The sequence below is a fragment of the Saccostrea echinata genome, unplaced genomic scaffold, assembly GCF_033153115.1.
Source record: "Saccostrea echinata isolate AGI-Se365-2 ecotype Australia unplaced genomic scaffold, CSIRO_AGI_Sech_v1 ptg000054l, whole genome shotgun sequence".
Classification (NCBI taxonomy): domain Eukaryota; kingdom Metazoa; phylum Mollusca; class Bivalvia; order Ostreida; family Ostreidae; genus Saccostrea; species Saccostrea echinata.
In genome coordinates, this window is record NW_026889803.1 from 3880937 (window position 1) to 4015429 (window position 134493).

Here is a 134493-nt window from a genome sequence, read left to right on the forward strand (position 1 = left end):
TGTTTTTGTGTCCTCTACTCAGAAATAAAATATATGCATTTCTCTTACCCCAAAACAGATTGTATTTTTTGTCTTCTTCTCAGAAATACAATGTGTCCCTCACCCAAAAACAGATTGTATTTGTATCTCCTCCTCAGATCTTTCTTTTTTTGTAGTGATCGGGAGGTCGTGAGTTCGAATCTCGGCCGCGACTGACCTAAGTCGATAAAAAATGGGTAGCAACTGTTCCTTCGCCATGCGCTTGGCACTTTGGAGTGAAAGTTGCGGGTCCTTCGTGTGAGACCTTTAAAACCGAGGCCCCGTGTCACGGTATGCGTTGGCATGATTAAGATCCCTCACTGCTCAATGGCCCTGAGTGCCGAGTAAAGGTCTATATTTGAAGCCCTTCACCTGTATATAGTAAGGTCTCTATATGAGTGAAAAATTTTCGAACAACATACAATCAATCAGTCGATCTTTTTGTAAAAATGAACCGTCACTATAGCTCATTCAAAAAGTCCTTGTTTTGTGATTGAAAGGTCATGAGTTGAAGCCAGGGCCACGACAAATCTAAGTCGATGAAAAATAGGTATACATAGCAACTGTTCCTTCGCCTAGCGCTCGGCACTTTGATGTAAAAGTTGCGGGAGTCTCGGTTGAGACCTAAAAAAAAACTGAGGCCCCGTGTCACAACATGCGATCCCACACTGCTCAGTGGCCCTGAGTACCGATTATAAATTTGAAGTCCTTCATCAGCATACTGTGACGTCTCATATGAGTAAAACCTACTCAGCCTACTCAAAAATACAATGTGTCTCCTACTCAGAAAAAAAAATGTATTTGTGTCTCACTTATCTGTAATGTGTTTATGACTTTTTTTAATGCAATGAATTATTGAAATATTTCCTGTGCTTTCCATTTAAACAAATCATGAATGTTCCCTGTAAAAAAAAAAACAAGAATGCTTTAAAAATAATGAAACATTAATGGAATAAAGATAATATTTTATGCATGTACTTCAGAAGAAATCAAACTCAATTTCATCTCTCTGCAAGCTTCATGAAGCGTTGATCTCTTTCCCTTTTTTCATTCAGGAAAAATAGAATCAATGTTAATCTAATGCTCTATAAGGATGTTCGGTGACTGATTAATCACGTGTTCTACCCTATAAAACAAACCTTATTTTTGTGGTTCCTGTGGTTTATAAGCTGAAATTAATTCAACAGACTAGAACTATAACGTATAAAGTATAAATATGAAGGGATTAACTGACACTATTAATCAATTACGTGGGAGGATTGATTCATAAAACAAAATAAATGAGAGAGAGAGAGACTATTTTTCAAATTGGAATACTTTCCCACTTTGGAATAGCACTTATTTCCGAAGTCTATGAAAAGTTTCCTAATTCTTCTAAAACAATAAATATTTTTGCTTTTGTTGAAAACTACACATTGGTTTGTAATTTTCCATTCTCCACAATGGCAAAAATACACTAACAATGTAAGCAAATAAGAATGATAAAAGATGCTAGAACCTCTTTTAAGGCATCTTTGTGTATTCAACAAAAATAGAAGACACAAATACACTCCGTTTCTGAGTACTAGACACAAATACACTGATTTTGTTTCTGAGTATGAGAAACAAATACTGTGAAATCACTCATTTTCATGGGGGGTTAATTTTCGTTGTTTTCGATTTATGAAGAAACCCATGAATTTATGTCCACCACGAAATGTTATTTTTCACATATATTACTACTCAACAATTCTTCATCCACGAAATCAAATCCCCATAAACCTATATTTTTTCCTCAAACCACGAAAATTTGACCTCACGAAAATATATGATTTTACAATATATTCTGTTTCCGAGAGGAAGACACAACTACGTTATTAGTAAGAGATACAGATGCATTCTGTATTTGGGTCTCCCACTCAGAAACAGATAAATTTGTGTCTTTTTCTTAGAAACAGAATGTATTTGTGTCTCTTTCTCAGAAACAGAATACATTCGTGTCTCTTGCCGAGAAACAGAATGTATCTGTGTCTCTTATTGATAAACATTATCTATCTGAGTAGGAGACACAAGTTAGTATTCTGTTTCTGAGTAGGAGACACAAATAAATTATGTTATTTAGTATAAGAGACACAAATGCCTATAGCTTGTTACAGACTCATGCATATTGTAAAATCCCGATCGGGTAATTATTTATATAAATATTAAATTTAAGCAGACAGAAGGACACACAGATGCCTTTAATGTTTGGGGAATAAAAATGACGATTTTCAAGAAGTTTTTAAACTCGAGACTCTTTTAATATATCAAGACAAAGCTGTTTACTGTATTGTCCAACAATTTGCGTGTTTCAAAATAATGGGAGTTTGAGGTCAGATATCTGTTTTACGAAAGAGGTTTTTTTTCCAAAAAACTTAATAAATTATTCTATGTATTCAATGTGCATAAAGAACTGCAACAAAAAGCTTTTCATTTCCAACCCTTATATTGTTTAATTGTACATTTGAAATCTTTGCAAAGAAATTTTAAACAATGAAATAGCGGTCATTTTTGCAAAGATGAATTGTTATTCTATATCCTTTAGGGTTTGTTTTATTTTTACGTGAATTGGCTTTATTGTGTACATTACATTTTATCTCTCTTTCTGGGGCATTTTTCCCTCGACATTTCATAAATTTTTGCTATACTGGGAATGTCTTACACCTGCAAAATCCATTTTTATCTTTTAATTTGATAAAAGGAAAAAAAAAAGTTGTTGTTGCATTGATATTTTGAATGTTGCTTATTCACACTATGTAACCTTATTGAATGTAATTATTTCATTGATAAATATTCCTTTTATTATTTTATTTTTACATTTCCTGACAATTGAATTCACTTATGATAGAATAATGGTCAATTAATGATCACATATAAATCATTGTGCATCATATGGAAAGGAATATTTTTAGAAATAAAATCGTCCCTAGTATAACAAGCGTACAATAATTGGTTATTTTTTAATGATGAAGGAATATAAATGCAAATATGTATCAAAATTTAAAGGCCGTTTTATGATTAAAATAAATCATTGTGCAACAGGTAGAAAAGAATATTTCTAGAAACAAACATCCAAGTTACATATAAAATTGTCTTTGTGTTCAGGCATACAATAATGGATTACTTTTTTATGACAAAGAATATTGGCGTATCCCGTATGAAAATTGCCACTGATTTCATGAAAAGAAAAAAAAAACCATATTGACTGCTCACGGATATTTGTAAAGTAAGGCAAATGTAAACCTAACATGCAGTTATTTTTCATTGAATCTACGAAAATATATACATATATACCAGTAAGCAAAATATTCAATATTTCTCTGAGAATTGGCATATGAGTATAGATTGTCACCAGATACAACTTCAGAGAAGTTTTGAAGTTTATAAAACATATGATATTATTTTTAAAAAAATTACCTGAAGTAATTTTCCTTCAAATGTCATTTCCAGTATTCATGAGACGAACCAGACACATTTACTATAAATAGTGTTGGTTGACATAATGGTCAATACTGGTAAATTTATCAAATACTTGGGAGGGGGGGGGGTAGATAGTGAAGTGCAACAAGGAATTTAGCTTAAAATCTAAAAGGAAAAAAATGAGGAATAGGAAATCAGATATTATAAACAAAACACCTTTACCAGCACTACCACTGGAGTTTATCTCCGTAAAAATAACCTGTTTTGGTTGTGTTTATAAGGAATAACTGTCATTTTTTTTAAAGATTGGTGTTAAACAGTTTGCTTAATTGAAAATTTACATAAACCCCGCAAGCGTTTGTGCATAAACTTATCACTTGAGAAAACCGTTTGAACATCATAAAAAACAGACAGTTATTTTTTATATTTCATTTTACCTGATCCGTAAAAAAGAAATTGAATATTTATGTTATTTTTATTCAATAGTCTGCAAGCCCCCCCCCCCCCCCCCCCAACTATTTTGAATCCACATTTGCCAAAACACAAGCAATACATACTAATCGAACGTCGTTGTACATATGGATGACTCTAACGAGAACGACAACTTTTTCACTCAATGAAACAAAATTGCATTGCAATATGATTCATGCATTGAGGGTAATATTTAATCAGAGCGACTACAGATTTACATTATCATCCTTTCCTCGATCTTTAGTTTTAGTTTTTAATGGTTTTATTTCCAGAAGGCTTTAAAGTAATAGTTTCGTTCAGATTTGTGGTGGAGGAATTAGCGGCAACGATTAAGAAGACAATTATTTTGTTTTATTATTGAGATTTAAATCTAATTTTCCAACTGTAAATTGCATTTTAAGCGGAATTCGGAAGGCTTAGCAGGGTGGTTCTACCAGTTGAACATACATGGATAATCCCAAAAGTTTTATGGGTCTAGCAATGGAACATGCATGAATAATCCCAAAAGTTTTCTGATATGTAAAAGTACTGTTATAAAAGTACAGTGTGACACGTGAGTACCTTATTGCGTCGTTTATAGAAAGGCAACCAAGTTGAAACTATGTACATGTATAACCTTATCTTGAACTATATCGATCATCATTTAATTATGAGGATTCAAATCAAAAGGTACGAGATCTCCTAAGATACAAACTTGATATCAAATCAACTGAAATAAGCTTAACAATATAAATGCGATTGTAAATTTAGCCTGCACTTAGAAAACAAATTCATGTACCTTATGGCATTTCAAACGTTGCAATATTCGATCTTTTGTAGTTGTATTGTATAATTTTCGATTTTTATTGTATAATTTTTATTTATATCTTATATTTTTCTATTTGTATTGTATAATTTCTCATTTGTATCATATAGTTTTTAACTGTATTCTATAACTTTCCATCTGTATTCTATAATTTTCCATTTGTATTCTACAATTCTCCATTTGTATTTTATAACTTTCCATTTGTATTCTATAAATTTTGTTTTATATAATATTCTATTTGTATTGTAGAATTTTCCATTTGTATTGTAGAATTTTTCATTTGTATTATGTCACCCACGTGGCGCAGTGGTTAGAGTATTTGCTCTAGAGTCGTGGAGTAAGGAGTCGATCCTCACTTCGCGGATTCGAATCCAACTGCGGGACATGGAGACCGATCCTTCGGATGAGACCGTATAAACCGAGCTCCCGTGTCGCAGTACAATGTAGGTGCTGGCACGAAAAAGATCCTCGCTGTTTAAAGGTCATATATGTAAGTGCCGAGTACATGGTCTAAATTTGCAGCCCTCCACCGGCAAGTGGTGGCATCTCGATATTAGTGAAAAAATTTTCGAAGGGAAGTTAAGCAAAAAAAAACACAACAACAACAACAAAAATATTTGTATTGTTTAAATTTCCATTTGTAGTCTATAATTTTCCACATAGAAAAACTACAATACAAATGGAGAATTATAGAATACAAATAGAGAATAGAAAATACATGGAAAATTATACAATAACAAATGGAAAAACATAGAATACAAATAAAAAGTATACAATTCAAATAGTAAAAGGTAGGAAAGATTGAATATTGAAACGTTTGACTTGCAATAATACCTGTATGTGTTGAAAATTTCTAAAATTTTGTCTGACAAAGGATGACTGCACTTAAGGAAATGCGGAATTTGCGACAAAATAAACTTTCAAAACAAGCATTTTTCTTTTCATTGCAAGAATGGTCAACATCCAATCTACAACTTTATGTAATTACGTTTAATAAAAGTGTGTATTTACGAAGTTCGAAGCTGTTTTCAAAGGCAGGGGTCATCACAATTTCTTGAATCTCCGTTCGATAATGAGGACGCCCACTTATTTACTGACTTTATACATAGTCAGCGCATGTTTGTCTATTTTTCTACGTTTAACAGTAGTTGTATATTTGCATAAATAATAATGTGTCAAAAGGAGATTAATAGACAAACATGCGCTCATGGTTAAAAAGAGAAAAAAACTGCTTCTTCTTACATTCGCTCTCTGTGTTGTAACCAAGGATTGTGACATGTTGAATATTATAATTCACCACGTGATTTCTTACCTCAGGTAACTTTGTGAATACTAAATTCCGTCACGTGACTTGTAAGGAAGCATGTGATGTGCTAACTAGGACATTGTGTTCGAACACGTTAAGTCATCTGGCATTGATATAAATTTGCTTTAATTACATTGATGTGCTCATATTGTTAATTTCGTTTTGAAACCTTTGTCAGAAGTGTATTTGTGCTATACAGAATGGAGAGGGAGATTGGAAAGAGTGATCACGTTCGCTTTTCAAAACATGTCATTGTTATTTATGTAGTCTAATTTTAGAGCCATTCTTACAATATTAGCTCCACCTCTCATGCATATCTAATGTTCAATCAAGGGCAGGTAAGTGTAAATTCACTATATTTGGAAAGCAGTAAGGACAAAGAACATTGAATCGTTTTATTGTATCACAGTCTAAAATCATTTTAAGATTTAAATGTGGTTCCAAATTGACAGTATTCTTTCATAAACATACAAAAGTGAGATAAGGTTTAGATATAAAAGCAACAGAAGCAACCGAAAAGGACCCAAAAACAGGCGTTAAGTGCAGTCATCCTTTGTTATACATATTACAATAACTGTGTGAAAACACGGTTGAAATGGTAAGACTTTACGTATGCGAAAGAGATTTCGATGTTTTAAAGGAAAAGGTGAAGATACTATAGTAACGAATAGTAATTGGTCTCATAAATCCTTTAATTTAAACAATAAAAATTGTGAACAGGGAAAGTGAGCCTTGAAAATACCAGGTGGGATCAGGTGCCTAGGAGGAATAAACATTCCTTGTTGACCGGTCACACCTGTTGAGACCTCTGTATTGATCAGGTAAGCGGACAGAAGTGGTTGATAGGCGTAATTAGTCTTCACAATTTTTTTTTTAAAAAAACGTATTGTATTGTTTTTCGGCTTTTGTTAGATATTTATTTAAATATGTTAACCTTATGTGACTTCATGAAATGACTCTAAAACATGAAGACTCCTGATTAAACATAAAAATTTTCCTTAAAGCTGAAATAGGGCATACACTTTTTTTTTTATTTTTTATGTTCATTTGTCGTTTTTCGGAAAGAATAAATTCGGTATACTCACAATCAAATCACCAAATGATGAGTTTCAGAGTTTAAAATTGTGTGTTTCAATTTCTGTTCTTATCAATTCTTCTTCAATGTTTGCCTTCAAGGGTTGATAAAAAAAATGAATGTCACAACATCTGAAAATCTTTAATAATCGAAAATTATCAACAAAATTTTATATACTAATACCTCTATCTATTTCAACTTTTGCCTTCAAATTCCATTCATATGCAATACTTTTTAAAATATTAGAATAAACACAACATAATTTAAGGTCTCGTCTGTCGTAGAAAGGCAAGTATGCACCGGCGTCGTTATGACGTTTCTCTTGGGCACTCATTCTCAATTCATCCATATATCTATTTTTAAAAAAAAATCTTTACATTTTTATTCCATGTACACTCCCACCTTGTGCTGGAACGTCTAGTTTTGAGCTATTCTATAAAAAAATACTTTAATTTTCCATATTCCATTTGCATATTTATTTCGTTGTGCGTACAGTGGCGTCGGATTTAAGAGGAAGTAACGTGAAGTGTCATCCTAGGCCTCCTCGCTTATGTACTTCTTAGCATCTGTCCATCTTTTGACTTCCATTTACATTGGTATTTTATGCAACTTTTGTATGACTATCTTTAATATAATGTTAACTATTTCCCTTTTTAGTATTAATACCGCATGCTTGCATTCAGCCAGGTTAACAAACTTTTCACCATTTCAACTGAAGAAGAAGAAAGTGAGTAGAAGATCAGTCAACCATTAACTTCTTACTCTTGAATCTGACGATACACAAGATCTTTGCATGAGCATGCATTTAGAAAAAAAAAGCATTTGCACAAAGTTCAAATAATCTTAATACTACAGCTCAAAGCATTGTTAGACGCTTTATAGCAAAATGGCAGTAGTAAAGATTATTAAAAAGAAGCATGTGAACGGATAAAAAAGATATGCGGATGAACTGGAAATGAGTTCCGAAAGTGACGTCATAACGACGTTGGTAACAACCTTGCCGATGTTGAATTCCATCATTAAAGAATTTTTAGCAGTTGTGACGTTACCTTTGGAGAAACCCTCGTATTTCGATTTTGTTGTTGTTGTTGTTGTTGTTGTTGTTGTTGATTTGTTTTTTTTTCCGTGTGTTGTTGACATTTTAGGCTTTATTCTCTTAAGCCAGTACCCATTTCAAGACAGGTCTGAAGTTAACAACCTACGACTGAAATTTAAAGCAGATTCCTGTTGGCTTTTACATGTATATATGAGGTATTATACGTATAGACAGTGAAATGTGCCAATTTAGTTTATCATTGCGAATAAGTAACCACGAAAGCTTTAAGGTCAATACGTGGGACTGTCCTTTGGATATATATAGGTTACTGGAATAATGACAAGCAATACTTTAAAGACTACAATCCTATAAAATTACATCAATTAAGCTTGACTGTCTAGCAAAATTGTGCTGATTAGACGTTTTGGTTGTTTTCTACAAGCTGTATTCAAAATGTTTTTAATCAGTGGCATAACTCTTTTTTTTTTTAGAATATTCATCCTTCAACAGTTTAGAGAGAGAGAGAGATTTGTTACAATTTTCCTCTTATGGCAACATTTTGATTTTTTAGGCCTTGCACGTATATCTTGATTAATTTTATTCAATGTCATGTTTTATTTTATATTTATTCTAATTTCTCAAAATCAAATGAATTTCTTTAGCACCAAGTGGAAACTGGAAATGTGCAGACTTTCTGTGCCCGAGTTCCCCCACTGTTTTTGCACAGTAGCTTTAATGTGAACATTTTAAAAAATAAAATATGTTATTCCTTTCTGTGTACGTGTTATTGCTTTCTGTTCAGACTTTGTGATACTTTATAAAAATGTGATTTATAATATCGAGAAAATTTTCTCTGACACATTTGTCATGTCTCTGTGTACCATGAGGCTATTTGGAACTTGGTTATGAAAAATGAAAATAGTCTTTTATGATCGTAGGCAAGAATCGAAAGTCGTTAACCTTGTCAAAGTGCATTCTTGGAAGATTTGGTACATCTTAGCAGGAGATGCAGTCCCTCATGTATCAATGAAAACTCAGCACCCCGAAGACAAAAATTCACCGCAAATACGTCATACGCTGTAACTATTCCTCATTAGCGAAGTCGTAAAATTATTGTAGGGAAAGTTAAAATGTGCATTATTATAGTTAATTGATATCCAATATTCCTTGAAGAGAAGAAAAAACCATTGACAGCGTATTATCCTAGCAAGTGGTCTAATTCTTTAAATAGACGATGAAATAAAAACAACTGGTTCATCTGCAGTGCATTGTGGGTGACGACGACGCAGTACAGTTAAGGCAACATTTTCTATAAAAAGGCACCAAAAACGAGACACTTAAAGTGCAACCGTCTTATTTTTTAGCATGAAACTCTATCTGAAATATCTTAATGGCTTTATGAAGAGTTTGTCCAACGCTTTTAACATTGGTATTTTTTGTCATCATGTGACCCTCTACAGTCACGTGAGCTCCGATTTTAGGTCAAAATATGAAATGTCAAATTTAACCAAAAAGTGCAAGGGCAAGGCAAACAATATTTGAACTGCACAATGTTTCATTGTGTCCCTTAGTATCTATTCTATCGTAAAACTGATGCTCATTCAGTCAGATTTCTGAGATATTTAAGTTATTCATTGAAAACAGACACCAGTATTCAAAAATAGGGTATTTTTCATCATTTAATCGGAAATTTTAAATTGCCTAATGAATTACAAAGAAATGAGCATCACTTTTTAAAAACTATACAGTAAAGTAAAGAATTTAAAATAAAAACCTACCTCTTGGATTGTCGCCTTGCCCTTGCACTTTTTGATTAAAAATTGAAATCTTAACACATTCATTCTAAATATAGTTTTCAAACGCATCATTGACCCAGCATGGGAGATAACTCTGTGGTACTTAATAGAGTGTGTGTACCTCGCAAATTTTGAACAAATAATACTTACGGAGTGTGCTGGGCTTTATTTCATTAAATCAAGTCGGTATGCATAAAAAAAATCCTTGAATTTACTTTATTTTGTATATCTTCGTTCTTTTATACTCTACACAAGACGTATTTGACACCTACCGCATTTCCTCCGTTCGTCAACAATAGGCCTAACCGCAACATCTATCATGTACATCGGAAAATACTCATGGTGAAAAAATATTGAAAGATTCAATCATTTGTAATAAAAAATAGACAGCCGCTATCAATGATAAAATATTTATTCTCCTCCAGCAGACACATAGAAAAAATATCTCCGACAGAACTTAGTTTTTTTTTTTTTTTTTTTTTTTTTTTTTTTTTATACATATTTGATTATTTTAGTTATCAAACCTTCAACTGTTTAGGAATTCTAGACTACGTTAAAAGTTTTAAGAACAGGAGGAAGGGATTGGGGAGCTTATTCCTGTATTTAATTACCTGTTCTCCTTTCTACAGATCTACCCCCCCCCCCTCCATCACCAGTTTGCCTCTGGCTCCTTTGATACCATATACTTTACTTGCACGTAAAAAACAAATTATTAAACAGTGTTTACATCAGGTTTTACTTATTTGGGTATTGTAGCACAAATCACATTGGGGGAGGGGGGGGGGGCTTTAGTCTCATTTTTTTGAGTTATTATCAATCCATGCGCAAACAAGATAATCATAGTAAAACTTTGTAACCAAGAAACATATACTCTGTTAAAGAACAGGTGAACACAATATACATGCTGAAATTTAGATCTTGTTGGTACCCAAAAACACAGATAGGCGCGTAGCCAGAATGGAAGTGAAATGTACGCAGAAACGGCTGGGGTCCGCTTTGAGACCCCCAGTTGGTCCAGGGCGAAGCCCTGATGAGGACCCTTGGGCGAAGTCCCTGGAAGCTCATGGGTTTTACCAAATATTTCATTCAAAATCATGCCATTTCGATTTTCTTTAGAAAATACAAGACATAGTACTTAATATTGCTTTTAACACAGTTAAATACTTCCGTGCAAATTTATTGTACATGTAGAGGCTGAATATTTTTTGAAATGATATATTGGGATCATGTACTATTTTTTAACTTTCAGCAACAAATATAATTAATTTCAATTATTAACAAAATAATGTTATATTTCAAATCATATTCTAGTGGATCACAGCATTCAACGGTTGATATTTTCTCAAAGATCTTTAAAAAAATTATCAATGTGTTGTAGAAGAATTACAAATTAATAAATGTTTTATTTGGTTGTGGCAATGATTTAATAAAACATTACAATTTTTTTTATAAAGACATGGTAATATAAAATTTGAATTTGAATCAAAACAGTATGAGATAAAATGATTCGAAACACAAATATTTGCTGGATGGTATTGATATTTGTTCTCTTCTCACAAATCTCTCCCTTCCCCCCCCCCCCCCTTCCATTTTTTTAATTTGAAAACGATGTGTACACATCTGGGTATAGGCAGCTACGCGCCTGTCAGAATATATTCAAGCAAAGATATTCAAATCTTAACAGCCTTCAAACTTTCACACCATTGTACTGTTAAAAATTCAAAGTATTATTTATCTAGTAAATTTATTTAATCAAAAACAGCTTTTCAAATTCAAAGGCAGGCTGTGAAGGGATTTCTGAGCAGGTGAAAAAATAGTCCACAGTTCAAACAGTTCTTCTGGATGAAATCAATTCTGAAAACAAAATGAAATACCATTATGGAAAGTTCATTGGTGTTGTAAAAAAGTGATACTCAAAACAATGCATTGAGTAACATGGAAAGCATATACATGACTCTACTGTTTTTATTATCAAAACATTTCAATAATCTTGTTAGGAATATGTATGGTTTATAGCTTGTATGGAGCATACCTTTTTATTTTATTGGTGGAGACACTTGCTGCCTGAGTGAATTGTTCAAATTGTTTGGGAGTAGCTACAACACAATATATATGTAATGAGTGAATAACATAATGATTACTGTTGTAGAATGAAATGACATTGCATTGTACAAAACAAACCATGCTATACTATATTTTCTGAAATTCATACAATAAATCGAAACAAACTTTTATACAAAACTTTTCTGGGAAATTGAAACCTATGACATTTGCAAAAGTAGAATTGGTAGCTATACTTAATTTAAGTAAAAAAAAATCAATATACTAGAGATAACATTTAATTCTTTCACCTATACAACATTAAAAAAAAAAAATTTAACACTGGCATACTATAAAATTAATGTAAAATGCTTTAGTATGATCATACCCAGTGGAGAAATTGATGCATCTATTTTGATAGTTCTAGCTGATGTACATGTAAATGCCAGTTTTAACCAGTTCTGTGACAGCTACAATGGCAAAAGAATTATACATATAAAAAGTACATAAATACATATAAGATCGACTTAATGTACATGTAGCAGACAAATGAAAATTCAAACATTTTATCTTCATTAATGTAGAAATTCTACAAATTTACTGCCTAGTGATACAGATAGTAAAAGTTCTACGATGAATTTAAAATATGAAGCACTGGTAAAACCTGAATGTACAGTGCACATACATTGTGTACACTGTGCAGTTTGACTTCACAAATACATTGTAAGTGTGACTGCATCTTAATTATACTATTTGATATCATGACGTGCTGTGCTTATATTATGTTACATTTTGTACATGTATGCCAAAGGACAACATCATTGCATGTTTGAAAGTGTGCAACTTTCATAATGTGTGTGTTTTTGTGTATGTGTGTGTGGGGGGAGGGGGGGGCATACACACAAGGCACTGCATTGCAGTTTGTGACGGACTGTAATAATACATCTTATTGTACATGTTCATGGTTATTTGACATCGATGTAAAGAATAGTATGTCTACATGTTAATACCTATGCACATACACACCTTAATGAACACAGAGTGACCTACGGAGGTAGTGCGGATCGTCTCAGTTATCCATGATTTCCCGAAATAACGTCATCATCTTCTCATCAAAAAGATAAACAAGGCCCAGGTCTCTTATTTTATCCCTATTCTCTTTAAAGATTGCCTGATTGTTGCATTAATCCACTGCATATCTAAGCTGCTGTCGCCACGTTTTTAGATGTAAACATCATTCCGTGTCACCGAGTGCAAGCGCTTGGCTGAAGCCGAATGCAGCCAAACGACACAATAAAAAGAGAATTATTTCGAAGACGTGTTGTTACTATATAAGAGAAAATCACTAATGTTTATTTATTTAAACCTGAAAATACAGACATTCATTACAAATTCTCGCAATCATCATTAAATAGCTTTTTTGAGCTCTATTTCCTTATATGGATCTATCAAGGCGGAGCAACTGTCATGACGTCAAACCTCATTATGACCTCATTACCATATTATCTTCATGTGTAGCCTTAACTGTACTGCGGACGATCAGAATTTCATAAAGCTCTCGTTGGCCACTGTGGGGAATAATTCGAACAAATCCCATCGCGTGTATTCGGGGTGTTTTCTTGTTTGAACCGAACTTTAGAAGGTTAGAGATAAACACAGAATCCAAAGCTTTTCTGTCGCTTCAGTAATCTTTGTGCGCAATTTGGGTCATTGTCGTATGAAAAATAAGGATAATCCTTGAAATACCAGATCAATGAAAATTTGACGGAAGTGTCTTTGGCAATTCCTTCGAAAAATGTTAATATGAAGGGTACATACTTCTATACAATTCTAGCAACTGATAGGATGTTTGATATAAAGCACCTGCTGTATTTTGCGATCGAAAGTAAAATAAACCTAATAATTTTATTGGAAGTACAATCCCGTTTGAAGCATCAATTTGTTGCATAGAATTTACTTTTCTCTCCCCACCTACCCCCCCCCCTCCCTCCCCGTTCCTTATTTCCTTACTTCCTTTTCGTAAAGAACGCAATTCATAATGATTATATACTAAAAAATATGCTCTCTCTCTCTCTCTCTCTCTATATATATATATATATATATATATAATCTAAAATTAAGCCTGTTTTTAAATAGTATGTAATCATTATGAATTGCGTTCTTTAATTCAGAGAAATGGGTTCTGCTTGCAGTTTGCCGAAGTAGCATACTGCAAACTTTCCATAAATGTATTTATATACATGTATTTATAATCATCTAACAATTCGTGTAGGCTAGTTTCCTTGTAGTAAATCATTACTTCTTGATCGGTACATTAAAGGAATGGAGATTTGCAAGGCTTAAGAAATTATGAGATCCGAAGAATTTATGTAGTTTAGGATGATATTAACCAGGTATTTAACAGGGTCACGTGTAACATTATATATGAATTAAGACTTCTGACGATGTACCAGAAAGTTATCTCCTATAGTTACTCGTACATTTAACGAATTTTCCTTTTTCAGATTTATAGTCATCGTAAAGTTTGAAAACTAATTGTATGTTAGACAAATATGAAATGAACATGAAAGAGGAATATCATAACAGATTTATATATTTTTGTGTCACACTTTCGATCAATAAGCAACAATTCGCAATCTACTCAAACTTTTTAAATATTACATTTTAATCTTCTGTGCCTTTTCCCTTGTGAAATGAAATTACTCCTTCAGACACACATCTTATTTAATCAAATATTGCAAGAAGAATGTCTAACATCTTCTTGGATACTGAGAGTACCTGGTGCAACTGACCTGGTATATGAAAAAAATTGCAGTTTTACTACAAGTTTCTGAGTTATGTTAAACAACTTGAAATTTAGTGTACAATGACCATGACTGCCAACTACTCACTGCTTACTCACAACTTCCACTGCTTATAGATGATATTGCCTATTTTATCTTAATATCTTTAATACGCATGTCTGAATAAATCCTATGATGGCAAAAAATGAACGGCGAACGATAGTTTTGTTCTGCCAACTACCTCCAGGTCAATTTTCAAAAGAAACTTATTTGAATAATTTTTCATATTTACATGGATATTAATGTTAATTTTCATAAAACATAATCTATTTGGGAAAACAAAGAGAGATAAGCCTTTAACTTGGTAAAACTTCAACCCCCCCCCCCCCCCAAGAAACAATGATTCCTTTTTTTACAGATGTTATGAATTGTTATTTCACGAATTCATACCAAAGGTTTTGTTGTTTCACGGAGGGGGGGGGGTATAGTTATTTAATTAACAATTTCAAATGAGATAACAAATAAAATAAATGTACTTTATCAATCTGATATGTCGAATTTAACGTAAGTTCAGACGGAGAGATTTAAGAGTGATTCATCATTTTCATGAGTATTTGAAAATATGGTGATGTTTTGAAGCCTGATTTCAATTGATAAAATTTTCTACCCCCTTATGAAAGGAGTTGTAAATAAGAGTAATTAACTTTCTGACACTGGTTTGTCAAATTATTAATTTATTAAACTTTTCTTTGCATTCAAACAAGTTTTAATGGTTTGAATTAAATGGATGTAAAATGTAGGCGGGAATCGAGAGTTACCATGCGTAGTTCTTACAATGATAATAAAAATTGGCGGATTGAGGAATTTTAAGCTTTTTTGGCGGGTGTGTGTCTTAAGTGTGTGTGTGTGGGGGGGGGGGGGTCACATACTACAAAAATAACAAACTTTTAGTATGGCATTGAGTAACATATTGGTACTGTATATGTATTTACACTAGAAATATTACTGAAAATTATAATAACATAACTTTTGCCTACGGTAACATATCTATCAATATCTTTTAATGTTTCTTTTTATCCTATGAAAAGTACCTGTATTTGCTAATTTTATATGTGTGTCTTATTTAAATCGTTTAAATGGATTATGTTAGATCTGAAAAAAAAAAAAAAAAAAAAAAAACAGTGGTGGTGGTGGTGGGGTGTCCCAAATAATATACAGTTATACAAATATACAGTTGTGCCCCCTCAATCATGACATATGTGACCTTTTTTATTACTTGTCAAGATATTTCTGTTGCATGGTTTGCCCCCCCCCCCCCCCCGCAGCACTGATATTGCTTTCTTGCCTAAGATCAACTGTTTTTACATGTAAAAAAATGTAAAATACCTTGTATTATGATTTTTCATTAGGATTTCTGGTATAAATGCATATACCAACAAATGTTACCCAAGATCCTATTGAAAGTTTATCCCCCTCCCATTTCTTCTGACTATATATAAACCTTTAATCTCACCCCCGTCAAAAAAGATACCGAACTATTTTCCTGCAAGAAAATCTGAGAATCAAGTATTTTGTATTTAAGAGGAAAAATACTCCTTCCTCCTATTTATTTCTTCCTCGTCATCACCGTTTAAAAATTCCTGAATCCGCCAATTTTTTGTTATTAATGCAATATTCCTTCCATCATAGGGTTTATTCCAGCAATATTAAAGATAAAAAACAGGCAATATCATCCATGAGCAATGGTAGTCGGCAGTAAGCAGTGAGTCGTTTGCAGTAGCAGAGGCAGTTGGAAGTAAGCAGTGAGCAGTTGGCAGTAGGCAGCTAGAATTCCATATGAAAATGTTTTGCAAGCTTTTTTCCCCCTTAATTAATAAATCATTTAAATATTAACAAATTTGATGATGGGAACATAGGCTTTGTAGATGACTAAATGATAAGTCTACATAGGTCTACCCCTTTATACTATAAAAAAACGATTTTATAGTATGTGTAGACTTCATTTCGTCATCTACAAACTTACATGGGATAAGACCTGGAGAGAAAAAAGAAGCAGAAAGAGTACGCAAATCCTTGGATCTTAAAAAGAAAAAAAAACAATATCCTATATGCGATGTGGTAAAAAGCCATGAACAAAGGAAAAAACCGAGTCGCAGTCGATTGCAGCAGTACGAATTCTTTCAAGTACGATTCATTTCAAGGTGCTTGTCGCGAGAGTTGCGCGAGATTTCGTTGCTAGACATGGAGGTATACACAAAATTTACAGTTTGTGATCTTAACAACTGAGCTTTAATGCTGTCGAAAATTAAAAATTGTAAGTTGTTGATATGTTTTATATTGTTAAGCACACATTGCTTAAGTATTGGCGTACTTACTTTGGACGCACCTTGCTAATATTTAAAGTTTTCAGTTGTAATAACGTGCAGGAAAAATCGACCGAATTTGTTCTATATGTTATTGTATTGATTAGGTTTTATAACACTCTAATTGTTCAGATTGTCATGTAACGTTAAAAAAGTGTTCTAATCTATCATCACAAGTTTTTAAATCTGAAGGTATATTACAGTGAGCTCACTACGTCCAGAGACATTTTATTGATAAAATATGTACTTAACATCAATATTGATTGCATAGAAATATTTGATTACAATAAAACTGTACACCAAGCACTTTTTCTTTATATTATATAATATTTGATGTTTGAAATAAGAAAATAAAAATGGATACCTCATGCACTTGTCTGTAGATTTTACAATTATTATGTTGAGAGATACGAATAAAATTCAAAATTTGTTCTTGGGTTATGTCTTCCCAGAAGTAATATGCTGACGGTGCGACCGTTTGGGCGAGCGCTGATCTATACCTATACATCGTCTCTTTAAACCGCATGTGTCATTTGGTACGTCTAGACTCTGACGTCACATGACGTATGTAAGTTGCATTACCAAATCGAAGCTTGAACAGTGCTGGTTTAAATGAAGAATGTTTAATCTACTGTTTTTTCTGCAATATCCATAGAATTAATGTGATTTAATTTTTTTTGTTGAACTTTTGTTGCTACCGCGAGAATGTAGTTTGCGGCGAGATGCAATTCGCAAAGCATTATGGGACCACAGGTTACTGCGGAAAAAAATTCATTTGGATCAATGTGCAAAGTCCGAATTTTCTCTTCGCCCAAGCGTTGCTTTAAGAGCTCGCAGTGACGAGCGGCACTTCGCGCCGCTCGCTGCGCTTGCTATTATGTTTAATGTTATGACCAGAGCATCAAATAACAAATCTTAAATTCATTATGTAAAAAAACATAACATAAATAGTTAGTTATTATAATGCTGAATCTCAAAATTTAATACTTTTTTGTTAACTTTAAAAATGAAACTTCATTTTGGGGTAAGTTTACTGAATGGCTAAGTTCAAAGTGTATGCTGTATCTCATTGATGACATACGTATGCATTGAGATTTATTAAATGGTAGTAATTTTTGGTTGCTATTATATATTACAGTAAATAATTACTCATTTTATCTGCCAATTTTTCTCCTTTTAGATTTAGATATTGACTATTACAAGAAAGGAACTTAATGAAAAATGGATGATGACTACGGACAGATGTATGGAGGGGAGGATTTTATGGGGGATATTGGCCTGGAAGATGAGGCCATTTTAGACTATGATGATGGAGATGATAACCTTGACCTTGGATCTGATGAAGAGGAAGAAATTGAGTCTTTTGTCGGGTAAAAATTATGTAATTAGTATCTTGGATTGTTTATCTAAAATATCAGTCATATTTGTTTTCAAGAAAGGATGAATTGCTATAACTATGGTCAGTGATCCCTTTTTATACGATGAAATATAATAAATCTATGATGATTCTGATGATATTCAAACAAGAGTGAATAAAATAATACTTTCTGAATGCTGTCAATAGTTTGGATTGTTTTTACTTATGAGAAATACCACATTATCAATGATTTTTTAGACCCTATAATGGCAATTTGACCAGGTTTGTGATCTTTTCTTCTTTCACAAATAAAGATGAAAAGAATGGATGGGTCTTAGTACAATAGAGAATTATGCATGTGAAGACAATGAATAGCTCAGACTTGACACATATCACCTGACAATTTTATCAGTCAAGAATGTATTCATGGGAGTTGAACACCTTGATTCTTAAGATCTGTTTTAAATGCACCGCAAACAGTGTTACACAATACATAAACAAAGGCAAATTTGCAAGCTGACAAGTAGTGTCAGACATATCCAACAGAGTAAATAACTAAAGGTAAACAATGTGACTCACGCATACAATAAACAAGATGTGTTTGTGAAACACTGATGCCCCCGTATAGCAGCTTATGGCGAAGGTTAAAGTTTCTTCAAATGCAAGTCAAAATCCAGGCCAAAAGATAAAAAATGTTGATACCCAAAGAAAGGTCTTGTCTCGAGGAATACATCTGTGAAATTTGAAAGACCTAGATACAACTGTTCGAAAGTTATGGCGAAGGTTAAAGTTTTTTAAATAAAAGTCAAACGTCAAGGTCAAGGTCAAAGTGGTTGGCATCCAAAGGAAGATCTTGTCACAAGGATTACATATATGAAGTATGAAAGCCCTATCACCAACCATTCAAAAGTTATGGCCAAGGTTAATGTTTTTCAAAAAGTAGGTCAAACTCCTAGGTCAAGGTCAAAGGGTCAAAGTGGTTGGTATCCAAAGGAAGGTCTTGTCACAAGGATTACATATGTGAAGTATGAAAGCCCTAGCATCGACCATTCAAAAGTTATGGCCAAGGTTAAAGTTTTTCAAAAGTAGGTCAAACTCCTAGGTCAAGGTCAAAAGGTCAAAGTGGTGGTTGGTATCCAGAGGAAGGTCTTGTTGCAAGGATTACATATGTGAAGTATGAAAACCCTAGCTCCAACCATTCAAAAGTTATGGCCAAGGTTAAAGTTTTTCAAAAGTAGGTCAAACTCCTAGGTCAAGGTCAAAGGGTCAAAGTGGTTGATATCCAGAGGAAGGTCTTGTCACAAGGAATACACATGTGAAGTTTGAAATCCTAAGCACCAACTGTTCAAAAGTTATGGCCAAGGTTAAAGTTTTTCAAAAGTGGGTCAAACTCCAAGGTCAAGGTCAAAAGGTCAAAGTTGTTGGTATCCAAAGGAAGGCCTTGTCACAATGAATACACATGTGAAGTTTGAAACCCCAATCACCAACTGTTCAGAAGTTATGGCCAAGGTTAAAGTCTCATAAAATTTTGCAAAAGTGGGTCAAACTCCAAGGTCAAGGTCAAAAGGTCAAATATTATGGTACCCAAAGAAAGGTCTTGTCACAAGGAATACACATGTGAAATATGAAAGTCATAGCTCCAACCAATCAAAAGTTATGGGCAAAGTTAAAGTTGACAACAGACAGACAGACAAACAGACAAACGGACAAACATGTGAATGTATCTTTTACATTAGCTCATTCTATATCTTTTTTGCATTTTAAATAATTCGTCAATAGATTTATCAATACTTTAAATGAAAAAATAATGACACTGATATTTTATGATGCCTGCAGGGACAGGAATTATGATGAGAGAACCCCAGAACCCACCATATCTAAACAAGAACAGCTTCGAATGATTCATCTGAGGAGTCATCTGAATCAGTTAACAGAAAAAGTCAAGCACCATCAGTATCTTACAGAGAAAACAAGGTCAGTAAAAAATATATAAGTTTACTGATTTTTTGATAAGTACTAGGAGCAATTACAGACTCATTGCTATTTATCATGTGGAGCTAGAAGATATCTATGTACTTTATGTTCAGTTATAATATTTATGGCTATGTAAATAAACATATTTATATTTTGAGTGAACACTTTATATTTGTTTTAAATCTTTCTTCGTTTAGAGAAGAACAAAAGCAATGTAGAAATCGTATGTCTCAACTAGAAACAGAGAGAGACCAAGTCTTCAAGGAAATACAAGGAGCCGAATCAGATAAAAATACGTAAGACAAATTATTTGTCATTTTATTTATTGCAAATGCAGACTGTTACAAAATTGAAGTTAATGTTGGAAAATTCAATTCAAGTAGGATGATATCTATGAGAGAAGAATTTCAGTCATGTTTTACCATGGTACTTTATGGAATAACTGATGTGTGATTTCATTATTTCCTCCCTGTAGATACATGTATTATTGTATATCATGCTTTTGAACCAGTCTTTGCAATAAATTTTAACCCAAATAAAATATAGCATGAATATAAAAACACTGGAGATAAACTCATAAAAAACTTTTGTTCTTTGAGATTCCTTTAAGAAGGATAAATGTGATTTTCTGAAGTATACAACGAAATATTATTTTATATATCAAACTGGTATATGTTGAATGTTTAATATGTTTTACGGTGTGACCGTTGGGGCGAGCGCAGTTGTACCATCAAAAACCTATACACAGTTTACACTTCTAACGTTGATGGATCCGCCTCTTCAAACGTCAAACCGCACGAGACACAGTCAAGACTGTGACGTCACATGACGTCGGAATTTACGGAGACAGCCGAGCGTCTGGTTGAACGAGACTAAAGATCTTGTGCAGTAATAAATGAAATACGTTGTAGAGTGGATGTAATTATTTTTTATTTCTTTTAAGCCCTCTGCAAAGAAAGAAAAGTAAACGTATCTCTCGGTAATGAATAATTATCCTTGGTCTTCTGAATGTTTTGTAAGAATTTCGCATGGAACCCTGGTAGCGAAGGAATTCTGGGAATGTTGCCCCAGAAAATTTGCCTGACGTATGTACAGATTTCATTCCGAATTTTCTCTGTTCTTATACGTTAGTCTATTGAGCTCGCTTCGCGAGCGGCGCTTCGCGCTCGCTATAAAGATATAATTTATATTTATATTTATTTATTATATGTGTGTATACTGATACTTGGTATCTATAACTATAAGTGTTTTTCTTTCCTTTTTCAGGTCAGCTTTATACAGACTTAGATCAAGACATGAGAGGATTTGTCAGGAGTTGGAAAATGAACATGAACTCGAAAAAATGATTGCAGAGAGATTGGAGCAAGAAGAGTAGGTTCACATGTCAACAATCTCACCAAAATATATACACAAAATTTTTACATAAGTTTAAAAAAGAATTTTGCCTTTTTAGTCATGTCCAAAGTATTTTATTTTTGTAAGACTCTTATATGTCCTGAGTTAATTTTAAACAACCAGAAGTTATTTTTGTTATTTTTTTTTTTGTATTACATATTCATATATTCTGTTTAGATATGAGCTTGCAAAGGTTGAGGTAGAGAGAGGGAAGTTTTTATTGGCTGAAGATGACCTAATTAAACAAGAGCAGCAGCTGGCCAAAGAAAAAACTGACATGGCTCTCCAGCGTCTCCGTAAGGAAGAAATGAAGGCAAAAAGGGCTGTTAAACAACATGCCAGAAGACAAAGGTATATAGTGTATAACCTTTCTTGTGCTTCAATATGAACTATTGGAAAACAAACTTTTTTTCCAAGGGTCATAATTCTGCGGAATCACAATTTCTGATCAATCTGAAGGTAGAAAATTACACAGATTTCTTGGATTGCCATTGTTTTTCCAAAATACACTTTAAATACAATGTGACAAATTTCCGTGGAAACTTTGTGACTGTGTACATAGCATAAATTAATCCCGTGCTGAAAATAGTACTTCTAGAGTATTTTTTAATTCTGTCTTAAAAATTAATGTTAGAAACAGAGAACATCACAACTTATATACAGTGTATTATCATTCCTGTGCATCAAAATAAACTTTTTTTGTAATTATGTCTATAAATTAATGTTGGAAACAGAGAAACATCACAACTTATACATTTTAACAAAAGAAAATGCTGAATAAATATTGTATATACATGTAAAAAGACTTATGTTGTAGTTTTGAATGTGCATATATTTATATCCTGTTGATATTGAATTACAGAGATTATCAGACAGCTATGGAAGAACAGAAAAGAAGACAACAAATGGCGCTAGAAGATGCAGAGAGAAGTCATGCTAAACACAGCAAGTTCCTTAATCAAACCATGGAAAAGTAAGCAATTTTTTTTCTGAACACCTCTTATTGACTGCTGTGTCAAAGCTATTGGACTTATGTTCCACAAATTTGGTAGTGCTCTCTGAATTTGATTACATCTGATCTACATGTATTAAACAATGTTGCGTGCAGTAAACTTAGTAGATCAGCAGGGACCTCAAAAATCCTCTTTCAATTATTACTGTCTTTGTTTTAGGTTGCAGAAAAGGCAGGAAGAGGAAAATGCTAGGTACAAAGAGAACATGAAGAAAAAAATGGAAATGTTACTGAAATTGAAAGGAGACATTACTTCAAATAGGGTAAATTATTATCCCACCTGACCAGATAAATGTTCAAAAGAATTTTTATTTGAGTGAGACCTATGAATTAAAGAAATTACCTGCTACCAGAATTGGCTATCTTTTAACAAAATATTGATAGATTTGAATTTGTAAATATACCTTAGCTCAAATACATCCCTTTATTGGTTCTTTACAGGAGAATCTGAAAGCTTTACATGCCAGAGATAAAGCTGCCAGCAAAGAGGCGAAACAGAAGGAGGAGGAGGAACGCCAACAAATCCTCCAGAAGGGAGGCAATCCAGACGAGATCCTCCTTATCAGAAAAAGAATTGAGGAATTTGAACGGCAGAAAAAGTAAGTAATTTCACACTATTTTCTAGCAGATGTATAAACTTTAATGCAATGTAACCATAGAGAATTTGCTAATTTCTTCTCATCAATAAGCGTTCAGCATTTCCTGTCAAAGATTATTGTTATTATCTCAAACTTTACAATGCTATATAATTGGATAAAATCAGAGCCCCGTTACTAAATTTTTATGATATACATATCTGAATGATTGGTCTATGACGAATAAGAGGACCTTGCAATCTGAAATTTCAATTACGTGAAGAGTTAAATTCTGTAATTACAACAATAATAGCTGGAATCACTTTAAATGCTATCATGTAGACATTGTGTTGCATATTTAGAGCTCCAATGAAAACATCATTTGTATTTTTGAAATTTTCAGTGAATTTGAAAATGAAAAGAAAATAAAGCAAGCTACTATAATGGAGAAAATTCTGGTTGAGGAAGATAGACTTAAGAAAAGAAAGAAACAACAACCTCATCTGTGGACAGATGTAAAATCAGACAAGTCAAAGGTCAGATTTCTAATGTGTAAAAAGGAAAGATTTAATTAGCACAAGAAATGAACAGAATTCTAGAAATGTCAGATACCTTTGTATCATAGGCCGAAAAAGAAAGATCTATATTTATGATCAATACTTGTATGAGAATTTGATTTTAAAATATTTCAAGAAATCGGATGTTTTGTGCTTGATGTGCTTTATTTTTTTTTATTCAGATCATTGGGCCACAGAAAAAGAAACCATTGAAGATTTTTCGAGAGCTGACAGATTCTTCCATTTTTGATGAGGATTTTATGAAAGAAAATACATATATCATTGATGGACCAGAAGAGCAGGTACCTTAATGCTTTCTTATATGTTTATTAAAAGGGAATTTCAAATGCTGCTTTTTGAATACTATTGTCAGAGGAGAATTTTCTCTAACCACTTACACAGTAGTTGTTATACACCTGTGATATTTTTTGTCAGGCTACACAGAGGGAAGAAGGAAAGGAATCCATGAGAGCTGAAACTGCTGGTGAGGACAAAAAGGTCACACCCCTCCCTATTGATTCTAGTGACTCCAGTGATGCGGAGTCAGATGGTAAGTACTCATGAACTTATTTCTTCTCTTAAATTTAAAGACATTAAAAGTGTAAACTAATATGTTGACAGTGCGACCGTTAGGGCGAGTGCAGATATTTATTCAGGTTTAATTTAGATCAGGCTCATTCGTCAAACTGCACGTGACATTTGGTGCGTCTAGACTCTGACGTCACATGACGTTGTATTTAAGTTGCATTACCAAATCGAAGCCTGAACATTGTTGACTTTAATGAAGAACGTTTTATTTACTATCTATCTGCAATATATCCATTAAATCAAGGCGAGTTTATTTTTTGTTAGTTAAACTGTTGTTGTTATTCTCGCGAGAACGTAGCTTAAACAAGCGATGCATTGTGGGTCCAGAATTACTGCGGAAAAAAATTCTATTGAATGAATGTGCAGTAGTCCAAATTTTCTCTTCGCCCAGGCGTTGTCATTAGAGCTCGCAGTGATGAGCTATAATTCTTATTAAAGATTTTTTTTTTAAGTGCAAAAGCAATGATTCTTCAAAGGTTTTCTTGTGTTGATGATTTTCAGGAGAAGAAAAGGTTGATTTGGCAGTACCAGAGTTTGAGGGATTGTGGGATCAACACAAACCATACAGAGTCCCAAAAGACACAGAATCAACTGTAAAATTGCCCAATGGAAGCAAAATGGAGAAGGTACTTTAGGGTATTTTATAGTCAATCTGCTTTTTTTTCGGCTGAAGGTTCCTAAATCCATTCAATACCTTCAATTTTCTTTCACTTTATTAGAAGTTCAATTTATGATTGCTAGGGTACATGTAGTCATAAAAAATATCACTGTTAATACTGATTTCCAGGAAATACTTGAGAAAGTGTTGGATAAACACCGCCAGGGGATTGTTGTCAAGCAGGTGGCTGCCGGCCGGGAATTCCAGGGCTGTCCTTTCTACAGTAAACCTGATGTCATTCACTTCAAGGTCAGTAAAAAAAAAAGGAAATTCTCAGAAAGTTCGATAACTCAATCTTAGTTAATTAAAAATAACACTAATATAGTGCACCATACTTTAATGTATTCTTCTGCAGGATTTTGAAGTTGGGAAAACTTACAAGAAAAAAGTCACCTTGACCAATGTTTCCTACACTGTGAATTACTGCAAGTACATCAACATAACTGAGATGCTGAAGGACTTTATTGACATTCAGTGAGTGGTTTCTCTGGACTATAAATTTTATATGTGATAAAAATGCAATCTACCTGCATAATAGGGGATGTAATGCAGCAACCATTTTACATAAAATTCATTTATTTTGTGTTTTATTTAGGTTTGACCCACCAGGACAAATGTCAGCTGGATTGACGTGTGAAATGATGGTCACATTTAAACCAATGGTAAATTATCTTTCTTGTCTGCATTTTTAAAGAATTTATTTACAAGTTTCTAATGAACTTTCTTTAATAAAAGCTCAGAGAACAACATATTCTGTATAAGTGTGCATATATTGAATATGTTAATTCCAGTTTTATAATATTTCATATAAATTCCTTACTCTTTTCAGATTAACGAGGATCTATCTGGAGTAGTTAACTTCCTGTCTCAGACAGGGCCATTTGCAATTCCTCTCAAGTGTACCACAAAGAAATGTGATGTAAGTTTATTTTATATTTTCAAAAAATTGTCCTGAGATATCAGTAATTTCATTCTTGAAAATATCAATGAAATAACTAAATCAGAATTTGGAGATATTAAGCAAATACGATTTCATAAAATGCTTTTTATTTCTCTATAACAATGGGGTTTGATCTAACATCAGTATGAGTAACACAGGTTCTCTTTCTTCATTCCTTTATAGTTGTCCACGGACACTTGTCGCATTGATTTTGGGACAACAGTGATAGGAGAGACCCTGAAGAGAACATTTACCCTTACTAACAAGGGAGCCCTGGGGACAAAGTTCGAATTCTTCAAGGTCACAGGTCAGAAAGAAAGGACAGTGACCACAGCTGCCACTTCTCTAGGAGGCCTTGTAAGTTAATAAAAAAGAATAAACAATGGTCAAGATAGTAATTAGAGGAAGAGGAACATTCAGTAAATGTTGATGTTTTGAGCACTGCATAAATTAATCAGTAAGAATGAAAAATCTTATTATATATAGCAGCTATTCAATGCACATGTATTGAAATATTGAGTGTGTGTTTTTATATGATATAACTGGTATCAATTTTTCAGACAACAGCAGACACCATTAGAGCATTCAGCCCAGATTCAACATCAGTGGTGGCAAAAAAGGATGTGACTGCTTCCCTGGAGAAAAATGTGGCAGAGGAGAAAAAGGCTGCTGATGGTATTTAAATATTACTTACTTTTGGGAATCAATTTTTTGGAAGTACAAAAATGTCTTTTGTGTAAAGTTAACTTGTGTTGAATGACTTCTGAAATGAATTATAGAGGCAGACAAGGCTAGTATGGGAGGTATGGGGACCTCAGATGAGCAGAATAGTACCCAGGCTGCTGGGGAGGGACTCAGTGTGGTGGGTGAGGGAGAACAAGGAGAAGAGGAGCAACGTAAGTCAAATTCAGCATTGTTAAAGTGTGCCTATTGCAAAGTAGGACAAAATATTGAGTGGTATTTTTTTATCATGGTTGATGTTTAACTCTGAAATTATGAAAACAAAAGTTGATTTTTTTTTTCGGGGGGATACTTATTTTGTGTCTTTTTTCTGTCTCCCCACACAGCTCTACAGGAGTCCCCTGATTTGGCCGTCAGTGAGATGGAGGATTATGGGACACTGGATGGGATGAAGGTGGGACTGGTGGCATCTGGAGAGTTAGGTCCCTTTGCCTCCACCAAACTGGAGATAATTTGGCAACCCCACATTCCAGGCCGAGTGGACACTGAGTTCTTGATCACTTTCACTGACCCCCTGTCTGATAGTGTGAGTCTACAGAGGTTTTATTCTACTGCCAAAAATAAGTCTAATATTCAAAAGGGAAGTGATGAAACTGAAAGGATTTATTTTGCCTTTTATTTTTTACTCTAGATCTCAATCCAAGCTGTAGCCAATGCTATAGATGTACCTGTTTGGGTGGAGAGACAGACGGTAGACCTGAAGATCTGTATGTTTGACCGTCTATATCAGGACACCATTATTGTCAACAATAGGTTAGACATGATCTGACTGATTAGATTAGAAACAAAAATGTTGAATATTGAAATGACATAAATTAATGTAAAGTACTTGTATTTAATAGTGGACCAGTGTTGTAAGTATTTCAATTAAGTTTATTTATATTTTTTGCAGAGCAACAACTGCCTTAAGACTTAAATTTGAAGTCTGTAAAGAACTGAAGAATCACCTGGAACTGCTGCCAAAAACAGGATACATCCAGGCACAGTCTAACTTTTCTGCACAGATGAAGTTTCTACCCAGGTAATTCTCTCATAAGCAAGACAGCCAAATGTGGTCTTAGATACAGTTAAACATGGCTACAATGAACAGGCTTATAATGAATTCATGCTGCAACAAAGTAATTTTTATTCTCTGTAGTTTTAAAATTTATTAAGAATGTATCGGATATAATGAATTACCTTTATAATGAACTAAAAATGTTCTTCCCAGGCACTTCACTGTAGGCATGTTTTACTTATATTTTTGTAAGCATCATTTTCTGATCAAGGTAACATATTTCCTTTCAGGAAAAGTTTGTTTGAAGAAGCTGGAAAGTATTTTGACAAAGAAACAGGTGTGCTGGAGGCTCCTATGATAATCAGAGTAGCTGATCAGGTAGATTTTTATCCACTCTTAAAAACATGTTATCACACCCAATACAAAATTTTGGAAGGTAAAATGGTAACTCTGTAGCATTTCTATTTATAGACCCAACCAGTTCCTTTCACTGTCCAAGCTGTTTTGACCACATCGGACATGGAGTTTGACACCACTGATATAGACTTTGGCTGCTGTACCATATACGAGTCAACAAAAGCCAAAATAAAGCTCACAAACAAATCCATACTTCCCCAGGAATTTGGTTTTGTCGGCCACCCTGAGGTACCTTGTCACATCTGCATACTGTAATCCCTCTCTTATTGCCATCAATTTAAATTAAATTCTGGATTGTGATTAGTGTTTATGATAGGATTAAGCTTTGATCTATTTAATTTACACTGTACGGTACCTGAACATTTCTAGTTTGTTGAGGTGCAACCCAATGATGGGTTTGGAACCTTGCTGCCATTGGAAACAATTGACCTGGAAGTTATATTTAGTCCCAAGAAAGCCAAGGATTACAAATTCGAACTGAACTGTAAATCTTTGATAAACAGGTGAGTTTTCATGAGAAATTTTAACACCGAGGTCAGTGGAAAACACATCTTCATTAAAAAACATTTAACTTTAAAATTCAAAGTACTGTTTATAGCAAATATACAGCTTTTAAAAATAGAGTTTTTTGATCTTTAATCATGCAATGAAAACTTGTTAGTATTTTTACCAGTTAGTAACTTTGATTGATGTTTTATCATTTTGTATTCCCAGGGAGTTTAAGATCCAGTGTAAGGGAATAGGAGTCCACCCTCCTTTGGAAATGTCTCATCAGGTGGTGCACTTCTCTGCCACCCCCCTGTATGATGTGTCCACTGCCTCCTTCCATGTCATAAACTCCCACACAAGTACAAACGAATTCACTCACCCTGTCCCCCGAATTGGAAAAGGTAAGTGGAAATACTTTGTATGTATATACTGGTGAAGAACAATATATTACCGAATGTTGTTTTATATCAAGGGATATTGAATCAGTATGCAACATTATCCAGGTTTCATTGACAAGAAGGGGATTCTGTTTTCTTGCAGGTGAGATAGCTCCAGTTGGCCCCACTTCCTTTGAGTTTGTAGTTCCAGAGGGTGTTCCAGTGACTATATCGCCATCTGTTGGCACTATTGAACCTGGAAAGGTACAATAAGACTTCTAACAGTATAGATTACTGTAAAACACATAAGATTACTGTAAAACACATAAGATTACTGTAAATACATAAGATTACTGTAAATACATTAGATTACTGTAAAACACATTAGATTACTGTAAATACATTAGATTACTGTAAAACACATTAGATTACTGTAAGACACAATAAGTGATTCAGATAAAAATATGAATGTTCTGTTCCTTTATTTTATACAACAAATTTAAGTCATTGCAGTAAGTTTGGGATATTGAAATCACGTAATAAATGCTTACATACTGTACAATATCAACCTCAAGTTCTAGAGAATATACACTTCAATGCTTCCATCTGGGCATCTCCAAGACTGTTAACAGATAATATGCATAAAAGTAGTCACTAAGTTTTATTATTCTTAAACCAGAAATGCCCAGTGTGGGTGAGATTTGCACCAGAACTAAATGATCTAGACATTAGGAAGGAGGCAGTCAGAATGGCCACTAAGGCTTTAGAGGCCCAGGCCGAGAAGGAATTTGAGGAGAGACAGAAGAGAGAGAGGGAGGAGGCTGACCAGGCTCTGGTAAGAGAGAGGGGGGCGGGATAAAGAAAAACTTTTTAAGAATAAAGAATGGTCAAAATTTATATACATTTGAGTTTTTCTTAGTTTTCTAGTAAATTTTTAGAATAACTCTGTTATCACACATACATGATTTTATCATAGAATTTCATAGCTTTCAGTCACTAGGATATGGATATTTCAGTTGAAAGTATATTTTATTTATGAAGACAGTAACACACCAACCATTTTATTTTTTACTTTCTGAACTATAGGAAGAGGTATGTTGTATGTCTGCAGTAAATGTGGGTATCAAGTGTGTGTGTAATATACAGATTAATGTCTATGGTAAATAGATAACAGAAATAAAAAGAAATTCTAATATACTGAGAATCCAGAGCCTGCTTCATTGTAAAACTAAATCTTAGGGCAAACATATTGTTATACATGTATTATATTAGAGTTTGTGTTATATTATAAAAAGAAAACTAATTGAAAATAATAACTTTTAAGTATCAAGTCCAGAGCAACTCTCATTCTGGAAAGTATATAATTTGATTAACATTTTGGTGAAAGGGAATTTGCAAAATATGTATACAACAGGGTCCATGGACATATCTAGTCTTTAAAATAAAGCCCTACTTTACATGATTTTCTCGTAGAATATGTGAAGTACTTACAAATAAAAGCAACTAATCAAGTACTTATCAAGACAGTAATAAAGCAACAATTATCTAATAAAGGACTTTAACAAGACAGTATTATACCAACAATTTATTTTTTATTTTCTGAACTAGGAAGAGGTATGTTTATTGTCTGAAATAAATGTGGGTCATTTGTTTGTGTGAAATATGCAGATACATGTTCATATGGTAACTGGAAAACTGGATGCAATACAGTGCTTTAATAATCTCTGGATAGGAATAGCTTCATTATAAAACTAAAAAATTACAAAAATATGTATCCATAGAGTTGTGTGATATTAGAAGGAAAAAAAACTAATTTAGATTAATTACAAGATTGTTAATTTTTGTTGGCACTGGTAGTGAAATTTGAAAGTGTAAATTACGGACATCTAGGAGCTAACTTTGCTTTATGGTAATAAGGTACTGATAAGTACATGTGTACCTTTGTCCTCATCTGTAAGCTTATCCAGAAGGTCACAAATATGCATTGTCATCTGTGTTCATTTAATCTGTCTGTTTTGCTTAAAGGAATATTTCTCTGCACATTTTGTCTCCTATGTATCAAGTTCAAATATTTTTTTTTCTTGCCATCTTTCAGTATCATTGTTTAGAGTTGTTGATTTTTCCCCGTTTCTGATGTTATGATCTTTTTTTTAATCAGCAAAAAGCTATAGGCAAAGGAGGAAAAGGAAAAGATGCTAAATCTCCTACAAAAGGCAAAGGTAAAACTTCTCCAGCGCCATCTCTAACTGTGTCTGGACCAAGGCCAATAACTCCCCCAACTGTGGACACTATTTCCAAAGAGTAAGATTTAGTTCCTATACATGTTTAAAACTATTTTGAAAACTCTGTTGGTGAAATAATGAATTTTAATTGTAATAAGTCTACAGTGTACATAGAATACGATATACCTGTATTCTAAACATCATAGATGCATAAAATATTTTATATACAAGACTGTTCTATTGTTGTTTATAAAAAATTGATAGGTTATGAAATGAGGGCCATTTACTGGAAAGAAAAACCATTCATTATATAATCTGACTGATTTTCTTTTTACAGCTCCCCTGCGTATGCTTCTGCAAAAGCCAGCCTTCTGCGACAGTACAGAGGAAGCTTCAGGACTGTCACCATTCCTTGTTATGTTGCCAGCGGCAAATGTGGAAACCCAGGAGAACTTCCCTACAGGTACATGATTATACACTTTTATTTCAAAGTATGTCTCCACAAGTGTAGAATGTGTTCTGATTTATAAATGAATTTTCGGTTAACATTTTACATTTTGTTGTCAGTGTCCACAACACACTGTATCTTGAGGTCCATTGCCCAGTTGTGAAGCCCACACTAGTTGTGATTTCTGACAATGGTAAATCAATACTAGACTTTGGAGAAGTGTCTCTTGGTCAAAATATCATCAAGTCTGTCACCATACAGAACATATCCAACAAAACTGTAGAGGTACTTGATTTTTTTTCAAATCTTAGATGATTTTAAAATGGGGGGGGGGGGAGGTTATGGTTATAGTTAATTAAAAGTAAAAATGATCATTTCGTTTTTCTTTCCTTACAAGGCATCAAATGTAGTTCACTGAATGACAAATACTGAAAAATAATAGAATATGGAATCAAGTAAACTTCTGTAATACTATAACTAAATATTTAAGTCTGGAGAAAAAAATATGATTGTAATAATTTATTTCTTCTGTTAGCTTACATCCTCCATATTGAATACTGGTGGACCTTTCCTGATGCTGAATGCTCTAAGAGTTCTGCCACCAGATGGCACTCATACCATACTGATCTCCTACACTCCAGAAAAGGGAGAAGTGGTAAAATTTACCATATTGAATAAATTGCAAGAGTTACTTCCCGTTAATATAATATTTTTTAAAGATGGATATCAACAAATTCCAAATTATTGTCTTAATATATTCCAGTTCCATGAGGTTTTGGAGATACAGACAGGACACACAGCTTTACACATCACACTGACAGGAAAAGGAGTCAGTCCTATGATTGAGATCAACATGCCCATGCAGAATGGGGTTCTAGATATGGGAGCTGTGTTAGCAGGGGAATACTTAGAAAGAACCTTTAAAGTAAGATCATTAAATTAGTGAATCAATTTTAAAACTGACTGAGGTTAAATTCTGATGAGTGGGAGATTGGGATCACCTGAATGGGAAGTTCATTGTGTTTTTATGGATAGATTTTTCAAAGTGTCTTTCTTCTCTTACTCTCCCTTAATTTCTTTTTAATTAATATTTTTTTTAAATTGTTATGTACAGGTTTGACCTTAAAGTCCAAAGTAATATTCTTTATCATTTGATTGTTTCAGCTGATGAACTCCTCTTCCCTGTCTATAGATTACTCTATCAAGTTAGATAGTCTGTCTCTACAGCGGCACAATGAAGCTCAAGTCATTCCAGCATTTATACAGAGAAACAAAACTAATCCTCTCAGTGTGGGTAAGTGTTGATTGAGTACTCTCCCTTGATAACTTCTCCAATATTGAAATTATATAAAATTAATTTGCTCAAGTTTACTTCTTGATTCTTGTATTGAATTCTTAACATACAGTAAAACACAGATAGAGTGAAGCAATTTGAGCAGCCAAATTCACTTTTTAATATCTATAATTCATTATCATCACTGGATATTTCATTGATTTAAACTTCTTGATAATGGTGTCTTACTTCTTTATTCAAGCATGTATTTGCTTTACACGTGTTTGCTATAGCCATTTTTTACTGTATAAATTTTCTGGTTGATAGGTTCACAGAACAACAATGGTCAGAATGTATTTGATTTGGTTCCCGCGGAGGGGACGGTGCCTCCTGGTAGTAGCATTGACCTCACTGTGACCTTTGCCCCTGATCACCCTAGTGACCATTACTCGGATGGAGTCCGCATTGAACTTTTCGGAAAGGTAGGTTTCCAAAAATATGCAACATTAGAATAGAATAAAAATGTCACCCTGTTTTTGAGATGTGCCACCTAAGGACAGATTAAATTATCTTATTTTTAAAATTAATCAATATTTATCAGGAAAAACATATGTACATTTAATTGAAATGCTGATTTAATTCTAGCCAAATGTTGTTTATCTTGGAGAACAGAAAGTGAGTAGTGATATGTAGATTGCAAGGCAGTTTTTCTTTCACAGGAATGACCAAGTAAAATATTCCAAGTGTAATGAAATAATTTTCCAAGATGTTAATTTTTAATTTTCTCAAAAAGATTTATTGAATACTAAGTATTTGTAAAAGTGAATACATTAAAATTCATGTATTCCTGTGACACAAACTTGTTTTTATTTCAATTTTAACTAGATTAATAATAAATACAGTCAAACCTCATTATTTTAAATTCAATGGGGCAGAGAAAAACTCCGAGATACTAGTATTTTAGGATTTGAGATACCAAGGTTAAAATACATAGAGAAAAAGTGATTGGGACCTCCAACTCACTTTGACATATCCATGGTAATTAAGATATGAGAGGTTGGGATACCAAAGTTCAAATGGTATTTGAAATTACTTAATTAGAAATGCTAGCAAATGTTTGTGAATCGTTTGATTGCTACATTTCAAATTTACAGTTATATTTAGTGCCAGTACATGAATTAGATATGCAAGAGAATTTTCAGCGCTGTGAGATAATGATTTGTTTGAATTAACGAACGATGTGAATTTTTCAATAGAGGACTATACATAAAAGAAATGAAATTTTTTTCTGGTTTCACTCCTACTTGACTTTTCATCATTAATTCCAGGAGGAAACACATAATTTCATGATCAAAGGAATGGCCAAACCTAGGATTATGTTTGTGGATGGCACGGATGAAAGAACCCCCGAGATAGAATCCCTGGCAGAGGAGACCCCAGTACCCACGGAGGACGAAGGTCTGTTGTACATCAATGATTATAATCACAAATATGTTTGTCTTTCAGTGAATTTTCTTCAGAAAAAGGCATCATGCATACCTTTGGGGTTTTTTTTCACTTAGCTTACACACTCAAGTAACACTGACTTGCCATACAAATTCCCTCAACTGCATTCGTTCTTTATTTTCAGATGGAAAACTTTTGCCTACTCCTGTTTTGTTCACACTTAGAAGTATAGCTAAAGAGAACGACTTTATCCCTGCGTCCCGTGACCTGATTGTGGGGTGTGTGAGGACAATGGCCGTCAGTCAGAAGAAGGTCAGTGTGTCGTTTTATTGTCCTATTCTACACTCGCTGCTTGCTGTGATCCCCAGATATTCTAAACAGAGTTTGATTAAAATTTGTTGAAATATTACTAAAAAATTGTTTTATTTAAACACTTATGTTTGATCCTGTGTATAATGTATAATTTTAACAACTTTAACAAAATTTATATTTCTTATAATACATGACAATCCATTTTTTTTCCCCCATTTTTAATTCAATCCACATTTTTGTATTAATTGAATTGTAACAGAGCACAGAATTTATATTCACCATGAGTGTTTTACTTCATCAACATCATCTTGAGACATTTCCCTTGTTTACTATTAAAGCACTTTATACCTTACCCTCACAATGTTTTTGCTTTGTTTCCCCATTGCTAACCTGGTGTGGGTTGTTTGCTGTGTTTGATATAGGACGGAAAAGGTGCTTCTAAACATGGCGTAAGTAACAGAATTGTTTTAAATTTTGTATCTGTTGTTTTGACATCGCATTTTTGTTTTATATTATTTACTATTTTTTGTTTATATTTTTACTTTTATTTGTGTGTGAGTGAATTCAAAACTATAGATGTGAAGAATTTTTTCAGAATTTGAAATCGGTTATTTTATTTTTATTTTTTTAAAGATTTTTTTTGGACATTGGCATTCTTTTTTATATGTGTTTGTAATGCAATACTTAAAAACAATTATTTTTGTTTTGCAATACACACATATATGTAAATTTTCCTCATGAGTTGTACCCCTTGTAATAATGAATCTTCTCACCATTTTGAAGAATGATATTTTTTGATACTCTGCACTATAATACTGTATTATTTAATGATATATGAAATATTTAAAAATTATGTTCTGTTTTAACCAAAAAAACCTATCTTTTGAAACAGAATGGTGAATTCCAGTTCGAAAATGTGCAGCTTATTACTCAAAAAGGTTTCAATATTGAACCACAGAAAGTAAGTCTATTCAGATTAAACTTCATACAAAGTAATGTTTCTTTTTTTAACTCACAAATAATGGTACCATAACATACATGTTCGTACATGTACTGTATTTAAAGACACAGAAAACTGACTGAATTTCCACACAAAGCAATTTTAAATATGTATTACTAGAATTTTTTTTTATTACAAACAGGGTATGGTCGAGGCTGGTGGTCTAAAACCTGTCACATTTACATGGACTCCACCTGCTGGCCATGATGTAAGTAAAATACACAATATACATAGAAAATATAGTATCAGTATTCCATGTATTAAATCACTAATAGAAAAAAAATGCAGTAAAAAATGTAGAATACATTTCAATTGTGCAGATTCTCTACGAACCACAAATATATGTTTTACTGAAAGTGTAAAAAATGTTCAGATTATGTACAATTCATAATATACAAGTACTGTATTTAACATCAGTACAAATCTACTGGTATACCCTGTTCTACCACGTTTCTACTTTCAGCCTAACACCCCTGTGGAGACCAGTGTGATGTTAACTCTAAAAGGAGATGTGACGGAACAAGTCAAAGTCATGTTACGAGCATTTGTTGTTTCTGAATGAATATTCCAAGTTCACCCTCTCTAGCAATTCTGTGATACAATTTGAACTTCTAAACAAAAAGTTTTCTATAAAAGATGTTTAATGAGAAAAAGATTTACTTTTACGTTCAAGTGTTTAATGTTCAAACTTTTGTGGATAAAGTGATTGAAACTGTGAGAACATTTTGTTTTTTTTTTTACTCTAAGCGGAGCCAGATACATAACGAAAGAAAAAGTGAGCAAGCTCCCATACCCCACTTCCCTTATTACCGGTAGTTGGACAGATTTACTCATTATTTGCATGGTAGCCATCACCAAAGCTGGTGAAAAAAGTTGACAAGGATCCTACAATGTAATTTCATAACCTAGTCATCACAAAACACAAGACTACAACAGTCTATTACCCTTGATACTATTTTATTTGTTGTAGCACTTCATGTCCATTTACATTCTCAGACTATGTGTGATGTAATATTTTCCTGATGTACAATAAATACTCGAGAGTTAGAGGTATTGAACATAATACAGTGTTAATGGATGGATAAAGTTAATGACACAGATCACGAGCTCAGGATCAGGATCTCTGTAATAATGGCTCCAATGATATCTCAAAGGCAGAACAGGGGTTGCTTATTTCAAACTTTGTCACTACATCAGGATGCAGCACTCCTATCTTCCCAATCGGCTTCCCTCTCAATATGACTGTCGCGCAACGTCCTTGGAAATATGTTGGATCTAAATAAACATGGAAAAAATTATTTAAAAAATTTTTGACAAAATGTTAACATAAAATTGTTCCCATTTTATAAACCAACCAAACATATTATGCATTGTGAAAGACCAGGACCTGCTGTAGAAAATGTAAATTAGCACATTTCACTATATGTGCACTCTACTGACATTATACAAACTGATACTGAGATGAGACCAACCATCAGTGGCTTTAATGTAGTATCCTTTGTCTCCTTTCTCAAATGGAATCTCCATTAACTGCATGATTCTGTCCAGCAGTCCCTTAACAATCTCAAACCCTGAGGATTTATTGTAGTTCATTGCACATATCCATCTCTCATTACGGGCTCCAACATCTGTAATATATTATTGACAAGGTTTATTAATGACAATTGTTTAAACTTGGAATAAATTCTAAAACTGCAACTGTCTTAATATGATTAATATCCTAAGTGGGTCAACTTTTAAAAGAAAGATGCAGTTACTTTAAAAAGAGCTTTAAAAAAGAACTCTGTAACTTGCTTAAATTTATATTGCAATTTCCATGATTTGAATGTTGTTGAAATGCAATGATTCAAGGTTATAACATCTCTGATTGTAAGCAACCAAGCATTAAGAAGTCTTGGTTCAAAGATCATTTTAACTGTGGTAACACGTATCATTTTAACCATGTGACCTTAACTTATCCAAACAACCATGGAATATAATAATGATAGGCCTATTGGTCACAAGCAGTCTGTGCAAATTAGGACCTACTGATGTCCCTATACATATCTGATACCTTCAGAATTTGACACTTCTAAATTCTGTGACTTTGACCTTCCCCAACAGTTATAACCTACTTCATAATCATAAACCCTTAAGCCAAATATGATCTTAAGTCATTCTACAAAATTATGGTATAAACAAGAATTCTACATTTCAAACCCAGTGACTTGTATGATCATGGTGTAGGATTGTTACACACCTTCTGGTCACAAGCAACCTTTGTGCCTTGTATAATCTTCAAATAATTCTCTGCTTTGAAGTTATGACCAAAGCAAGAATTAAAAATTTCTGAAACCTCTGACCTGAACCATATCCAAATCACAATGGTACAGGGTTGTTGCAAATGTTCTGGTCACAAACAACCTTTGTGCCTAGTATAATCTGTTAACAATTCTGCCAATTGAAAGTTATGGCAAGGCTAAGAATTTTGCACTTCTGAAACTTGTGACCTTGGCCTTGTACAAATTCCTTAATTAGGATCAAGACATACCCTTGGGTACCGGTAATAAGTATTCTCCATTTCAAAATTGTGGCTGAAAAAGTAATTTAACTCTTGGTACACTGTGACCTTAACCTCTTCCAAATGAGGTTGGTATATGGTCAAAATCCTCTGATGAAAGCTACAGCACATGTACCTTTTGTCAAGTATGAGCCTTGTAAGTTTCTTGGTTTCAGATTTATGTCTACACAAGAAGTTGACTCTTCCAATTCCTTTCACAGAAGTTATGGAAAATGAAGTCTTTACATATGTTCAAATGGTATATATTATTTCTACAAAGTTTGAAAATTAATTTCTAATAATTTTTAGATAATATCAAAATAATTCCAACGCAATATCAAAATAATTCCAACGCAATATCAAAATAATTCCAACACATGGTGATTTGAGCAAACCCCCAAGACTGCATGGGGGTATAAAAGAGAGCTAAAAAAATCATCATATTCATAATACCTTTTTTAGAGTCAGTCAGAACAATGTCTGAGATTTCAAACAACTTTAGGGGTAATGGCATCCCCTGGTTTTTACTGATGGTTTTCAGTATCCCCGGAAGCAGTGTTGTCCTAGCAACCTGTAAAATTCAAATTTATCTCCCTTGAAACATCATGCATAAATGCAATGAAAATCGATACTGAATTTTTAAGATTTTCTGAACACAACACAGATATGTTTTCTACCTGAAAGTCCAGTGTTTTGGGATTGGCAATATGAACTGCCTTAATGTCTTTGATATTTTTTCCTAACTTGTCTGCTAAATCTTCACGGGAACACTGACGAGAGAAAAGTATATCATAAAAAGAGCATAAAATGCAATCTCTCTCCCTCTCTCTCTTAAAATAATTTTAGTAAATCAGAAAATAAACCCTTTTAACATTAAATAGACACGATTTTCTAGCTTATGTGAAAGGTGAACTGCGATGTAAATACATGTAATATGCAGATTTTTTTTTAATCCTTACTAATAGAAAGATCAAATAATTTATGATAGGTGGATCCAACCCCTATCTAAAAAAACTATTTTTTTATAGTACAATATTTAATGTGTACTTTCTGTTTTCCTATTACTTCAAATGAAAGTGGACTGTTGTTGTCCAAAATATTTACCAGAGCAAATGTCAAGACCTCTGTGAAACCAGCTGCAGCGATCTCTTGCCGCAGTAAATCTGATAATTTGTTGACAGGGTACTGCAAAACAAGTACATGTACATATTAATAAAAATTTATATATACGATATACATGTACATGAAAAAAAGTCTTCTTTTTTCTTTAATCTTTCAGGAAAGCATTGATTGTGTTCCCTCAATATAAAAATATTAAAAAAAAAAATGATGACTTATTGTTATCAGAATGGATTAACAGTAAGTGAAGACATAAGGTACTGAAGATTCTACCTGGTTTCCAATACAGTTGGTTTGAGGAATAGTCTTTTCTATGTTGTTGTACCCATAAGCAATAGCCACATCTTCCACAATATCGCATGCATGAATGACATGTATCATAGTTAAAGAATAAAAGAAATCATATGATATTATTTTTTTCTTTTTACAGGAGATATTTTGCATGAATTTGGAGTAATTAACTCTACCCACAGTGTATACAAGACATTCATGTCCCTTTAGCAGTTTCTGAAACAATAAGGTCCCTCCCTAAACACAACTTAATTTGATACACATATACAGATGTTGTATGAGGTTTGTACCTTAATTTTTTTTAAGACAAGTTATTTTGTTAGCCCAGAGCATTTAGCAATCAGGGTGAGATTATGAGTAGTCATTATATAAATACAAAGTATATTCATTGACATATAAGAGGCATCATTACTAGATACAGAAAACTTTTTGATTTATAAAGGATATCATGCCTTGTGGGTGGGACCTCCACCATTATTTTATTGCCACTGTCAAAAGGAGTGGATTCCAAACACATTCGGGTCAATAGTCTCGCCATCTCACCAGGAGGGATGCTACGAAAATAGAAAACAGGTTATCATCATCATCAACAACCATATTCAGTCCCTTGTATAAATATTACTATGTGCTGTGCTCATATTTTGTTTATTTGTCAACACACTTTAATTTAATTCACACAACTAAATTAGCCTCCTTTGCTTTTATCAATTAGTTTTATACACGTACATGTGTAAACCGACTCAAAAATATTGGTCGAAATTTCAGTTTCAAGGAATTAACATCCAAATATGCACACTACTAGATTTCATACCAGATGTAAAATTAAATCTTACCATATTCCTATTTTTCTATTTGTTTCTGATACATCTATTTCTTCCAGCCTATAGTGAAGTTCCTTGAAAATACAAGTCATTAATGGCAATATTTAGACTTTTTTTAATGCAGCCTGTTATTAAATTTATGACCACTCATGGAATGAATTTTCTATCAAAATTTTTTTTGGACTTTTTTTGTAAGAACAGCTTTTAGGGCAAAAATGATGCATCATCTTTAAATTACATACACGATACTAGAATTCCTATTAGGAAAGAGTTCATTATCAATATGCTTTTGTGATTTGATTTCTAGAAAGATGTCTTAATCTGGTGGGAAAACTTAAGTCTTGATGGTAAGCATAAAATGTACTTTTTCACCCAAATAAATGACAGTCTGAATATTATGAATCTTATACACTACATGTGTACAGATCAACTTACAGGATACATAACACTGGTTCCACAGGGCTTCACAACTTCTACCGACTCTGTTCCTCTGTAAAAATATGTCAAATATTTAAACAAATAAATACATGTATATCAAAGTATATTTCAAACCCTAGTATCACATAGAAACCATCAAGTGAATTATTCCCATGTGAGCACTTCACATATAAATATGGCAGTATTTTTATCATCTAATAATACTATTTTTAAAAGATTGCAATGTAAAATTCGATGTATAAAGTTTTCCATAACTTTATTTATTACAAAATCATTATCAAATGCATACTGAAATCTACGAAATGAAGGAAAATACAAGTTAAGAATACAAAATAAGACTTAAAACTTAGCATTTCTAAAAGAGTAGGCATGACAGAGTAGTTATACTGAGAAACCACAAAAAGAGGGAGCAGGTACTCTACCTGTAATTATAATCATTTGGAATAAAAGATTCCACTTACTCATTTGGTGGGGAACAGTACTGACCAAACATCGTAACAATCGTGTCCAGCGTGATCTTAGCTTTGTTGAGGTCTGTGGCTGTGCACTCAATGAAAACATTCTTTGTTTTCAATGTTATTTTACTGTGGTCTCCTTAATATGAAAGAGAAATATCTACACATTAACATTATATACATTATATCCTCATAAACTATTTTAGGGTGTTAGTAAAGGTATTACTGGTACATGATGCATACATGTACATATACCTTTTAAATTATTCCAAGCTATATAAGATGTGTAAAATTGCTCTTTCTAGCCTGGGATTGTCATGATGTTAACTGAGATTTTTCAGATATGAGGTGTTATTCAGCCTTTTACTTTGTTCACAACAAGATGTGTTTGTGATGATGAAATACCCAAAGAAAGAATTTGTTACAAGGAATACAACTGTGAAATATGAAAGCCCTAGCACCAACCATTCAAAACATATAAACAGACAGACAGATGTACAGACAATAACTATATGCCTCCAAATCTTAAATTATGGGGGCATGAAGAAGAACTTTTTAAGTTTATGTCAAATTTAACAGTATCAGCCACCTAACCTTACCATTTATTATAGGTGGCATGGATAACACAACCCCTCTACTGTCATAGATAACAGGGTACACAGGTTTGTCCTGGATTATGTGAAGGTACTGCTTCAAGTGGCTCTCATTCTGAAAATTAAAAAAATTATATTACACTGGTTCATGTATTTGATAAAATCACTTTTCATTTTACACGAATCTAAGTTATTTAATGGCAAAATTCAACTCCTTTACAGTCATATAGTAAAACTCTGTTATCTCAATATCAAATCTTTGATATCATATCCAAGGATTCAAAATGCTGAGGTTCAATTACATAAAGAAAAAGTGGTTGGGACTTTCAACTGACTTTGACATATCCATGGTATTTGAGATGTTGATGTTTAAGATAACGAACTTCAACTTTACTCACAGAATAGAGTTCCATAAGCTCTGGGGCTGTCTTTTCTTCTGTTTGATTCAGAGCTTTAAATTTAATTTCTGAAGGGGGCTTAGCATCGTAGTAGAATGGTCCTTTAATTGTGTCCAGGTCATGTGTTCCTATGGCCACTAAGGTTCTCTTCCTGTTACAAATTCACCAAATAGCATACATTTTTAATAAAGACATTGTAGATCTAAGTATATTATCACTGTACAGAGGAATTTCTGCCGATAACTTTAAGAAAGATTCCAAACATATGTATATACGTGCTCTTCTTTGAAAATGCTCCTCACAAATACATGTGCTTATATTCATATGAAAAATGTACAAAATACATGCTTTAACAAATCCCAACTTCTTTGTAGTATTCAAAAAAGCCCTATTACAATCAGGTCTACACTAACTTATAGAAAAATTAATATCCACCAAAAACATTAATAGTAATAAAGAAAAAAGGCATTGACAAAAACATAAAATGAAAATCACCTACACATGCACATTAATTTTGAATGATATGAAAGAAAACTAATTACACTGTAATAAATTGAGTAGAACACTTAATAAACTCAAGCACTTGTTTCCTACCTGCAGACATTTTGGTGAAGTTTGTCTTGAAGGTCAATAAAACTCTTATATCTTTCCTGTAATGCATAATGCCATGACTTATTTGCCTCTCAAATAATCATCAGTTGATATCTTTTATAATTGAATTTCTCATATACTTACAGGAGTAAAAGTGATGTTTCTTAAAACTGCTGCTACTGCAAATGGTCTCACTTCAGCAGTCTATCAATACAAAAACAGTCAATTTTGAAATGAGAGAAAATGAAATAATCATACACTTCTTTATTAATAAATACCTACTCTTGGTAAAACAATGAGTTTCTTTGTGTTGCCAGTCCATGGTGGGATAGGTTGGTATCTTGGGGGTGTAATTCTAAGAAAAAAATAATTAGGATAAGAATTAGAAGTACATTATTTTTCAAATACTATTAAAATAATTCTTATTTGAATTACCCCAGATAAAATACAGAATCATTCATTAACTTTCACTTACTTTTCTAAAAACACCAGGAGCCCTCTGACCAGTCCTTCAATGCACAGCAAGTCATACCTAAACATTTGTAATATTCTCATGAATTACATTTTTTACCTTATATCTTCAGCACATTTAGTATGGAATCTGAAGACAATATATTTCAATATATCGTTTTTCAAAACATGATTTCAACATATATATGGCATTTTCTCACCTATTGGCACCAATTTCTATTTTCCACTCTAATGCAGCATCTGGGTTTTCTGCTATGTCCTTTTCATCCTGTAATCAAGATAAAAATTTTAAAAAGTGCACAAACTCTTGTGAACGAAACTGGCAGGTAGAATAGTAGAATACATGCTGAAATATACATACAGCTTCCTCTGGTTCTACTCCAAACTCAAAACAAAGTTCATCAAATTCTTCAAAAGCTGGAAAACAATTCAAAATAAACACTGTGAATATGGATTTGCACCCATATGTGTCAATGAATTGGGAATTGGGAAATAATACATCTACACAAAATATCCCATAACTAAAAGCATTATCAATTTAAATTTTAATATTAAAACAATTAAAAGGGAAAAAAGTTAAAAAAAAAAAAATCAGTGGAAATTTATTCCTTTTTAAAATTTATTTTTTAAACAAAATTTCCTAAGAACATTTTCAGTTGGTATTTTTCTGTATCAACTTGATACTGGCTTTAACCTCAGGTATTTATCGAAATCAGATAAAATTGCTGGGATGCAAGATTTACTTTAACAACCCTGTAGGTAGTAAAATGAATAGAACCACACTGCCCCAATAGTCAACATGTCATCTTTGTATTGGGCACACTGCTAATACTAGACAATTTCTGAAACATCCCCCATCCACTTTTTTTAGGGGGGGGGGGGGTATTGATCAAAATATTGTCCATTTTGACCAATGTTCCATTGCTGTCTTTCCATTGTGACACAACCAATGAAGTTAAATGTAATTAGACTTTAATAACCTTTTTTTTATTTTGACAATTTTTACACTTTGTGCACATAGATAATAGTTAAACTTCTTATCATTACCAATGAAAGGAGAATGTTAATTTAATCCACAATAAAAAAAGGATAGAATTCTTTTGCACAAGACTTGCATGTGTGTTTACCTGTGCAGTTGGCATTGTTTATATTATTCAGTAACAGACTTTTTTAAATGATCAATTTTTAAATTGAATGAGTTGCTTAAAGCCATTTAGAAAAAAAAAATCACGGTCGTAAGCACATTTTCAATATTAGGTTACTATATTAAATGACAGGTACACATGTGTACAGCATTGAGAAAATAACATATTGATGGAAGCAATTAATTAATAATGAACGAAAAGTGTTTAAAAACTGCCAGTCTGAAACCATGTCTAGTGTCCTATTCTGACACAAATTTCCTATAAAATTTGTACTAAACGTTCTATGGTATTGATACACATACGAAAATTCAATGTAACTTAAGGCTTTATGGTTATTTTTCTCTTTCTTTAAGATACATTGGAAAAATAAATATTAAGTATTTTGAATACAAAATGGTGCATTTACTACATAGCCCTATATCAGCCCTTTCTTGCACATTTCAGATTACATCTATACTGAATATTCACAAGTTTACTTTTTAACATTTAGAGGTGTTTCAATGTTTTAGAAAAATGCACTTAAAATATACTAATTCCATATTGAGTGTTTGGGTTGAATGGTGTGAGATTACATATGTATGTCCTACTTAATATCTCTTCCTGGTGTCTTAATAAGTAAACAAACGTTACATATAGGCCTAGAGTACTTCTCAAAATCAAAACATCCTCAAAAAAATAAATTTAAAATATAAAAAAAACACACAAAAAAACAAGCACATAACTATAGCAAAATGTGTAATTAAATTTAAAAAGTTTTTTAACAATCTGCACTGAATTAACATTTTAACATCTTAATTATTACTATATATCCAGATATCAGCAAATTAAAGTTTCTCTGAACAGCTGCTGAACTTTCAAAATAATAATAGCATGTGCATATGTCGCGACATGACAATATTCAATGATGCTCGTTATCACGTAAAAAATAACATCAAATCTTACAAGGTATATCATATTTATTCATCTGATGAATGGATCTACGTATGCTCCTACATTTCAGTGATGATGCAAGCAAACGTAAACTGAGAACGGCCAAATTTATGAGAAATTCACTTACTGTAACGTCTTCCAAGAGCTTTAAACAATTCCTCCTTATTAACCGATATCGTTGGCATCGTTCAGTTAACTAAGATATTTTTCTTCTATGAATTAAAGAAAAAAAAACATCAAATGGGTAAGAATATTCTGATCCCGTCACCGTACGGAGTGACTACAGACTACACGCCGGTGCACAGTTGAGCTTTTTTATCTTCAAACGTTAGAGAGTTGATATTTAAAGTGGTGAATGCAGATGTCTTCTGTTTTTAGAATTTAAATTAAAAATTTAAATGAAAAAAGTAAATTATCAAACAGTACTATTTAGAGTACAATTCAACAGATTTCAAAATTAATCGGGATCAAGATTCAGCAGCCCTGAAGCAGTCGATGCATTTTCTAGTATACAAAGTCCATGGCTGCCACAAGACTTAAGAGATGTCGCTTAAAGATTATAATTATATTGCTTATAGTTGTATTTTTACTTTATTTCTATTTACAGAAGGGTAAGTTTCGATTTTTAGTTATAATTGAAAGCTAAGAATGAACCTGCTTGAAAGAAAGTATTCATAAAAACACAGTACAACTTAGGGTAGACAGACATCTCGGGCCTATGACACCTCGGCCCTAGATCGGCCCAAGATTGTTGACACGTCGGCTCATATAAAAGACATCTCGGCCCAAGCAATATTTTATGATGGAGGAAAAATTAACAGATTTACCCAGCGTTTGAATGGATATTATTATTGGTGTAATTATTCTTTCTGACTATTGAACAATTTTTTAAAACAAAAATGGGGGGGGGGGGTCTTTGATAGATAATCGTTTTATTTTTTTAACTTAATTAGATCAGGCTTTCATTTACATCTATTTCTTGTAGAAAGTGTAATTTTTTTCTGCAATATCATGATGATCATATAAGCAACGATAATAAATTTATGAATGGAAGTGTTTTTCTTAAGAAATAAATGAGAACATATATTCATTAATTGGATCTTTAGAAATGTATTTAATTACTGTCTCCCAATTAAGCCTGCTTGTAATTATCCTCCTGTTGTCACTAATATAACATGCACTTGACCCTCCAAAGGATGCGCCGCGGCATTCTGATTGTTTAATTAATAGCATTGTCTTCTCAATCCTTGAATATTGTCAATGTGCTCGTGGAAGGTCTTTTTTTTTTTTTTAAATCTTGATAGTCTATTCATGTACTTTTTTCAATCAAATATTTAATTCAACTCCCAAAATTGGAAATATATATCAGGATATAATTTCATAGTAAAATTTTGCTTGGGCTGAGGTGTCTTATGTATGGGCCGACCTGTCTTAATTATTGGGCCGACCCGTCTGAGCCAAGATGTCACTGGGCCGAAATGTCAATGGGCCGAGGTGTTGCTGGGCCGAGGTGTCTGACATTCCAACTTAGATCTGAAATAAATCATTCCTCTGTATATATATATATATAGTTGTACTTCGTAGTGGGGAAGGTAAAAGCTTTCACTTTGTCAGCTAAGCCATGGATTCAAAGCTTAAGTAAATAATTTTGTGATACATGCCAACAAAAATCCCTCCCATACCATAAACAGAGGAATGACTTTATGGGGTAGTGGTGACCAGAATCCAACTTTTGAGTTCACCAACATTGCTTAGTCATATATGGCGTATTTTTGATAAGTTCAGACTAACTACATGTAAAATTAAAAAGATCTTTCTATTTGTTTTATTACTTTATATAAAGATAGGACTTTCCTGTAAATCACACAATTAAAATCAATCAAGTTTCACAGATATTAGAAATTTAAAACAATAGCTGATTTATTTACCAACTCCACATTTAAATATCAGACTCAGTTTAAAGTCAATTTAACTATAGAAAAGTGGTTATTCAAGTTCAAAATTGGTGAAAAATTTAATTTGAACGTAAATAACAAATATCATGCTCATCTACACTCGATCTCGTATTTTTATTTTTTAGCTCATGCAGATACGCCATATATAGCTTTAAAGAAGCTAAAATATTAAAAGGAACCCTTCTGATTGTTTGCCTTTATATGTAACCTTGACCCACTACCGCATTCTAAAGGACAAATATGACAATTAATTTGAAACAAAAAAATTTTATGCATGGATGGGTATGATGCATATATATATATACGAGTATATTAAAAAATGTAGACTTTCTATGATGTTCATATTTCTTTCCTTTCTTAAAAATCTATACAAATTTTTATCACTTTGCAGGACATTATTTAGAAACTTCGAAGAAAAATAAAATTTGCTGTATTTGTGTGTGTGCGTGTGTTATAATTATTTTGTTGTTGTTTTTTTTTTTGGGCTAGCAGAGATCAACAAATAGAATTCTTACATTTTCAGAATATGGAAGTGAATTGACGAGCCAATCGCCGTCCAAACATCATCTGGAAAGAATATCAGAACAATTATTGTTTCAAGAACAGACTGAGAAATTTCATTTCCATAATAAATCATCTGCAACATCTCCATCTGGAGCTTTGGAATACTGTAATTTTCCCAATCCTAATTCACTAAAAGAGGGTAATGGTAGGTTAAGTTTTATTTTGCAATTTGCTATAGAATGGTAAAGCTGTCATTTACAGTTTCTATCGAACATAGTACTCGAGTTTTTACTTTCATGTAATCAGGGCTCTTGATTGTCTGTAATTGGGGCCAAACAAGGGCCCCATTCCCAATTCAATAAAGGTACCTTTTTTCCAATTGAATGTGTTAATTTTCCATTTAGTCATTTCTCCCAAAGATTAAAGAAAATATAGTTGGATAAATAATAACTAAACTTGCTATTCATATTCCTCTGTATTGCAAAACAAAAATGTAGTTGATAACAAAGAGCAGAAACCCAATATATCATGATTCTAAAGTATAATGGTTATCCTGAAATTTACCAAAAGGTTGCTACTGTAAACAGGGTTATTTTCACCCCATGCTATTTTCGCCCTTTCACACTTGCAAACAATTTTGCCCGCCTTTGAATTTGCCCAGTCACAATTCTGTTTAAGAAATTATACTGTGTTTTTTAAATTCACCCTGTTTTAAATTCGCCCAACTGTGAGTAGGACGAAAGGTGCAAAAATAAAACAGGAGCAAAAATTTCCCTCCACACAGTATTTTCCCATTCTTTACGGCCCCGGTCCCATTCCCAAAAAGTGGTGTGAGAGCCCTGGTAATACATGTATATTGAATTAATATTTCTGATTTTTTTTTTTAGTCGTTCATGTTTGCAAGAACTTTCTGATTTTGTTCAGTTTGAATGATAGTCACTTAGAGAAATTCTGACACCTTTAATTGAGAGATGTGTCTGAATCTTAATACAGCATTTTTTTAAGCCTTTATTTTTAAGATTGTAATTTTTTTCAATAGGTCATTACCATAGAGAGCTAGGGACACATGGTTACAAGCTACAACTGGTGCAGATGATCATCAGACATGGAGATAGGACACCACTTCACACTCTAGCTGACAGACCTAACCCAAGAATCAGCTGTAAATTTTCAAAGAAAGAGAAACATGTACACTGGATTGTGGGCAAGTTTATCTCCAGAATGCAAAGTGAGGACGCTAATGAAAATTTTGAATTTTTGCACCCCTATCCAAATCAACCATATTGTCGTCAGTCATATTTAACTCCACAAGGAGCTGTGCAGACATTGCTAAATGGTCTTAAAGCAAAATACAAGTACATTGATCAGTTGGATTTATTTGGACAAGATTTCAGTGAGAGAAAAATTATTGTGAAGAGTACTGTATACCCTAGAACATACCAGAGTGCAAATGCTTTTATGTTTGGCTTTTTATCTGATTTCAATGCCAGAGTTAAAATTCAAAAAGCTAGAACTGATCTGTGTTCAGAGAAGGATTCTGGGCTGCGCTGTTATTGTTCAGGCTTAGAAAAGTATGCAGCACCTCTAAAGAATATGAGGAAGATGAGTAAATCTTCAATACTGGCAATTATGAACTTCAAAAAGAAAGTAGCCAGTATATTCCACATGGATGTCACAGAGATTAAGTCATTATCTCATGTTTTTGATACGTTGATGGTGCGTGCTTGTCACAGCCTTCCTTTTCCTTGTAATAAACAGAGAAATTCATGTGTAGACAAGAAAATGTTGGACACATTATGGAGCTTACTTAGCACAGATATGCAACATAATTATTTTTATAACGAAAATCTTTTAAAAACACACCATCTAAGGTTTCACCCTCTCCTAGTGGAGATGTATTTAAGAATGAAAAATGTCACCAAGCGGAGCTCCCGAACAAATTTTGTGTTATTCTCAGGACATGACATAACAATGACTCCATTTTTAATGCTGTTGGGCATATTTGATGGGAAGTGGACACCTTATGCATCCTCTTTAGCCCTTGAATTGTACAGTAAAGAAGAAGAATCAAAGATACATTATTATTTGAAAATAATATACAATGGTGCTGATAGAACAAAGGATTTAAAGTTTTGTAGAGGTTTAGAAATGTGCAAATTTAAGTATTTTGAACAATTTGTTAATACTCATTTAAAGATTATGGGACTAAATGATTACATCTCAGAGTGCTTTTCTTGATGATTTGGTATTGGTAGCAAGTAGTCTTGATAGTTTGTGGATATTAAATTATTGTGTATATATATATATATAAATTGGAGATCTCATAGTTTGCTTTGGGGTGGATGGGGTAAAAATAGCATTTTCCTGCCCATTACATATTACTCTACTCCATTTTTTAGCTCACCTGAGCCAAAGGCTCCAGGGAGCTTTACTGATCGAAGAGTGTCTGTCTGCCGTGTGTCTTTTCTGTGCATTTTTCACATTTTCAACTTCTCCAGAATTACCAGGCCAATTTCAACGAATCTTGCCACAAAGCATTCCCAGGTAAAGGGGATTCAAGTTTGTTCAACTGAAGGGCTACTCCCTGTTGTAAGAGGAGATGATCAAGAATTCGTGAAAATTTTGATCGCATCTTTTAAAAATCTTCTTCTCATGAACCACTGGACCAGAAAACAAGAAACTTACATGAAAGTATCCTGACATAGTGTACATTCAGTTTTGTCCAAATTGTGGCCCCTGAGGGTAGGGTAGGGCCAAAGTAAGCGATCAAATTTTTACATAGGAATATAAGGGAAAGATTTTTTTAAAATCTTTTCAAGAACATCAGGACAATGATAAGTGATTATTGATATGCAAATATCCTCAGGTGGTGCAGATTAAACTTTGTTCCAATTGTGAATCCAGGGGATATTCCTTAGGAAATGCAGATCAAGAGATCTGAATCAAGTCTCCCAAGGAGGGAGGGGTACAAATATTTTTCCTAGGAATAAATAGAAATTTTTTTTTCTCAAGAACTAGTGAGGGCATGATCATTCACATGAATTTGAAAGCAATCTCAGAAATGTAGAAGTGAAAAAATTCAAGAATCTTCTCAAGAAAAGCAGGACCAGTGTGACTCAGGTGAGCATTGTGGCTAATGGGCCTCTTGTTTCCCACCATTGTAATAAGTTTGCTTACATTAAAAGAAACATCTTGGCATCAAATGCCTAAATAGCAATCAATAAAGATTCTTAAGATACTTGTACATAATATTGAAAATAAAAAAAAGCTGGAGGAAAGCACATCAACGAACAAAGCATGGATTTAATCGAACTACCTCTACCTTGAAACGCAGGAAATCAACCTTTGAATTGAGGAGACTTCCAAAGGTCCAATTACACAAATGGAAACTGTGAAAAGACATGGCTAGTTTTCAGATCGTAGGATCATGATGGAAAATATAATACTTTATGGGGAAAATGGTCAATATTACAAGGTTGTTTTGCCATGGTATATCAATCATTCTCAAAGTATTAGCACTTTAAGAATTAAAGTATACAGTGCCCTGACAGCACATTAATAGCAGGGATCATTTGAAATTTTTTTGCTTTACTGTCGCATCATTTCCTTTGCATGCATGTATGTTTTCTCTGTGTCAAATTATATTTTTCAGTTAAAATTTCATATGGCTCTCATTTTGAATATTGATATCTTTCTTTTAAAATTCTATCTGATGAAAGGTGTTTGAACAAGACATTTTTTGATATGTTCAATATGACCTAATAATTTATCATTTGATTCATGATTTTTAGCTCACATGAGGAAGGGCTTTATATTTTTCTGAAATCACATATATCTCAGTTTTATCAATTCTTTTTTTTTATTCATATTCATTTAACTGTGATAAGAGGTTTACTCTGATTAAAATACAAATTGTTTATTTTTCTTACTATTGACCAGATGTGAACATTTACTATTGAGATATAAAATAAAGATGTTTTTCAGTGCTGTTCTTTTTAGCATGTTCCATGAAAATATACATTCTGCTTATGAACCATAAAGTGGTGTACATGTATCTCAAAGACTTGGTACCTGAGATTAATTTTGAAATGAAATATTTTCATGTATAGTTGAGAGAAAAGACAAATTTATAGACCAGTGTCTTAATTTTGTGATGAAATGTGTGATAAATGACCACTGAAATAGACTAAAGGACATGCATTAATTTTAAGGTTTCAGGGGTTTAAGACATATAAATGTTAATAGGCTATCCCGGTGCTCTAATTTACTGCCAGTGCATTCCCCCCACCCCCACCTTTTCCCTAATCCATTTCAATGTAAATGTATAGTTTTATCTTGATAACAACCAACCTCCCCCAACCCCCTCTTAGCTCACCTGAGCTATAATAAGCTAAAGTTACCTTTCCTGACATAGTGTAGAATCTGAACTATTTTTAAATCATGGCCCTTGGGGTTGGATCCCATGAAAAGGGATAGAATTTTATATTGCAATATATAAAGATCTTATCAAGAAGTAACCACAATAGAATAATTAATTTGCAAGCATTCCCAAGTTGTGTGGATTCATCAGATGTAGATCATACTTGCCACAAAAAAACTACATGTATTTGTGAGGTAGGGCCCATGTCTGCCTTGATTCTTAGTTATGGTTGTTTAAAGAAGGTCAAGGTCATTTGACCTCTTTTAACCAAGGAATTTGTTGTATAATCCTTTTTATTTTTCAAGAGTTCTTTTTGAGAGGGGGGGGGAGGGGAGGTAAGTTTCTTTGTGTTTTTGAAGTTCTACAGAGAGAGAATTTTGTTTAGAACATGAAAATGATTTAGATTTTGCCTATAAGTACATGTATACTGAAACAGAAATAGAGGTGAATTCATTAATACATCTATGTACATGTAAACTTAGAAAAGGAATTGGAAGGGATTTAAATAAACATAAACAAGCAAAACTGACGTGTATTTGCCATGAATAGTACAGTGTATATGAGCATGCCTCATAACATTGTACGATCTATGTTTAGATTTATTATTTATTCTTTCAAAGGTATTCTTGAATTTTTTGCACCTTTGTTTTTTGATCAATTCAAGATTAGGAAAGTAAGCAAATGTAATATTTTGAAATTTAAGATAGTCTTCATACTGTATAACTTGAAATTCAAACAATGGGAAAACAGGGCAAGGCATAATCACTGGATATATACTTTTACTTGAAAGATGACCACATTTGAAAAAAAAAATCAACATAAGGAAAGCTTTTATACATTGAACACTATCGAAATGTTAAATTATTGTTCCATTAGCAATTTGAGATTTTATTGGAATGGTTCACTAAAATTTAGCAAAGATTAGGAATAAAACCAAGTATATTGTTTTCATTGTAACTTTGGCACATCCACTGTCCATGTTTGGATATGGTTGAGTTGCTGTGGCATTGCTCAGAGTACCAGCTGTGGTCTCTAAATCTGTGGATGTTGATTGTGTGGTACTTGATTGTATAGTGGTAGATTCTGCTGTGGAGGGTTGTATAGTAGTTTCCTGAGTTGTAGTAACAGTTGATTCTGTTATGGGTTGAGTGTTGGTCTGTTGAGTAGTGATTGTGGTGTGTTGTGTTGTAGTTTGTTGAGTAGTGGTGTTGGATTCTGTTGTGGTAATTTGAGGAGTGATGGTGGTAGATTCCATTGTGGTGGTCTGAGTGGTAATTTGAGGAGTGATGGCAGTAAATTCCATTGTAGTTGTCTGAGTGGTAATTTGAGGAGTGATGGTGGTGGATTCTGTTCCAGTGGTCTGAGTGGTAATTTCAGGAGTAGCAGTGATGGATTCTGTTGTGGTGGTCTGAGTGGTAATTTGAGGAGTAGTGGTGGTGGATTTTGTTGTGATCTGTGTGGTGATTTGAGGAGTGGTGGTGGTGTATTCCATTGTGGTGGTCTGAGTGGTAATTTGAGGAGTAGTGGTGGTGGCTTCTGTTGTGGATTGTGTGCTGGTCATTTGAGTACTGGTCGGTTGTACAGTAGTGTTGGTTGTGGGTTGTGTGTCAGTCATTTGAGAAGTGATGGTAGTGTATTCAGTTGTAGGTTGTGTGGTTGTCTGTTGTGTAGTGATAGTGGTAAATTCTGTTGTGGTAGTTTGTATGGTAGTTGGTTGAATAGCAGTTGTAGTTGATCCCATTGTGGTGGAAACAGTGGTTGTTGTAATGAATTCATCCAAACATGACTGAGAAAAAATATTGATGACTTCTTGGCGAACAAATCCAGATAAAGTTGTTCCACAATAAGTTGTTAGACACTCCAAAAGGGAAGGTATTGTATTTCTGCAATATAAAATTCTTGCTTGTTGTAATTTTCTCATGCCAGCTAATTAGAAAATTTACAATTTGATACATGCTTCCCAAATCAATGACTGGTCAAATTTAAAGGTGCTTGGACACAGATTTGAAGTTAATATTTTCTCAAATTTACTGTATAATTTCATGACTTATATGTTGCTATAGCATTTCATACTAAAATAAAATAAAAATCTTATTTCATCTCGAAGTTATTGAAACTTCAAATTTCTGGCCGCGTTTGATTGACACATCCTTGCACTTTCACAAATTTTAATTTTGTTCTTAATACTTAAGAAAAGTTGCAATTTTGTTGTGTATTAATGAAAAATATTAAAACTATAATCCAGAAAATTCAGAAACAGAAATGTTCGAAAGCAAAACCCACTCAAAGTATTGTCAGTCCGTGCTCAGTGGTGTGTGCAGACTTTCACAATTGAACACACCCGGTGAATTGAAAACATTAACAAAAACAGAGCTCGTGCCCTGTTTACAAAAACAGTTTACGTTTCACGGGTGTATTCAATTTGTTAAACTCTGTACTCAACTCTGAGCACGGGCTGACGATATTAGTGAGGGGGTTTGCTTTCACACATTTCTACTCTGAACTTTCTGGATTATAGATGTAATGTTTTTCATTAATACACAACAAAATCGCTTCTTTTCTTAAATATTAATGATAAAGATAAAATTTGTGAAAGTGCAAGGATGTGTTAATCAAACGCGTCCAGGAATTCGTAGTTCAAATAATTTCCAGATTTTTAATTACATTTTCGTGTGAAATGCTTTTGCAATATATAAGTCGTGATATTATACAGAAAATTTGAGAAAATATTAACTTCAAATCTGTGTCCAAGCACCTTTAACTTTCTTTTAAGTTGTAACATACATATAGATGCTACTTACGCACAGAAGTTGGCATCAGAAGTATAATCAACATTTATACAGGAGGTTCTGATTGTAGTAATGTGTTGCTCACAACTCTGAACAGCAGAGATCAGACCTATAGATAGAACAAAAGAGATTTTTATTGGTTGCTCATTTCAAGATCAATTCATCATGTATTTTTCTTCGCAAGCACTAACAGTGTTTAGCTCCCCTGAGTTGAAAACTCAAGTAAGCTTTTCTGATCACATTTTGTCCAGCGTCTGTCTGTGTGTATACTTTTCACATTTTTTACTTCTCAATAACCAATGGGCCAATTTCAATTAAATTTGCCACAAAGCATTCCTTGGGAAAAGGGAATTTAAGTTTGCTCAAATGATGGTCCACACCCTCTTTCAAGGGGAGATAATTAAGAATTAAAAAAAATTATTTAAATTTGTTCATATTATGACCCCAGGGGTAGGGTGGGGTCATAATAGGTGAATAAAATTTTACATAGGTATAGAAAAAAATCTTCTCAAGAACAGCAAAGACAGGATTTCTGAATAGTCATATTTATATGGGAGCATCCTCAGATAATGTAGATTCAAGTTTGTTCAAATCATGACCACTGTGGGGGGTTGGGGGGGGGGGGCAACAACAGGAGATCAAAGTTTTGCATAAAATGAAGAACAGCAATGCCAAAGTAACTCAGGTGAGTGATGTGGATATACCCCACAGGTCAAAAATACCGCGGGTATGACTTTTTAGTAAAACGTTAATTCTGCGTTATTTTTTGGATTTTTCTTATGGAAATCATTGTAAATGTGTACTATAAGAATAATATATGAAAAAAATACATAAAAATATTTTTTGACCTGTGGGGTACATTGGGGGGGGGGGGGGGTCCTGTCCACAAGTACTAGTACCTGTGATATGTAACAACGATGTAGAGGATATGATTAATTGTTTTAATTTTTGTAATCTCACGTAAAAATGAAAAGTATCAATTTGAACATATCTTCGCTAGTAAAGTGTCCAATTCGTATTTCTTCAAGAGGGGATACGAATCGAACACTTGGCTAGCGAAGATGCAATTTGAAGTAAAAGATAAATTTAAAACAAGATGTGTTTGTGAAACACCGATGCCCCCGTATGGCAGCTTATAGCGAAGGTTAAAGTTTCTTCAAATGCAAGTCAAAATCCAGGCCAAAAGATAAAAAATGTTGATACCCAAAGAAAGGTCTTGTCTAGAGGAATACACCTGTGAAATTTGAAAGACCTAGATACAACTGTTCAAAAGTTATGGCCAAGGTTAAAGTTTTTTAAAATAAAAGTCAAACGTCAAGGTCAAGGTCAAAGTGGTTGGTATCCAAAGGAAGATCTTGTCACAAGGATTACATATGTGAAGTATGAAAGCCCTAGCACCAACCATTCAAAAGTTATGGCCAAGGTTAAAGTTTTTCAAAAGTAGGTCAAACTCCTAGGTCAAGGTCAAAGGGGTTGGCATCCAAAGAAGGTCTTGTCACAAGGATTACATATGTGAAGTATGAAAGCCCTAGCATCAACCATTCAAAAGTGATGGCCAAGGTTAAAGTTTTTCAAAAGTAGGTCAAACTCCTAGGTCAAGGTGAAAAGGTCAAAGTGGTGGTTGGTATCCAAAGGAAGGTCTTGTCGCAAGGATTACATATGTTAAGTATGAAAGCCCTAGCTCCAACCATTCAAAAGTTATGGCCAAGGTTAAAGTTTTTCAAAAGTAGGTCAAACTCCTAGGTCAAGGTCAAAGGGTTAAAATGGTTGATATCCAGAGGAAGGTCTTGTCACAAGGAATACACATGTGAAGTTTGAAACCCTAAGCACCAATTATTCAAAAGTTATGGCCAAGGTTAAAGTTTTTCAAAAGTAGGTCAAACTCCTAGGTCAAGGTCAAAAGATCAAAGTTGTTGGTATCCAAAGGAAGGCCTTGTCACAAAGAATACACATGTGAAGTTTGAAACCCCAAGCACCAACTGTTCAGAAGTTATGGCCAAGGTTAAAGTCTCATAAAATTTTGCAAAAGTGGGTCAAACTCCAAGATCAAGGTCAAATATGATGGTACCCAAAGAAAGGTCTTGTCACAAGGAATACACATGTGAAATATGAAAGTCATAGCTCCAACCAATCAAAAGTTATGGGCAAGGTTAAAGTTGACAACAGACAAACAGACAGACAGGACAAAAACAATATACCCCCGGGATCTTTCGATCCGGGGGCATAAAAATATAATACTTGTAATGTCTGCGCTGCATACGCTGTTTATCTCCATTTCAAGTTTGGTGACGTTGATGACATTTTTTAGTCTGGCATCCACAGCGTACGAGGAGGAGGGCAGATCCGTATTAATGCAAGATACATATGCATTCTTGTATCTTTAAATTTAGAAAAAAAAATGTAATTTAATTGGCACATATACATGTACTTTCATCTCAAAGAAGAACGAGATGAAAGATTTGATTTCGAATAGAGTGGAAGAAAAGACAAATCGATGATTAAACATTCCCCCTCCCCTCAAAGAAAAATATAATCATATGCACCACAACAATTTTTTTTACTGACTTACGTGCAAATAGTCCCGCTTTGGAGAATTGATGTAACAGCGAACACCAAGCCCTCTAGGTTACTCACGTCCACCGAGTTCCCCATAGGATCCGTCAGGGAATCGAACACGCCACTACTGGACAGACATTTCTCAAAGACTGACTCCTCGTATCTACCAATTCAAAGTTTAAAATGTTTCTGAAATCTTGAGAACTTGCTTATTCGTAGATATTGTCACTGTGATTAAGCAAATAAAATAATTAAACGAAGATCGAACACTCGTTCAGTCGCTCTCAGTACGGGTGTTCTACCCTAAAAGCATCGTCGGAAACCCACGGCTGATTACGCTTCGTTCCTCTCTCCATCACCGGGTGACGGAGAGAGGGGAACGAAGCGTAATCAGCCGTGGGTTTCTGACGATGCCCTAAAAGTAACAGGTCCAAGAGCCACCCCCTTTTTTGTTGTCTTACAAATTACACAGTCCAAGCGACTGTTCAGTCTCTCGTTCCCAGCTATTGAATTGGTAACAAATACGTACGATAGCAGACATTAGACAGTATCATTTATTGTTGATTTAAAAAACAATCACCCTCACCAACCCTATACCTCCCCCCCCCCCCCTTTCCAAAAAAAAAAAAACTTGATTGATAATTTTGATAAGGTTTCAATCTTTTATTGGGATATATGTACAATAAATAGTTATCGTTACAAATGTTATGCTGTAAAATACAATTTCTATGAATTACATGGATATATATTTACAAACACTTGTCTTTTTTCATAAAATGGAGAAAAAATATAAATACTTCACGCATTGAAGGGAGCCATAGGGTTTTCCTGTGGAAAAACAATTTTAAAAACTTCATTTATATACCATAGTGCCAAGATTCGTAAAAATCTACCATCTGGTTATTTTCTATGACCGTTTCCAATTATTGGTACATTTACTTAAGGATTACTAGTATGATATTTTTCGAGCTTGAAAAAAAAATAAAAAATGCTACGATAGATTTTTTTTTCAGATAAAAGATATAATAAATGAGAATTTAATATGCAATGAGTAAAATTACACTGTTCGATATATGTAAGCAATATCAAAATTCTACTGTCTGGATCCCCCCCCCCAAAAAAAAACATCTCAAAATGTAAAATTTTACGAAATTTTCCTATATTTTTGTGGAGTATAGTAAAATGCTATGGGATTCACGCAGAAAATAAAAAAGGCAATAATTGTGAGATCTGCAAATTCCTGTGCTTAAAATTTTAAAAGCATATACTTTTTTAAATGCTAATTCTTTGATGTCAATTTTTATGACCCCTCTCCTGTAGAGCTAATAACGTAACAAACATACATAAACGGTGTTTGGCAACGTGCCAATTTAAAAATCGTTTAAAATAAATTGTTTCTTTTAAAAGTTCATTTTCTTTTATCTGTTTTGTCTTAATTCTGTATAATTTGTTAAAGGGTATCAAAACATGTTCGTTATTAAATACTTTTTTAAAAATTTGCCTTATTTCAGCATTCTGCTCGAAACATCCTAGTTGGCTTCCTGAAAAAGATCTACCTGCCTAAAACGATAAGAAAGGTGATTTTTGGCAAAAATATTTACACAGAGAAATTGAGAGAGACTTTGTTTTATTAGAAGAGATAGATATATTTCAAATATTAATGATAAGTAATTTTTAACTTACGTTGTTCCATGTGAAGATTTTGCAAACAGAATAGCTGTAAAATACGGAAAAAGAAACTATCAAAGTGACAGCGATAGCACTGATGCTCTCTGGACTATATCTGCTCACATATTTCGTTGTGTGTGTGTGTGTGGGGGGGGGGGTCTTCCTCAGCCAGGAACAATAACTCTTCAATAGCGCAAAATCTTGTAATATCAGTTATAAAATGATGTATATATATTCATTTTCATAATTATTTGTTAATTATTCATATGAATTTTTAATAGTTCGTGTATAATAATGATATTTCGCTAGAATATTAATTTTTTAAATAGAAAATTACATTTTTGATAAATATTCACAATGTAAATCTGAAAGTAACACCAAATATTAAATCCTGTGTAAGTGCAAAAAGGTCAACATGAGTAGTAATTATTAAAAAAAATTCTCTCATACAGGGGATACATACATTGCGGGGAAAGGTATAAATTTTAATCATATTGAGGATTGAAAGTACTGTCACAAAGACTTTTGGTAAATATGTACAAATTTAGGGTTGTAGATTGATTAAAAAATCCTTTGAAAAAATATTGAGCGTATTTGCCTATATAATTGTTGAAATATGGATTTAATTTTTATAAACATTAATTGAAGAAACAAAATTTAATTTTGAATAATATTTTTAATTATTGTTCAGTTAATAAAGTCTATAAACGAAGACGTTTGAAGAAGTATTTTTGTGATTTTCTATATTTCTCCTTATGACCATGTACCCCCAGAAATGGCTGAAAATTAATTATAGTCGCAGTGTAGACTGCACCGGCTGCACTACATTTAATAACAAGGAAACATGCCATGTACTTTTAATTGATTAACAAGCGAGTGCTAATTACTCATTTTGAAAAGTTTGAAAATCCTGTAACAAAGACTCTTCCGATATAGGTTCTACCTTAAATTCAAATTTTTTTTATCGATTACAAAATCAATTATATGTTCATAATGTGCTAATTCAAACGGTCACGATGAATGTCAGTTGATAAAATCTACTCAATTTTAAAATACATACGTAACATTTAGGAGGTTCAACATATTTGTCCAGTGGACGTTCTTGACACGTATTTCGCTTAACTTTAAAGTAATGCACGAAAGTGCGTTTTAAGGAGGGATTCTTCTCATAAGAACACTTATTTCTTATATTTAAAAATCAATGAAATTTTCACAGAATCAAGAAGACAATATCACTAAGTGATGGTATCAGTTGGATTAAATTTGACCATTTTATATTAGAGGCAAGGTCAGGTCAAGGTCAGTACCTTTTCCCTGGATATTAAGAATTAAAAAAATACTATTGCCAATCATGCGATGCCTACTTCCATTTCAATAAATTAAATGTTTTTCTTTTTGCATAAAGAGATATAACCATATTGGGTCTATAAGATGATGTTACCAAATTGACATAAATAATTTAACTAAAATGGATATTGGCTAATCCGAATTTTCTCTACTTTTCTTAAAATTTTAAGATATTTTAGTAATTTTTATATGCTTCCTATATTTAAATTTTTCTTATTTTCACTTATGGTAAAGTTGTCACATAAATATACAAAATGATATAAAAACAAAAAGTTTTGACCATTAACTAAGAGAGAAAAAACACTTTTTACCAATTTTTGGCTCAAATCTGAACTTAGATTGGAAGCTTTTAAAAGCTAATATAATTGTAGTTTGTTTGGAAAATCATATTTTTTTTTATATATTTTAAAACTTTAGTTCCTTATCATTAATTTAACTTACATTTAAAAATTTTCTCCAAGTCTTTGATTGTGTAAAAATTATAACTAAATTCATTGTTCTATAATTATTTTGAGAGGCAGAAAAGAAGATATTTTCATACGCCGCCATTCCGCCAAAAATATAGTCCCTGATAGATTTCAAACTCAGTTTCTATTTTAAAGTTGTACAATTGTGATGAGGAAAGAAAAATATGATCTTTTAAATCTCTTGCATATAAATGTATACAACATATAAGCAAATATACTTTGAATATTTCATCTAGTCAGAAACCAGACAAGAATCCCTCCTTAAGAGTGGTTGGAAGTAATTGACAAACTTTATCATACACATAAATCGAAAGCGCCCTTTTAAATTTTGTTCATTTGTTTCATTACCAGTAGTCTATGATTTCTAAAATTAGAAATCCTGCATTTTCTTTAATAGTGCCTTAGGTACGAATGTTGTTAGCATGAAATGAATTAATAGAGTTAAGAAGTAAAATACTGCAAAAGTATTTTTAAAAAACACAATTATTCTGAATACCTGGATACCTATAGTTTATTATCCTAAGATATACTTTTTGGTGTTTCAATTAGAAACTAAATAATTTGTACTTTTATTTAGGTTTTCTGAAAATATATTTGAGATTTGGTAGTTTTCCCTATATACTAGTAATATGTAATTAACTATAATGATGAACTTTGCGGAAGAAATAATATGGGTATATTTACATTACTTTGTGAATTTTAGTGACATTTATGTGAACAACTGCTGATTTTCAGAACCTGAGCCTGAGGAAATCAAATTTTCAGTTTTTCTTCGCATTGGCCACGAAATTCCGTATCAAAAACACATGAATTACTAACTTATGCAAACTTTTGGGGTTAAAAAAAAAACAAAAACAAAACATGCTTTTTGTGTGTTCATGAAAACAAGATCAGTTAAGAGACTTGCATCACAAAGCTTTTTTATGGTCATCATATTTACGCCAAAAATTCTTACTCTCAATTACAATAAACGGAGGAAAACAGAATAAAAAGTACACAGTTGTCATGTAATCAAAAGTTCAATTATAAATATTCAATAAATATGTATAATGTATTCCATATACCAATCTGATTGTAAGTATATTAAAGCCCAATAACATTATTTCATTTAAAAAAAAAATATAAAGTATATCGGAAACGATAGTAGTACATGTAAAATTATCTGAAATCTTTTATATCCTATTAACTGCAATGACTCCATGTTTTCAATATTAATAAAAATTCTCCATGCTATAACAGTAACTGTTATAATACGGGGATTTTGTTATGAAGATAAATGTATAAAACACCAAGTGCCTGTGAAATTACTATCATTGTACAAGATATTAAGAATCAATAAATAAGTTTAGATACTGCATGGTATGCAAAATCTATGTTAAAACTATTATTATTATTATTATTTAATTAAATATTTAATTTTTTTTAATTGCGTGATCATACCTACCATGAACAAAAAGAAAGAACAGACAACTTTTTACATCCATCATTCAGAAAGACTCTAATTTAATATGCATATTTAAATATATGCCGTCGGTATATATATTTGGGCATTTAGCGAGACTTCTTGAAAACTTGATTTTCGCCTCGGCAGTTCCTAAGTCATCACGGTGAGGTGAAATTGATACGATAATATTAAACATCTCAAGTGGTGAATCCTTTTGTTTAAAACGGACAAATTTCAAAAGTGGGTGGTAAGAATTTATTTGCACATATCAATATTTATATAACAGATTAACTGCTGGTAACGAGGCAGTAGGGGTAAAAAATCAAACTGACACTTCATTATTAAAGAATTTCAATCCTAGGGAGTGAAGTTCTCAAACAATGTTAAGGTCTTTTAAAATAAAATACTCGAAATCAGTGTGAATATGACAGGGGAACTTCGGTCTGGTTAACTGAGAGAGAGAGAGAGAGAGAGAATGTCTGATTAAAAGAAAGAAAGAAATGATCACATTATATGTTGTACAACTTACAGAATTAAACTATATACGGACTGACATAACATCACAATGCAATCTTTTTAATTTTACAGATTGTACGACTGACAAAATGAACATTTCAAAATAGAATGAAACTTGTCTTCTATATCATTTTGACCCCAAAATTTACAAAACCTCATATTGCTTAACACATTATTGTGCCTGCCTTTTTTCAATATTCAATACTATTTATATACTACAATCAGAAAAAGGACTAAAAGACAAACTTTACATTTTAATTAAGAATTTTCGTCTCATCATACAATTGGTTTGGATAATCAAATAAGCATGTGATTAAGATATACCATTTGCATTACTTTCAAAGTTTACTGAAGTAACTTACAACTTGTGACATATATTCAGTAACTATACACCAGTATTGCAGGTTACAGGGCACTCGTGTACTTAGTTTTAAAATGTCTGCAACACCATGACCCCCCCCCCCCCCTTCCTAAAAAAACATATGTAACCAAAGACTATGAAGGTCACCTCTATGAATATTATTTAGAAGTAATGTGAAATATCACACCACATGAAAGTTCATTAAAAGAAATATTGTTGTGCAAGTCTGGGTAGGACTTATTACTTGGGAGTAGGCCTGCTCCAAAAACTTTAACTATTTTATCATCTGCAAAATATAGGTCAGATGTGGTACCCAAATAGCCTGGTAGTGTGCATCTCTAGACGTATCATGCATGCAAATTAGGTCATTGTAGGGCTTATATACTTAGTTGAGACTTACTCCTAAAAATTTAATCTGGTCAATCATTTGGAAAATATAGGTCAGATCAAGCATCCATAGCATGTCTGGTAGTGGAAATCCCTATAGATGTATCATGCATGCAAAGGTCACCATAGAGCTTTAAGTTACTTGAAGTGGACTTGTCCAAAACTTTAATCTGTTCAATCATCTGGAAAATGTAGGTCAGATCCAGCATCCAAAGCAAGTGTGGTAGCATGTTTGTCATGACAGAGCTTAATGACATAGTACTAAAATAAATCTGTTCAGTCATTTGGAGAGCTAAGATCCCTCCGCCTCCCTCATTGCTCAATGTCGAGTTACAAATTTGAATTCCTTCACCAGCATCTGGTGGCAAATAATCTTTCAAGAAATGTAAAAACGTTTCTAGTCAAAGAATACTTATTAAATTATAATTAATCGTCTAAAATAAAATCCTGCAAGAAGTACTTTGTTCTTTTTTTAAGGTGGGGGGGGGGGGGGGGATATGTCAAAAAGGAAAACAACTTCATCTTTTAGAAAAATATCTTCAACAATGTCATAAGACATGACATCATGTACAAAATATCACACAAAAAGTTTTGATATTTTTATAAAAAAAAAACCCAAAAAACACATTTTGAGGTATTCTCAACATGCTGAAATTTTTCCATCACTGGTGGAAGCAGATCTACCTGCCAACAATATATCACGATGCCACAGGTGTTCACTTATAGTGATCAATATCTGAGAAACTTCATTCATATCATTCTTAGTCTCCGTATCAGGAACATTTCTTATTTTTAGAACAGGGATTTTCCAGTTGTGTTCAAAGTCCCTGATATCCCTTTGCGTGACCTCACTGTGTGCATGCTGATCAAATCTGAACTAGTCAAGGGAAAAACAGGCCTAAAAATGTTACTGTAAAATTAGAAATATTATTTGCAAGCCCATTTCTAAATTAAATTCTTATATAAACACATACATGGGTAAATGTACTAATAAAATGTACTCTGGTATTATACTATAGTAAAACCTCACACTAAGTCTTGTTAAAAATCTCAAAATGTTGGGACTGAGATTTTTTGTGTGGACATATCCAAGGATTCGAGATATTGAGCTTATCAAAAATACATAAAAATACATGTTAGAATGTCCACCTCACTTCAATATATTCCATGAAGTGGTATTCAAGATATAGTAATAGTTTCTTGAGATACCACAGTTCAATTGTAAAAGCATAAAGGATACTTTGTTCCAATAACAAGCTTGGCGAAGTTATTTTTTGGCTTTGTCATTCTGGTTATATGCTGAGGGATTTCCTCAAAGCTCCCTCTGTCCACAAAACTGAAGAGAAATATTGCACAATCTGCCTGATTTTCCCAGGTCTGAAAGAAACATCAAACATTTCTAAGATTTAGCTTTTCCAATTAATTATTTTCACAACTACATGGACTCTGTAGTTACAGAAATCTTTTAAACATATATGGTGGTAGTTGAGTTATAAAACTGATTAGAAGTTTTGTAGTTATATTAAAATAAAAAGCATATGAAGAAAACCAATTTGAAACGTAAAAAAATTTGTGGGGAATAAATCTAGTTCGAAAAAATGTGATGTTTTGGGCAAATAAACGTGGCTCGAAAAAGTTGTCTATCTTTTTAGTACATACCACCCTGTCAATAGTGAAAAAAGCATTTCTTACTAAGGAGTGCTACTGCAGGTAAGTGAATACAGCTAATATATAGCCAACCATACTGACCGCTTTAATGTGTTCATACTTCTTCATGGCACCATCACCAACATCCCAAAACTGCAGCTGAAACATCACAACACGGTTCAGTTGTTTTACCATCCCAGGCCAAGGAGTGGTAGTGGTCTGGATTCCTGTCAAAAATACAAACAAAATATAGTACATTCACATGTATGTTTATACCATGACTATTGTGGCTCTTGGAGAAAATATATATGGAAATTGATGGATCTGTCAATGTGTGCAAGTACTGCAAAGGACATGTACAAGAAAATCATATTATTGCCTGTTTGTGAACTAACAGTGAATCATACATGCAAGTTGTAATTTTAACAGAATATACTGAAGTAGTCGTATATTGAAGAATAAAATGTCATTTAAATATATTTAATTCCAACTGCATTTCTTGTCATTTTGAGTTTATGAAATGACCTGACCTTACCTGGAGTTTCACTGTGAGATGTAGGAATGTCATTCCCTGATAACTTTGCTATAGTACTAGTTTTTCCTACTCCACTTTTCCCCACCAAGAGAATCTTGTACTTCACTTCATCTGTTACTGTATTGGTTGTTAATATAGGTTTGTCTAAAATTCCTGAATAAGAAAAGAGAAAGAAGCTTAGAAAGCAAAAACCACATATGTCATTTAACAATAAACACTGTCATCTTTTCTTGCTTTGATGTGATACATGTAAAACTTGAGTTAATCAAAATTGTAAAAGTTAAATATTATTCAACTAAAAATTTATGTACTAGTACCTTATTGTTAATATTTGTACAGGATATACTCCAAATGTAGCTACAATAAGTTGAAGTATAAACAACTCTGATTTACCACGGTAGACATAGCAAGTGTTACAAGAGGGAGACAGGTTACACTTACAGGTGAATCAGAGCAACATCAGAGGAATTCAGAAGATCTACAGTATTAATGAATTTCAAATGGTAGCTTGTTCGTATTCTTTGTTCAAAGTACTTAATTAGTACATGTACACGTAATACAAGAAGAATATTATTTTGTTAAATGTATATTTAATATCAAGTACGTACCAAATGGTTTTCTTTTCAGTAGATTCTGTGTTGTGAGAGATGCTAAGACCCCTTTCCCTGCAGAGGAATTGTACCACTCCTGACTAAGGAGAGATCCTGGGGACAACATTGTGTTTCAACATCTACAGTGATCAGACTAAGCTTCTGAAATATTAAGAAAATCACTGGGAGGATACTCCAACACAATATTAGATTTGTAGACACACACTTAAAGGGGTAATACAGAAATATATGGGATCTCCTTGAAAAAAATGCATACATTTTTGACCCCATATATTTCTGCATTATCCGTCTAAGTGTCTACGTCAAAACAAATTTATCCTGTCAATGTTTTTTTTTTTTACTAAAAAGTTCATTTTCTCTAAGTGAAGCAATCTGTTCAGTAATTGTTTACATTGTGACATCGAGGTCAAGTGAAAATAACATGGAATTTGATATTTAGTCAGTAGGGCATGTGGAGGGGATACTGTACCTGTACATAAATTGGCACATTCAAAATTTAGCGCAATCAAGAGGTATGCAGTTGTTGGTGTAATCATGAATTAGCACTACATGTTGTAGCCGTGTATTCACTGTATTGTACTCGTAAATGATTTCTTAGCGGTATTCATGAATTAGTGCATCGTTGTCTGCGCCAAAGCCGCTAAAATATGAAGCCCGCTTTTTTAAGTACACATACAGTATATTGATTTGATATCTAGTCAGTTGATCATTTGGAGGGAACATATTGATAATATCATGTCAGTAGGCAGCATGATATGGTTAATTATATTATATTATTTATATACTCTTCTCAACCTGAATGACATATTTTGTGTTTTTAACCAGAGGCAGGATAATAATAATAAATATACAGCTGTATTGTGTTATAAGGTTCTGCAAAAGATAAATATCAATACTCCTAGCATATTTTAGTTACTCCAGTTATCAAATGTATTAATATTTGACAATGAATTCACTTACATGTAGTCAAAGTATAAACTGAAAAATTACCATAAACATTTCTCCCTCTTTTTTCCAATATTGATTTAAAATTTTATATTTGTGCTTCCTTTAAAAAAAATTTAAGTCAGGCCCGTAGGAAGCAATTTCAGGTGTGTGTGGGGGGGGCACAGCCATACATTTTTCAGTTGACAGTTGAGGGGGCACTACCAAAAATTTCCTGACAAGCTGAAAAAAAGTCATCAACTAACAAAAATTCCTTGACAAGCAAAAAAGAAAAAAGGTCATCAGACGTTTTTATTGAGGGGGCACAAGCATATAGTATCTATGTTTACTATAGTAATCTATATATCGGCAAAACCCCCCGGTTCCTACGGCCATGTAAGTTGCATTTTTTTTTAAGCCATGGGGTGAATGGAGATGGCACTTCTACTCTGACAGACTGGTTTTCTATGGTATGTACCAACCCCTCCCCCCCCCCACCCCCCACCCAGTTAACCTGAAACAATCCTACTTCAGGTTAACACCTAGACAATTTAGATAAAGATAAGTGGCTTGACTAAGCTTGACTGGGTCCATGTCATGATGCGGTGTCTTTTCAATCACGTTATCATTATCAACAAAACATTCCAGTCAATCCAGGCTTAAAGGAGGCTTGGGGGGGGGGGGGGGAGCTCCCAATGATCATTTTGTTGATATACTATACAGTATAGGAAACAAAACAAATGAACAGTTTTGCCACCTCAATTATAACCTTTGATGACTATTAGGTTGTGAACCCCCAACCACCAAACTGAACTGACAGGTCTGCATAAATGTATCAACATTTTATCAAATCATTCTACCAACATCAAGAGTTCTGTCTATTACCTCAACAAAATGACGAAATGTATCACTGTACCTGTTTACAAAGGAAGCCGTCATTTCAGGTCATAGCAAGTATTATAGCAAATATGTAATAATATATGAACATCAAAAAATTAGGGCCTAATATAATTATCTCCTAATACACCACAACATAGGCAGTGGGCGCGTCCATATTCAAAATGCCCGGATGTTGTTTACAAACAGCTGATCAGGTGGAGAAAAATGTGACCCTTTACGTTACGCAACAGCCGGTAAATAACAATAACGTTGGTTTCATAAGTTAATGTGAGGTCAATTGTCGCTAAGACAGATTTACTTCTATTTTGTCTGTTAAAATATTAACATGATACATTAATCAACGAAGGTGTGCTTTCAACTGTATAGTAATCTGCATGGTAAGTACCATTTTATTTATCATGTTTATATGTCTATGATGCAAGTTGCTCTTTACAAAACTAACTTCAGCCTTCATTTACGTGATAAATGTCTTTCTGTCGTGGACCCACAATGGATCCATGCATAATATACTTTTGAAGATAATGCATGGCAATCATAAAAATTAATAGTTATCTTCTATAATTTCATAACTTAAACACTTAAGGTATGTCACTCATTAAATTAATTATGTCAAGGAATTTTTGAGAAGTATATTTTTTGATATACCGGTAAGTACTCATATAGCATGGCTTAAAATCGCAAAGAAAACTGGGGGTCAGTGTGCATCGTACGATGAACTTGACCTTTTTGCACTTAAATTGTAACTCTTAGGTTAATCACTTTAATCTTTATCATACTTTACCAGATGTAATCATGGCTATAAATATAATCTTAATTTGCGTAAAATAGTTTGAATATATTTATTATTGGACAAATCATGCAAATTAACGCACATAAATTGTGTGACCTTTTCGCACTTAATGAGTATATCTAAATAGGCAATAAAATATTGTATCAAGCTTGTTATGACTTTAGTGCTGATCGGTTTGAAGTATAATGAAAGAAAAAGATGGGGTGCCACTGATGTAAATTTTTAGATAATTTGGTCAATAATGAAAGAAAAAGATGGGGTGCCACTGATGTAAATTTTGAGATAATTAATGGTCAAAATATGCAATTTTCAGGCCACAAATAGTGTTAATTTTATCTTGACTTCTTCAATATCTTCATTTCTTGGTAAAGTCTGTTGAATGAATGTGTGAAATTTGTTCTAAAAATGTTAATATAAAAATATTAATAAAAATATTAATTGAAACCAATTAATATTTAATATTCCTAGCATATAAAAATGAAAAAAAATGCTCTGATTAAAAATATGTAGGGCTAAACATGCTAATTAAGTTCCAAGGTATTAAATTTAACAAATGTGTAGATTTGAAGAATTTTCTTCTAAAATATGCTTCCATCAAAAGAAATATTCCCCCATAAATCTTGTTTCTTTATGATTTTGTGACCATGCAGGTTTTAAATTGTTCAATGTTGTATAATTTCCATTGTTTTAATTTAAATATGTTACAAAAATTGAATTTTAATAAATAGTTCTGAAGTGAGAGGTTCTGACTGAATTTTTCTTAAAAGCTGATGTCAGTGACAATTACCTTAAGCAGGCCCAGCATAGTCTATTGATTAAGCTTTATAGCTTAATTAATTGAATAATCTATTAGGAATAGCTTGATTAATGTTTTTTTCTTCATTAGTATGGTTTTTAGGAAATACAAAAAGTTGCTAGTATCGTGATTTCTAATATTTTTTGCTTACTACTATGGACTACTAAAAAAGCAAAGATAGTTTAAACATTGCTGCTTTTGACCACTTTGAACATGTTTAAGCAAAAGATGTATTACCCAGCGTGCCATTTATAAGCATAGATAAGTGGGTATGATTACTTAAATTCACATTGTGTTCACCAGAATTACTTAATAATTAATGTCATTATTTAACAAAAAATATTTACATTTGCTAATGTTTTCCCTTATATAACACTATTTGAATAAGGCATTTTAATCCTGCATTTAAACAGGTTCGTCCCATGACCATAAATACATTGTTAAGTCATAAACGATTGTTGTCATTTCACAGTGATGTAATAAGTGGTAGACCTATTCAAAACATTCAATTTATACTGTTGAGATTTGAAAAAAATATAAATCATTTCATGGGTTTAAATCTATAGTATTCAATATTTGTTATAAATCAGTCACAAATATAAATATATGTAATAAGGTAATAACTAATAAGGAATCAATATAGTCCCAGAGCTTGATTGCAAATGCTATGAAGGAGACACATTAAGGTGAATTTCTCGACATGCATAATGTTTTCAAAATAGAACAAAATTGAAAAGTATATCAATGTCACCAAAGTGCCACGTTTTTCACTTGCTGAAAAAAATGCACATTTAAAAAGAAAGTATGAAAAAATAGCTAAATCAAGCTATAATATAGATCATGATTCAAGATACATTTGAACTTCAGTATCTCGAAAACCGATCGATATCTGGAATACCATGGATAAGTCGAAATGAATTAGAAGTCCCAACCACTTATTCCTTAAGTATTTTACCCTTGATATCTCAAATACTTGGATATCTCAAACTTTTTCTCAGCCCCATCAAATTCAAGATAATGAAGTTTGACTGTATATAGAATGTGTCATACCTGTAAAGGCCCCATACTAGTGTGTGTGCGTGTCATCTTTTATTATGGCCTCCTTGTCATTGTATCAATTTTAATCCTGTTATGTGTATATATATGCTTACAACTATTCCTTGATAATATAGAAAGATGCCGAAGAAAGTCTTAATCATTGGATCAGGGGCTGCAGGAACAGCTGCTGCATATAGCCTGTCACGTTGTCCTGAGAAGTTTGAAGTCCAGGTCTGGGAGAAATCCAGCGTGCCAGGAGGAGTAGCCACCTCCTCAGAAATCAAGGGAGGAGTAATTATCAATGATGGTAAGTCACAGAGTTATGTCCCTTGAATTGTGACATTAAGTGTTAATATGAATTAAATTTATAGAGAGTAGATTGATTTTAAGTTCTTTAGGAAGCTTACTTTATTATTATTTTTCTTTAATTTTATAAGGAGTTCAAGGAGGATGTCCAACATACAGAAACCTCTTAAACATTATGAAGGAGTTTAATCTTGAAGTCAGCCCAGTGAAACTGACAGTTTCTTTTGGCAAAGGAAAAACTGCCTGGACCAACTATGCTCCTTCTGAATTAACTGAAAAACTGAAGGATGATATTGCAAGATTTGAGAAAGTTCTTAAAATTATCAACAAGTTTGAGGCCATTTTCATTTTCCTGCCTATTGCCAAAGTCCTGAAATGGTATGGCTTTTCTGAGGACTTTTGTAATTACATGGTTTTTCCTCTCACAGCTTTGTTTTTTGGGACGGGGAACCAGACACCTTTTGTCTCCTCAGCTATAATGGCCCGAGTTTTTCTTGATGATGATCTTAGGCTGTTTGATTATGATTCCAAGAGACTTTTAAGTCAAACGCCAGAAATGTTTGCCTTTCCAAAACTTGAGGACATGTACAAAACCATAATGGACAATTGTGGTGTGAAGTTCCATGGCAACAGAAGTGTGGAGAAAGTCAGCAGACATCCTGGAAAAGTCAAAGTTACTGATCACACAGGTAAAAAGGAGGATTTTGATGAAATCATATTTGCTTGTGATGCTGAAACAGTGTTGAAAGTTTTGGACAACCCAACTTTTATGGAGCGTAAAGCCTTAGGAAATGTTCGATATTTCAATGATCTTATCATAACTCATGAGGATGAAGATTACATGAACAAATATTACGAACTACACAAGGATGTTGACCAGTATTTTATTCACACAGATGAAGAAGATCCAGAAAAAGTAGAGATGTCTTTTAACTTGACAAATTATCAACCACATCTGAGAGGAAAACATAGCATAATCTACCAAACCATTTATTTGAATGACAAACTTCGATCAACTTGGACAGAGAAAGACCTTGATCCGGACAAGGTCCTACTGAGGCGCTGGTGGCGACAGTTTGCCCACAGCTGGCATCATTATGCCTTCGTGGTACCTCTTGTTAGATACATACAAGGGAAGCAGAACTCCTGGTACTGTGGAGCTTACACGCTGATCAATACTCATGAAATTGCTACGATATCTGGTCTAGCCGCCGCCCATCGCTTGGGAGCACCTTATCCTTTCCCTCATGACAAACTCGCTGCAAAGCAGTTTGACCAGTATCTCTTGGTTATTCATGGACAAGCAAGGTCATTTGGACTGAACAAAAACACCATGCTTAGCTATGCAATGGCTCCATTCATGTTACTGTTTGCTGGCATTTCTCTTCTAGTTAACTTTCTACACAACATGTTTTTTGCATAAAATGCCTTCTTTATGATAAGAATTTTCATATGCCAGTCTGATATATTATTGTATTAACTTAAGCCAATTTACTTGTACATATGGTAACCATGTTTCTTGCATAATAGAATTGAAAAAGACCTCTGTGATGAGGGATTTACATAATTATATCAATCTTAGAAATAATCTCTGTTTTCAATCCATATAGTATACATGTACTGTGAAAATAAAAAAAATTTTTAAATTGAATTTGTTCATGTTGTGGGACATCAATTGATGCTTGGCATATTGTCATATCCATTCTTCTAAGAGAATTATGAAAACATTAGATGTTTGAATTCTGTCATTGCTTCATTGAAGATGAAGATAAACTATTAATTTTTCATATGAAAACAAGTCTGCCAGCTTATACCCCTACAATGAAGTTGTCGGAGACCAGACGGGCTTAAGTGATGGTTAAGGTGTCCACCTTCCATCTGTCTGTAAACAATGTTCAAAATACTACTACTCCTAGTTTTGTTCCAGTTCAGTAGATTTGGTACAAAAGTAGCATGCCCTGAAATGTATTCTTCTGTTTCTATTTTTGATTTCGATCCGCAGCATTGACATAGCTACTAAAAGTGGAACTCTCTTGCAATTCTTTCAAAAAACTAATTACATTTTCAGTCCGATTTCAGTGACCTGCATACATAATTCTGCATAAAGCTTTTTGATTGAAAGTGTTGCCAAGGTTACTTACCACAATTTTGTGATTTTTTTCTAAAAACACTACACTAAGCAGTATCTTACAAAAGATACACGTGTGCACACACACACAAGCTAAACATGCAAATATGATGCATCATTAGATACTGCTTCGACATACTTTCTATGCTTGAGTGAATCTGGTTATGGTGTTTGTCCCATCAGCAGTATCAGTCTTGGTAGAACAGCTCTCACTCCAAATAAAATTTTACACACATTTCAGTTGGCAGATATTAAAGCCAATATAAGCTCAAACAAAGGGAAAACGATCTATTATGATCAATGACTGTGTTAATGTGATTCAGCTTTGAACATAAAATTACTGACCTGCACCAGGATAACTGGGCCTGGAAACAATATCATTTAACCCCTGTTAAACACTCTTTCAGATGATTTTTTTATTTCATTGTTTATAAACAAACAAGTCAACATGTAACAAAATAACATAAGAATACTGATGGAAAATAGAACTTCCTGATGTAATTTGTAAGTTGCTGTGTGTGTTTTTTAAAACACATAAAAACATGAAGTTATGAGATAAAGAACACACTGTTCTGAATGAAATTGGTTGGATTCATTTTTTTTAAAGTTGTTTATATATAAAAATCACAGATATGTTAAAATTACAATGCATCTCCAAAAGATCACAGATCAGCTTTATGGTAAATGTGTCACATAAATTTCAACTGGTATATCACTTATTGAATCAGCTGAAGAAATACTCTGATTCCAGCACTTTGTTCAAGTCAAATGTGCCTGAAATGAAATAGAATTGGTCAAAGGTTTACAAGAAACTAAAAGGAGATGGGTGAACATGACGAGCGATAAGCCCATAGTGTGACAAACATGAAGATGAAAAATTGAATTTCAATTATATCAAAATTTTCCTTGATATTTCGTCTAACATTAAAATATACTTTATGTAAAATCTCTACAATTTGCAAAAATCCCTCAAAGATTGAAATTATTTGCCTGTGAAATATTAGACACACACTAAAGCGGGCAAAAAGAGTCATTTTCTCATACTATAACACTATTTTTCGATATGAGTGGGTCTTTGCTCCACCTTTTTGAAAGTTAATCCTCAAAATTTGCATAAAAATATACATTCTTTGATTACCAAAAATATGGAGCAATGACCCACTATACCTTAAAAATATACTTTTATGACATAACATTTGCATCTTTTCGAGAAATACTTGAAGTCCATCAAGTCAAGGGTCATATCACAAACATGATTTAAATGCCACTCTTCGTCAGGTCTTGTGTAGTCTAGTGGTTAGCGTGCTAGTCTCGAAAGAAAATGATATTCAGGATTTTTATTGCTAGGGTTCGAACCCTAGCATTATTTTTTTTAGTAAAAGAATAAATTTTGCCGAGAAAATTTTCCTCAGAAAAGTTTTGTTATCATAATTTCATAATTTCAATAATGAGAACTTTACTCTATAAACTAAATTCACAAACTGAACATGATTTTTATATATCTGAAGCTATAGGCTTTCTGCACGCTATGTTCACCCATCTCCTTACTATTAGAACATATGGAATCAGAAAACTGACTATAATGCCAGGGATGGGGTAATCGTAATCGAGTAATCGTAATTGATTGTAATGATTACTGTTTTTCAAGTAATCGACAGTAATCTGTAATCGAAGAGATTTTCGATTACTTGTAATCGTAATTTAATCGATTACAGCTAAAATTTTCAATGTAATTATAATTACTTTTTCGATTACCTTCGGTTATTTTATACATAAATGGATGTTATTTTGGAGAATTATTTCCAGTCAGTCACACATAAATATCAAATATAAACCACCTAGTGTAATGTTTGGATTTCCTAACCTTTTTTTATCATAAGTTTAATAATGTTCTCAATAAAATTTGCATTATAGACCTACTGGTCTAGTATTAAATAATTCAGAAGTGTATTTCAACCATTTATTAATAAAATATACAGATTTTTCATGTGCATTTTACATATGACCCACTGTCCTCTTGCTGCATGTCCTTTTTCTTATTTCAGATGTTGAAAAACTTTGTCTTGTAATAGAAAATTATAAATAACAAAAACAGATTTAAGTGCTCTATAAAATATAAATAATTTGGTAAATAAACTACATTGTACTCGGAAAAAAAGAAGATGGAAATACTTATTCATATCTGAAAATGTTTAAACAACTTCAAACTTGTGTTTCAGTAACTTTAAAATTTGCAAAATCATTCTCATGTTTTCATTCAAAATTGTAAGGTTGCTTTTAATTATCAGTGAGAGCTAGGTTATAAGTGTCTGTAAGAGAGGGAGTAAGTGTCACTGTGTTGGCTTATCTTAATTGGCTAATTAATTGACTAAGACATATTCCTGATTGCAGATAATGAGGTGTAAACTGTGAACTACCTAGTGTTTAACTTTCATTCCGTTGAACATGTTGAAGACAAACAGTATTATTAAAACAATTAATAGCTCTCAAAACACTTATTTCAATACAGAATGAAATTGTGCTACATGTATTATTTAAATTACTTAAGGACACGTTTAATTTACATGTTTATTACTAAGAGCTCATTCTAATTTACTTATTTTTTAAAAAAAGACACGTACAGGAATGTTTAATGTGTACTGTCAACATACGGGCAGCCCAAATACTTCTAATGAAGTAATTCACAATAAAATTTTAAATAATTTTTTCAACAAGTCAATAAATATGGAGGTTCAGATCCAAGGTTGAAAGGAATAATTAATTCCTTGGCATATTTTATTGTAGGAATCATGTCTCCACTATAAGTAGAGAATCCCTCATTTGGGCATTTAGTGAGAATGTTAATAGCCAGAATAAAACCTTTAAAGAATCTGCACTGAAACTGCAGGAACACATTCAAACTTCAGTGGATAACATCAACATTTACCATTTAGATATTGCTTTGATATTTGAAGAGATAAAAACTTGGAAGTAATCGATTATTAATCAATTACATCTTCCAAAGTAATCGATTACAATCGATTACAGGACAAAAATGAGTGTAATCGATTAATAATTCCTCTAAGTAATCGATTATTAATCAATTACATTTTTCAGTAATCGTGCCCATCCCTGTATAATGCTTTTGTAAATGGCTATTTTGCTGCTTTCTATTTATACATGTATATTTCTATATTAATGCCAAGTTCCCCCCCCCCCCCCTTCCACTCCCCTGTTCATTGAAAGAGAAAGTTGTTTTACAACATTATTAAATGCCTCTATCATAAACTTACCCTTTTTAGGTACATTACACACGAGGTCACTGAGGTCATCTACAGCCATCTTGTGAGTTTTCTTCAACTTTGGATGCTCCCTAAATACATAACCATTATTGTCTTATACATTATACATGAACATATGCACTATCATACAAAATATTTTATGCTTATAATTCAAATGCTTACAAAGTGAATGTAGCTCTTAACATTTGTGTATCTTTATACTGGTTGTATGTATTTTTACACTGTAAATATGCATTCTTAAATTGTTAATATATTTTTAGGTCACCTGAGTCACTCAGGTGACCTATTGCTATCTGTTTTCGTCCGTCGTCGTGCGTCGTCCGTCGTGTGTTAACATTTGAACATTTTCAGCTTCTTCTCTGAAACCGCTGAACCAATTTCAGCCAATTTTTGCATATGGCATCTATGTGTGAAGGGGAACAAAATTTGTGAATTTCATGGTCCCTGCCCCCCTGGGGCCTGAGGGGTGGGGCTAAAACCATCAAAATTAATGCAATCTTTAAAAATCTTCTTCTTTACTCCTGGACATCAAGCAGTCAAACTGTTGACATGATTGTAATAGCATTGAGCCCTCTACCAAAATTGTGAAATTCATGGCCCCAGGGTCAGGGGTTCTGGTGCTAGGGTGGGGCTATATAGATCATATAGTGAAAGTGCATTATGCATTATTTCTTTAAAAATCTTCTTCTCTACTCCTTGGTATTATTGAAACAAATTAAATACATAGTTATGATAAGCAAGAGTGACTCTACCAAAATTGTGAAATTCAAGCCCCAGGGTCAGGGGTTCTGGTGCTGGGGGGGGGGGGGGGGGCTATATAGTTCATATAGTGAAAGTGCATTATGCATTATTTCTTTGAAAATCTTCTTCTCTACTCCTGGGTATTATTTAAACAAATTTAATACATAGTTATGATAAGCAAGAGTTACTCTACCAAAATTGTGAATTTCATGGCCCCTGGGTCAGGGGTTCTGATGTTAGGGCGGGGCTCTATTTATCATATAGTGAAAATGCATTAATGCTTTAAAAATCTTCTTCTCTGCTTCTGGGTATTATTTGAACAAACTAAGTACATTATTATGATAAGCAAGGACACCTCTTCCAAAATTGTGAAATTCATGACCCCAGGGACAGGGGTTCTTGTGCTAGGGTGGGGCTATATAGCTCCTATAGTGAAGGTGAATTATTTCTTTGAAAATCTTCTTCTCTGCCCCTGGGTACTATTTAAACAAACTAAGTACATTGTTATGATATGCAAGGATGCCTCTTCTAAAATTGTGAATGTCATGGCCCCAGGGTCAAGGGTCCTGGTCAAAAGGTGGGGGGGGGGGGGGGGGCTCTATTGATTATATAGTGAAAAATCGAAATTTCTTTGAAAATATTCTTTTCTGCTTCTGGTTAAAAAGCAAAGAAGCTAAGTATATAGTTATGATGAGCATGAGTGCTTCTTCCAGAGTAGTGAATTGCATGACCCCTGGGTCAGATGTGCTGGTATAAGGATGGGGCTGTTGATAATGTAGTGAAAATGCATTAATTCTATTAAATGATCCTGTCTGCTCCTTAATGTTAAGCAGTTAAACAAAGTGATTACTTATGATGAGCAAACTTGAAACTTCTGGTCCCAGGGTGAGAGGCTCTGGTGTTTCTCGGTGGTGAAGGGGAGGGGAGGGGGGGGGGGGGGGGGCTCTATTGATAATATAGTGAATCTGTAGTGAAAATGCATTATTTCTTTAAAAATCTTCTCTGCACTTGGGCATATCATAGGCAAAAAGTGTAAAAGTTGTAATAAGGAAGTGTATTTTTACCAGATTTTTGAACATCTGGACCATTTGGTCAAGTGTTCTTGTCCTAGCCAGGGCTCAATTAATTTGCATTCTACTGAGAGGAGTTATTCCCCTTTGCCGTTTACTTTTGATAATTAATCATTGTAAATAATGTACTTGAAAAATTAATAGAATAAGAGAATTATGAAAGAATTTTTATTGTATAATACAAAAAGTATTTTCATAGTTTTAATGATCATGTGGACTTGTAAGTAATAGATAAATAAACATAGGTAATCAGAGATTACAGAGCTCACCTCAACGAATGTTGCCTTTAAGTAAGGCAAAGTCCCACACTAAACTAATAATCTAGGAGTGTGCATCCCTAGATGCAACATTTATGCGATTTTGGTCTGATAGGGCTTGCAGTTACTTGGTAATAGACTTATCTGAAAACTTAAAACTAGTCACTCCTCCAGAAAATGTAAGTCAAATCCAGCATCCGAAGCAAGTTTTGAGATTGTTCGTCCCTTGATGCATCATCCATGCAAGTTTTGATCAGATAGGCCTTATAGTTACTTGGAAATGACATCTGCTCCAAAAACTTTGACCTGGTCACTCATCCGGAAAATATAGGTCAGATCCAGCATCCGAAGCAAGTCCAGTAGTGTGCATCCTTAGATGTATCATCCATGCAAGTTTGGTCAATATAGGGTTTATAGATACTTGGAAATGAGATCTGCTCCAAAAACCTTAACCTGGTCACTCATCCAGAAAATATAGGTCAGATCCAGCATCTGAAGCAAGTCCAGTAGTGTGCATCCTTAAATGTATCATCCATGCAAGTTTGGTCAATATAGGCCTTTTATTTACTTGGAAATGAGATCTGCTCCAAAAATCTTAACCTGGTCACTCATCCGGAAAATATAGGTCAGATCCAGCATCTGAAGCAAGTCCAGTAGTGTGCATCCTTAGATGTATCATCCATGCAAGTTTGGTCAATATAGGGCTTATAGTTACTTGGAAATGAGATCTGCTCCAAAAACCTTAACCTGGTCACTCATCCGGAAAATATAGGTCAGATCCAGCATCTGAAGCAAGTTCAGTAGTGTGCATCCTTAGATGTATCATCCATGCAAGTTTGGTCAATATAGGGCTTATAGTTACTTGAAAATGAGATCTGCTCCAAAAACCTTAACCTGGTCACTCATCCGGAAAATGTAGGTCAGATCCAGCATCTGAAGCAAGTTCAGTAGTGTGCATCCTTAGATATATCATCCATGCAAGTTTGGTCAATATAGGGCTTATAGTTACTTGAAAATGAGACCTGCTCCAAAAACTTTAACCTGCTCCAAAAACTTTAACCTGCTCCAAAAACATTAACCTGGTCATTCTTCAGCTGAAATTGCAGCATCTGAAACCTTGACTGGTACAATGAAACACACTAGAAGCATCCTCCATGCATCTCTGACTAATATAGGCCATAGAAGTACTTGAAAAGAAAACTGCTCCAAAAACCTTAACCTGGGACGCCGACGCCGAGGGTATTACATAAGCTCCCCCAACTTCGTTGAGGTGAGCTAAAAATGAGACAAAAATAACTTGTCTTATTAAATGTTCATCAAAGACCAAGAGAGGCCAATGTAAGAGATTACAACAAGGAATTAAAATAGTACAAAAGCACTGATAGTTTGTTAATATACTGTATGGTGATAGTGATAAATGGGGAACAGATTAGAACCTAATTTATGAACTGTTGATGAATAGTAGACTAATTATTTTGTTGATCCTGATCACCCTATTTTTCTTGCTTTTGGGCAACAAAGCTTCACCTTTCATTTCATTTTAATACTCTATGGATCCTCTAAATTGTTGTATTGTACTCAGGTGACCGTTAAGGCCCTTGGGCCTCTTGTTACATAGTAAAATCAATATTTGAAAATCATCCACTACAAAAAATGCTTACTTTTTATACTTCTCTATATCATTTAAAAAGTCAGCAGAGAGGGTTTCTAGTAAAGGTTGATTATGCAAGGCAACAAACTGTTTCCGACAAAACTGAAAAGGAAGAACAAATAATCATTAATAAACCATACTAGGACAAATATATTTACTTATTTTGAAGTACATGTACTGCCAAATAGTTTGAATAAATGCACTTTACTATTGAAGATAAGTTTCTGTTGTGTGAAGGAGCAGGAGTTGTTGCACAGTGTATAAAGGAGTTTAAACATATGGTATACAAGTGTGAAGGTATATGCAAATCCAAAACAACCATTTCATACCAGAGTATTGAAACTCCACTCAGTATATGATAATGTTTATTTAAGAGCAACACACACTCGTTTCCACAAAATAAAAGTTACAATTCCGCAAATATGTTTTTATGATTCCGCAAAAAGCATTGTAGTACGATTCTATAAATATGTCACCTGAACTACTGGCACAGAAATAAATTTATTACTAAAATAACACAGTACAACATACATGAAAATACATTGTATATCACATCCTGATAAATTGACTCCAGTAAAATGTTACAAACTAATAAACTCCGTAACAGTGCATAAAAAATGTACTTATGAAAGATAATGATAGTGATGGTGCAAAAAATAATTCTAATGACTTGATTTTTGACTACAAAATGACAAACTTTTGTGAGGCTGTCTCCAGATTTCTATAAACATAATTTGAAGGTGATTAGAAATTAAGGTACTTTTATTCATATCCTTCGTTCTCTTCACATTTACACACACCTTATTCATTGAGTCCACATCTATAGCATGTGTCCAGTAGCAGTCATGTACTGAGGCAAAAGTTAATCCTGCCCTGAAAAAGAAATAAATTCACTGTAGGATTTCTAATATTACAAATGTAATAACTTAAAAAAGAACTTCTTTCAGCTTTGAACTATAAAACACACAAAGTCATAATAATGCAAGAATTATTAAAAGTATGATCAAGTGATGTGACCTTGAATGGGTGAAAAGCGAACAAAGCATTGGTTGTATCCTAGATATGAATTTTGTTAGAGAGTTTGATTACAGTCTTTCAATACCTGTACATTTCCAGTGAAGTCAGCATCATGTGACTGGCATCTATGGAGTGGATGTAGTTTGGAGGGAAACCATTTCTCTGCTTCCTGCTTTCAACTCTGATGAAGAAAAAATCTCATGTGTACATATAAAACATTATCACATTACAATTTTAAGAAATACTGTGAAATCACTCATTTTAGTGGGGATTAAATTTTAGTTTCCCTTTTTTTTGTGGTATGAGGAGACCCACAAATTCCTTTCCTCCACCAAATATTAAATTTTGTACAACAGTATAGTGGTTTTCCTATAACCACAAAACATATTCCCATGAACCAGTATTTTTCCTTAAACAACGAAAATTTGACCCCTTGAAAATACATGATATTACAGTATGAAATTTTTTTTTTCTAAGAAACACCAATTTACACTTATCTATTAATTTCATCTTAAAATGAATTTAAAGCTTATAATTTAACTCCCATAGGGTAATCTAGATTATATGCCTGTATTTTTTAAAAAATTGAATACAATCCTTACTTCAACTTCATCAGTTCATCAATGCTATAGTCCTTCTTGAACTTTGTTTTAATATCCTGCTTGATGTAGGGTTGAATTATGGGCATTCCCATAGGTGTTATCCACTGGGTGGGGATCTTACAAGTTTTAGCCATCCCCCGAGCTATCTGGGTAAACCAGTCCTATAACATAAACACTCACTGTCAGAATAACAAATAACAACTCCTGTATATGAGCTCCTCAAAAGCATAAATTGTTATCTCAATACAAAGAATATGTAGTTTGGATGTCAAAAATACTTTTCTTTATGTTTTTTGACCTGATTATCTCAAATCCTCAGATATCTCAAAGTTTAATCTCGGTCTCGTCAAGTTCGGGATAACAAGATTTGATTGTATATATACTAGGATATAAATTTTAGCAAAGAACCAATAAATTAAACAAGACATACTTGTGAAAAGCAACATGGATAGTACATTTAAGTATACATACATGTATTTAAAAAAAAAGTGTAGAAAATTCAGTCAATGTCCTCTTAAACTTTTCTCTTGACAAACCTGAATTGTTCTGGCACTAGAGAACATCTCCTCTAAGGCCTTGAAGGCACACTTTGCTAAGTAGACACTGGCAAGAGAGTGGAATTCATTATGAAGGGCCTCATCCGGTAAAGGACTTATCTGCTTCAGGATCTGTAACTTAGCACCATACATGGTGACTCCATAGACAGAGGTCATTATGGTCTGCTTGATTGTCTGGGATGTAAATACATGTACTCATCATATGTATGAAGAGTTCTCTATAAAGCATTTTTTAAAAACTAATAAGCTCTTCTAAAGATCACCTGCTGTATTATCTTGTATTTCTGATATTTTCAACTTTATTTCAGAATAAAAAACTTTCTGAACCTTTCTTTTGACAAGCCCTTCCAGTTTCTGTGCTATCTCAAGACCATCTTCCGCATCCTTTTTTCTTATTTTCTCCACCTTTGAAAAATAGCATGCAGTTATAAGGCAATCAAGTCCATATAGTTTTAATCAACTCTACATGTAAAAATATGCTGAATAACAATGTAATAAACATATCTTCACAGCTACTCCTGAATAAACAGTGTGCCAGAAAAATCTGACCACTTTGAAACCTCTTACCAGTTCTACAACATCACTGTACACATCCTGAGGGTGAGAAAAGGGACTCAGATTGACCGACTCTGCCCCTGCTTGATCCCTGCCCAGAGCTGCATAGTGCTGAAGACCATTACATGACCCGTCCTGATGAGTAGGGAAGTAAGACACAAATTTACTAGGGTCTTCAGACCTCACCGCGGCTGCTACCTCCATACAGGCAGCAAGAGTCTGAAAGGGCTCATCTGAAGTCTGCCACCATTTTTTTCCCTGTTGAATAAATTTTATTGAAGCTTATCATTTTGATCACTAAGAGCTGCACCCAATCACTTCTTTGCAAAATGAGAATCATTTCATACTGAATAGATGTGTAGTTGCTTTTGTAAAAAGTGATGAATTTGAACTTACATCAAGAGGATGATCGGCAGAATCCATAATGTCAGGTAATGTCGCATTGGCTAGCTGAAGTCTCTCTGCATTTGAAGACCTAGAAATGAGTTCAGGGACAGTTGTTGAATACACTGTTATACAAAATGCCTTGAAAAATCCAAGTACAGCACTGTTTTGCAAGAATTTACTTAAAAGGGATTCAGACTAACTCTTTGATGTATATGTATCATATAAATAACTTTTATTTTTATTTCCATATTCAAAAGTGAATCCCTATCAAAATATGAAAACTGTAGATCACTAAATTTCTGTGACACCTTATTTTCATGAGATTGTTGTTTGATATTTATAATTCACGAATTTTGATCATTGCTCTGTATAATCTTTAACAGTAGAAGAAATATGAGAGAAGAAATGTGTGAGAGGAAATTTTCAGAAGTAGGCAGTCTTGTGTAATTACGCAAAAATAAAGTTCTTGCAAATTAAAAGTGATTTACAGAATGAAAAACAAATGAATATTCCATCCTACAACATGAATGTCAAGATTCAGCTTTATCCTCTTGGCAATTCAGAATTTTAATTTTGATACCTTTTTGCAAAGCCAGTTAAATTAATCAGATGTATCTTCAGCCAATCAAGTCCCTTTTCTCCAAGAGGTTTTCCATTAGCGAATAGGAAAAGAGACCGTCTCACATCATCCCCTGGTTAAAAAAATCAAAAATTAATGCAAAAAATGAAGAAATACAACTCTACAAAGAATTTTTACATTGGAAATTTGGAAGCCACTTAACATGATTCCCTGCAAACTTATGACAGAAAATTAGATTATAGTATCCAAGTACATTTACTAATATTTAGCTCTAAAACCAAGTTTACTAATATTTAGCTCTAAAACCAAGTTCTGCTTATTGACAATAAATACCATGGTAATTCAGATGAGGCATAAATGGATAGGACCTCCCTCTGAAATCTAAACTGTGTGGAAACCATATCACTTCATCTCTAATCTAGATGGGAAATAAATAAATTAAAATTTTTGTATGTGGAATTTTATGGCAAAAAGCTAGTAAACAACTGAGACATGAGTTTTACAATGAAAAAGTTTTTATTGAGTTTGTGACTGATAAAGTTCTCTCACTGAGTCAGTCACTTATGATGATCTCTTACTGAGCTTACTAGTGATTAAGTTATCTACCAAATTAGCACTGAAAATAGTTCTCTTACTGAGTCTGTTTGTACTAAAGTTCTCTTATTGAGTCTGTTAGTACTAAAGTTCTCTTATTGAGTTTGCAAGTAATTAAGCTCTCACTGAGTCTGTCACTGATAAAATTCTCTTACTGAGTCTGTCACTGATAAAGTTATGTTACTGAGTCTGCTAGTAATTACATGCAAGTTCTCTCATTGAGTCTGCCAGTGATGAAGTTCTCTTACTGAGTCTGCTAGTAATAAAAGTTCTATCACTGAGTCTGTCACTGATAAAATTCTCTTACTGAGTCTGTCACTAATAAAGTTCTCTTACCAAGTCTGCTAGTAAGAAAGTTCTTTACTGAGTCTGCCACTGACAAAGCTCTCTCAACTGAGTCTGCCACTGACAAAGTTTTCTTACCAAGTCTGCTAGTAATAAAGTTCTATTACTGAGTCTGCCACTGATAAAATTCTCTTACTGAGTCTGCTAGTAATGAAGTTTTCTTAATGAGTCTGACACTGATAAAGTTCTCTCACTGAGTCTGTCACTGATAAAGTTCTCTCACTGAGTCTGCTAGTAATAATGTCCTCTATCTGAGTCTGCCACTGACAAAGCTCTCTTAATGATGTTTTTGCTTATAAAGATACCTTTAATACCGAGTCTAAGTGGGTTTTTTTTACTTAGTCAGCCACAGATATTTTTTTTAATAAGCTGGCATGTTATAAAATTCTCTTCCCAGTAATAATGCTTTTTTTTAACTGGTGATAATCTACCGAGTAAGTGATGGAGTCTCTTACTGTGTTTGCAATTGTTAGTGTTCTATGCATGTGACTCCAGAGACTGTGTGTTTCAGCTCTATCCTTCTTTACTTTATAGTATTTCTTCCATAGCTCAGCCTTCACTTTCTTCTTTTCATCTTCTTCCATTTTATTTTCACTTTCATTTAGCCTGTTTTTTAATCATAAATTTTTTTGCTTAAAATACATGTTATGTGCCAATAACAATCAGTATATAAAATACAATAAATACTTCCTAAAAAAAAAAGACAGTACATATACATGTACACAGATCAGATCTTAGAAAATGTTTTTTACGGATATTCACTGGATGCTACTTTCATTTTGGTTGATCTGCTGAATAAATTGGTAATAATGGAAATGCTTCTTGCTTACTCTTTAACTTTTAGGAGAGGGAAGACAGGTTTTGGCATGGTATGTTTGGCAGGTGGAAGATCCAGAGAAACACCCGCATTCTTCTTAAACAACTCCATAATAACATCCAGCATCTGGAAGGAATAGAGTCACAGATATCAATGTATAAAGATCGTATGTGACCATTACAGTGAAATAAACATGGTAGGGGAACTTCACCCCCCCACCCCCCCACCCCCCTTGCATGTACATAATATAATGTATAATACATGTATATAACAATTCTTCACTTACTTTTGTGTTGATCTTCCAGCCACAAGTTCCTAGAATGTTTAACGAATCCATGACTGGATTTAGACAATCTTTTGGGAATTTCTTCAGATATTTTAGTTCCATTTGATTTTCATCCAGACATCTAATAAGATCACCTACAGAAGGCATAATAGGTTTAATGACATCATTAGAACAAAACCATAATCAGATGTTTTTTGTTACAATTTACATAACTTTCAATTATGGTTCAATAATGATTTTTACATGTACATGTACAAGGGATGTTGTTGTTTTATAGCAAGTATGCTTTTGCTGACTTTATAGAGACATCTCCTTTTTCAGGATTAAATCAAAACAGACTAACATTACAACTTGAAATATAACTAAAAGAGATAAACGGTTCTTTAGTAATACAACCTGAAAATTTGTATTAGTGTTTGAAGTTTGATGAAAATATCTTTCATAGTATCTTTAACACAAGTTTTATACATAATAAATAGTAAAGTATAAAAAGGTCATTGGGAAGGTCAAGATAAAAAAAAATTAACCACAGTTGATAACTTCTCACCAAATTATGTATCAGTGCATAAGCTTACATAAAAATGCCTTGAGTAGTTTCTTTGAAACTAAACTAAATGCAAAATGTGAAATAAGGACTGAAGGACAGAAGAATGGAAGATAAATATGACAAACACTATATGCCTTGGCCATATTATGGTGGGGCATAAAAATATAATTATATTTAAGGTGAATTTAGAAAAAAAAAATGCCAAGTACAAGATATTTTTCACAAGAGAAAGAAAAACTCAGTTCCAAGTAATTCTATGTATATGCAAATAATGCCTTAGAGAAATTGTTGCACATAAAAACAATATGCCTGATACACTTTCCAATGCTTTGAACATGTAATTTTTCCCACTCAGTATACAGTACTTACTGTTAAATGTAATAAATCCTCCTAACTGCATGCCATGCCATGGAACTGGGGGCACAAGCATGGGATAAAAGGCTTGTTCACTTTTCATTACTATATCAGTCAAACAAATCTTCTTAACATGGGGATGTATCTGAAATTATAACACACAATTACTAAACTGTTCACAAGTCATTTTTCTTCCCCGTAGGGATATTTTTTTTCACATACATGGAAATATACAATTAGCAGTAAATGCATACCCTACTTAATCCCTCCACAGACAAGTGAAAGATGCTACACGAGGATAAAATACTTAGAATTCTACTACATTGTATATGTATTTTAACACTATGTAAAAATGTTAACACTCAAGCTCAATAAAATGGTGCAAATGATGTCGCTGGGGGTTAAGCGTAAAAAAATAATGAAATGTCAAAGAAAATACTTTTTGAATGAATGCATGAATATGTAACCTTTAAGGCAAAAATACAAAAATTAAGTGAACAAATCATATTGAGATATTTTATTTGGCATATAGTGATTTTTTGAAACGTACGTTACTGTCGCCAACATCGAATAATTACACTTAAATGGCTATTTTTTGTACAAATAACAGTTGAATTTTAAATTAGATAGCATATGTCTTCAAAACATTTATTTGTAAAATGCTTTTAATAAATTATTGAGCATAATCACAAATATATTACCAAACTTTGATCTGATATCCCCATGTCGCCAGAAACAAAATAAAGACGGACTGTGACATTAAATATAGTATGAGTATTAGTTATTGTATGCCTGTAAGATTGGAATACGTTTTATTTGGAAGGAAACTTCTTGAAAATTAAAAATAAATGGTACAAAGCCTTGTATATGTTACCAATACTTTGAAATCACATTCTATCTTCCTATTTTACATGCGTATGGATAGGCATGAAACATTCGTTGTATTAGTTTAATAGATGAAATACAATGATATCATAGTTAAACATGTGATACTTTTTCTTCTATCCAACAACTGTATTACATGCTCCAACCATGATTTAACAATGTCTTATTGTTAGCTTACTATTTAAGAGAAAATTATTAAATGAAACAACCGTTACCGAAACATTCGTTACCAAACCTCTAAAAAAAGAATGATTTATGAGTTCAAACATCTTCTGCACATATACGTAGTCAAATATTTTGCGCCAGTATTCAAATTTTGACATCCGGAGTACGGTACTGCCTTTTTATGATTTTTTTCTAAAGTCTAGACAGTGTTGGTGAGTTTGTTTTCTAGAATGCAATAATAATGAATCAAATGTAATGAATTAATATGTAACTGTTAATATTTATATAACGACCGACAACAACTACGCAACCAGTATCAATCTACAACTGAATGTCCTCTGTTAGTCTTGAAAGGTGTTGAAACGTTCGTTACCGAAGGTAACGAATGTTACAAAATTTTAACAAATCATATATCAAAATTGCAACAATATTTACAGATTTTATTTCATGACTAATTGTTCGAATGTAAACTTTATTGATTGATTTGTATCATTTTAAGCTTAAGTTGCATAAATTTTAATATAAACTGATTATAGAGACGCATTATTGAACACACACATTAAATCTGAAGAAAAACATTTATTGAAATTATTTTGAAAGACATTTTTAGATTGAATCATATGATATTGATAAAACAAAGGCTTGAGTTTCTATTCTGAATCTACATCAGGGTTTTTTGTTTCTCTCTTATAATTTTGATACTGTTAAACTCGCATTTTATGTTATGTAACGTATGTTTCAGCATTTTATTTTAGTTGAACTATGGCATTTACCCAAGCAGAAATACGAAGGAAGTTTCCATTGATGGTTAAATGATTTCAAGCTAAAAGTCATCAGAAAAATTGTTATTTACATTATTTTAGGTTCTGTTAAAACGTCTATACAGACAATTTTACATATATCTCTTATCCGTTTGTACATATAGTACAGTTCAAGGAAAATATGACACGATGATATATATGATGCAGTTCAAATTATGATTTCTTTTGACATTTTCAATACCATGGCACAAGTAGAGCAGAAATTACATCTCATGAATTGGTCCATGTAGTTGGAATTAATCTTAAAAACAGTAAATATTACTTCTCATGAAACATTCGTTACATACGGACGTTGTTGCATTTGAAAGTGTAAATAAGAACAAGATCACAATTCATGAACAACATTTTATTTAACGTTTCTATAAATGGATCCTCTATTCATTTAGAACCCCTATTTGCGCTGGGCAGTTTTGATTTTTCTTGAGGCATATTTGAAATATAAAATTTTAGAGATATGTCAAATTCATTTGAGGAAAAAAATATAATACGACAATTTGACTGCATCAATTCATAAAATACATTATGACAGTTGACCTTTTTTGACTTATCACGAAAGTAAATAGACTGATTTGCTTTTGACATTGAGGATTTATTACAATCTATATTATTTCATCCTAAAATCTTAAAGGAAAACTATAATATGATACGTAACGCTTGTTTCTCAGCAAATAATGATCAACAATACACCTTTATTTCAAATTGACGTAATTTCTTAACCAATGAACTTAACTTGAAAAATCTTTGGGAATACAAACTTGATATGTTGATCTATCCGAAAATGTTATTAGCAGATGGATAATCAAAAGTCGATTTTTGAAGAAAAAATATCTTGAATTGCACCAATTTATTGAGTTTGGGTGTTAAGCAGACTATGTTGAAACGTGCTTTCTCCTATATCAACTATTTTTTCATAAATCTCGTGCAGTTGTTCTTTTTTGTAACATGTTATGAAACACCTAGCATGATTTTGATAGGCTGCTTTTCCAAGGAATAAATCTCCAAGCCCAAAATGCAGGTTTTTTGTAAACATTTATGATTTCAATTTTTATATTCTTTGAACTATTTCATTTTGACAGATCTTCAAGGAATCTTGTATCCTACATACATGTATGTACCAGAATACGCTTCTTCTTCAATGCCATAAACAACACATAAGTCCACGTTTTTATAATCGGACAGCTCCCATAAACAGAGCTTATTAGTAACCAGTTTTCTCAAACTTGAGTTCCTTAATTTTTTAAACTTTCAAGAGACACTCTGCAAACTTCGTTTCCCTTGAAAAAAAAATTAATGAACTCGAGTTTGAGAAAACCTGTTACTAATAAGCACTGGTTATGGGACTTATATTTACAATCTCTAATGCAAGTGTATTAAATTCTCTGACTCTGGCAGAATGGTTTGTATGAATGCAAATATTTTCATATGTTCAGGAATAAAGAAGTTCAAGTATATCTGGTTGTAAACCTTAAAATCAATTAGCCGTAGTAAAAAAGAAGTGTTTCATGTGTACTTACGTGAACAAATGTTAAAATTTTTCCATCTCTATTCTCATCTTGCATGACAAAATTAAGGACAGAAACATTGGATGTAGAGCTACAAGAACATTTCAACTTAAATTTTTACGTGATAGAAATTGCTGCACTACTGAGATTACAGATTTACAATTTCCCCAACTTCAACAATGAATTTCCTTTTAACTTATGAAAATTTAGAGCTTTTCTTTCAAAATATTTTGTAAAACACATACCCATCATGTTTTTTGGATATTATCTTTAAATTGGTATTCATCACAGAGTAAAGAAAATTTCCAATCTGAAAAGATGAATACATATAAAAGAATTACAAATACATGTAGAGTCTGGAAAATCTATCGACATGTACCATGTTTCACTCTAAAAATTATTTCACATGTATTTTAAAACACAGGTAATCAAAGATTACAAAGTTCACCTTGACAAATGTCATCTATAAGTAAGGCCAATCTCACACCAATTTTTTTCTAGTTAGTGTGCATCCTGAGATCAATATCCATGCAAGTTTGGTTTAAGTAGGACTTATTGCTACTTGGGAATGGACTTGCTCCAAAAACTTAAACCTGTCCACTCATCCAGAAAATGCAGGTCAGATCCAACATAGCAAGTCTGGTAGTGTCCCTAGCTGCATCATCCATGCAAGTTTTATCATAACAGGCCATATTGATACAGAGCTACTCCATAAACATTACCCTGGTCACTCATCCAGAAAAATTAGGTAAAATCTAGGATCTGAAGGAAGTCTGGTAGTGTCTGTCTTTAGATGCATCATCCATGCAAATTTGGTCCAGATAGGGCTTATAGTTACTTGGGAATGGACTTGCTTCAAAAACTTTAACCTGGTCACTCACCTGGAAAATGTAGGTCAGGTCCAGCATCTGAAGCAAGTCAGGTAGTGTCCATTCCAAGATGCATCATCAAGGCTAGTTTGGTCCAGGTTGGGCTTATAATTACTTTGGAACTGACATACTACTACAATTAACCTGTTTAACTCACTAATCACTTGGGAATAGACTTGCTCATAAAACTTTAACTGGGATGCCAACACCGATGCCAAAACCAGGTGTATAGCATAAGCTCAACTTGACTTTGTTGAGGTGAGCTAAAAAAATCATGTACCCCCATCAAAGGCAGTAAATATGAGCATTACTTTGAAGCTGAACTTCACATTTGATATAAGTGGTGGTACTGACTTAAATGGTCTAGAGGGTAAAAAGCAATCTGTAAACTATATCATGTTTCTAAGAGCAGTAAGTAGACTCCCTTCCTTTTGAATTCTGATTTGCTTTGCGAGTTGGCACTTTCTCAACTTTCTTACATAAAGTCTATGCCAGACAATCTTAGAAAATTGGACATATTTATGCCTGTAGGGCAACTTGACATTTTGATGCTACACTGTAAATATCTACTTACTTTGTATGATATATGGTCTGGGAATTTATAATCTGGAAGCTGAAATACAGTAAATCATTCTATAAATTAATGAGAATTAACAATAGAGTGAATATACATTTTAAATGTATATTTAAATATTTTTGTACAATAAAAATATCTTACAATTGCACTTTTGCCAGTATATTTCTTGCATAATGACTGCCAAATTTCTCTGTGACATCTGCTGGGATTTTTCTCATTTAACACAATTCCAATATACTCCTTGTAGACCATTTTTTGCTGAAAAAGACTCACTCTATAGTTATCTGATTCAAGAGTACATCTGAGAGATTACTTAAGATACAGTCAAACCTGTATTAAGAGACCTTCCAACGGAGAAAGAAAAAAAGGTCACATATGACAGGTGGTCTCTTAATACAGGTTGCTTATTTTCTGCAGTGATCAAGTGAACAATGCTGAAAGTATTATACAATTAAAGTATGTGGAATTTATAGTTTTATCAGGTATTGTATATTCTCACTTGTATCATGTATTGTATATTTTTGATTTTCAATAAGTACTGCTCAATTGTAAATGCTTGCATATCATGGGGTATATTATTGGGTACAATCGTAATGTTCTGTAATAAAATTTGCATTTTATCCATCCATGAGTCATTTTGAAAATTGGAAAATTTTGAACATCTGAAAATATTCAGATTTCTTTACACACAATGAAAATACTGTAGAAATTTTTTAAAATATTTTTTTTACATGATAGCCTAGTATATAACTTTGTATGTTCTGCACATTACTAACAGTTGAAACTGTATCATGGTTTTCGTTATGAATTTGTTTACGAATAAAATAATATTAATGACTAAAAATTAATTTAACCTTATTAATTTTTTTCCTTACTAATTATTACTCTAATTGCCTGTTTGCCACCAGTCACTTCAATTATAACACCTGGTATGGGTGCTAGCTAGCGTGTGTTTATATAACCAGACGGTGACACAATCCACTTAAAAAAAACATCTAGGATTTAGTTACTTGTAAATTAAAAGTTAAACAGAGAAATTAAAAGTTTTATAGCCAAATGTCCATTAGGCCCTTAAAGTACGAAATGATACTCATTGGGATCAACCTCGCACGTCTACTTTCAAAATGGCGCTCAGACTTTGAAGAGAAAAAAACGTGAATGTTTATGCATTCAATTTTAATGTTCATTCAATAAATATCAAATCGTAAGTAAACATATTTATTTTATATTGTTGTTTTACTTGTAAAACTTGCTATATATAATTATTAAATGATATAAGCATGTGTATGTAGATGTTGGAACCCAAAAACGTAGCATGCTCGACAGAAATCGAAAGTAGGAATCGGAAATATAAAGTCGTTAAATCAAGGTAAAATTGCCTGAAATCACTAAAAATGGCCTCAAAAATCACAGTCGCTGGTCGCATCAGACAGGTGGTTGTTTAATACAGGTATAATATATAGGGAAAAGTCTAGGGAGGGATTTTTACAGTCAGATATGAGAGTGAGTCGCTTAATACAGTGGGTCGCTATGGCAGTTTTGACTGTATGTAGAATCAAATTTGCTGCCATAAAGCATTTCAGACATACATTTGTATTCATAATATACATGTATATTCGTACATTTTTATTTTGCAGTATCCTCTAAGAAGTAAGTCCTAATGGTATACTAATTGTTCTCTTTGTTTTAACTTTGGATTTCTTCCTGAATATTTACAACCTGAATATTTACAACGAAACAACTATAAACCTTAACATTTCAAATTTCGATAGTTCAGGCTTAAATCTGTGAAATAAAAATTATGCTTACCAGATCCAAATATCCAAATTCTTTAAAATACTTCCTTTGAATTAAGTTGATGACAGACTGTCCCAGCTGGTGTTTTCTATACCCAGCAGAGTATCCTTTCTCAGCCAAAATTTCAATTTCCTGTCACATTAGACAAAAAACAGTTTAAATTCAACAATCTTAGTACTTTTCATTATCAAAAATACATATACATAACAACTATTATTTTTTTTTACTATGTTAAATTACTGCATTTTTTTTATTTATTTTTTTTTTTAAACAAAATTGGTTCCTGTATTCCAAAAATACAACACAGTGGTAAATAGTAAAGTGTTAAATTGTGCATAAAAATTATCTTTGATAAATGGTTGGTTTGGATGCAAAAAAATGGCAACCTATTGCAGCTTCACAAACTGACAAGGCTTCTTTCCTTTTTCTTTCTTTTATTTCCCTTTTTTCTTTCTTTTTACTCACAGATTATTTTTGTTCACACTTTAATACAAGCCACTATGTAAGTAACCAGGTTACCCTTTACCTTCATCATTAAATCTATGTACTCATTTGTCTTTAAAGCTTTTAGAAAAGGCCAGATTTGGTCAACTTCTGAAATCGAAAATGAGAAAATACAAATGTGGTCATGTTTCTCTTAACAAAAAAAAGAAAATATCTGTTTCAGTTATTTTAAAGAATATATAGAAAATAAGATACAGGTTGTGATTTTTTTTTCAGAGTGCAACACTTAGGATTAAATTAGTAATATCCTCTACTAGAGAAATTATTTCACAAAGAGGATGTTAATATATCAAGAAGAATGGACCTGGTAGATATTATATATTCATTTTAATTTATGAGGGTCAAATCTTTGTGGATTTCTTAAAATTGACTGATTCATGCATAAGTATTTACATGGGCAAAGATTTCATTATGAGCGATAGAGTTTATGTATCAATCATTTGTTGAGGTTGAAAATTCCTGGGTGAAGGTTATTCATGAAAATTGAATTCAAATGAAAGACGATGATTCCACACAAAGCTCATGGCTTGTTTGCAACAATATACATCTATTATTACAGCATACTCATAACTCCATATTTTTTTCAATACCATCATCATGTTCGTATTTTTTAAATACCTTTTTCAGTGGTTGGATCGTGTTTTCCTTTGGAATGCTTTTTCAACTGAGATCTAAATGCCCCTGATAGTGCTCTATGGAACTGTTCCAATAATTGATTCTTTGTCTGAAAGTAATGGAAAGTGGCCAGTTATAGTGTTTAGTCCAATCCTCAACACATTGAACCTTCCATATAAAGTGCATATACATGTACATGTATGTATATGTATAATTTTGTAAACTTTTCAATTTTTTAAAATAAATTGTGAGCAATATAAATTACATGTATATTACTGTACCTGCTCTTTCTTTACACCAGAAGATTTTGTATAATATGCACTATCCATGTAAACAGTGCCTATTTCTTCATACTGGAGCTGCTTATGCAAGTTCTCCTCAAATTTGGAGCTAGATATTACTCTATGAAGTGGATTTACAACATCTTCCTACAATGAGTGTTACAAAGGACAATACAACTAACTGTAACAAGAGAGGAGAAAAATGCGATGGATCAGACATTGATTCGAACCGGGGCCCCCTGAATCTCCAGTCAGGTGCTCTACCTAGCCACCAGCTATGAGCCCATCTGACTGCCACATAACAAATGTTTTCACTGATTGTTCAGTTAGTTTCCATGATTCTTAATCAAGAATATTTGTTAGTTAACGAGTAAGAGATTTCTTAAAGATTTAACTTTGATAATTTTAGCCCCACATTTCAGGGCTCAACATCAAGGCATGTCCGACTAACTTAGACATGTAAAAAATTGGCCCCATCTAGTTTATTCTTTTTTTTCTCTGTTTTTAATCAAAATGACAATTCCATTATGTTAATTTTGTTTCCAAATTAATAAAAAAAAAAAAGAATCCCTCATCACTTACCGTGGGTGGATTATTAAAGTCTTCTAGTAATGGAATAGAGTAAGGTTGTACAGTTAAATTTTCATTTCCTAAATGACTGTACTCTGGGGCTACAACCTGGATAACCTAAATTGAGAAAAGAAAAAAGAACACATTTTTTAAAATATTGCAGAATTTGAATTCAGGTGGAAAATCTTTTCTTAATAATATTTAATAACAACTGTTATGATGGGACTGGAGCATATTCAAAGTATGGCTTAACTTGAAAATTTGAACAAAGCATCATAAATAAAACACTAAGGCATGTTTGGTGTATTTCTCACTTGATATAAGTTCTGAATGACCTAAATGGCATTCTATAAGCAGGCACATAAGGGTCATATGAAGCATTTACACTGTACATAAACTACCAGAGAAAAGTTCACAGATGCACCAGATAAGCTATACTACTTGCAATATGCCGACAATTAACCTTTTCACTGATATGATTAAGGCTGGATAAAATTGAGGCTAACAATAAAAAATGATTGTTTGATGTATACTGACCAACTCGTAAAATTAACCCCTACCCAATCATTTTTTTAGCACTTTAAATTTTTTTTTTGGGGGGGGGGGGGGCAAAGATATACAGATTGTCTGCATTTTTTTTAAATTAAGATTTATCATTTCTCAAAGATACTTTTTCATGCTTTTAGATTGAAACTTTTTATGTGTATACATTGTTAAAGTAATGAAAACATCAAAAATTTCTAAGTCTTTGATTTGAATGACAATTATCAATGTGTTACAAAATTCAAAAAAAAAAAATAATAAAAAAATAAATAAATAAATAAATAAAATAAATAAAACAAATAAAATAAAATAAATAAAATAAAATAAAACAAGAAGTCTGTGAGCCAATGCTCACTAATAATACCCCCGCTCTGATGTGAATACACAAGTTCAGTTATGGACAAACACAGTGATAATCAGGAAATTGACATCGGATTTGTGAAAAATGAATCCCAACATATGGCATCCCTAAACAAACACTGTGTTAAAATTTCAAGCACCTGCAATGAGTAGTTGCTGAGAAAACTGCAACCAAAATTTGTTATGTATGTATGGTACGGACAGACGCACAGATAAACAGGAAGTTGACATCAGATTTGTACCAAAATGAAACCCATTATATGGCATGCCTAAACAAAGATTGTGCTAAAATTTCAAGCAACTGCGATGAGTAGTTGCTGAGAAAACTACGACCAAAATTTGTTATGTATGGTACGGACAGATGTCCAAACAGGAAGTTGAAATCGGATTCGTACAAAAATGAATCCCACCATATGGCATCCCTAAACAAACGCTGTGTTAAAATTTCAAGCACCTGCAATGAGTAGTTGCTGAGAAAACTGCGACCAAAGTTTGTTATGTATGGACGGACAGACGCACGGATAAACAGGTAGTTGACATCGGATTAGTACAAAAATGAATCCCATTATATGGCATGCCTAAACAAAGAATGTGCTAAAATTTCAAGCATCTGCGATGAGTAGTTGCTGAGAAAACTACGACCAAAATTTGTTATGTGTGGTACGGACAGACGCACGGATAAACAGGAAGTTGACATCAGATAAATACAAAAATGAATCCCACCATATGGCATGCCTAAACAAAGATTGTGCAAAATTTCAAGCATCTGCAATGAGTAGTTGCTGAGAAAACTATGACCAAAATTTATTATGTATGGTACGGACAGACGCACGGATAAACAGGAAGTTGACATCAGATTAGTACAAAAATGAATCCCACCATATGGCATGCCTAAACAAAGATTGTGCAAAATTTCAAGCATCTGCAATGAGTAGTTGCTGAGAAAACTGCGACCAAAATTTGTTACGGACAGACAGACACACACACGGACAGACAGACACACAAGGGTAAAACAGTATACCCCCCTCTCCTTCGGAGCGGGGGTATAATAAAATAAAATAAAATAAAAATTCCTATCTACCTACCCACCTTGAAAAATGTGGGTTGGAGTTCATCAAACAAAAACTTTTTTAGTGATGGTTTGAAGCATGCGCCATATGAAAAAAAATTATCAATGCACCATAAGTACAAGTTTGGTTTGGGCACAGCTTGTTCCTCCTGGAGAAATTCTGTGTTTGATCTCACATCCACACATACATGTAATTAATACACAGAGAGAAATATGAAGTCCACTAAAAGGACATATGACACACACATTATTTTTATCACTTTTCCCAGTTGTTTCACATAATTACCTTTATCACATTTAATGCATCCTTTGGAGTTAAGTATTCACTCTTTTGGATCAAGTACTTGATATCAAGATTCTGGAAAACAAACAAAAGACTATATAGCTATGTGCAACATGATATTTACAAAAATCTTATATTTATTTATTTATTTTTAAAGTTTTCAAAACTAAGGACTTTTAAAAAACTTAACTACTGTTAAGCAATCTTATGATTTGATGAAAGCTTAATTGAGGCATTTTAATCAAAACCTTTTCTCCAATCTGCTCTAAAATATTTCTGATTTCATTTTCTTTTTCTGTATAGCTCCTTTTATTTCCAATGCAAAGTAATTGTGCAGCAAAAGTGTCATAAGTTTCTGGTATCTTAAACTTCTTCATCTGTGCCAGTGCTTCATTCAGCATTACATCCTTTCCCTGGAATGTAATTCAAGACTAATTTCACAAAAAGATTTCAATATATCCTGATTTTGTCCCTACCAAAAATAAATCGACTCTGTATAAAATTTTCAGATCTTTGTCAATATCAATTTTTTAACCTAACTTCTAAACTCAAGACCAGAACATCAATTCCTAATACAAAGCAGAGTGATTCGATCACAACACATTAACCTTTCTTGCCCAGCCAAGAAGAACACAGTTAAAGATGTGTGGCTCTGTGATTTGGTTTGAAGGCTTCACAGAATGTTGCATCAAGACTGAATGAGCATGGTGCATCTGGAATAAAACACAGGTAAGTCCAATAACAAAAAAAAAACAAAAAAAAAACTGATCTAATTCCGAAGACAGATTCTTTCTTGCAAATCCATCAAAATCTTGTTTGATAAAATAATGTTTTTTTTTAATCATAAAATTCTAATGATTGCTTTTTTAATGGTAAAATAAAACAATTCTGTTATAAAATGATTAAGTTACCATTCCTCCCATTAATGATGCTCTCATACAACTCAATAAATCTTCATTATAGTGCTCAGGGAGAGGGATGCTCTTTACATTCTCCTTCTTTGATTTTGATGACATTTTTCCATGGGTTTGTTTTCGATCAGTGAACCCTTCTATATCTTCTAAATCATTTGCACTTTGCTTTTTACTTTTAGATATTTTGCCAGCTTTTCCTTTTTCTACCTCAACTCTTTTAAGATATTTTTTGTATGTCTCTTTGAGATCGACCTTGCCTTTTTCCTGTTCTGCATGTACTTGTGATTCACTATTTTGAGAAACCTCAACAGAACTATTTTCTCCTGGGTACTTTTTAGTTTCTTTTATTCTTGTTTGTTTCTTGTCATCCTTTTGGACTTCAGTAGTAATAAACCTTTGTTTTAGACCCAAGGATTCATTGCCAGATTTGAATTCTACACTAGAAGAATGACCATTAGTGAATCCATGATCCCTGAACCATTTTTCTACATTCAGCTGAAGTTTTCTTTTTTCCAGACCTGCATGAAAATAGAGAACATAATACAATACTTGACATAAGCTATCATCAAAAACATCTGAACTGGGATATATACACGAATCATTTCTTAAGCATGTACAAGTATAAATGAGGATTTCTCAAATTCCGATTGATTTCCAACATTTACATGTACTCACCAGCACTAAGTAATTGAAGCTGAGAAGCAACTGGGTTGTTTTCATCATGTATAGGCTTTTGTTTGCCCCTGCTAAATATAACTGGTGGTTCTTTAATTTCTTTTACAGGAATATCTATCACTCTGACTAGTTTATCTGCAATAACATGATGGGCAAAAATTATTATTCAATGCAATCATCATAAATTAATCTCAAATTAAAATACAGTCATCGTATCAATTAGTAAATTAAATGTAGATAAATAATTCATTTATATAGTATTCTTTCAGTCTTTGAAATCAATGGAATATTAGCATTACCATTTTCACTCTCAGATGAATATCTATGAATGCTGCAACTTTTACAATTGTAAATATCCTGATTCAACAATTTCTTGAAATTTTGACGATAGATACGAGAAGTCCATACTCTCAGCAATTGTGACATAACTAAAAATTTTTATCCTGAAAGAAATTAGTGTAAACTTGAAATTTCTCATCTTCCATGTGTTTTTATTTTAACTGGTTCTTAACGGGGACCAGCCTAAAAATATTTACTAAGACGTATTTAAAATAATTCGGAATATATTGACGAGAGGTAGATTAAAAAAATAATCACCATAGGAATTTAACAGCTGCTGAAAACTTGGACTGAAATATTATATTTTTGATTGAGATATTCTTTATTTTGAGACGACGGAATATTTTTTGGGTCATTCTCTCAATTGAAGTACGAGTTAACAATAGAAATATTGGCGGCGCGATGTTCAAAACATGTTTTGCAATCTCATGTTTTATTGACATATATGAAAGGTAAATATATGAATCTATTCTCAAATTATAGTGCACAAGTCAGGGTGGATCCTTTTCCAGTTGGAGAGGAGGCCGGAGGGGAGGGGAGGGGAGAGATATATTAAACCTGTGTCCTGATCCCGGAACAAGCCCTCACCTAGCTGCAGAAATGTAGCTCCGTTGCCTAAAAAAAATTAGGACAGACAAACCAGAGAGCTACAGATCCAAGCATTGTTAAAACCTTCGATTTATGGAGACGCTTTTTTGTCGCTTGCTCTGGGTATTATTTCTTGTATTATATGCCTTCCCCTGCTTAAAGTATGGTATCAGCAGCTATTTTACTCTTATCAGGTCCGGCACAATCTCTTGATTAAGCTATATAGCTTGATTTAGCTATATAGCTTTAATAAGCTATTCAGAATAGCTTGATTTAGCTATTTTATCACACTTTTTTCTCAAATGTGTTATTTTCCAAGTATGCACAAAAAGTCGCACCTTGGTGCAGTGATGATATTCAACCTTGAACTCTTATGAAAATAATGCATGTAAAAATCACTCATCAAATTGTGTCTCCTTAAGAGACTTTGTACTCAAAGTTCTAAAATTTTTGGGGCTATATAAAGTAATTGATACAGTTACTTCTTCAATGAAATTATAAAAGAGGCCAATTATGGTCAACAAGATAATTGATTGGTAATAATTCAGTACAATGAGAAGCAATCATACTTATCCATGCCTCAACGCACACAAGGTAGTGTACAGTTACCCAAACAATAGAAATTCATCTTTTGCTTAAAAGTATTCAAATGCTGCAATGTTAGAACTATCTTTGATTTGGGTTGTTGATTTGATAACCCATATTACATATATGAATAGTCAAATACTTGCGACTTTTTGTCTATTTTGTACAAATAACATTTTTGTGAAAACCTGCATATAAATAGCTTTATCAAGCTATTTTGAATAGCTTAATAAAGCTATATAGCTATTTCAAGCTATATAGCTTAATCAAGAGATTGTGCTGGACCTGCTTATTCCTGGTACTTAATTTAATTTTAGGGTGCGTTATTTTAGCAATACCTAACCATATGGACGTCAGAAAGCGAATTTTCAAATTTTCAAAGCTTACATTCGAAGGCCAGATAGAATCTTTTCCCTACCTACCTACCCTATTTTTTTTCTCGGGTTGGAATAGCAAACACACTATTTATTTATCTTGGCCTAATCGGAAATACAGGTAAATTACGGTTAAGTAAATAATACCATCTTTTAAGCGCACATAATACAACAAATAATACCCGAGTGTACGACAGAAAAGCATCACCATAAATTGAAGGTTTTTACAATGCATATAGATCTGTTGCTCTCTGGTTTGCCAGTCAGGCTTCTCAACCAGAGAGCTACATGTACGGATCTGCAGCTAGCCCTCACCAAACGTTCATATTCACTAACGACTGAAACAAAAACACAAGGGAGGACACCATCTTGAACTCCTTCCTCACGTGTAGCTTGCTGGACTGAAAAAAATTGGGATCCATTACAGGAAGACCACATTGCCACCCCTGACTTATTCATTTTACAAGCTACCTAACTCAATTTCAGACACTTCCACTTCAAACTTGTATTTTATTGATTTATCAATCATTGATATAGATACTTTAACAAGACAAAATTCACTTCAAAATACTTTTTTTTTTCAAATGAATCGTTCCAGACGTTCTTTGTCAAGCCTCTATATTGTTACAGTAAACCATTCATATTAAAAGAAGACTATTTGTCTTAAAAAATATTCAGATTGTATTTTATTTTAAAAAGAAAATGTGTGATTTGTAGGAGAGAGCAAAGATATAATTAGACACATTTATTTATAACACCTAACTCTTCAACAAAATTGTTATAAATCAAGTTAATGTTAAAAATTTTGCATATTATTATTTTTTTTCTTATTTTCACACATTTTTTTGAAACTTAAAGCCACTGTTTTCACCAGAAATTATTAAATGATCTCACTCAGTTCTTATGCTAAGCATGATATCTTAGGCATTGGAATATTTAATGAACATCTGAGATGGTGAGGTGGAAGAATATTGGAATATGAAACAAAAATAGGGAGACGGGGGTCCAAGGTGGTCCTCCCTTATGTTGTTTTAGTTGTTAATATCAGAATTTTTTTTAAAGATAATTTTTACAAACAGGAACAGACCAACATTAACTTTGATTACTTGTCTTCATTGTATGAAATAATTTTTATTTACATTTGATCCTTTTATCTTGTAGGTGATGATACCTTTGTAAGACATGAAAGCTCAATGTTGCATCTGTGCTGAACATTTTGTCAATGATCCGTCAGTGGCCATAGCAGCTGTCCAGTGTGGTCACACATTCCACGAAGGTTGTTTATCCAAATGGCTAGAGAACTCTAACACCTGTCCCAGCTGTCGAAGTCGGGTTGATCCTTCTCGAGTTATAAATCGTCTCTTTTTTGATGGGGAAGATGACAATGAAAATGATGATACTGATGTAGGTCAGTTAAAGAACACTATACAAAGTTTACATGCAGACAAACGGACAATAGAGCTAAAGGTGAAAGAACTCAATGGTGATAATGAATCATTGCTGAAAAAACTGAAGACAGTGAAAAAAGAGAAAGATTTAGCAGAAACAAAGTACTTAGAAGAACAATCCAACATATCAAGTCTGAAAAAACAACTACAGTTTTATCAAGTCCAGCAAAAATGTATCGAGAAGGAGAGAGAGACATGTTCAAAGATAAAACAGAAGTTTTCACAGTACCAAAATATTGAGAGATTATTGACAGGTAACAAACTCTACATAGTTTTGGTCTTCAATTCTTGCTAATGCTTGCATTAAAATGAATTGATTTCCTCTTCTTTATCATGAATTTTGTGTTTAAAAATCTTGTGTTGGTAAGAGAATAACAGTTTGGTTGTACATCTGTATGTTGACATCATTTCTAAAAGTCTACATTATCCATTTATAGCATGTGAAGTTGACATCAAAGAAACCATCCAACAGTATGGAGAATCAAGTAAGGAAAGTGTCCAGAACCTTGCTACTTATTGTAGCATGCTAAAAAGGGAATATGACAAGATCAAATCTGAGAAGAAAAATGTCAAGTCAGAATTTGAAAAGTTCAAACGAGAAAACATGTCTAAAGATCATATTCTTCGAGAGAAGGAAAGGGAGATAACTCTACTTAAGGAGCAGCTAGCTCACTCTGAGGAGGATCTCAAAAAAGTTGAAAAAGAGAAGCATTCCTTGAAAAGGAAAATCCTGAATTATCGCAAAGCAGTTCAAAGTCCAAATGGAGAGAATGTTGCCAGTGTTAGTTTTGTTGATAAAATGATGAGTGAAAGTCCATTTGGGGGCTTGAAAGACAATGTGAACACTCCAGTTTTATTTGATGATTCTACAGACAGAGTGAAAGAGGTGGATCTGGAGGAGTATGCTAAGAAATCAGTCTCTCCAGAAATATTAAAATCAACAAGCACTCAAAATTCTCAGAACAAACGTCCTCACAATTCAGGAACCGAGGTCAAGTACTTGAAAATAGGATCAGCCAGTCAGAATCCAGTTAAAAGACCGAGATGTGAAGATCCTGCAGAAGTTCAGGGACTTAGTCATTTCAATATATTTAAGAAAAAGTCAGGAGTGGGGGACTATAGTTCTTCCATCAGAAAAGGTTTCAATGGACTGGGTTGTGTAGAGACATTCACAGAACCCTCAGGGAGACCAAAGCTCTCTGTGCCCAAAAAATCTGTCAGTCGAGTGAGCAAGAATGGGAAGATGCTTAAAGTTCCTTCTTTACCGACTCTTGATAATTTTGTTGTGCTCGACTGATTATTCCATTTTCAATGGATTTCTACCTCATTTAACTACTGTGCTATTGGTATAAGTAATTGTTATTTAAAAATCATGACCAACTTGTGTAAAATTATTGTTACTGGGGTATTTGAAAATCATGACCAATTTGGGGTGAAATTCTTTTTTGTTTATACTTAAAGTGCTAATCAGGATTTTAAAAATATAATTACAACAATCTGGAATCGGTCATTTGTTTAAAAATGCTTGTGTGAAGATCCATGAAAAATTGTAAAGCTAGTTAAATCAGCTGTTCACATCTGTGTCTCTGAGGACCTATGCAGAAGAGCCAAAGGGAGAGATGTGTACATGTATCTGATCAAAAATTATCTACTTTTTTGCAAGTGATATTAATTTTATTTATATGATAGACACTTTTTATGTAAATAATTTTACATTAAAATTTTGAGTAGTAATTTTTTTTTTTTGATATGCAAATGCTCATGCACTTTAATAGAAAAAATAAAGTATATTGACATATAAAGCTCTTCATGCATCTGCAAGGTTTGATTGCTAGGTTTTTAGTTCTAAATCAAAGGGCGAGAAATGCTTGTTTGATCAGAGTTATCAATTTCATATGCTATTGTTTAATCAAAAACTTTACAATTTCTTTTTTTTTTTCCTTGGAACTAGACCAACTTCAACCAAACTCGCAACAAAGTATCTTTGGTGATGAAGGGACTGCAAAATAATTTACTCAGTGGGCCATCATACTGCATGTAATATAAAATGCAAGTTTTCCCAAGTAGTGAAGATTCAAGTTAAAGTTCAACCCCCCTCCCCACCCCCAAAAAATCAAAACCAAGATTTGAACAAACTCTGAGGATGCTTGCATACAGGCATGACTAATCATTTGTACTGCTTTTGATACAAAGATGTTTTTCCTGGGAGGGAGGGGTGAATGATTTGAATAACAATTTAGAGTCTGTACAACCTGAGGGTGCTTGGGCCTTCATTAAAAATATCTTTTGTTTTCCCTAAAATTGGATTTCAGTTTATTTAAAAAAAAATTAAATACATCTATTAAAAAACCTTTTCAGTCGGCATGATTTAATTGGGTTGATCACATTAGAGGAAGCAAAGGTATTTTTTATTTTGGTTACAAGTGACTAATATTGGCTTTGATTTTCGAAGATTTGTTTTCCTCTATATTCCCATATAAAATATTGAACATCTAATGTGACCCCACAGAGCCAAAATTTACACTAAAGATGCTTGCATATCAATATTACTAATAGATGATGCATCTATGATGTACCAGTATACTATTCGACCTGCTTCAGATGCTGGATCTGACCTATATTTTCCGGATGAGTGAATATTGGCCCAGAACCAAACTAGCATGATGATGCATCTAGGGATGGACATGCTTAGGATGCTGGATCTGACCTGTATTTTCCAGATGAGTGACCAGGGTGATGTTTTTGGAATAGCTCTATCACTATATGACCTGTTATAAATAAATTTGCATGGATGTTGCAACTAGGGATGGGAACTACCAGACTTGCGTCAGGTGATTGGACTTAACTTCATTTACTGGATGAGTGAACAGGTTGAAGTTTTTGGAGCAGGTTCATTCCTAAGTAAATATTAGTCCTACTTAAGCCAAATTTGCATGGATATGATTTCAGGATGCATTGATTATAGGTTTTAAATGATGTGTTGTATTAATGAGATAAAAGTTTACATTACACATAGCATCCAGAAAAGTGTTGAAGCGAAATAAAATGAATTTCCCCAGTGTATTGTACATTTTTAACATTGTTAAACCGATGTCTTCAAAATGGTTCAAGAACTTTCCTTTCTCATGAGTAGTACATGTATCCATTTTATTTTATCATTTTTATTATTTTTTCCTGCAATGCTATTTGATATACAGTCAAACCTCATTATCTTGAACTCCATGGGGCTGAGAAAAAAAAAACTTCGAGATATCCAAGGATTCAAGACGTCCAGGGTGAAATACTTAAAGAATTAGTAGTTGGGACTTCCAAAATCACTTCGACATATCCATGGTATTCGAGATATCCGTGTTCGAGATACCTAAGTACAATGGTATATTTTACATTCACTCTCTGTCTCTGTTGTAAATTCAAATTAAATCAAAACTGCATCCTTCTTTCTATGTAATTTTCAAGGCTTCAGAGAAAGTAAAATATCAACACCAGAAGTTCTTATTTTATTTGTGTATATCTCTGAAAAAAGAATGAGGACAGAGAGACAGGAAAAAGACATGATTATGGGTTTTGGTAAGGTTTACATGCATAAATATTGTTAAGAAAAACAGGTCCTGAAAGTCACAACCTAATGTGATTAGACAATCAAGTACATGTAAACATACAGTACATCCAAGTTATAGCAGTATAGTTTATATCATTAACAGTCTCTGTACATAAGATACACATTAGATACTACATTAGGTAGCAGGTTGTGGACATTCTGTGAACATGTGCACTAATATGTGACAAACTTTTCACACATGAAATGAGACAAAATATTAACAGTCTTTTTGGCTGATAAAATATTTCCTGATATCTGTGTCTTATGGATTGACAAAGAATAAATGAATAAAACCAGTCATAGATTTCAAAAAAAATTCTGTTACATATCATTCAAATCAAATTCATACAAATTTTGACAAATTCTTAAAGTATAAATGCCCATGAAAACAAATATTCTTTCAAGCAAAACATCTCAAAAATAACATTTTACAAAGTTGGAATGATGGTGGTTAAACAAAATAAATAAACTAATAAAAATAGATTCAAGTATAATTTACATGTACTGCATTTCGCTACATATTCCAGCTTGTAGTTTTGTGTAAAATGATGGCCAATTCCGTACATTCACAGAATGTTTTTTTTTTTTAACATCTGGAATCAATTTCTTTACAGTCATGTATTTTTTTAAGAAAACTAAAGTGGCCGAAGAAAAAATGCATGTATGTGACAGACCCTGTATTGTTGGATATTAAAAGGAAAGGATAACATCTGTTCAACGTTCTCCACCCACTAAACAAGTTAACTCTTGAATTCTGCATCTAAAACAAAAACTGTCTTTTATACATACATGTAAAAGTTGTAAAAGTCACAGTTAAGTGGAATTTGGCAATGAAGAGTAAAATTGTTTGGCACATTTATAGACAGCATCCATGGTTCACTTCCTGGGTCGTCCCCGTAGCCTTTTCTTTACCGTTTCATGTATGTTCTCCTCTGGAGTAGTGTGCTGGGGAAAAATACATCGTAAATGTTATAACATTTACCGTTTTTAATTATGATAACATTTATGTGTACATGTAAGAAAAGAAACACAATAATACCTATTTAATTCTCTACAAGAAACATACATGTGGTATACATGGAACATGCACAGGTCAAAAGAAAAGCATGAATGGATACATCAGTATGTTACAGTTTTGTTGATTTAGATACCAGATTCTGTCCATGCATGTTAAATGAGAATCATAAAAGCTGTCATAACTTTTCAGCTATACTGGTATAGTAATCAATAACCCACTTCCAAGAAGTTACTGCAGGATTACTGAGTTTGTATGACAGATCATGTAAATTTCACAAGAGTATTGTTTGAGGAACCATGTCCCTCCATATTGAAGGGAATTTGAGATTTGCTCTAATAGCTTTGAACATGTACACTAACACAAACAAGATGGATTTTTTTTTCAGTGTATCTCTATGTAGTAGTGGTGCAAGAAGTATATACATGCCAAACCCTGCAATATACATGTATTTTCACCCTTTTTTAGAGACTATGTATTTTTTTTTAAAATATTTTACTCTCAAAACATGAAACGTCAACACTTGTATATATATATATTTCACCTTTTATTAAGATTCAAAGCAGGTAAAACCAAGTTTAAATTAGTTCTGTAACTATGATCACCAATCTTTAACATTAAACTCTACTTACAATGAACTGCCCACAATCTAGTGGCTCTGATATTTGTAGTGGCTCTTTGTATAATGCATGGCGAGATTTTTTACGGGAGGAGGGTTCTTTGACTTTTTCTGCCGACATCTGTGTCCCACAATCCTCCACTTCCACAAGCGAGGACCCCAGGTTGTGGTTTGGTGAGGGCATTTCTTTGATTTCAGCCAGGTGTTTCTTGGCTTCAACATAAAACACAAGCTATAGACTTGTATGAATATTCAAGCATTGAATCATTTAATTTTTTTTTGAAAGATCGAGTCTCATAACTGCAAAGATGTGTGCAAACAGATTGGGTAACACGAGTTATGAAAATTTGTTTGCACACACCGTTGCAGTTATGAGACTACATTTTTCAAAATGTAATTTATATTTTAAAATCCCTGCATTATCCTTCAGGTAAGTTACAATTAATGGAAGAGCCATTGAAACAGCTTCTGTTCAATGTGAGCATAAATTCTGATTTTCGCTTATAATGTTGCACTTGCCAGTGTTCAACATTTGTCACGTCAAAATAAAATACATATTTAACCTTTTGACCCCTTCCTTATTATGGTGTTTTGAATGCCTTCACTTTACACACACTTTATAAGCAAAATAAATGTGGAATGTAAATATACATGTATGATAGATTTATATCACATCGTGTGGTAAATAAAATGGCCCTATTTTTAGTATCTCTGGATTCAAACCTTGAAGTAAAGCAATAAATACCCTAATTATGTGACTTATATACCTGATTTTGAAACTGGAGACTTCTTCAGAGCAGACAGAAGGGATCCAATTTTCTTCATTGATTTATTTTCTTTATCAGCAGCTTTGGACATCGACGACTCTTTTGCCTCCTCCTGTAATACAAAATCTGAATATTTTCACCTAAGGCTTCAGCTATATGTACATGAGTATCTTTGTATTGTTATTCTTACATAGACACACACTCACAAACCCCCAAAAATGTGACTACAGTTAAACATGCGTATAACAAAGTGCCAGGGATGGACAATTTTGCTTAATCAGCTGTAAGCATCAATTCATTATAAGCATGTTTTACTGTATATAAGTCATTATGTACATCATTTACCCTGAGGAGGTCGGTTGAAGATCTTGGTTTCTTCCTTGTCCTGCGTAAAGTTTTGGCAGCTACAGGTGGTGTGGCATCAATTTGGATCCTCTCCCTTTCATCTCCTACATCCTCAGACAACAGCGAGACATCACTGTCCTTCTTCTTTGAAGCAGGTGTCTAAAGATCAAAAAGCAATGTACCATTAAATATTTTAATATCCCATCTTTACACAGGTTCAATGGAAGTGCTAATTACATGTAACTCTGAATTTACTCCAAATGCCAACTTCCAAGACAACTTCTAGGTACGACTTCATTAACTTACTTCAATATCAGGCATAGAGTATGACCTCCTCTTTCTTCCCCTCCGAGTGGAAGTCCTGCGCAGTGGAGTTTCACTCATATCTAAATTAGATACATCTGATGACACAGAGGTATTTCTCTGAAAAAGAAAAATTATTTCAATGAAAGTAAAAGAGCTTGATACTTCATGCATTTTATAACTTATTTCTGTGATTTTTTACCAAAAAAGATGTCCATGCATTAACATGCAACTAACCAATCTGGATCTCCTAGCAGATGATATAGATGATCCAGATGAAGTAAGTTGTTTTATGGTTTCTATCTGGTCCCGAACCAAAGCTTCCAGATGAGACTTTTCCTTTTCAAGTTCTTTCACTTTTTCTTTATCCTCCTTTTGTTTTTCAATTATTTCCGACAGGGAGGAAACTAGTTTATCTTTTTCTTCTTTCCAAGCCTGTAACATATAAGTAAAAGAATGTTTCGTGGAAGACAGTTGGATTTTCTAAGCTTAGTAGTAAGACAATGGGGGAGTTGTGATAAAATGTATAAATACAAAAGTTGTTGAAAGCAAATAAAAGTTGTCAATAATATAACACAACAATTATATTTTTCTATTTCTTCTCAATTCAAAGTGGTCTTTTCATTCCACTGTACCTTCATTTGAATATCTTTGTCCTTATTTTTCTCTACAAGCTCTTTCACTTCATCTTCAAGTTGACGAATTTGCTTACTGCCATTCCGCAAACTGTGGTCTTTTTCCTAAAACAAAAAATTATGGAGTAACGGTCTTTTCATTTGTTATTTGCGACTGTTAATGCTGACTTAACGGTCTCAAACTATTTCATCAGCAACACATCAGTGGAGCCATTAAAAAAGATGTTTTTGACCATTAAATCAGCATTAACAGTCATAAAGAACAAATGAGAAGGTAGTTATTCCAATTCTTGGCAACTTTCCATTTTTTTTAATGTTTGCTTCTTATTTTGTTCAATTTTGTTACATGAAATACGTCGCAAAGCATTGGATTTTTGCGTCACTCTATTACGATGCCACAATCAAAAGTTTTCACTCTCATTAATGCTCTTTTAAACTGCCACAAACATCAGTGCATTAGCCAATCAAAAGGCAATTACAAAACAGTTGCATTAGAATAATAAATTAAAAGGATATAAACAAAATGTGAACTTGCATCATTTCAACAACTCAAAGCCTATCAAATTCAAATCTTTCACTGACAGCCCAGATTGCCCAAAGACTGCAAAAATGGATTAACCTTCTAAAGGCCCTTTTGCAGATCTTACATGTACATACAAAATCTTATCACTGTTACATTTAATTAAATTTTTTGTAAATTGACATGCATGGTACCTGAAAAACAAAGAAACAAAGCAAGCAAATTCAGAGAATTGACGGTCTTATTAGTTGGGGTGCAATGATTTATTACATATTGTCACGGTCTTATCTGTCCATTGTGCAAAGAAAAATGTTTTACATTTTGGAAGCAATATGTTCTTGTACAAAAGTAAAAGTTTGTGGATTTCTTCTCACAAGTAATGCACATGTGAAAAGATATGAAAGACCAAGCTTAAAATTTTTGAAAAGTGGGCAATCTTAAAGGTCATGAGGTATAAAAAACATCCTGAATTAGAAATGGTCTTGTCAAGGTAATGCACATGTAAAATGTAAAAACCCTGTCTCTTCATATGCAAAAGCTACAGCCAAAGTTGTCTTGGAAATAGGTCAAAGTTCAATGTCATCAGGTCAAAATTGAAAGTACTTCTTGAAAGGTGCTGTCACAGATAATGTGCATGTGAAATAAGAAAGCTCTAACTTCTAACATTTAAAACTATTACCAATGATAACCAACTTTTAAAAAAGTAGGTTAAATGTCAAGGTTAAGGTCATGAGGTAAAAAGAAAAAAAAAACACCATCGCACATTGCGGAATGGTCTTGTCACAGGTAATGCAAACATGACTCATGAAAATCTTAACATGAGTTCATTCTCTCATTCAAAAGTTATCATCAATATTAGAATTTTTGAAATGTCAAACCTCAAGGTTAAAAAATAATAAGACATTTGGAAAGGTCTTGTCACAGGTAATGCACATGTGAAAATGAAGGCCCTATCTTCTTTTATTCAAACCTTATGAACAATGTTAATATTTTTGAAAAGTAAGCCAAACTTCAAAGTCAAGGTCATGAGGTCAAAAATCAATGTGCATATGGAAAGGTCTTGTCACAGGTAAGGCACATGTGAAATATGAAAGCTCCAACAAAAGTTATTACCAAAGTTGAGTTTTTGCGACAGACTGACAGATGAATGAAATTTAATATCTCCTTGCTTTCATAAAAGCGAAACACAGAAACAAAAACAAACTTAAGTAGCAAAACATAATCCCTATGCTCAATGTAGAATGACATTTTTTTGGGACATGTAGATGTAATTGGAAACGTTTTCATACAAAATCTGTTGCTTTGCTAAATTAAAACTAAATCCTTTAGCTCTAGTCTTACTGTATTAACCCATTATCAGTTCATCACCTACCCTGATTTTGACTTTCATATCTGCCATAGCTGCCTCGTGTTCTTTCTGTATTCCACTTAGCTGATCCCTGACCTCCTTTTTAGCATCTGATTTCAGAGCTTCACACTCAGCTCTTGTTTCTGTTGGAAAAAAAAATCCAGTTTGTGTTACTGAACATAAAATACAGGCAATACACATGTACTTCACATGTCAGAAACTCTTCTGTTGAAGGTACAACTACATGTTTATTACATAGGTGCATGCAAACTGTATAAAAAACTTGAATTGTAAATGCAAAGAATGATAATACATGTTGGTTTCCTGAGTAAATAAAATTACTTGTTTACCTAATAGTGATTTTTCTAAATCCTTTATCTCTGCATTGTTCTCTTTCAAGATGGCCTCCAGTTTTCCTTTCTGTTCCCTCAGTGCCTTGAACTCATTCTCTCTCTTGCTGTACCTAACCTCAACTTCAGATAACCTAGCAGTCATATCCTCCAGCTTCTTGTCACTCATGGAATCTCTCTCTTGGGTTTTGTCAAGTTTATCTTCCAAAATTCGCTTCTCCTGCTGTAAACTTTCCACCTGAGTTGTCACACTCTTCAGTGTGGTCTGTAGACTTTCCTTCTCTTCCCTAACTTGAGACAACTTGTCTTTCAAATCTTTCACAGCACTCTTGGTTTCTCTCAGTGACAAGTTTTCCTGGGTTAGATGCTGGTGTTCGGCCTCTTGTTTCTTCAACGATGAGATTTTATTCTCAAGGTCTTTTTTCTCACTTCTCACCCGCTCAATTTCCACAGAGAGATCACAAACTTTCTTGCTCAGGTCACGGATTTCTACACTGCTTGTGTTAGTGGTAGACAAAAGAGACTGGTACATGTTCATGTATTTCTCACATTCTGTGAAAAAAAATTATATTTTTATGCATGTAAATGTATTAATTTTTTCATCTTCTCCGAAAAAATTACATTACATAGGCTTGGTATTCTTGCCATTTATAATTACAGGTATTTCTCACAGGGGAAATGATTCTTTCATTATAAGATCTATGACGGGCAAGAGCATAAGAATCTAAGAGACATTTAGTAGCTTTTGAGCATGTAGTTCTAATATAACTTTTTTTACCATGCAGAATTTTCTTTTTTTCATTTAAACATTTCCCTTTTACATTTTTATGTTATGTATACATAAAATAGTTTGATAGGGAAATGAGGAAGAGTTTGTGTACCTTTTTGTGATTTTTCAATATTTTTCTCATGTTGCTGTATCAATGTGTCCTGGTGTTCCATAGTCTCTTCTTGTTCTGCCAGGGCTGTCTTTAACACAGCAATACATTCCTCATTAGCTGTGGCATCTACATAAAAATAATTGTCCTGTTTTATCCATACTTTTCATGCTTGTTAAGGTTCACTGTCCCTCTGGTAAGAGAGATAACTCTTACTAAGATAAATTACTATTATTCCTTTTTAAAATTGTCATGTTAAAAGGTTACTGTGGTTTCATCAATTTTCGTTGGCATCAATTTTCGTGTATTTTGTAAAACAGACGTTTTCGAGGATACGTAATTTCGTGGACAAAAGCATTGTCTATACAAATGAATAACATTTTTCGTAAATCAATGAACATTGGATCTGCCCAACAACGAAATCCTTGAAAATTGGTGCTCAACGAATATTGATGAAACCACAGTATTTCTACCAAATTTCCACCCTAAAGGTATACTGAAATTATGTGCATTCTAATTATTACTTTGATTTCATCTAGAAAATAATTTACATTTAGGCAAAATTTCATGAGTGAACATAGGGATAATGAACCTTAATTCATGATTTTTCAAAAATAGTCATATCACAATACTGTTCCAGAAAAAAATAATCAGGGAATGAAATTGGGAAAATACGCTCATATAATTCATATAAGTACCAGTACCTAGAGTATTAACAGTTACCTTTCATTGCTGCCTCGTATCGCCTGTGTTCATCACTCCGTTCCTCCAGTAACTGTTTGTACTTCATCTTCTCCGTCTGAAGTCTGCTGTCCTTCCTCACCAACTCTCCTTGTAGTTCTCGTATCATATCCAACTTCTGGGTCAGCTCGTCCCGTAGATTGTCAAGGTCAACCGAATTACCAGGCATGCTCAATCTGGGCTCCTAATGAAGTGTTTGATTCGTTTTAGAATTACAATTTTAATTGCTATAGGACCAGAGGAAAAAGTGTGTGACTGTTTTAAATGCAAATGTAATCTACAAAACAATGCATTCAATTATTCAAAAACAGAAAACTGACCAGTTATTATAATTTCTTCCCAACCACCATTCAGTATCCATGATTAAGTAATAATTTTCTTTAGAAATGACTGGTTGGGAGAAAAAAATGCTTCTGACCTTTCCTAGACAAATAATATTAATCAAAATTTCTAAGTGTACAGTGCCTAGAACTAATTCTGTTGTATTATCGACACTCATTTTTAAAATCCTTTGCTTGTTGATTTGAGAGCTTCTTTCACTTGCTGATTTAATGCTCTGATCCTTATCCTGATGCCAGAGTAACCTTTGCTGTTTCAAAATTAAGTCGAACTGAATGCTACTGGAAGTAGCTAGCAAAGTAAATACAAATGTAATTGAATTTTATTATTACAGTTTTATGCATAAAAATGTTTTACATGATAAAATTATCATAGATGTATTTTCATAATTCAATTGTCTTGTTTTCTTTGTCTTCAAATTTTTAGTGACCCCCCCCCCCCCTTCCAACATTTTCTGATGCTAGTTGATCAATGCCAGTTTTAAGTAGGTCATGCTAGGTCTGTTTTTTGCTTGTTGACAATACTAATGACAATCCTTTTTTTTAAATGCTAATGCTATCTGGATGCTCATGTTTATTTTGCTTATGCTGATGATGAATTATGTATCAAAATGAGTTCCCTTCCCTGTAGAATATACAGTACAAATGCTGACTAGCTCTACCTGATGTACATTTTTGTCCTCTGCTTCTTGGATTTTCTGGTTAAGTTGTGACACCTGATCCTCTAGGTCACAGATTTTGTTGTTTAGCTCCCCGATGTTCTCCCCAGCAGTCTGGAGCTGCTTCTTCAATGTCTGTTCCCTACCATGACTCTGTGTGTGAAAATAAACTCTTCACATAAATCTTTAAATTCTGGATCCATCCAAAAATAATTTTATTAACAAATCTATTTGACTTTTCTTTCTACAATGTCATAGCTAACAAACAAAAAATACACTTACCAAGTCCAGCTCTTTGTGGATTGTTGGACAAATGCTACAGGAATCCTCTTTAGTTTCTTTGGATAATGTAGCTATTTCTGATTTTAAGTTTTCCACCTTTTCTTCCAAACTTTCCTTAGCTTCCTGTAGATCCTCCATTTTTCTATGGCAGTCTGACAGCTCCTGAATGAGTTTCCTGTTGTGGACATCATTTTTCTGGACTGAAGCTTGACTAGCTTGAGTAACTTTATTTTCAAGGTCAGTTTTGATTTGTTCTAATTCTTGGAATTTTGCTTTCATATCATTTAGTTCTGATGTAATGGAATTCTGCCTCTCTATACTGTTTTCTGCCTCTTTCAGTCTATGCTGCAAATCTGTTAGCATTTCCTCTTTATTGTCTATTACATCATTCTTTTTGGCCAGTTCCTGTGAAAGATTTTCCAATTTCCTTGAAAGATCATTTTTCGCCTCCTGTAATGTACTGTTAATGTCTTTAAGTTCTTCATTATTCTTTACAGTGGTCTCTAATTTTGTTTCCAGTTTCGAGACCTTCTGCACACATTCATCATCCCTCTCTTCTCTTTCTGAATAAACTTTTGAGAGTTCATATTCCAATTTTTTATATTTATTTTCAATATCTGTTTTTTCCACCTGAAGGATTTTCCATTTCTCTTCTGATTCAGTACAGTTCTTTTTCATCTCTGCCAATTCAGCTTTTAAACCAGACAGCTCCTTCCCATCTCTCTCCATACACTGGGTCCTCTGTTCTAAACTCTTTATCTGTTCTTTCAGCTTTTCCTCATTTGAAATCAAATTACACTTTTCTTCCTTTAGACTCACAAGTTCAGCCTTGGTCTTTTCATATAGTGTTTTCTGCATGTGAAGAGAGGATTTCATTTCTGCAAATTTTAATTTAGCATCACTGAGCTCGTGTACCTGGCCATTTGTAGTGTTCAGCTGCTCCATCATGTCTGCCTGAGCTGATTGTAATCTCTCGAGCTCTCCTTCCTTTTCCTCCAAGTTTTCCTTTAGAATCTCCATTTCCTGTTTAAATGCATCATACTGATCTTTTGTCTGTTCAAGTTTTTCTAAAGTTTCTACAAATGTCTGATCCCTCTTTGCCAGCTCACACTTGACATTTTCACACTTTTCCTCTAAGTCACTAATTTCCACAATTTTAGCTTTCAAGTCACTTCTTAGTGACGTTAGTTCTTCTCTTAACTGATTGACCTCCCCTTTCACAGTCTCTAAAGTTTTTTCAACTTCGTCATACTTTTTCTGCCATTCCTGACACTGTGGACAGTTGGCAATTTTATCATCCATATCTTTCATCATCTTCTCATTCTTTTCTTGTGTCTCACAGATTTTCTCTAGGTTTTTTAGTCTAGTTGTTGCACTTTCCAGTTCAGATTTCAGTGCACTGCTAACATGTTCCTCTTTGGTGACATCTTCCTTTAGTTTCTCCATTTTCTCTTGTAAGTCTGCATTCTCCTTTTGAATGTTGAGAAACCTTTCCTCCGAGTTACCCTGCTGCTGTTTTAACTCTGTTTCCAGTTCCTCCACCCTTTGCTTCAGTTCCTCATTTTCCTTTGACATTTCTGCCATTTTTTCCTCTGTTTCCTCCTGATCCTGTAAGTCTTCCTCTAGCATTTCCTTTGCTACTTTCATTTTGTTCAATTCATCATTTAGTTCCATATTTTGCTTTGTTTTCTCTTTATAAAGTTTTTCTAGATTCACTGCTTTGCGTTCTAGTTTTGCACAATTACTCTGAAGCTGTGAAATCTCTATGTTTGCCTCATCAAGTTGAAATTGCAAGTCTCTTCCCATTGACACATTCAGCTTATTTGTCTGCTCCTTCAATTCTGCAATCTCCAGATCTTTTTCAGCTACTTTAGATTTTAAGCTTTCAATGTCTTCCTCTGAAGCTGTAGTTTTTTCTTTATTCTCTTTTACCTCTTCCACTTTTTTGACAGCCTCTTCCTTTTCACTTTGCAGATTAAGTACTCTAGATTCTAGTTCTTCACATTTTCTTCCTAGTTCATCAATCTTTGCTTGAGCTGTTTCATTCTCTTCAGACTGCTTAGAGAGCTTAACTTCCAGTTCTTCATTTGTCTGTTTTGTCTTATGAAGAGCCTCCTCTAACTCCAGTGTTGCTGCCGAGTTTTTGTCAAATTCTTCCTGCAGATCTTTCAGTTGTTTTGACAAGTCCTCCATGAAATGATCCTGGTGCTTCCTGTGTTTGGCCGGAGACTTACAGGGGCTGTTATGTCGATGTTCAGCCTTCACCATGGACAACTAAACCAGAAAAAAAAATATGATTACAAATATTAACAATTTCAAGTTAAAGTTACTGTCAGTATTGCTTAAACTTTCACAAATGTGTCTATTAAAGTTATTTAATAATGTACAAGAAGCAATCAGTGATGATTAAAATATTTTTTCCATCTTTTGTCTAAACGGGCCATAAGTCCCCTGTTTACTTACCTGATTCTTTAAGATAGCCATCTCTGCCTTTTAGCCAATAATCAGGGCCATAAGTCCCCTGTTTCCTTACCTGATTCTTTAAATTGGCTATCTCTGCCTTGTAGCCATTAATCAAGGCCTGTTCTCGTTTTAAACTCTCTTCCTCTTCCTTCTCAAATTTCATCTTCCATGAATCTAGGGAGGATTTCAGGCTGTCAACTTCATCTGGTGAAGACATAATCAATGGAACAGAAACTGGATGAGAAAATTACTGGATATTTTAAAGAAGGAAAGGTTTATTGTTTGAAAGACCCAAATGGCTGCACTGAACATATAACTTAATACATTTGGAGAACGATCATTTTTGAATACCTTCAATGATTTTGTGTTACTTAACATGCTCAATACCTGTCAGATTTGATATGACAACGAAATGTTCCAAAAACATGCTGCCCATGAATATTCTATGATAAACATTTTTACGTACTTTGATTTTTTAAAAAATATTTGCCATAATCTCATTCATTTTAATTTTTATGATTTTTGCATGGTTTGAACTACCTTAAGTGTTTAATTGAATTGTATGCAGTGAAGCTGTATTTAACCCTAAAAATGACTAAAACTCCTCAGATGTTACATTTCACCTCGATGCATTTCATAAAGATACGTAACCTCATACAAAAAATGACACATTCTTCCTGACAATTAGATGTAGATTGTATGCTTGTCTGTGTTTTTTGTTTACCTAATTTGTTGAATTATATGTGTAGTAAAGATGAAGTCATGTTCAAAATTAGACAGTTGGATCAAAGGTCTGTCAACTCCAAAAACACTGATATAAAAAATCAGAAAGAAACTTCTTTGAATTCAGATAACATAGGTTCTAATTTTGTAATGATCCACCACGCTACTTATAAGTGATAATCTGCTATTGCAGGATAGCCAAGGGCTAGAAGACTAGTGTCAAGTGTTGAAACCTGCACATGTGAAATTTGAGTAACACTACCTTGTTGTTCTGGAAGAGATTTTTCCTACACAAGTGTATTAAGTAAAATTTTTATGCCCCCGGATCGAAAGATCCCGGGGGCATATTGTTTTTGTCCTGTCTGTCTGTCTGTTGTCAACTTTAACCTTGCCCATAACTTTTGATTGGTTGGAGCTATGACTTTCATATTTCACATGTGTATTCCTTGTGACAAGACCTTTCTTTGGGTACCATCATATTTGACCTTTTGACCTTGACCTTGGAGTTTGACCCACTTTTGCAAAATTTTATGAGACTTTAACCTTGGCCATAACTTCTGAACAGTTGGAGCTTGGGGTTTCAAACTTCACATGCGTATTCTTTGTGACAAGGCCTTCTTTTGGATACCAACAACTTTGACCTTGGACTTTGACCTACTTTTGAAAAACTTTAACCTTGGCCATAACTTTTGAACAGTTGGTGCTTAGGGTTTCAAACTTTACATGTGTATTCCTTGTGACAAGACCTTCCTCTGGATATCAACCACTTTGACCCTTTTGACCTTGACCTAGGAGTTTGACCTACTTTTGAAAAACTTTAACCTTGGCCATAACTTTTGAATGGTTGATGCTAGGGCTTTCATACTTCACATATGTAATCATTGTGACAAGACCTTCCTTTGGATACCAACCACTTTGACCCTTTGACCTTGACCTAGGAGTTTGACCTACTTTTGAAAAACTTTAACCTTGGCCATAACTTTTGAATGGTTGGTGCTAGGGCTTTCATACTTCACATATGTAATCCTTGTGACAAGATCTTCCTTTGGATACCAACCACTTTGACCCTTTGACCTTGACCTAGGAGTTTGACCTACTTTTGAAAAACTTTAACCTTGGCCATAACTTTTGAATGGTTGGTGCTAGGGCTTTCATACTTCACATATGTAATCCTTGTGACAAGATCTTCCTTTGGATACCAACTACTTTGACCTTGACCTTGACGTTTGACTTTTATTTAAAAAACTTTAACCTTCACCATAACTTTTGAACAGTTGTATCTAGGTCTTTTAAATTTCATAGGTGTTTTCCTCGAGACAAGATCTTTCTTTGGGTATCAACATTTTTTATCTTTTGGCCTGGATTTTGACTTGCATTTGAGAAACTTTAACCTTCGACATAAGCTGCCATACGGGGGCATCAGTGTTTCACAAACACATCTTGTCTATTTTATTTTAGCCCCAACCTAAGCCCAAAGTCCATATTTTGAACTTGAATCCACAAAACATGGAAAGTTTACATATAAATAAGATTTGACTATTCATACTGTTATTCTTCATTTGTTTTTATGTAACATAAATAATGAAAGATTAGAAAGCTCACCTCCACGAATGTTATCTGTAAGTAAAGACAAAGTCTCACATCAAATGAATGTTCTTGTAGTGTGCATATCTAGATGCAACACCCATGCCAGTTTGGTTTGTATAGGAGTCATATAAGTCATGGGAATAGACCTACTTCAAAATTTTTTATTATTTCAATCAACTGGAGTATGTCAGATCATCCAGGTAGGTCAGATGCTGCATCCAAAGCATGTCTGGTAGTGTGCAGCCCTGTAGTTGGTCTAAGAAGGCTTTAAAGTTACTTTGGAATGAAACTGTTCCAAAAAACTTTTTGGGAAATGTAGGTCAGATGCAGTCTGGAAGTGAGCACCCCTAAATTTATCATCTCTTCAAGTTCACTCGACATAGGGCTTATAGTAACATAGGAATGGAATTGCTTCATACACTATGACTTACTCAATCATCCAGAAAATCCAAAGCAAGTCTGGCCGTGTGCATCCCTTGATGTGCCATCCATGCAAGTTTGGTTCAGGTAGGGCTTATATCTACTCTAAGATGGACCTGCCCCTAAATTTAAAATTCATTTGCACATTAGATAGGCCCAAATGATTCTGTTTGCAATTCTGTAATGCAGTTTTAAATCCAATCTCTTTTTCATATGCTATCTTTACATGATACTATAGCATTTCATATGTAATTGCTTTTTCCAAATTGTTAAATTGATGTATATTTGCTCGGCAAGCCTCACACATACACAATTTCAACTTTTGGTTTCAGCAGATATAAAATTACACACCAAGTTTTGTATTAATATCTTCCATATATTTAATCAGAAACTTAAGACCTTGAACAAGTTAAACCAATTATTTTTTAAATTACATTCATTAACCAAGTCTCTCTTGAGAAGATTTTGAAAAACTGCATCACAGTATCAAAAGTATTAACAGACAAGCTTATGCATCACACAAATATTGGCAGCAAACATGAGGATTTCCATTGGGCATCAGTGCACTGCTCTACAGCACCTTTAGAACCCTTGTTCCTGAGCTGTATTTACTGTGGATCACTCAATTTTTGTGACACCTCATTTTCAAGAGATTGAAAATTTTCAAGAATTTTGATTATTGCTGTATGTAATCTTTAAAATAAAATCTTGCGTAATTACCTGAAAATATAGTTCTCAGGAATAAAGAGTGATTCAATAAATAGAATGCTGGGAGCTGTTACTGTTTACAATAAATAGAATGCTGGGAGCTGTTACTGTTCCCAGCTGTAATTCAAAGAAACAGATATTCAAGTCAGAAAACAAATGACCTTGACCTTCATCACTTGAACAAACTGCTTAGTCTCCCATAACTTTCATTAGAATTTTTCCACGTTTTTATTTTTTTATGTAAGATGATTCTAAAACTGATACCTGTACCTTTCTCCAGCCCCAAAAATGATAAGAGACAAACCCTGCTGCAGGCTTCACATACTGTGACATGTGACACTTAACTTACCTGTAAAGAGAATTAAACAGGCGTAACTACAGGTATTTACACAATACTTAATATGAAAATCTGTCACCATACGCTAGCCTGCTGTAGGAGTTTGATTCTTATCATTTTTTAAAGAAAAATAAATTGAACAGAATCAATGTTCAATACTTTAATCAAGTTATTTACTTTTACAAAACATTCTTTGTACAATTAAAGTATGATAATTCTCATATCACAAAGAAAATATCACTTTGCCTTAATGACCCTGCAGAAGGCTAACCAGTGACAACATAGTAAAACATTTCCACACACGATTGATAAAAAACAATTTGAAAGAATAAAATGATTCTGTGTGTAAAAATCATTAACTGTTATGGATGTAGCAATCAGAATTTACTTTTAGATACACGTCTGTTCAGTAAATGATTATATAAATCTTAAAAATACATGTCGATAAATTCATGCACTTAATAATTATCATTCATATTAAGAAAATGTACTTTGATATATAATGCTACATGTACCTGCATGTGCTTGGGCTGTCACTGATGGAATTAAAATTGACAAACATGTATCTTACATCAAATCATTTCAGAATGCTTCAATACAACATTAACACATTCTTGAAAATTATTATGTTCCTTTCCTACATATTGTTAATTTTAATATTTAAAAAAATTCAAGCAGGTATAAGCTTCTACTGAAGAATTTTTTTGGGATTAATATGAATTTGAAATGTCAGACTGTAAAACCTTCCATATGTAAATTACTGTATGTGTACTTAAAAAAGCGGGCTTCATATTTTAGTGGCTTTTGCGCGGACAACAATGCGCTAATTCATGAATACCATTAAAAAATATGACGTGGACGTGTGTAGCGCTAATTCATGATTACGCCAACCACTCAATACCCAGTGATTGTGCTAAATTTTGATAATATGCCGTAAAATTATACCCAAAGTTTATATGTTAAATAAACAAAAAAAAAAAAAGAGTTTTGGATCCAGTTTTATATACTTTGATCATATGCAAATACTATACAGTAAAACTCCATTATAAAGAAGTCACTTGGACCTGGAATTTTTTCTTCCTTAACTGATATTCTTAATAGTTGTATTAGTGAAAAGTTTCCATATAACTGAAATTTCACTAGATTTCTTTATAAGCATGTTCTTTATAACCAATTTTTACTATGTACTGAGACTTATATTCTCATCAATGACAGCCTAACACTGTAAAATAACAACTGACTTTTTAAAAGGGTAACTACACAGAAATTCACAATGAAACTTTCCACAGAAATTTATCAGAGTTCCACTTTTTCTTTCAATTTTCAAGAATTGGTCTGAAAGACATGCAGTAAAGTAAAAAATAAACTTGGTACTTTTAAAACTATCAAGTAATGAAGATTACTTGCATTGAACGCAATGATAAAATGGCACACATTTACGTAAATTTTCTGGTGTAAGAATTTATTTTTTAACCCGTAAATTGTACTTTGCTAATGATTTCCTTTTACCCTTAGTGGCGGATTTTCTCTTTTGCGACCTGGAAGTCGGTACCTTATCTTTATCAGAGACAACCTTCCGCCTCTTACTCTGAGAATCATCTGTTTCCTCCTCTGCTGCTAGTCTCTTTTTCAACAAAGCAGCATTTTCCTTATTTTTGACACACTCCCTGCCCCTTGTCGGGTCTTTGGCAGGAGAGTTCTGAAGTCTTAGTAGACTAGTTTTTGTGTGCTTCATGGGAAATTTGTTCTGAACGGGAGTAAGCACAACCTTCAGAACTTGACTGTGACCTGGCACAACTTGACTAGTACTTCCTGGCCTCAGTAAACTAAAGCCCCTCTTAGGACTGTCAAAAGGGAACTTAACCACCTGTGAAGTACAAGGAGCACTGGAAGGTTTCTCATTCACTGAGGATAATCTCCTAGTACCTTGTAATGTCCTTCTTGTTGTCTCTACAGTTTCATCTCGGGACTTTATCTTCTGGTCTGCCATCTCCAGGGCCTTCTTGCTTTCAATCAGGGCCTTTTCAAGTTCCGCCACCTGCAGAGCAAAATGTTTAATAACACAACAAATTTCAGAACAGTTTTAAAATAAATGAAGAAAAACTATTTCTTCTGCCCATCCCACCTGCTCTGCTTTATTAGCTTTGTCTTCTTCCAGCAAGTGTTTCAAATCTTGAATCTCCTTTTCTTTGGCCTGGAATGTCTCCCCTGCCTCTGTAAGCATCTCATTAAGCTCCTTTATTTCTTCATCCTGAAAAAAATATTTTAAAAAAAAGTTTCTGAAGTTTATGTCAATTTTTGTCCTCATACATGTATTTGGTTACAATTAAAGAGTTTGATTCTATGGTTTTAGTTTATAAACCTTTTCCTTGAGAGTAGACTTGACGTCCTCCAGCTGTTTGGTCAGAGTGTCCAGAAGAATTGAATCCCCCATGTCAGAGGACTCATGGTTAGATTTTCCGGTGACCAAAACCTGATGGAGGGAAATAAATTTAGCTTAGAAAAAAAATTCTCTATTTAGAATTAGACACATAAATTGTAAAACAAAATGTAAGATACAGCCAGCTTAACTCCTGAACAATGGACTAGTGACAACTTTCAAAATAACTGAAATAACATAACCCATCTATTATGGTCTCAAAATTAATGAAGCATGACTGAGATTGTGTCAGAACAAAAAATATAACATAACAAGTGCTTTGCATAAGTACCAGAATAAGCTTTTAATACATGCCTCTCAATAAAGTTGCCAATCTTTTTTTTGAATTGATTTGAAGATACATCATTTTTAAAACTTGCTATTTTTAGAGGGCAGGTTATACTTTACCTGTTCAATTTTGGCCTCATTTACTTTTTTCCTCAGCCTTTCTATTTCTGCATCTTTTTCCTAAAAATATTTTTTTTCACATTTTCAGAATAGCTCATGTACATGGAAATGAACAACACTGGTACTTCTGGGATATTCTTACATGCAAAAATGACTGGTTCTCTGTAAGCACCAGCAAGTCCTTTGATACAGCATAAAATGGTTCTGAAAAATTACCTTATTCTTCATTTGCTCCTGATAAAAGAGAATGCTTGAGACCCACTCATCGTCCTTGTCTGTCATGAAATCACTCTGCTTCTTTCCTTGATTTTCATAAGCATCCATCAGAATTTGGATTCTTTTCTCATACATTTCTTCTGTGGCTTCTTCGTTCATTCTGATACGCTCACTGTAAAGGCAATTAAGACTTAAAATAACTGTGCATGTATTCCGTATTTGCATTATTTCATTTCACATGAATAACTCCATATTTTAAGTCCTAGGTAATACTTCCAAGACCTTAAAAATTAATAACTAGGTTCTCAGGCCAGTTTTGTCAATAATAAATGTGGGAGGGTCTTTTTTTCCCCCTTTTTACCTCATTAAAAACAAACACAGGATTTTTGATTTTTTTAAAATTTCAGAACTAGCAACTTTTAATCAACAGTGCTTCAACATCGAGTGTAGAAATCATGATCATTTATTTCCTGCTTTTCTTTCTCTTTTCTCTTGCATTTTCTACATTTGTGTAATGAAACGACGGAATCGTAACAACCAAACATGTCTTAAACTTACAGAACCAGACACTTTTAGTGATATATCTGGTCAATTGCTTATGTATCACCACTTAGGATGATCTAATTGTGTCTCAGGCAATATCATTTTAACAATAGAACATTCTATCGAATGTATCTACTACTGTATCGACTAATTTAAGAGTGTTTAAGCACTAAAAATAGCGCCTATGATTTCATTAAACATTGTCAAATTTATCAGTCTTTGGTTTACCCACACTAAAAAACCTGTTTATTCGACGACTATATTTGCGATTTTTAACTAGGCCCCTAGTCTGTGTCATCTTGATGTTTGTCAAACGTTTTACTGATTGGAGAATCTAAAATGCAGTCAGGGATTCTGGAACTTTTTTGGCACCATACGAGCGCATGAGAGAAATTTTATTTTATTAATTTGAGGACAAAATTGGGTAATACGCATTGTTAAATGAGATGCTGGCAGGTCTGAGAACCAAGTTACTGTTTTAAATTTTTTATGGCCTAACCTATTATTGTCATCCTTGTCTTGGAACAAAGAGGTTGGGAATAGATACCACAGTTTGAATAATTATATCATGTTAGGTCAATATGCCTTTCTGTGAAGTCAATATGTATCTATGGTGATTCTATGCTATTCACAAAAATTGCACTTAATTTTGTCTTTCCTGGCAAAATGATTTTTAAAGAAAAGATCCTTGACAAACTAAAATCAGATATTGAATCAGATATGCTCAGTTGATCCGTGGACTTAATGTGTGGAACATTCAATGACATGCACGAGTTACAAACATATCAAATATACATGTACTGTAGGTTTTTGTTTATCTTATGTGTGACTTGATACTGTACGTGTACATAAATTGGCAAATTCAAAATTTAGCACAATCACTGGGTATGGAGTTGTTGGCATAATCATGAATTAGCGCTATACATGTCCATACTGTGTATTGTAGTTATAGACGATTTCTTAGTGGTATTCATAAATTAGCGCATCGTTGTCTGCGGCAAAGCCGCTAAAATATGAAGCCCGCTTTTTTAAGTACACATACAGTATGTTCTCCCTGACAAACCTGCACTCATCCTCAATCTCCACCAGCTGCTTCATCATCTCGCTGCACACCTCATCACGGATCTTTAATTCTAACTGCAGCTTCTCTCGCCTCTCTTTTAACAGTTTGGATTGCAAGTCTTTTATTGTCTCCAAAAGCTCCTGTAAATTTAAACAGCAAAATCATAGTTTTAATAATGTTCATGTATCTTAAATCATAGTTTTTATAATGTTCATGTATCTTATATTTCCATATTTTTTAGTACAACAATCTTATATATATACTGTATAGAGGGTTATTTTCGCCCTTTCACACTTGCAAACAATTTTGCCCCGTTTTAAAATCGTCCATTCACAGATCTGTTTAAGAAATTATACTGTCTTCTTTGAATTCAACCCATCTTAAATTCGCCCACTTGTTTCTAGGGCAAAAGGTGGGAAAATATGGAGGCAAAAATTTCCCTGTATACAGTAGGTAAAAATGTTTTTAAATAGGTCATCAGCCCCAGAAGCAGAAACACACTTCCCTTCCAGGGTGGCAGTGTTTTCTACACCCTGCAGTTAAACACCACAGATCTGTGAGCAAGGATGAATTCATCATGTGACCTGAACCAATGTGATTATACATGTATCTTTACTGTGTGACCCAATATCACTGCAAGTTCATCCAGTGATATCTGAGCTACATGTACCTTTAGTGGGTTCAGGCTCATCATACAACCTGAATTATTCTGTCAGTACAAGTTCATTTATTTACAAGATGATTGACTTTCTGTACATTGTTCAATATCCCATCTGAGATTTTTTTTACTCATGTAGAAACGTAACCTGCCTTAATTTAACTACCAAAAATTTTGACCTAGGTATGGTGCTTAGGGCCGAAGCAGTGAGGAATCTTCATTGTGCCAATGCCTACCGTGACACGAGGTCTTGGGTTTTTAAGGTCTCGTCTGAAAGACCCATGACTTTCACTTCTAGTGCCGGGCCCTTGGTGAAGCAAGTCACTATCCATGTTAAATGTCTTAGATTTGACAAGGCCTGGGAACAAGAATTGAACCCAGGACCTCCCAATCACAAAGTGAATGCCCTATCACTACGCTACTGTGACCAGTAGTTCATTACAAGATATGAAATGCATGTACATACAGTGTTTACTACATGTATGATAGTAGAAGTTCATCATGCGACCTGATCTATCCAGTGTCTATACAGGTATATCATCATTATTCTGTAGTATTCATCATTATTACTGTTTCATTATGTAATCCAAACAGTGAATCTTTCTGATGTCAATGCATGTATATTACATAATATGAACAATATTAGGTCAGTACTAGTTCATTATACGAACTACCTGAGGTCATACTGGTTGATACTGTTATCTCAACTATGTAAGGTCATACTGGTTCATCATGTAATCTCAACTTTTCAAGGTCAGTCCTAATTCATCATGTCATCTGATAATCCAAGGTCAGTACTGGCTCATTAATGAACAGAACTGTATATCTGACATCAGTTCAGGTTATGTGACCTACCTCCACATTCAGGTCATCCTCTTCCAGGTCCTCGTCTTCATTGCCCTCTGGTAGGGGGATACTTGCACCTTGGTCTGCAGCACTATTTAATTCTCTCAACTGACCTGCACAGTTTTATTGTACATGTAAGTTAATGCATGAAGTTAAAAAAAACACACATAGATATACAGATATACTTGTATAATCATAATTATTAGATGAACATTGAAGACAATATACATTTTCCGTACAATGACAACCAACAATGTATCCATACAATATTACATGTACAGCTGGAAATGTAGCTAACATTTTGGAAGACCACCTAGCTTACCTGGGGTGGCCCAGCTGATAGAGACTGCTCTCTTCTTCAAGTCAGCTGTCTTCTTAGCTGACTGAAGCAGCCGTGATTTTAGATCTTGTTTTTGTGTGATTACCACCTATAAAGGAACAGACATTCAGGTGTTTGAATTATATCCTGTGGCTTAATGCAAATTATTTCACCACACCTCTGTGCATTTTCCCTCTTGTACTTTACCTGTTTAGCAATAGCCGAGAACTTAAAGACATGCTGAGTCTCATCAAACATGCTGGCACACTGGTTCACATTGACAATCATGTTGACACGTCCTTGTCCACAGAAGAAATTCTGAAATAAGCGGGTCAATTTGCTATCTCGGAAGGGGATTATCTTTGGATGTTCCCTACAAAGAAGTTGGAAATCTCCATTATATATCTGTAACAAAATACAACCTTCTCACTGCACAACAGGCCTTGGCAACTTTTAATACGTACAGCAGTATTAGATTCTCCAATTTAACTTACTTGTGGCTCTGATTGTATCGGAGCATTTCAATACATCGACCCAGGGTCATTAGAGAGGTGTTGATGTTGCCGGCCTCCTTCAGGCGGTCTCCCACACTCTGTGTTTTGGCTGATCTCTCAGAGCCTGCCAGGTCACAAAGACTTAACCTAAGACAGAAAAGTAAACCTTACACTGTACATATATCTACTATTCCCATAATCTGATAATGGCACAAAATATACCATTTATAAAAATTTCCTTCAACAGCATTAACTTACATGCTGACTCTAGCCATCCTAGGATTAGCCTTGTCCACCACTCGTATTATCTTGATGTTAAATATACAGTGACTGTAAAAAAATACAAGAAATATTTACATTTCAACTGTTTATATACAGTTGAACTTCAGTATCTCGAACACTGATATCTTGAATACCATGGATATGTCGAAGTGATTGTAAGTCCCAACCATTTATTCTTTAAGTATTTTACCCTGGGCCATCATTAAAAATATCTTTGTTTCCCCTAACCCGACCCTAAAATCTCAAGTTGGGTAGGTAAATTATTTTTTTTTTTCTGACAGCAGTTCTGAAAATACCTATCTTTATAAATAAGAAAAAACAAAAGAAACGGATTTTTAAACCGAATAACATACAAATGAAGCAACATGTATGGTAAATTAATTCACAAATATTATTTATCTGAACTTGTGAAAGAACTCAGGCCAGGGTAAATTTACTGAAATTGAATATTTACAAAAAGACAAGAATCGCAAATACTCAACCATCGGACATCCGAGTATATTTTTCAAACCTCCTTTCATCTTCGAGTACTTACACAGACAAAATGTCAAGGGCCTCACGTGGCGCAGTGATTCTAGTGTTTCGTTTTGGAGTCACAGCTTCATTCAGGAGCTTATTCTAATTCACAGGTCCCGACAAGGGACGCACAGACTGTTCAGTCTAAGACCGTAAAAAACGCAGGTCCAGTGTCGCAGTATACATGTAGATGTTGGCACGAAAAAGATCCCTTACTGAATGATCAATGGCTATAAGTGCCGAGTAAAAGTGTAAAATAAGGTGCCCTCCACCGGCCCAACAATTTCTTAATTTAATATTTTAAAGCAAAAAAAACAACCTATTTTCAAGGGCCTAACTAAAGAAAAATACACTATACGTCTCAGGAAGCCGTACCATAAGCCAATTTTAAAGATTTCAATACTATTTGGAAAGAGTGCACATGTATAAAGAAAATTTAATTCAACCAAACCATATCTAAAATGATCAAAGTTTCATATATCTTATGTTATAGTCACGAAGTTAATACCCCATAGATAAAAGATAGGAAGAAAGGACATCTGAATTATATTTATCAAGATGAAATAATTATACAAACACATATTTACAACTCCTATGGTCCTTTATAGTAAAAATAGGATCATACATGTACTGGGTTTTTTTTTTTTAGATCGAAACAAATGAAATGCAGTGAAATTTATTGATATGTATACACAAGGTGGACTCCTCATCTGCTCATGGGGCAGGCTTTGCCATGCCTACTACGTACGTTTATCTTAGAAGACACATTTGTAAATACATGTACCATCTAACACTCCTTAGTCCTGGTACAATTAGTTCAAGAAATGTCTCAAGAGTGTAGGATTCTAATAAGTTAAAGATTATATAATAAGATTCATACGTCACCATTGTTTTATAACACGAACTAATCCTCTGTGGCCACATGTTGTGGGCGCCAAATGAGAGTAAAACAAAAGCCGCAGTTCTGATAAAAAACGGACTTTGATGAAATTGTATTTCATAAAGTTTATAAACAATAACAAAAAAAAAAAAAAACAAAAAAAAAAAAAAAAAAAAAAATTATATAATCTTATTAAAAACTTTTCAGTCGGCACGTTTTAAGTGGGTCGGTCGCGTTAGGGGAAACAAAGGTATTTTTTATTTTGGCCCTGGATATCTCGAATCCTCGGATATCTCGAAGTTTTTTCTTGGTCCCTTTGAGTTTGAGATACATGTAATGAGGTTTGACTGTAAATAACGTCCTTTAAAGATAATTTTTTTAAACTACTTCACTGTTGCAGGTGTATTACTTTTTGTGTATGTGTGTGCGTTTTTAAGAACAAAGATAGGATACATCTACTGAATGTTTTCTTGGTTTCATTCATATTTTCACAAAGATATAAAACCTGTGTTGTCTGTAGGCATACTAACCTTCTGGAAGACTGGTGATTCAGTTTTGTACATGCAGTCTGAAGATTCCTCTTACCAATAGTCAAGAGCTTGTACGCTTCATCTGCATTATTTACACATATCTCCTTTAATCCTACATTAAAGAAAAACAACATATTCAATGAAAAAACAAACATAGCAAAACTTGTACAACAGGAAACATTCAAAACAACTATTTTCCCTAAAACTATGTTTTCTCCTTCCCTTCAAAGAGAGGTATTACAGACAACACCAAAAATGTCTTAACTTACTTTCAGATTTATAAAGTCTTTTACCTTTAATATAAGGACTTCCATTTCTGTCGTCACTGAGCCGAAGCACTGGTCTTCTGGCATTTTTTTTCTTAGAGATTGGCACCAGCAGATCAAAGATCTGTTCATTGTAGATCTCGGCAAAGCTGACCCAAATAGAGAATAGGATTTGTCCCTGGTCATCAACTGTCACTTTTGTCTCCTCACGCACGCGGCTCTCAATGGCTAACAAGGCCTCAGAGGGGTCAAGGGACTCTTAAAAAAGAAAAAAATTGACATATAATGCTTCTCTACACAAGATTCTTAACATAATCATGTCTTTAACTTCCTGAGAGCTTAGTGCATTGCACTATGACAGTGATGCATTATCAATCATAATACTTCAGCACTTTATTTAAAACTCTGATGACAAGTTATTGAAAAATTTGTAGAATTCTCTGTTTGAAGTAGTTAAAGTCTATACCTTTGTTTGGTAAGAAAGAGGCATTAGAACTCTCTGAGCATGTGGTAATGTTGGTAAGCTGTGACGCATCTGATGCATCGTCACCAAGTAAACTCATTACATCTGGATCCTATGTAAGAAATTCAACACACTTATACCTTGTGGGAAGTCTTACAAAGTCATACATGCATAAACAAATACAACTATAAATATGTGTGCATTCTAAGGAGCACTAACATATTCTTTTTATCATCAATAATAGCAACAATTTGTCATGTGTTACCTCGTCATTACTCAGCTTGAGAGTTTTTTCTTTACTTCTCCTCTCCTCCTCTGCCTCCTCCTTAGTAAGCTTGACCACATCCATAAACATTTTAGGTTTCAGGATATACCCGGAGAGATGTTTGTTGTTGATGCTGTTAAACAACACATCCAAAGCACGAGGTAGAATGCCAGCATCCCGAGGCTCACCTGAAGGTCATTACATTATACACATGTATACAAGTTTTTGAGTTTTACATTCTATCAACAAAGTTATATACCTGCTCTACAAGAAAGCAGTCTATAACCTTTTCTACACAATTTTAACTCTTTGTGTCTAATATTTTCATTGATTTTGTATACCTTGAATGGTGTAGGTCTTTCCAGAGCTTGTGACTCCATAGGAAAACACTAAACAGTTCTGTCCATCAATGAAATTTTTCACTATTCCTAGCATAGTGCCATTGAAGAACTCCTTCTGGGTTGTCTCCTGACCATATATTTTGGAGAATGTGTACTTGTTGGTCATCTTCTGAAGGCCATGTACACAGTTCTTGTAGGAGTGTGAAGACTTCGGAGCATGTGTAAGCACATTGTGTTCTCCCTCAATTTCTAGACAATCCTACAAATAATTATAGCAGTTTAAAATTTCCTCCCATAACAATTTTTCTCCCATTACAAAGTGATTCTGAATACTTTTCAGTCTGAAATTTCACCTGACAGAGAAGACTGTGTTGGAAGTGAGAAAATTCTGTCAGTTAAAGTTTTGTTGTTCATTTGATTTTATATAGTACTGCCAACAAAAAAATCAATGATTTGTTTTGATGTACTCTGATAGATCCATTAATAATCATAAATGCCCCAAGCCAATCTTTTTTTTTTCAGTAGTATTTCAAATACTTTTCTTTCTTTTTTTTTTGTACATAGGAAAATACAGATCATCTGTATTGTTTTTTAATTTAGGGTTTATCATTTCTCTAATTCTTTACAACAATAAATATCTTTCTACTTGTCTGGGTACAATGAAACCATCAATAAATTCCCAAGTTTGTGATTTTTAATGTTTATCGATGTGCAAGATAAAAAAAAAAAAAAAAAAAAACTACTACCTATCTCTACCTTAAAAACGTGGGTCAGAGTACATCAAATGATGGTCTCTTTCACACTAGAAGTATTTTGTCATACATGTTTTTAAAATTACATGTCATCTCAATACAATACTCAAGAACTCTCTAGGTATCACTCTCTTCCATAGGGGCTTGTCTTCCGGATTATTAAATGTAAAATAAATTAATAAAATTTGAATCTACTTTAATTACACTTAAAAAGTTTAAGTAATAGAAATAGGTGCTGAAGTGGGTGGGGGTATTTTTTCCAAGATGACATTCGTCCCTAGTAGAGTTTGTATAAAGGTGTAGTACATTTTTTTTTAAACATGGTATTTCTTGACTGAAAGTGTCATAATCTTTATTAACAACTTTTAAGTGTATTTAAAGTAGATTCAAAATTTTATTATTTTATATTTAACGATCCAGAAGACAAGCCCCTGTGCTCTCTTATGTTCATTTTTTGCTGTCAACAGTTTTTTTGAAAAGTAAATTATGATGTAAAAAGTCTATATGTCTTATAAGCCCTAAAGGGCTTTATGGTAGATTTGATTTATACGTAAAATCCTGTATCTATTTCCCGAGAGATATATATTTCAAGATTATTTTTTTTATAATGTAACTTTTCTTGCCTGGTTCTCTTTTTGTTCCTCTTCAGCATCTGTAAATGGTCTTATCCTGAGGTAAACTTGCATATGTTCATCTTGAGTGGGTTTTTCAAACTCAGTTGCATATAGATTTTTCCTTATTTTGAATGGGATTTCTTCCCCATCACTGTCATTTCCTACATCTTCAGATAGTCTTTTAGACATGTTTGTGGCTTAGTCTTTTTGTCTTAAAAAAATCAGAATAAAATAAAGGACTTACGACGAAATGTTTACATTTGCTATATTTTTCTACTATACTAAGAAATTGATTGAATACCATTTTCCTGTATACTCAGGCGTAGAAATATGATGGAGAAACTTGGGCTAAAGTGACATCACAGTGAGGATAAAGAGACATCAATAAAAATATAACGAAATAGGGCAGCAAGAAATTCAAATATTGACCAATTTAGTGTATTTTTGCTTTGTTTAAACATGTAAAATGTAAATATAAGGAATGTTTTTCAGTTGTGAGTGAATTATTGGTGTGTAAATCACAAAGACTTGCATGTAGGCATATTTTTCATGAAGCGCTAGCACACTTCATGAAATATGCCTATGTAACAAGTCTGTGTGATTTACACACCAATTACTCACACAAAACTGAAAAACATTCCTAAATTAATGCAATTTTGAAGAAATCAGAAAATGAGTATCCAATTTTTTACATCGTAAGTTACGATGTAAAGAATGGAATATTTCTTGTTTCTTCAAAATTGCATTAAATAGATAGCCTTTTCGGTCCTATGTCAGATCATCATGAC

General features: G+C 33.4%; 9 protein-coding genes across 10 annotated transcripts; 4 read left to right on the top strand and 5 right to left on the bottom strand.

The window, feature by feature from the left end:
- The first annotated feature begins 16991 nt into the window (after positions 1 to 16991).
- Positions 16992 to 36620, top strand: LOC133171685 (cilia- and flagella-associated protein 74-like). Its single transcript, XM_061306469.1, has 42 exons — positions 16992 to 17015; positions 18312 to 18501; positions 20325 to 20462; positions 20660 to 20758; positions 21729 to 21833; positions 22035 to 22208; positions 22720 to 22830; positions 23030 to 23132; positions 23311 to 23468; positions 23848 to 23980; positions 24184 to 24303; positions 24437 to 24551; positions 25091 to 25215; positions 25377 to 25496; positions 25603 to 25721; positions 25843 to 25909; positions 26077 to 26166; positions 26371 to 26544; positions 26748 to 26862; positions 26967 to 27083; positions 27255 to 27454; positions 27560 to 27681; positions 27821 to 27949; positions 28216 to 28303; positions 28397 to 28570; positions 28712 to 28845; positions 29057 to 29232; positions 29372 to 29472; positions 29888 to 30043; positions 31367 to 31509; positions 31768 to 31893; positions 31998 to 32163; positions 32414 to 32533; positions 32642 to 32803; positions 33043 to 33172; positions 33479 to 33633; positions 33797 to 33826; positions 34480 to 34609; positions 34782 to 34909; positions 35802 to 35870; positions 36052 to 36117; positions 36373 to 36620. Exons 2-42 carry the CDS (start codon positions 18353 to 18355, stop codon positions 36469 to 36471), a joined length of 5136 nt encoding a protein of 1711 aa, XP_061162453.1. The 5' UTR covers positions 16992 to 17015; positions 18312 to 18352; the 3' UTR covers positions 36472 to 36620.
- Positions 36621 to 36849: 229 nt separating this feature from the next.
- LOC133171687 (phenylalanine--tRNA ligase beta subunit-like) lies at positions 36850 to 45958 on the bottom strand. The gene is made up of 19 exons (XM_061306471.1): positions 45828 to 45958; positions 43987 to 44042; positions 43826 to 43893; positions 43630 to 43686; positions 43437 to 43509; positions 43299 to 43358; positions 43158 to 43213; positions 42564 to 42714; positions 42172 to 42280; positions 41579 to 41711; positions 41115 to 41169; positions 40692 to 40753; positions 40306 to 40412; positions 39841 to 39941; positions 39553 to 39633; positions 39126 to 39218; positions 38902 to 39019; positions 37382 to 37537; positions 36850 to 37184 (listed from the first exon to the last, which is right to left on the bottom strand). The coding sequence occupies exons 1-19, from the start codon at positions 45883 to 45885 to the stop codon at positions 37024 to 37026; spliced, it is 1755 nt and encodes a 584-aa protein (XP_061162455.1). The 5' UTR covers positions 45886 to 45958; the 3' UTR covers positions 36850 to 37023.
- A 127-nt stretch (positions 45959 to 46085) lies between these two features.
- On the top strand, positions 46086 to 51993 carry LOC133171686 (2-phosphoxylose phosphatase 1-like). The gene is made up of 3 exons (XM_061306470.1): positions 46086 to 46311; positions 48179 to 48364; positions 49199 to 51993. The coding sequence occupies exons 1-3, from the start codon at positions 46221 to 46223 to the stop codon at positions 50395 to 50397; spliced, it is 1476 nt and encodes a 491-aa protein (XP_061162454.1). The 5' UTR covers positions 46086 to 46220; the 3' UTR covers positions 50398 to 51993.
- A 1490-nt stretch (positions 51994 to 53483) lies between these two features.
- On the bottom strand, positions 53484 to 58280 carry LOC133172301 (uncharacterized). Its single transcript, XM_061307164.1, has 5 exons — positions 58216 to 58280; positions 57938 to 58087; positions 57607 to 57746; positions 55381 to 55477; positions 53484 to 54462 (listed from the first exon to the last, which is right to left on the bottom strand). The coding sequence occupies exons 1-5, from the start codon at positions 58278 to 58280 to the stop codon at positions 53484 to 53486; spliced, it is 1431 nt and encodes a 476-aa protein (XP_061163148.1).
- Positions 58281 to 63607: 5327 nt separating this feature from the next.
- Positions 63608 to 68839, bottom strand: LOC133205205 (ciliogenesis and planar polarity effector 2-like). Of its 2 annotated transcripts, none has more exons than XM_061340964.1 (6): positions 68748 to 68839; positions 66905 to 67048; positions 66297 to 66449; positions 65864 to 65988; positions 65355 to 65491; positions 63608 to 64986 (listed from the first exon to the last, which is right to left on the bottom strand). In XM_061340964.1, the coding sequence occupies exons 2-6, from the start codon at positions 67011 to 67013 to the stop codon at positions 64755 to 64757; spliced, it is 756 nt and encodes a 251-aa protein (XP_061196948.1). In that variant the 5' UTR covers positions 67014 to 67048; positions 68748 to 68839; the 3' UTR covers positions 63608 to 64754. The 2 variants fall into 2 exon arrangements, with proteins under 2 accessions (XP_061196948.1, XP_061196949.1); XM_061340965.1 differs by lacking the exon at positions 68748 to 68839 and adding an exon at positions 68717 to 68736.
- Positions 68840 to 68999: 160 nt separating this feature from the next.
- On the top strand, positions 69000 to 73307 carry LOC133172633 (uncharacterized). Its single transcript, XM_061307565.1, has 3 exons — positions 69000 to 69108; positions 71490 to 71662; positions 71793 to 73307. Exons 2-3 carry the CDS (start codon positions 71494 to 71496, stop codon positions 73082 to 73084), a joined length of 1461 nt encoding a protein of 486 aa, XP_061163549.1. The 5' UTR covers positions 69000 to 69108; positions 71490 to 71493; the 3' UTR covers positions 73085 to 73307.
- An 883-nt stretch (positions 73308 to 74190) lies between these two features.
- LOC133205541 (DNA-directed RNA polymerase, mitochondrial-like) lies at positions 74191 to 100362 on the bottom strand. Its single transcript, XM_061341376.1, has 31 exons — positions 100160 to 100362; positions 99861 to 99995; positions 99183 to 99703; positions 98880 to 98984; positions 98520 to 98684; positions 98275 to 98346; positions 96029 to 96133; positions 95447 to 95593; positions 95169 to 95274; positions 94573 to 94640; positions 94059 to 94178; positions 92391 to 92507; positions 92247 to 92285; positions 91049 to 91113; positions 90816 to 90894; positions 87446 to 87575; positions 86530 to 86663; positions 86257 to 86369; positions 85882 to 86032; positions 84821 to 84905; positions 84488 to 84599; positions 83917 to 83995; positions 83533 to 83778; positions 83293 to 83370; positions 82945 to 83139; positions 82409 to 82569; positions 81892 to 81987; positions 81590 to 81662; positions 80800 to 80891; positions 77062 to 77141; positions 74191 to 74563 (listed from the first exon to the last, which is right to left on the bottom strand). The coding sequence occupies exons 1-31, from the start codon at positions 100284 to 100286 to the stop codon at positions 74514 to 74516; spliced, it is 3846 nt and encodes a 1281-aa protein (XP_061197360.1). The 5' UTR covers positions 100287 to 100362; the 3' UTR covers positions 74191 to 74513.
- A 2541-nt stretch (positions 100363 to 102903) lies between these two features.
- LOC133205318 (E3 ubiquitin-protein ligase TRAIP-like) lies at positions 102904 to 104874 on the top strand. The gene is made up of 2 exons (XM_061341103.1): positions 102904 to 103448; positions 103632 to 104874. Exons 1-2 carry the CDS (start codon positions 102929 to 102931, stop codon positions 104489 to 104491), a joined length of 1380 nt encoding a protein of 459 aa, XP_061197087.1. The 5' UTR covers positions 102904 to 102928; the 3' UTR covers positions 104492 to 104874.
- Positions 104875 to 107121: 2247 nt separating this feature from the next.
- LOC133205173 (kinesin-like protein KIF20B) lies at positions 107122 to 132594 on the bottom strand. Its single transcript, XM_061340920.1, has 30 exons — positions 132340 to 132594; positions 131999 to 132186; positions 131737 to 131845; positions 131298 to 131528; positions 131005 to 131116; positions 129055 to 129126; positions 128797 to 128943; positions 128510 to 128675; positions 128306 to 128411; positions 127993 to 128096; positions 126480 to 126619; positions 124874 to 125045; positions 124658 to 124717; positions 124193 to 124303; positions 123956 to 124081; positions 123757 to 123868; positions 118126 to 118259; positions 115593 to 117866; positions 115314 to 115463; positions 114296 to 114497; positions 113576 to 113701; positions 112695 to 113246; positions 112369 to 112487; positions 110477 to 110581; positions 110079 to 110276; positions 109845 to 109961; positions 109539 to 109697; positions 109194 to 109305; positions 108440 to 108639; positions 107122 to 107737 (listed from the first exon to the last, which is right to left on the bottom strand). The coding sequence occupies exons 1-30, from the start codon at positions 132503 to 132505 to the stop codon at positions 107669 to 107671; spliced, it is 6639 nt and encodes a 2212-aa protein (XP_061196904.1). The 5' UTR covers positions 132506 to 132594; the 3' UTR covers positions 107122 to 107668.
- Between the last annotated feature and the right edge of the window lie 1899 nt (positions 132595 to 134493).

Coding starts and splice junctions, on each gene's coding strand:
- LOC133171685 (XM_061306469.1), top strand. CDS start 18,353: ATGGATGATGACTACGGACAGATGTATGGAGGGGAGGATTTTATGGGG. Junction 25,216..25,376: donor ATGGAAGCAAAATGGAGAAG/GTACTTTAGGGT, acceptor ACTGATTTCCAG/GAAATACTTGAGAAAGTGTT. Junction 34,910..35,801: donor TGGCCGTCAGTCAGAAGAAG/GTCAGTGTGTCG, acceptor CTTTTGAAACAG/AATGGTGAATTCCAGTTCGA.
- LOC133171687 (XM_061306471.1), bottom strand. CDS start 45,885: ATGCCAACGATATCGGTTAATAAGGAGGAATTGTTTAAAGCTCTTGGA. Junction 42,281..42,563: donor AGCTTATGGAACTCTATTCT/GTGAGTAAAGTT, acceptor TTTAATTTTCAG/AATGAGAGCCACTTGAAGCA. Junction 39,634..39,840: donor CCAACTGTATTGGAAACCAG/GTAGAATCTTCA, acceptor CTTGTTTTGCAG/TACCCTGTCAACAAATTATC.
- LOC133171686 (XM_061306470.1), top strand. CDS start 46,221: ATGGCTGCCACAAGACTTAAGAGATGTCGCTTAAAGATTATAATTATA. Junction 46,312..48,178: donor TTATTTCTATTTACAGAAGG/GTAAGTTTCGAT, acceptor TTACATTTTCAG/AATATGGAAGTGAATTGACG. Junction 48,365..49,198: donor TTCACTAAAAGAGGGTAATG/GTAGGTTAAGTT, acceptor TTTTTTCAATAG/GTCATTACCATAGAGAGCTA.
- LOC133172301 (XM_061307164.1), bottom strand. CDS start 58,280: ATGGAGAGAGGAACGAAGCGTAATCAGCCGTGGGTTTCCGACGATGCT. Junction 55,478..57,606: donor ATGCAGCGCAGACATTACAA/GTATTATATTTT, acceptor TTCTATCTATAG/GTCTGATCTCTGCTGTTCAG. Junction 54,463..55,380: donor TCTGATGCCAACTTCTGTGC/GTAAGTAGCATC, acceptor TTTATATTGCAG/AAATACAATACCTTCCCTTT.
- LOC133205205 (XM_061340964.1), bottom strand. CDS start 67,013: ATGTTGTCCCCAGGATCTCTCCTTAGTCAGGAGTGGTACAATTCCTCT. Junction 66,450..66,904: donor ACTGAAAAGAAAACCATTTG/GTACGTACTTGA, acceptor TTTCTTATTCAG/GAATTTTAGACAAACCTATA. Junction 64,987..65,354: donor AAGCTTGTTATTGGAACAAA/GTATCCTTTATG, acceptor TGACTAGTTCAG/ATTTGATCAGCATGCACACA.
- LOC133172633 (XM_061307565.1), top strand. CDS start 71,494: ATGCCGAAGAAAGTCTTAATCATTGGATCAGGGGCTGCAGGAACAGCT. Junction 71,663..71,792: donor AGGAGTAATTATCAATGATG/GTAAGTCACAGA, acceptor TAATTTTATAAG/GAGTTCAAGGAGGATGTCCA.
- LOC133205541 (XM_061341376.1), bottom strand. CDS start 100,286: ATGTCACAATTGCTGAGAGTATGGACTTCTCGTATCTATCGTCAAAAT. Junction 98,985..99,182: donor CATCATTAATGGGAGGAATG/GTAACTTAATCA, acceptor GTTTTATTCCAG/ATGCACCATGCTCATTCAGT. Junction 74,564..77,061: donor GTGTAATGTACCTAAAAAGG/GTAAGTTTATGA, acceptor ATTTCATTTCAG/GCACATTTGACTTGAACAAA.
- LOC133205318 (XM_061341103.1), top strand. CDS start 102,929: ATGAAAGCTCAATGTTGCATCTGTGCTGAACATTTTGTCAATGATCCG. Junction 103,449..103,631: donor TATTGAGAGATTATTGACAG/GTAACAAACTCT, acceptor ATCCATTTATAG/CATGTGAAGTTGACATCAAA.
- LOC133205173 (XM_061340920.1), bottom strand. CDS start 132,505: ATGACCAACAAGTACACATTCTCCAAAATATATGGTCAGGAGACAACC. Junction 126,620..127,992: donor AGGATGACCTGAATGTGGAG/GTAGGTCACATA, acceptor TTAAATTTACAG/GAGCTTTTGGAGACAATAAA. Junction 112,488..112,694: donor TTTAGAAAAATCACTATTAG/GTAAACAAGTAA, acceptor TTTTTCCAACAG/AAACAAGAGCTGAGTGTGAA.